General features: G+C 44.1%; 4 protein-coding genes across 7 annotated transcripts; 2 read left to right on the forward strand and 2 right to left on the reverse strand.

Annotated features, from left to right (window-relative positions):
* The first annotated feature begins 342 nt into the window (after positions 1 to 342).
* Positions 343 to 41,173, forward strand: RIPK1 (receptor interacting serine/threonine kinase 1). Of its 3 annotated transcripts, none has more exons than XM_084873136.1 (11): positions 343 to 958; positions 8,057 to 8,277; positions 9,220 to 9,376; positions 11,487 to 11,624; positions 13,243 to 13,471; positions 15,665 to 15,814; positions 25,017 to 25,093; positions 32,445 to 32,535; positions 34,517 to 35,074; positions 36,197 to 36,343; positions 38,070 to 41,173. In XM_084873136.1, exons 2-11 carry the CDS (start codon positions 8,126 to 8,128, stop codon positions 38,354 to 38,356), a joined length of 1,986 nt encoding a protein of 661 aa, XP_084729262.1. In that variant the 5' UTR covers positions 343 to 958; positions 8,057 to 8,125; the 3' UTR covers positions 38,357 to 41,173. The 3 variants fall into 3 exon arrangements, with proteins under 3 accessions (XP_084729262.1, XP_084729264.1, XP_084729263.1); XM_084873138.1 differs by having other exon boundaries at positions 343 to 890; XM_084873137.1 differs by having other exon boundaries at positions 343 to 875.
* Positions 41,174 to 45,386: 4,213 nt separating this feature from the next.
* On the forward strand, positions 45,387 to 80,007 carry BPHL (biphenyl hydrolase like). 2 transcript variants are annotated; one of them, XM_084873175.1, is made up of 7 exons: positions 45,387 to 45,838; positions 52,601 to 52,704; positions 54,360 to 54,526; positions 57,103 to 57,256; positions 68,019 to 68,150; positions 71,674 to 71,797; positions 79,757 to 80,007. In XM_084873175.1, the coding sequence occupies exons 1-7, from the start codon at positions 45,732 to 45,734 to the stop codon at positions 79,842 to 79,844; spliced, it is 876 nt and encodes a 291-aa protein (XP_084729301.1). In that variant the 5' UTR covers positions 45,387 to 45,731; the 3' UTR covers positions 79,845 to 80,007. The 2 variants fall into 2 exon arrangements, with proteins under 2 accessions (XP_084729301.1, XP_084729300.1); XM_084873174.1 differs by having other exon boundaries at positions 45,658 to 45,838; positions 52,601 to 52,713.
* A 282-nt stretch (positions 80,008 to 80,289) lies between these two features.
* Positions 80,290 to 85,426, reverse strand: LOC311617031 (tubulin beta-2B chain-like). Its single transcript, XM_084873152.1, has 4 exons — positions 85,256 to 85,426; positions 83,740 to 83,848; positions 83,298 to 83,408; positions 80,290 to 81,671 (listed from the first exon to the last, which is right to left on the reverse strand). The coding sequence occupies exons 1-4, from the start codon at positions 85,310 to 85,312 to the stop codon at positions 80,611 to 80,613; spliced, it is 1,338 nt and encodes a 445-aa protein (XP_084729278.1). The 5' UTR covers positions 85,313 to 85,426; the 3' UTR covers positions 80,290 to 80,610.
* Positions 85,427 to 137,669: 52,243 nt separating this feature from the next.
* Positions 137,670 to 140,929, reverse strand: LOC311617032 (tubulin beta-2B chain). The gene is made up of 4 exons (XM_084873153.1): positions 140,652 to 140,929; positions 139,753 to 139,861; positions 139,322 to 139,432; positions 137,670 to 138,988 (listed from the first exon to the last, which is right to left on the reverse strand). Exons 1-4 carry the CDS (start codon positions 140,706 to 140,708, stop codon positions 137,928 to 137,930), a joined length of 1,338 nt encoding a protein of 445 aa, XP_084729279.1. The 5' UTR covers positions 140,709 to 140,929; the 3' UTR covers positions 137,670 to 137,927.
* Between the last annotated feature and the right edge of the window lie 3,250 nt (positions 140,930 to 144,179).

Below are 144,179 nucleotides of genomic sequence, written 5' to 3' on the forward strand. Positions count from 1 at the left end.
TAGATAACAGTTTTCAGACATGTCTTTTTCAAATATTTTCTTTGTAGTTTCTCATTCACGTGATTCTATCTTTTTACAGTATGTGATCATGCAGTATATATTATTGGCTTTTTAGTACTGCACTATAGCAAGCATTTCCCATTTTGCTTGAGACTTCCCCATCACCAGTTTAAAAGGCTACAAAATAATTACCACATTTCTCCCTCCACGGCCCGAGATTTTATTAGCCTCAACTTACAAGTGAAGAGAGGGTAATTTGCCTGAGGGAGGGTCTAGGTCTGCTGTAAGGGCTTAGAATCTTACCCACTGGGCAACCCATCCCCTGGGACCCACCTCCCGGTGGCAGGCAGAGGCTTCTAGGACCGGGTAACATTTCCTCTTTCCTGGCCTCCCAATCCGCTTCCGAGTAAGGCTGGGTTGCAAACGGATCTCGGGGTGCGGAGCGCCGCGGCGCAGGGCGGGGCTCGCCCCCGTTTTCCTCCTCCGCCGGGACAGGGGGTGGAGGCAAAGCCAGCAGTCCACGCCCCGCTGCCCGCCCCGGAGTTCGCTCATTTGAGACACGGGCGGCGCGAATATCGGACCCGGGCCCCTGGGCGGGCTCCGCAGCGCGGCGGTCCCGGCCCACACCGTCAGGTGCCGAGCGTGCTGCCCACTGGCCGAGGGAGCGCTGGCCCTCCGAGCCGGGTGCGGTGCGCGCGGAGCCCGGCGGCCGCTGCGGTCCAGTCTCCCAGAGCTCGCCGATAGCGGACTCCGTCAGACTCCGGCGTCCTTCCCGGGTGCGACCCTGCGAGGCGGCCGCGAAAACGGAGTAATTCCGGACCTCCACCACAGCTTTCTTCAGCCTGAGCTGGGAGAGGTTTGCCGCGAAAACGAAAGTAAATAACTCCCGGGTGCGTTTCGGCGGAGGCAGCAGTGGCGAGTTCCGCGAACTGGGATACCGGAAGGGGCGGAGCCTAAGGTAGGCGGGGCGGGAGTCGAGCGGCGAATGGCCCATCGGGTGGTGGGCGGAGTCCGCGGCGTTCCCGGAAGTCTGTTGTGAGTGAGCGGGTATTCCCGGAAGTCGGGTAGGGTTCCCTTTCCCAGGTCTTTTCCGCTCAGGAGGATTTGGCGGGCTGTTAGACGTCTTCCAGCCAGAGGATCCCAACTTGACTCTGTTTTAAAGCGCGTTGGGAGGACAAAGGAAAATAAATGGTACCCAGTCCTACAAACATCCGCCAGCGCTCCCGGAATTCGGTCGCAAGGCTGACTGTCCAAGGCTCAGACACTTGCTCCTCGGAGCTTTGGGTGTAAATCCGAATGAGGGCGGAGACCTCCCCTCCGACCAGGAAAGCTGTGTGATGTTGAGACAGAACCTAGTACATCAATAAAAAAGTTTTTTAGTCCTGGCCAGTTTGGCTCAGTGGTTAAAGAGCCAGGTTCAATTCTGGTCAAGGGCACATACTTCAATTATAGGCTTGCTACCTGCCCCTGTTGAGACACATGTGGGAGGCAACCAATTGATGTGTGTCACTCACACTGATGTTTCTCTCTTGGTCTCTCCTCTTCTCTTCCACTCAATGGAAAAATATCCTCTGGAGAGAATTAACAAAAAAAAAAAATAAAAGTTTTTTAAAGGCTTTAGAAAATATATTTACCTTTTACGGATATAGGATGATTTTTTTCAATTCAAAGACCATAATGAGTCTGACAAAAAAAAAATGTTGGTTGCTTACCTATTATTGCCCCCACCCACCCACCCACCCACCGGCCTTTCCATCTTAATAGGACTTTGACTTTACTCATGTATCTAACATGGACTTCACTAAAGTTTTAGGATTATACAGCTTGATTCTTTCCCCAAATAAATGAGAATTCTGAGCAAGGAGGAGACAAATGAACATGAGACAAAACTGAAAAAGTTTAACCACATTACCATGTACATTAGCACATTGTGACACCATGAAATAAGTGTCAGACTCATTAATCCAATTTACAAACAAAGAAACTAAAATTTGGAGATGAATGATTCACCTAAAGTGGCAAAGCTTTTGACTCCTCACTCAAACTTCCACTCTTAATTCACTAACAACATGCTACTTCATCTAGATAGCGAACTATAATCTGCCCTTGTTTATATATATATATATATATATATATATATATATATATATATATATATTTTTTTTTTTTTGACTAAAAAACTTTTTTATTGATGTACTAGTGATCTGGAGCATGAAATTCATGTACAATAAAAGGGGATTGATTAGAGGAAATAATTTAATATTGCTATTTGCCCTTTCTCTATAATAGAAGTGTCAGAGATGAAAAAAAAATTAGTAAAATGTATATGAAAACCTTCCTTCTGTCAGAGACACGGGCTCACCACGGGACCCAGAGTCAAGTCCCCACCCACCCACATGCACTTCAAAATTGCGTGAGACCCAGACCCGGCCGCCCCCCAACATTGGGCTAGATCCAGACATGGCCAGTCCCTCCCTTGTCAAGCCCTGTTGGGCAGGGGACATATCCTCAGGTCCCCTAGCCTGGTGCCAGGATGGGGGGCATGGCCTGAGGTCCCCCAGCCCAGATCCGGGTGGGGGGGGTATGCCTTGAGGTACTCTGTCAAGCCCTGCCAGGTGGAAGACACGCCCTGAAATCCCCTGTCAAGCCTTACTGGGTGGGGGGCATGGTCTGAGGTCCCCCGTCAAGTCCCGCCAGGCAGGGCGGTGAAAGGGGTGCAGTTTCAGGTCCTCCAGCCCAGCATTGGGAAGGGGCACATCCTCAGGTCCCCCATCAAGTCCAACCAGCAGGGGGCACAGCCTTGGGTCCCCTGTCAAGCCTTACTGGGTGGGGGCATGGTCTGAGTCCCCCCTACCCAGCACTGGGGGTGCACCTTCAGGTCCCCCGTCATCCCCACTGAGTGGGGGGCAGGGCATGAAGTCCCCTGTCAAGTCCAGCCAGGCAGGGAGGCGTGGTCAGGTCCCCTGGCCCGGTACTGGGGTAGGGGGCATGGCCTGAGGTTACCTGTCAAGCTCCGCCAGGCGGGGGTTGCGATCTGAGGTCCCCTGAACTGGTGCCAGGGTGTGTGTGGGGGGGGGGGGGGGAAGAAGGCAGCCTGAGTCCCCCTGTCAGCACCACAGGGGTCGGGGAGGGCTAGCCTCAGATACCTGCTGATTTCTCATTAAGGCTCCTTATGAGAACTTGGCCTCAGCTGTGGGTGCAGACATCTTTGTGACGGAGTGATGGTCAATTTGCATATTACCCTTTTATAAAGTGGGATAATGTACAAAAAGATGCACAGATCATAACTGTATAGTTGTATGTGGTATCACAAAGTGAACATTACTCAAATTAAGAAAATAGAACATTGCTATCACTCCTGAAACTCCCTTCTCATTTACTATCTCCTGTATCCCACCTATTGTTAACTGCTACTCTGACTGTTAATAGCATAAATTAATTCTGCCTGTTTGGGGGCATTAATTATTTATTACTCATTTATGTTTTTCCCTGGTTTTGTTGAGGTATAATTGGCAAACATTAATTGAATATAGGTTTGAATACTTTAATATACAGACTCAACTGCCTCATAGATAATAAATGAAATTTCTTGGAATTTTTAATCCTATATAATAAATTGGTCAGTGGAAAACATTTGCTTCTCTGAGTCTCTGAATTAATACCCACTTATCCCACTACAATGGGCACAATTAGTTGAAATTGTCATAACATGACATAACAGGTCAATGTGCTTTCCTTAATTGTTGTGTGACATAGCTTTATAAGGTGGTTTATACCTGCCTACAGGCAGTGTTTCTATGACTCATGGGTATGTAAACCACTGACAGGGCCTTCCTACGATACTCAGTGCTTATAAAGTTGAATTGTTAATTGAAGAAAGGGGAGTAAAGCGTAAAAATTAGAAATCATTGGAAACAATGGAAAAGTTCATAAGATTAGACTAAACCATCAAAGGGCCAGACTATAAGGAGAATTGACTTGGGACGGGAACCACCCTCACAGAGTGATGTGGACTCACCTGGAGGCCTTCCCCTGAGCATCCTGCTCCCAGAGACACTTCAAGTCTTAGTTGTGTTGGCAGATTTAGGGAGGTAAGACCTGAGCTGAAGGAGAGATCCCAAATAGAACTTATAAAACTTCAGTTTTATACCCCAATAGGCATATTTCAGGACATGTTTCTTTAATCTGAGTTTTTCTTAAATGTTTTAAAATATTTACATATAACTTCATTTTTGAAGCCTGCTAAATGTATTTCAGAGTATAGATGGGCTGTAACATTATTATTATTATTATTTTAAATATATTTTATTGATTTTTTACAGAGAGGAAGAGAGAGAGATAGAGAGCTAGAAACATCAATGAGAGAGTCATCGATCAGCTGCCTCTTGCACGTCCCCTACTGGGGATGCGCCCGCAACCAAGGTACATGCCCTTGACTGGAATCGAACCTGGGACCCTTCAGTCCACAGACCGACGCTCTGTCCACTGAGCCAAACCGGCTTCGGCTATTATTTTTTATTGATTTTTCTTACAGAGAGGAAGGGATAGAGATAGAGAGCTAGAAACGTCAATGAGAGAGAAACATCGACCAGCTGCCTCTTGCACACCCCCTACCAGGGATGTGCCCGCAACCAATGTACATGCCCTTGATTGGAATCGAACCTGGGACCTTTCAGTCCGCAGACCAACGCTCTACCGCTGAGCCAAACCAGCTTTGGCCCATAATATTCTTTCCTCTGTATATGTAAATTGCTCTATGTTTTTTGTTCTCTATAAGGTTACTGGGAACATCCTTGTATGTACATAATTTTTATCAGCAACTCTGATTTGATTCCTCAGAATAAAGAACTTTTGAGTGAAGGAATTATTTCCTTTAAAAATTAATTGTCATTATAAATGTAGTTTGTGTTTATTGTAGAAAATTGGTGAAATCTAATAAAAGTGTAAAGAAGAAAGTAAGCATCCTGCCATCCAAATATATGCCTTGCTAACATTTTGGTGTCTTTCATTACATATGTATATGTAACTTACAGTCTACAATTTTGAATGGCTAAATAATATTCCATTTTATGAATGTTCCATAACTCACTTAACTGTACCGTTTTTTGTTTTTTTTTTACGACAATTAAAGAATTCTTTTTTAAAAAATTGTCCATTCAGTGATCAACTGCCACATATCAGTTTCTGTGCTAGGCACTAGAGACAGTGAGCAAGTATTTCCTGCCATCTGTGAGGTTTCTTAGAAATCTCAAATCATAGCTGTCTTAACTGTTTCAAGGGAGAAATACAGGGTTCTGTGGAAATGTCTAATGAGAAGACTTAGCCTAGTTTCCCTGAGGTTATGATAAAGGCTGAGACCTTAGGGATGAGTAGCAGGTAGCATGTAGCCAGGAGAAGACTTACCTAAAGGGTTTGTAATGGAAGAGCGGGGTAAAATACCCCCCTAAAGACGGGTCATCTGCCTGACTTTCTAATTGCCCCAATCACTTCTGCCTGCCAGACTGATAACCTCCTAACCACTACCCTGCCAGTCTGATTGGTATCTAACTGCTCCTCTGCCAGCCTGTTTGCCCCCAACTTCCCTCCTCTGCCAGCCTGGTCAACCCTAACTGCCCTCCCCTGCAGGCTTGATTGTCCCTCAACTGCCCTCCCATGTAGGCCTGGTCCCTCCCCTGCTGGCCATCTTGTGGTGGCCATCTTGTGTCCACATGGGGGCAAGATCTTATGTGTTGGAGTGATGGTCAATCTGCATATTACTCCCCTGTTGGCCATCTTGTGTCTAAATGGGGGCAGCCATCTTTGACCACATGAGAGCAGCAATCTTGTGTGTTGGAGTGATGGTCAATTTGCATATTACTCTTTTATTAGATTAGGGGTGTCGAACTCAATCAGAGAAGGGGCCAAAATCTAAAATCCAGCCTAAATCGCGGGCCGAATGGTTTACTGAACAGTCATAAACTGACAATGTCATAAACTGACAGCGAAGTGCAGTGATGACAGCGCGGTGCGGGCCACATTGCAAGGCCTGGCGGGCTGGATTTGGCCCGCGGGCCTTGTGTTTGACACATGTGTATTAGATAGAGGCCTGGTGCACGGGAGGGGGCTAGCTTGTTTGCCCTGAAGGGTGTCCCGGATCAGGGTTGGGGTTCCCTTAGGCCCTAGGGCTTAGGGCATGGGGTGGCCTGGGTGAGGGGCCTGTGGTGGTTTGTAGGCCGGCCACACACCCCGGTGACCCAAGCGGAGGCCCTGGTATCTTCTATAATTGAAACTTGGTAGCCTTGAGCAGAGGCCAGGAAACTTGGCTTCCTCCATTGCCTGGGGCAACTCAATTGCCTGCTCTTTCCAACTTAGTGGTTGCTGCCATTATTGTTGGGATTTATCTTCTATAATTGAAATTTTGTAGTCTGGAGTGGAGGCCTGGGCTGGCCAGGGTGTGCAGAAAGCTTGGCTTCCTCCATTGCCGGGAAACCCAGACCTCTCTCTTGCTCTCTGTGGCCGCAGCCATTTTGGTTGGGTTAATTTGCATACTCACTCCTGATTGGCTGGTGGGCATGACTGATGGGTGTAACAGAGTGATGGTTAATTTGCATATCACTCTTTTATTAGATAGGATTACCTTAGAGCTATTCGGAAATTTAATTATCCATGCCTAATATTTGGCTGAGTCTGGTTCATGATGAACTTTTTATTTATTTTTTATAATTTTGGAAAAGGAGCTCACGTTAACTTAGTTCTTTATTTCTGGGAATCTTGACTGGCCTGGCTGGATTGTGTTGTGTTTGCTTTAGCATTATAATCCAGGGATGCCATCAGTCTATGATCACTTTCTATGTACAAGTTCTTGGTTTCGGGATTCATGGCTATATGAATCCTGGCCTACATTCAAAGCTCAAGTCTATTTGAGGTCAGGCCCAAGGTTATGAATTCACACAGACATTTTTTATACACAGGCCCAGTCTAAGAGGAGTTCCTTTGCTAATGGACTGCTTTTTTTCTAGTCCATCCTTTCACGGAAGAGTAAGGGAGCACTCCAAGGAGTGCCATATTAAGGGGGATCTTTCTTTCAACCCTCTTCTTGCATTTCCTGACCTCAGCTCTTGTCCCATCTGGGCTTTGGTCCCAGGCTTCTGGGTAGCGAGTCAGTTGTGCCCAGAGGGTCACTGTCTTAGTTCGTTGCTAAAAAAGATTTCAGACTGGGGATCTTAAAGGACATTTATTTTTCACAGTTTTAGGGGCTGAGAAGTCCACTGTCAAGGTGCCAGCAAACCCATGTGTGGCCGAGGGCTCCTTTACTGGCCATCTTCTTGTGTCCTCACGTGGTGGAAAGAGAGAAAACTCCCTCATTTCTTTCTTTTTTTTTTTTTTTTAAAATATATTTTATTGATTTTTGTACAGAGAGGAAGGGAGAGAGATTGAGAGTTAGAAACATCAGTGAGAGAGAGTCATCGATCAGCTGCCTCTTGCACACCCCCTACGGGGGATATGCCCACAACCAAGGTACATGCCCTTGACTGGAAAGGAACCCGGGGCCCTTCAGTCCCCAAGCCGACGCTCTATCCATTGAGCCAAACCAGTCCTGGCTCCCTCATTTCTTTTATAAGGAAACTAATCTCCACCTTTCTGACCAAATTACCTTCCTAATACCCCACCTTCTAATACTATTTATTGGATTTCAATGTGTGAATTTGGGGGTGGCCCAAACATTCAGTCCACAGCAGCTACTGTGTGGGTCACGGCTTAGGGCCAGTGCCCTGTTTGTGTTCAGTCCCTGGGGCTTTCCTTCCTGCTGACCTAGCTGTGCATGGGAATATGTGTTTGTGTGGTGTTACCCAACATATATGAGTCCTTTGTAGCAGGGGGGTTTTCAAACTTTTGTAGTCCTGTATGTTGCCAGCAATGAAAGTCTAGGGAATCAAAGTTGTGGTCTTCTGTGATTCTTAGAAATATGGGGAAACGTTCATTGTAAGTCTATCCTCAAAAAATCGAGGTCCACCAAACACGTGGTTTTAGTATAATGAGTTTTCTGCACTGAGATGGTTTCTTGTTTTCTTTACAGGGCACAGCTCTGAGGCTAAGAAAAGGTGGTGTGTTTTTGAGCATTCTGCACGTCGGAAGGAAACCAGACATGTCTTTGGATGACATTAAGATGAAATCCAGTGACTTCCTGGATGCGGAGTATCTAGACAGCGGTGGCTTCGGGAAGGTGTCCTTGTGTTTACACAGATCCCATGGGCTCGTCATACTGAAGAAGGTGTACACGGGGCCTACGCGAACAGAGTGAGCGGGGAGTGGGGCAGGTGAACCCACTGTGGGCTGGCCCCAGGGGGCGGAGGCTGTGGAGGTTCAGGGCTGCACGGGGGAAGACTGGCATTGGCTTTAGAATGAGACAGACCATGGTGTAAGTGTCAGCACTCGGGCTCATGTCCAACAACCCTACAAGGTGGTTACTGTCCCTGTATAGCTGACAAGGATTTTGAGGCTGGTTGATGAGAAGGTTACAGCTGGTAACGAGAAATGAAGGGAAGAAAGTAGACAAAGCCCAGGAGATCACAGTTCAATTCCCAGTCCGGGTACTTGCCTGGGTTATGGGCTCGATCCCCAGGAGGCAGCTGATCAACGATTCTCTTTCATCATTGATGTTTCTCTCTCCCTCCCTCCCTTCATCTCTCAAATTAATAAAAAATGTATTTTTTAAAGTAGAGAAAGGGAAGGAGATCAGGGTGATGAGGAAGGTGATGAAAAGGAAATGGGAGAGATCAGTGAAAATAGACTTGCTCCACATGTTTGGTGAGGATTAGCCCTAAGTATGGACAAGAAAAGAAAGTGGTTCATTACTTAGCGGTACCTGGAACTCTGTTTAAAAGTTGGTAGTGCTGTTTTACTTCCCCTTCTTGCCACAGTGGTTATGAGAGAGGCTGCATTTTCCTTACACTGTCCAGCACCGTCCTTTTCTCGGACCGTGTGTTGTTGCCGCTCTTCACGTTACTGTTCTCCTGTTGTCCAGCAGTGTGACATTTCTTAAGGGCTCGCTGCCAGCCGCTGGGAAGGAAAAACCACTCTGCCTTCCTCAGCTTGTAGTCAGTGCCTGGCAGAGGCCAGTACAGCAAGTAGTGACAAAAGCACGGCACCAGGATGCCCGGAAGACATGGGCCGCACTGGCGGGGCACAAAGGGAAGAGGAGCTAACTGCCCATCCTCACAGTACCCTTCTCTCCCACAGGTACAACGAGTCCCTCCTGGAGGAGGGCAGGATGATGCACAGACTGCGCCACGTGCGGGTGGTGAAGCTGCTGGGCGTCATCCTGGAGGAGGGGAACTACTCCCTGGTGATGGAGTACATGAAGAAGGGCAACCTGATGCACGTGCTGAAGGCCACGGTACAGCTCCCCCCACAGAGCCCTCACTGTGCGCTTGTCTGAGGGGGTTAGGCTTCACGTTCTTTTGTAGGTGTTGGTGAAAAACAATCCTCTCGCAAATTGCTAGATATTTTGGATTTTCCGGTCAATCCCTCATTAAATCCTCCGTGACTCTCCCCGCCCAGAGGGTGGCCGGGCCCTTCTCTCCTCCCTGCAGACAGTGGTCTGGGTCCCTGCTGTCAGCCACTCTGAATTCAGAGACAGGCCCTGTCTGCATGAAGCACAGGGTCTGATGAGGGGCATATGCACCATGGATAACAATCACACGTTAATTGATTGATTAAAGGATGTATTCTATAAAGGCCCTTATGAGAAGGAGTATTAATGATTGCACATTGATACCATTTAAGAAACGTACAGCTTAAATGTAAAGCATTAGAGGCAACAACCCTGGAGAAGTAAGACTTAAAACAGGAAAATAACAAGTTTACCAAAACCAAGTAAGTCTAAAGCACTTTTAAAAGTTTATGTATCTGTTAAGAGGAAGGCCTTGTGCTAATTGCTCAGGAAGCAGGAGCAAATAAGACATGGACTAGTAAAGGAGCAAATAGTGTGTGATGTTTGTATAGACCATAGACCACTTCATGTGTGCCATGGGAACACGGAGGAGAGAGACGCACTCTAGAATGGGGCAGGTAGGAAAGGATTCCAGAAGGATGCTTGAGCCAAAATCTGACGGACAAGTAGAGGTTTTGAAACAGAGAATTAGGGCGAAGTGTCCCAGGCGGAGAGAATGGCATGTGCCAAGGAACGAGAGTATGCCAAATTTGGGAAACTGCAAATAACTAGGTTTGGCAAAGCATAGATTGCTTGTGGGGGTGGTGGGATATGATTGTCTCTATGGCAAATATCCTCCACTTTTCCATTTTCTCCCCTGGCCTCACAGCTGCCGAAGCTTGCCAATTCTTCTAAGTCACAGATATCTCTCACAAATACCTGTGGGAAAGATACAAGATAATTACTTGTACACATTGTATTATCATTTGATCAGATTGCTCTTCTCTCCAAAACTAGATAAAATCAGGTGCATGAAGGAAGCAGGCAAATACGGTACACTAACAGGCTCAACAAGAAGGTCAGGAGGACGGAGGGAGAGAAACTGAAAGAGGGATGTGAAGGGCATCTACAGTGCTTTTCAGAATTTTTTCCTAACTGCAGAGGTACACCATGGAAGAAGGGAGGATCTCTGGCCATTTTTGTATGGTGGTGATCAGGCTGTAAATACTGCAGTTCAGCTGCGGTATGGGGCAGATATGGTTTGGGGGCTTTGCTTGGGAGTCTAACTTCTAGCATTTCAAATGTTTCCTGTTTACCAACAACCGACAGGCACATACATTTTTAGGAAGCAGCCTGTTTGTTTCACAATGTTAAGCAAATCTAATGTTTAACTATTCTAAGTAAAAACTGGAATTCTCTATATTAACATAGATGTTCATGTAACTAGAATACAGTTGTAAGAATGACCCGAGATTCTACAAAACCTGAAGTGCCTGATAAAGTCACAAAGTAGATATTATATTCATTTCAGCATTAAGGACCTTATATTATCTCATTGATTAACCTTTCCACGTTTCTAATCAGTGTAAGCACATTCCCTTATATTTTTCTTTTAATATTATTTCAGGCACACATTTCCATGACATTTTTCATGTATTTAATACATAGTAGAACATCATATTAATATACCATAGAGAATGTTTGTTTTTTGTCTATTTATCCATTCATTCACCAAACATTCCAGGATGCTAGGTAATAAGCATACATCCTAAACAACAACAACAATAATAATGTTTTATTCTCAAGGAGCATAATTGTATATCATTTTTAGCTATTAGCATATTGTCATGGAAGTTTTAGTTTTATACTGCAAAACACACCATTAATACCCTCAGCACTTGATGCGAACTCTTTCTTCAAAAGGGGGCCTGTTTCGCAATGTCTACCGTGCTGCAGAGCAGAGAGAAGGCAGGTAACTGTCCTCACGTGCAGCCCCCAGTAGTCCTGAGTGAAGCAGTTGCTTTGGCGTGTTTGATTGCTTTCCATTTCATACACTTAATGTTACTTGTTTTAGATCAGCATCCCCCTTTCTGTAAAAGGAAGGATAATTATGGAGACCATTGAAGGAATGTGCTATTTACATGGAGAAGGTGTAATACACAAGGACCTAAAGCCTGAAAATATCCTGGTTGATGACAACTTTCACATTAAGGTAAACCGTAATCCAAAGGCTGTAGAAGCTTGGGTGATTTTCGTTGTAACTCTTCACTGTAAACCCATGTTTGTACATGGTGACTCTAAAGGAAGACCTGCCTCAGTTTCTCATGGTGCCGGTGGTGCCAAGGACTGAAAATAAAGACACAGACTTGATGGAGTTTATATTTTTTGTGGATTAGTGTACTTTCATCTGCAATTTTTATGTTTCCTTTTGAAAACTCCCAACTCTTTTAATCACAGAAAAGGAAACAAGAAAGGGATTTTGTTGTCGCTCACTCTATATTTAAGTAGATGGGGTCATCATAGCTAACGGGTTCTGGCAGCAGGGATCCAAGTGCAAAAATCTGAAAGGGGAAGCGGCCCAGGGGTAAGGACTGTGGACAGCTTTCACAGGTGTTCCACTTTGCTAGAAGATTCTTCTAACACTTCATCTTTGTCTTTGATGGGTTCTTATTCCTGTCTTAAGAGGAATGTTCCATATATATATATATATATATATATATATATATATATATATACACACACACACACATACATACACACACACACACACACACACACACACACACATATATATATATATTTAGTTTTTTGTTTGTTTGTTTTTCACAGAGAGGAAGAGGGAGGGACAGAAAGCTAGAAACATCAATGAGAGAAAGACATCTATCAGCTGCTTCCTGCACACCCCCTACTGGGGATGTGCCCGCAACCAAGGTACATGCCCTTGACTGGAATCAAACCTGGGACCTTTCAGTCTGCAGGCGATGCTCTATCCACTGAGCCAAACCGGTTTCGGCCCTTCTTTATATTAATAACATATCTGTTATGTTAGAATCTGTGGGTTTTACATAACCACATGCCAGAATTCATCTGCAGATGCTGGATTCCTAGAGGCAGAAGTGAAACTGTCACCTTTGAATTCATGGTCACTGTATTATTCTGTCGTTTTGCACTGCCACTTCTCTCTGTTTTTGTGTGTGTCTGATGTTGGTGTTTTTCTCTTTGCTTTTTGTTAGTATTTCTCCTCCTTCCCCTCCCATTTTCTCTTAGATTCAGTTAAGGCTACCAACTCAAAACCCTAGCAGCACAGCCCTGTCCTCAGTGTCTTTGGGATCCTCGGAGACTAGCATCCATGGGCTTTCGGATACCGTTTTGGAAAACAGAAGGTGCAGTTCCTCATCACTGTCTACTATATAAGCATGCTCAGAAGAAATTACCGCTTTTCCTCCAGAAATAATTGAAAAACATATACAGAGTCAATGAAAAGTTAGGACAAGTGTGTTTTGCCGTTCATGTCAAAAATGTCTTCCGTTTCACCTCCTTTCCTCCCCTCTCACCACCTGCTCTAGCAGATTTCCTGTTTTTTTCCAGTTACATAAGAATTGAGATACCAGAACTTCACATGGACATTTCTTAGGGGAGGTTTTCTAAATGACCGAAAAATACAAAGTTTCTGAGTCTGTTCAGAAGTAGCTATTTTAACACTTTCCCCTGCAGCCATTTCTGGAAAGTTCACTGTACCTCCAATCTATTGGATGAGTCCCAAATTTCAAGACAAAGCTGATCTGCTTGTCATTTTCATAGAACAATCCTGTTGGTTTGATCACTTGCAGATAGCTGACCTTGGCGTTGCGTCCTTTAAGACGTGGAGTAAGTTGACTAAAGAGGAACACAATGAGCAGAGGAAAGCGGACAGTCTCTCTAAGAAAAACGGTGGCACCCTCTACTACATGGCGCCTGAGCACCTGAATGACATCAACGCCAGGCCCTCGGAGAAGTCGGACGTGTACAGCTTTGCCATAGTACTGTGGGCAATATTTGCAAACAAGGAGCCATATGAAAGTAAGACATTTATACAGGAGTGGGATTTGGGTATTCATCAAAATCATTAAGTGAGATAATGGCCTTCAGTGAAGTCAATTAAAATTTATAATGGTTTGTTCATTTAATGTTCATCTTACCCATTGGACTTTAAAGTCTGCAGGGGCTGGGACCACATCTGATTTATCCTCTCCCATTTCCCAAGTATCTGCACACACAGTGCCAGAAACATAGTAGGTGCTCAATGATTGATTGAATGAATAATCTCAGTTTAGGAATCAAGGGCCACAGGACAAACAGGAGCCATGATAATGCATCTAAGCTCAGGAGGTGCTAGGAAATTCCAGGACTCTTCCTGGACAAGAAAGCTTGCTGGCTTCTGCGTGTGAGGACTTACCCTTTCGTCCTATAAGGCATGCATGTCAGATGACTTGCCCCTATTCACTCCTCCATTCAAGAGTTATTTCATTTCAGAACTCTATGGGCACTTTGACCAGAATTGAGACTGTAAAGATGAGACAGACATGGTTCATGTAGAACAGATACATAAGTAGTCATTCTTCAGTATGTTAAGTGCCTAAACTAATAGACATTTTCCTACCCATTCTTCTTTGGGTGATTATGAGCTCCCGTGATTCAGTGATCACCTCTTTGCCCATGTCTCTCAAATCTCTTATCTCTAGCTCTGGCCTAGAGATCCACTTGTCTGTTAGAACTATTCCATGTACCAGAGGAACCTCAAAGCAACATTCTCCCAGACAAAGTCATCTACCTGCTCTCCTGTGGCCCACTCAGCTTTGCAGCTCTTGTTATATTCAGCGATGGCATCATCACCCGTCTGCTGAATTGCCAAACCAAAAACCTTAGTCATTCAGCCTTGTTCCTCACCTCCCACATACAATCAGACATCCAAACTTACAAAGTCAAAGTATACATATATGATTCAAGATACACCTTCAATCCACCCACTTCTTTCTATCACCACTGAACTCTATTTAGTCAAACCCTTTCCATTTCTGCAGTAGGCTCCTTGTATGCATCCACTATCCTCACTGCAGCCCAATTAGTCGTCCCAAAAGAACATATGATCATCTCACTCATACGTTTTAAAGAAAATTTTTACAAGACTCGCTGGGGCCATAAAGATAAAGTTCAAATTCCTCAATATGCAATACTACTCTGTTTCCCTGAAAATAAGACAGTGCCTTATATTAACTTTTGCTCCCAAAGATGCGCTAGGTCTTATTTTCAGGGGATGTCTTATTTTTCCATGAAGAAAAATACAGTACACATTTATTGTTAAATGAAAATAAAGGAAATTTATTACCTGTATATGGTACGGTAGTACGGTAGTTGTCAACACAAACCAGAAACTGTGAATCCTACAGTATCAAGAATTTACCCATTTATTCAATGACAATTATGTCATCATCTTCTGGAACATCATCATAACAATCCAATTCCTGAATTTCCTGGTGAATTTCTTGTGACTCCATTTCTTTCAGAATCAGTGGACCAAATCTCTCATGTTAACCTGGGGGGTGGGGGGGCCTTATTTTCGGGGGGATGCCTTATATTTCACTCAGAAGGAAACCTGTAAGTAGGTCTTATTTTCGGAGGATGTCTTATTTTCCGGGAAACACTGTAGGTCCTTTCTGATTTGGCTTTTGCTTCTTTCTCTAGTTTTACTCTTTTTTTTCCCCCTTAGGCAATATGCTCAATTATACTGAAATACTCATAATTTCTGGGATACATCATAATTTATGAAACCTCCAATCTATTTATATCCTACTTCCCTAGCCCATAGTCATCCTCTCTGAGTCCTCCTTCCCCATTTCTGACATGGATAACTCCTTATTTTTCTGAACTCCACAAAGCCTTCTCTGACCATCTGGTGAAGGTTGCGTTCTCAGAACCTTGTATTTACTTCTTGAGTAGTAATTATCTCTCTACCTTTTAAGTCACTCATTAATATTCTACTTGTTCTACCAGGAGGTAGCTTTCTTGTGAATTGTGTCTTTTATCTGCAGAAATTAAAATGTTGTGTGGCTCCTTGCCACAGGGCCCTTCTGCCTCCGTCAGACGAACAGCTTTACTAAAAGCATGTCCCAGGCAGAGAAAGATTAGTGGTGTGGTCCAAGTTCTGTCACCTCTGTGCCCGAGAAAACGTGACCTAAAAGAAAGTCTAAACGGAAGCTCCTGTTTGCTTTACAGATGCTATCTGTGAGGAGCAGATGATCTTATGTATTAAATCTGGGAATAGGCCATGTGTGGACGACATTATTGAGTACTGCCCAAAGGAGATTATCAGCCTCATGATGCAGTGCTGGGAGGCGGACCCGGAATTGCGGCCAACATTTCCTGGTAAGGGCGTCTCTTAAGACTGTGTACAGTCACCTATGTGGAGGTTTCCCCAGTAAGATTTTGTCAGAAAGTTACTTTGAGTCTTCAAAAAACTGAGTTCCACTTGTGATTTCAAACTGATTTTCTAGATTTCAAACATTTTTCTTCAAGATGCTATCCCTCCCAAAATTTAATTTGGTTCATAATTAACTTTTTATAAATTGTGTTAAAATACATATATCACATTAGTCAGCATTTTAACCATTTTTAAATATACAGTTCAGTGGCATTAAGTACATTCACAATGTTGTGCAACCATCGCTCCCATCCATCCACAGAACTTTCCATTTTCCCAAACTGAAACTGTCCCCATTAAACACTAATTCTCCTACCCCAGCCCTTGACAATTACCATTCTACTTTCAGTCTATGAATTTGACTACTTTGGGTTCCTCATTATAAGAGGAATCCTACTCTGCAATACTACTCTGTTTCCCTGAAAATAAGACAGTGTCTTATATTAACTTTTGCTCCCAAAGATGCGCTAGGTCTTATTTTCAGGGGATGTCTTATTTTTCCATGAAGAAAAATACAGTACACATTTATTGTTAAATGAAAATAAAGGAAATTTATTACCTGTATATGGTACGGTAGTACGGTAGTTGTCAACACAAACCAGAAACTGTGAATCCTACAGTATCAAGAATTTACCCATTTATTCAGTATTTCTTCTTTTGTGACTGGTTTATTTCACTGAAAATAATGTCCTAAGGTTCATCCATGTTGTGGCAAGGGTCAATTTTCTTTTTATTGTTGAGTGGTATTCATTGTATGCATATGCCACATTTTGTTTATCCATTCATTTGTTTATCCATTTAGACTTGACACTAAAAGTACAATCCATAAACAAATGGACTCCCATATGCATACAGTGAATACCACTCACATGGGTTTGTCCCATTCCTCTGTGATACTAAGGATCTTGCTAAGATCCTAGAGGCAGAGGAAAGAAGAAAATTGAGTGAAGAAAAAATAAATAGTAGGAAATCACTTAGGAGCCTTTAAAGCATTTTGCCCTCCTGTTTCTGCTCTGACAAAACAGAAATGAAGTCCCACCTACCACTTACCACCAGAGGATTAGAAGGTCCTTTGATTTAGTGCCTATTTTCTTAACTTGTTCAGTCAGCCTAAATCTTCTCCAAGCTTGATTTCTTTTCTTTCATGCCTTTTTCACTTTTTAAAAATTGAAGTTCTTATTTTGTGTTAATTGTAGATTTATATGCAGCAGCTGAGACAGAGAGACAGCCCATGTTCCTTTTACATAGTTTCCCCCAATGATACATCTGGCCAAACTATAGTACTGTGTTACAGCTGGGATATGTAAATGGTACAGTCAGATACAGAACATTTCCATTGCCACCAGAGTCCCTCAGGTTGTCCTTTTTATAGCTATACCCACCTCTCTCCCTAATCCCACTCCTCCCTCTCCTCTGGAAACCACGAAACTGTTCTCCATTTCTATAATTTTGTTATTTCATGGATGTTACGTAAATGGAATCATAAAATACCTTTTGGTAATCTGTGGGATTGGCTTTTTGCCACTCAGTATAATTCTCCAGGTGTGTGTATCAGTCATTCATTGTTTTTTATTGTTGAGTACTGTTCCATGGTATGGATGTACCAAAGTTGGTTTATTCACTCCTTGAAGAACATCTAGTTTGTTCCCAGTTTGGGGCTATTAGGACTGAAGCTACTGTAAATATTCATGTTACTGGGTTTTCTGTGAATAGAAGTCTTCATTTCTCTGGAATAAATACCCCGCAGTGAAATAGCTAGGTTGGTGGTAGTTTTATGTTTAGTTGTTTGGTTGGTTTTAAGATACTGCCAAACTGTTTTATAGAGTAGTTCTACTATTTTATATATTCTATTTTATATATTCTCATCAGCAATGTGTGAGTGATCTAGTTTCTCTCCATCTTTGTCCACATTTACTAGTATTGTCATATTTTTATTTTAGTTTTTCTAGTAGGTGTGATGTAATATCTCATTGTGGTTTAAATTTGCATTTCTCAAAGTAGAACTAGTATCTCCCTCACACTATTCAAAAAAATTCAAGCAGTGGGAAGACTTTGAAGCTTTTATTTATGAGGCCAGCATTATCCTAATTCCAAAGCCAGATAAAGAAATTACAGAAAAAAAGAATATATATATATATATATATATATATATATATATATATATATATATGCCAATATCCCTGATGAACAGAATGCTAAAATCCTTAATAAAATATTAGCAAATTGGACCTAGGAATACACTAAAAAGATCATACACCATGATCAGGGATGCAAGGCTGGTACAATATTCGCAAGTCAATAAACATGAATACATCACATAAACAAATTAAAAGACAAAACCACATGACCATATCAATAGGTACAGAAAAAGCATTTGACAAAAATCCAACACCATTTATTTATTTATTTATTTACTTACTTACACACACTTATTTTTATTGATTTCAGAGAGGGAGAGAGAGATAGAAGCATCAATGATAAGAGAAAATCATTGATCAGCTGTCTCCTGCACACCCACTATTGGGGTTCAAGCCTGAAACCCGGGCATATGCCCTTGAACCCAGGACCTTTCAGTCCACAGGCCAACACACTGGGCTTAACCAGCTAGGACTCCAGCACCCTTTTTGATAACAACTCTCAGTAAAGGGGGAATAGAGTGATCATACATTAACATAATAAAAGCCATACAAGACTAAACTACAGCCAACATTGTACTAAATGGGCAAAAACTAAAAACGTTTCCCTTAAGAATAGGTATAAGATAAGGATGTCCGCTTTCACCACTCTTACTCAACACAGTCCTGGAAGTCCTAGCCACAGTGATCAGATAAGAAGAAGAAGAAGAAAAGGCATCCAAATTGGAAAGGAGAAAGTAAAACTCATTATTTGCAGATTACATGATAGTGTACATAGAAAACACTAAGACCATCAAAAAACTGCTAGTTTTAATAAATTAATTTGGCAAAGTAGAGGAATACAAATTAACATCTGGAAATCAGTGGCATTTTATAGACCCAAAATGAACTCTCAGGAAGAGAAACTAAAAAATAATCCCATTTACCATTGGGAGAAAAAAAAAAAAAAAAAGATACCCAGGAATAAACTTAACCAAGGAGGTAAAAACCTGTACTCAGAAAATTATAGGATATTGAAAAAGAAATAGAGGAAGATACAAACAAGTAGAAGCATATAGTGTGTTCATGGATTGAAAGAATTAACATAATTTAAATGTCCATACTATCCAGAGCAATCTACAGGTTCAACACAACCCCTAATCAACTGTCAATGGCATATTTCACAGGTCTAGAACAAATATTCCAAAAATATATATGGAACCAAAGAATATTTTGAATAGCCACAGTAACTTTGAGAAAGAAGAAGGAAGATGGAAGGATCACAATACCAGATTTCAAGTTATACTACAAAGCCATTGTAGTCAAAACAGCCTGGTACTGGTGTAAGAACAGACACATAAATCAATGGAATAGAACAGAGACCTCAGAAATCTACCCACGCCATTACACTCAATTAATATTTGACAAAAGAGGCAAGAACATACAATGGAGTAAACATACAATGGGAAAATTGAACAGATACTAGTACATGCAAAAAAATGAAACTAAATCGCCAACTTATACCATACACAAGAATAAACTCAAAATGGATAAAAGCCTTAAATGTAAGTTATAAAACCATAAAAATCCTAGAAGAAACCATAGGCAGTAAAATTTCAGATGTGTCAGCAGTATTTTTGCAGATACTTGGCCTAGGGCAGTGGTCAGCAAACTCATTAGTCAACAGAGCCAAATATCAAAATTTCTTTTGAGAGCCAAATTTTTTAAACTTAAACTTCTTCTAATGCCACTTCTTCAAAATAGACTCACCAAGGCCGTGGTATTTTGTGGAAGAGCCACACTCAAGGGGCCAAAGAGCTGCATGTGGCTCGTGAGCCGCAGTTTGCAGACCAGGGGCCTAGGGCAAGTGAAGCAAAGGAAAAAATAAACAAATGAGACCACATCAAAATAAAAAGATTTTGTACAGCAAAAGAAATCATCCTCAAAATTAAAAGGGAGCACAATGTTTGGGAAAACATATTTGCCAATGATACATGTGATAAGGGGTTAAATTAAAAAAACTCATACAATTCAACAAAATGAAATCAAACAGTCAAATTTAAAAATGGGCAAAACACCTGACTAGACACTTCTCCAAAGAGGGCACAGAGATGGCTAAGAAACATATAAAAAAATATTCAATGCCACTAATCATCAGAGATATTAAAATTAAAACTATTATGAGGTATCATTTCATACCTGCCAGAATGGCTACCATTAATAAATCAACACATATCAAGTGCTGGTGAGGATGTGGAAAAAGGAGAACTAACACTGCTGGTTGGAATGTAGACTGCTGCGACCATTGTGAAGCAATATTGAAATAATAATAAATGGGCCCTAGCCCATGTTTCTCAGTGGTTAGATTGTCAGTCCATGCACCAAATTGTCATGGGTTTCATTCCCAGGCAAGGGCAGGTTCAATCACTGGCCCCAGTCAATTAGTTGCATCTCACCTATTTCCCTCCTTCCCTCCTTCTCTTTCCCCCTCTGTACCCTCTTCTGTCCCTCCCTACTCCCTTTCCTTCCTCCTTTACATGCTTTCTAAAAATCAGTAGGAAGCCGGCTGGTGTAGCTTGGTGATTGAGCATCCACCTATGACACACATAGTTTGATTTCCTCCTGAGCTTGATTCCCAGTGGGAAGCATGTAGGAGGTTGCCAATCAGTGATTCTCTCTCATCACTGATGTTCCACTCCTCCTTCCTCTCCCTCTCCTCTCCCTCTCTGAAATTTTATATATATATATATATATATATATATATATATATATATATATACACACACACACACACACACACACACACACACACACACACAAGAGGCCTGGTGCATGAAATTTGTGCAGGGGGAAGTGTCTCTCAGCCCAGCCTGCATCCTCTCCAATCTGGGACCCCTCGAGGGATGTCCGACTGCCCATTTAGGCCCAATCCCGGTGGGATTGGGCCTAAATGGGCAGTAAGACTTCCCTCTCATAATCCAGGACTGCTGGCTTCCAACTGCTGACTTGTCTGCCTGCCTGATTGCCCCTAACTGCTTCTACCTCCCAGCCTGATCACCTCCTAAATACTACCCTGCCAGCCTGATTAACACCTCACTGCTCACCTGCTGGCCCGATTGCCCTAACTGCCCTCCCCTGCCAGCCTGGTCACCCCTAACTAACCTCCCCTGCAGGCCTGGTTTTCCCCAACTGCCCTTCCCTGCTGGCCTGGTCACCCCTAACTGCCCTCCCCTGCTGGCCTGATAACCCCTAACTATCCTCCCTTGCCAGCATGGTCACCCCTAACTGCCCTCCCCTGGTGGCCTAATCCCCCCCAATTGCCCTCCCCTGCAGGCCTGGTTCCCCTCAACTACCCTCACTGCAGGTCTGGTCCCTCCCAACTGCCCTCCTCTGCTGGCCCAGTCACCCCTAACTGCCCTCCCTGCTGGCTTGTTTGCCCCAACCACCCTCCCTTGCAGGTCTCATTCCTCCTAACTGCCCTTTCATACTGGCCATCTTGTGGCGGCCATCTTGTGTCCACATGGGAGTAGCCATCTTTGACTATATGGGGGCGGCCATCTCGTGTGTTGGAGTGATGGTCAATTTGCATATTACTCTTTTAGATTGGGCATCCTATCTAATAAAAGAGTAATATGCAAATTGACCATCACTCCATAACAAAAATGACAACGCCCATAGTCACAAATAGAGGGGCCCAGTCCTCTTAGCCGTGCCGGAGTCCCCAAGTCTGCCCAGCAGCGGCAGTCCTGGGTGTCTAGCTGGGAGGCGCCTGAACCCCATGCAGCGATCCCTGCCTAGTGGCAGCAGCCTGGGGTGTCTGCCTTGAGGCGTCAGTGCCCAGTGTGCTCCTGGCCAGCAGTGGTAGCCAGGACTGGGGTTTTAGGCCAGCAGGGCCGCGCACCAAAGCCATGCGATTCCCCGGCCGCAGCGGCAGCATGGGCTAGAATCTCAGGCCGGCAGGGCCTTGCAACCAAGCTGTAGGATCCCCTGGCCACAGTGGCAGCCAGGACTGGGGTCTCAGGCCAGCAGGGCTGCGCATCCCCACTGGGTAATCCCCCGACCGGCGGTGGCAGCCTGGGCTGGGGTCTCAACCTGGCCAGGGTGCGATCCCCTTTCAGTGCTGGCAGCCTGGTTATCAACCGTTGAGTCACACCAGCCAAGCAGATATGGAGGAATTTTAAATGTTTCTTTTTTAAAATATATATTTTATTGATTTTTTTACAGAGAGAAAGGGAAAGGGATAGAGAGCTGGAAACATCTATGAGAGAGAAACATTGATCAGCTGCCTCCTGCACACTCGCCACTGGATATGTGCCCCCACCAAGGTACATGGCCTTGACCAGAATCGAACTGGGACCCTTGAGTCTACGGGTCAATGCTCCATCCACTGAGCCAAACCAGTTAGGACTGTCCAATATGCTAAAAAACCCTATCTAATAAAGAGGGAATAATCAAGGGAGGGTATTTGGAGGTGACTGGGGTTTCAGGGGAGGGCAATTAGGGACAATCGGGCTGGCAGGGGAGTGGTTAAGGTGTAATCAGGTTGGCAGGCAGAAGCGGTTAGGGGTAGTCAGGAAGGCGGGCAGGCAAGTAGTTGGGAGCCAGCAGTCCTAGATTGTGAAAGGGATGTCCGACTGCCTGTTTAGGCCCGATCCCATTGATCGAGCCTAAACAGGCAGTCGGACATCCCCAAGGGGTCCCAGATTGGAGAGGGTGCAGGTTGGGCTGAGGGACACCCCCCTCCTGTGCACAAATTACAAATTTCATGCACTGGGCCTCTAGTTTTAAATAAAATAAAAATCAATGGAAAAAATATCCTCTGGTGAGGATTAACACACACACACACACACACACACACACACAATTAAAAATGGAACTGCTGTTTTATCCATCAATCCCACTTCTGGGACTATATCCTAACAATCCCGAAACATCGATCAGAAAGAATATATGCACCTCTATATTCATAGCAGCATTATTTACAACAGTCAAGATCTGGAAACAGTCCAAGTGCCTATCAGTGGTGATTGGTAAAAAATGCTGTGGTATATAATACTATGCAGCTATAGAAAAAAAAAAGGAAGAATAAGAAGAAGAATCTCTTACTCTTAGAGATAGCATTAAGGGATCTGGAGATTATTATGTTAAACTAAATAATATAAGCCAGTCAGAGAAAGACAGATATCACATGATCTTAATTATATGTGGAATCTAATGAACAGAATAAACTAACGAACAAAATACATCCAGAGACATGGAAGCATGGAACAGACTGCCAGATCTTACAGGGAACAGTGGGGTGTGGGGGGAAGAGGAAGATATTAATTAAAGAACTTATATGCATATATGCATAGCCCATGGACACAAACAATAGTGCAGTGAAGGCCTGGGATGGGGCAGGAGCCAGGAGGAGTGGGGCAAAGGGGACAGGAAATGGGATGCATCTGTAATACCCTCAACAATAAAAATGAAGTTTAAAATTTTTTTCTAATATCTGCCATCTCTCTGTTGGCTTCTATTGATTGTTGTGTTGTTGTTTTTTTCGTTTGTTTGTTTGTTTTTCAGCTCGAGATCTTCCTGGTTCTCAGTATGATGAGTGATTTTCCCAATAAAACTTTTGTTGGGCTTTTCTTTCTTAATGTGTTAGGAGATCTGAGTCTTCTTTAAGCTTCCAGTTATAGCTGGCTTTCTCTGGCATGTTGTTGTCTGTGGGATTGTTTTGCCACCTTGTTAGTACCAGGTTGAGGTGAGTCCAGATTCCCCACTTAGCCCTGTTGACATGTGAAGTAGAGGGGGCTCCTTGTTGACTGGTCAGGGGTGGAAGTTCCTGCAGCGTCCACATGGTCTCCATGGACACTGCATTGGAGGTGAAAGTACTAACTCCCCATTGTGCCTCCGTCTACACTTCCCCATCGGGACAGAGAAAGGGAATTTTGTTATTTCAAGGTGAGGTTGCAAATCCAGTCTGCCTTGTCGTCTACTGACCCCACAGGAGTGGAGGGGCTCCTTACCATCCAGCAGAAAGGAAAGTCCCAGCCTCCTATGTGGACCTCTCTGACATCATCCTTGTTGGAATGGTGAGCACCCTGTCTCATGAGGTTGGACATATCCACTCACACTCAGCCTTTGCTGGCAGGGATGGAGATGGAGCTACTGTTTTTCTGTGTATTTTGGTTCCAATGTGGAAATTGACTGAAGGTTTTCTGTCCTGCTAAGTTGCCCCTTAGCAATTTTATGCAGATAACAACTTGGCATTCTGGACCATTCCTCCTTCAAGACTAATGAAGTAAGAGAAACTATACACAGTAATATGAAAACAGCAGCACAATTTCTCTGGAATAGAATAGGAACTATTTTATTGATTGGGGTTTGGTTGGACTTTTGTTGTTGTTGGATTGCTAGCTTTTTCGGGTGTAAGTTTGGAATCTATGAGGCAAGAGGAAAACCCAGTGAACTCATTGTCATATCTTTTCTCAGACCCCAAAATCCCTATCTGGTCTGCCCTTGTCTCTCCTCTACTCAGAGTCTTCTTATATTTGTTCTATATATATGTCTAGGCATTTCCATTGTGCTTAGCAGGGAAATAAGAAAAAGTACATCCACTCCCTCATCCAGAGAGTGATAGTTGCTTTTTTCTTTCAAAGCCATCAGCTGTAACTCTTTATACCAAATCCTCATTTTGAGTATTCCATCCTATATAAATCTGATGCCACAGGGGCAGAAACAGAGTGCACCCATCCTGGTTTGTTTGAAGGTTAACTCACGGTGGATAGTGCTCTGAGCCGATAGCCAGAGAAACCACATGCTGTTAGGCAGGAGTTCTTGGTCTCCAGTGTCATACTGTCCCTTGTTCTGTCTCCCTAGTTATTAATCTTGTTAGTCTTTTCCTGAAAGTCAGTGATTTGGTATTTACATTTTATTTTACTGCTTTCCCACAGATAAGGTAAGTCATTCAAAGATAATAGATTACTAACATTTCAATTTTATTTTACAAAATATTTAAGAAATTTAAAGTACTGCTTTTCTTATCTAGGCATTGAAGAAAAATTTAGGCCTTTTTATTCACATAATTTAGAAGAAGGTGTAGAAGAGGACGTGAAGAATTTAAAGGTAAATAACAAAACGGATGCTAAAAATGTTAATATATCAGAGCATATATATTTTTAGTCATGAAAACCAAAGCAATATAATGTGTTTCTGAGATTGGAGGTAAGCTAGCTTGGTAGCCACATAAAACAAAATTATTAATTTTATGAAGATATCAACATGGCCTTCGCATTCTGGATCCATTCTGCCTTCGAGACCAATGAAATGAGAGAAACTGTACACAGCAATGTGAAAACAGAAGCACAATTTCTCTTGAATAGAATAGGAAGTACCCTATGTGGATCAGTCATTTGGAGGAAGTCTTTAAAGATAGAAAGCCAACAGAATTACATTTGCTGAAACGTGTAACAGAAAAGACAAAGCTAACCCAGAACACAATGCTGAAGAACCAAAGAAACAAGTCTTGAGTCAATATAGATAAGAAACAGCATGGCACCTAAGACATTGACAGAAAGATTACTTGGGGTCCACAGTTGTATCAGTCATACAAGTTGGCTCCTTCCTCTAATTGCCTTGTGCTGAGTGACAATGAGAGCAGCAGCTGCTTTGGGCTGAAGTGGTAAGTTTTGAAAGCCTGGAGTCAGAGAGAGATGTCAAAGACCAGTACCAACTAACCAACAAAGGGGAGCAGAGACCTGCCCTACATACACACTCAGGAAATGAGCTACTGTCATAGTCTTTCAGCAATATACTGCTGGAATCATGAAAACACTACAGTTAATAAAACAGGCAGACAAATAGCAATTTTAAAATACAAAAAAGGAAAAACACTTGAACAGGTAAGAATTGCCAGACTTTACACTTTAAAGGAGAGACATCTACTGCAAGCCAAGAATGCCATCAAAAGGGCATCATGAAAGATAGTCACCAAGGCAGAAAAGCATTAGCACAGTAATCATTAATAGTTCATATGATAAAAGTTTCAATTAATGAAGTTAATAATAATAGCTATAAATATGTACATGCTCATGAAAACATGGCCTCAAAGTATGGAAAGCAAAAATTGGCAAAACTCAAAGAAGAAATAGACAAATCCACAATCATTGTTGGGAGATCTTAATACAGATTTCCTTCTAATTTGTAGAACAAACAAAATTTGTCAATAAGGATATAGAAACTTTGAAGAACATAATTAACACATTTGACCTAATGAAAATATATAAAACAGTGTGCCGAATATAATAACTGCAGAATTCTTATCTTTAAAGGCTTTTCCTGAACATACAGAACCTTTTCACAAATTGACCTTGTACTGGAATATAAAACAAGTCTCAATCAGTTTGAAGGATTGTGATTATATAAAGAGTATTGCATTCTCTGACTGCATTTCAGTTATGCTAGAAATTAATCTGAGAAGATAATTAGAAAATTCCATTGGTTACACATTAACAGATAAATTTTTAAATACTACCCTTTGGGTAAAAAAAAAAAATGGAATTTAGAAAATATTTGGAGCTAACAAAATGCTACATATTAAAATGTACAGAATTTGCAAAGGAGTAATTAATAGTAAAATATAGTCATTGATTTATATATATATATATATATGAAAGTCTGAAAATGAATTAGCCAAGCATTCATTGAGAGAAGATAGCAAAACAAACATAGAGCAAATAGAAAGCAGTAAAAAGAGAAGAGCATAGATCTACAAAATGGAGGAGAAACCAAGATGGTGGCATAGGGAAGAGAAAAGCACACTGAGACTCAGAGGAACTGCAGAAGTAAAATGCAGAGATATGGAGGCATGTGCACAGAGAGGGCTGGCAACTGAGTACGCAGCTGGCTTTTTCATGCTCGAGGGAGATACAAGCTCCCGACGGCTCTGAACTCCAGTTCCAGGTGAGACTCTGGGGACCCAGACTAATAGCGGGAGAAACCGGACTGTCTAGCAGCAGGCAGAACTTGAGAGCAACTTTCTCTTAGAGGTCCTTGCAGCGATTACCAAGGGACATTGAGACTCAGGGGCCTCTTAGGGCTTATGGGAAGCCATTGCTGTTTGTTCCACCCTGAGACTCTGCCCTATCCAAGCTGAGCACAGAGGCTTTTGCATATATATGGCCTACTCCTTTGAAATCTAAACGTACCTATCAGACTGCAGCTAAGTCACAGAGACCCAGAACATCCAAAAGAAGGCCCAAGGCCTCACAGCAGCTTGCATTGGTTCACAGCTGGGCCTCATCTGAGCATCTCCAAAACGCAAATAAAGAAGAGGAATCTATAGATCTCTCTGTAGCTCCTGCTGGTTGGTTTCAGACAAAGGCTAAATCAGCACCTCCTTGGAGATCTAAGAGCCAGTGTACCCAGGGGTCAGAGTAGGACCATCCAGATTACAACTCCTCAGATCCATAAGGGACACACTCAGGGGGCAGACTCAGTGAGCATCAAAGCCCCACTGAGTCAAGTCTTATCTCATAAGAGTGTCTCCAGCACAAAAGTTCTCCCATCATAGACACAGCTACTCCTCACAGCCAATTGGCCTAGAGGTTAATTCCTCCCAGTGATACCAACAACAATCAAGGCTTAACTACAAGACTATGCACACAGCCCACAAAGGGGTGCACCAAGAACATTCACTTCAAGTAACTGGGAGGCTGAGCCACTGGGCCCTATAGTACACCTACCACACAAAGCCACTCTATCAACACAGGGAAGCAGCCAAAATGTGGAGACAAAGAAACAGGTCACAAATGAAAGAAATGGAGGAAAGCAAACGACTGGATATAGAGTTCAAAACCACTGTCATAAGGTTACTCAAGAAACCTCCGAGAAATTTCGTGAGACCCTCAAGGATATGAAAAAGGACCATCTAGAAATTAAGCATACACTGACTGAAATAAAGAATAATATATAGAGATCCAAGAGAGGACTAGAGGATCACAAGAATCAAGTCAAAGATTTGAAATACAAAGAAGCAAAAAGCCCAACCAGAAAAGCAAAAAGAAAAAATAATCCAAAAATATGAAGATAGTGTAAGGAGCCTCTGGGACAACTTCAAGCATACCAACATCTGAATTATGAGCAAGATATTGAAAATCTATTTGAAGAAATAATAACAGAAAACTTCCCCCAACAGGTGAAAGAAATAGACTTACAAGTACAGGAAGCACACAGAACCCCAAACAAAAAAATCCAAAGAGGACCATACCAAGCCACCTAATTAAAATTCCAAGAACAAAAGACAAAGAGAGAATATTAAAAGCAGCAAGAGAAAAAGAGTTAGTTACCTACATGGGATCACCCATACAATTGTCAGCTGATCTCTCAACAGAAACTATGCAAGCCAGGTTGGATTGGCAAGAAATATTCAAAGTGATGAATAGCAAGAATCTACAACCAAGATTACTCTACCAGCAAAGTTATCATTCAGAATTGAAGGTCAGATAAAGAGCTTCACAGATAAGAAAAAGCTGAAGGAGTTCATCACCGCCAAACCAGTATTATATAAATGCTGAAAGGTATTCTTGAAGAAGAGGAAGAAGTAAAAGGTCAAGATAAAAATTATGAACAACAAATACATATCTATCAACAGGTGAATCTAAAGATAAAGTGAATAAAAAATCTGATGAACAGAATAATCTGGTGAATATAATAGAATCAGGGGCATAGAAAGGGAGTGGACTGACAATCCTTGGGGGAAAATTGGTGTGGGGCGTACAGGAAGAGACTGGATGAAAATCATACACCTATGCATGAGGATAGTGTGGGGGGTGGGGTAAGGGCATAGGGTGGGATGGAACCGGGTGTGGGGGAGCTATGGCAGGGGGTGGGAGTGGGGAAGAGGAACAAATGTAATAATCTGAACAATAAAAAATTTTTTTAAATGTAAAATAAAAAAATTGTTAAACAGGTAAAAAAAAAAAAAGAGCACAAATTAGTGACAAAGAAAACAGCTAATAGAGAATCAAAAAATTTAAACACTGGTTCTTTGAAAAAGGTAATAAAATCAACTAGTTAAGACCAATCAGGGAAAATAGAAATAAGACTGAAGTAATGAGTAAAGAGGCATTACTGTAGCTCCTGTAAACATCAATGTGGTATTAAGAGGATATTTTGACCCACTTTTTGCTAATTTTAGAACTTAGATAAAATGAGAAAATTTCTAGAAATAAAGTATAACTTAGCAAAACAGACTCAAATATAGTTAAAAACCTGCTATTCCTATGACCATTAAAAAAGATAGAATCAGTGATGAAAAATTCTTCCCATAAAGAAAAGTCCACAACCAGATAGCTATGGAATCAAATACATCTGCAAATTTGATTTCTACCAAATATTCAATGAATATGTTATTTTAATCTTATAAGTTTGTCCAGACAATAGAGAAGAGAACTCTCCCAGACTCATTTTATGAGACTAGCATATCGTTTTTTCCCCAGACTTGAAAAAGAAGATTCAAGGAAGGAAGGAAAGAAAGGAAAATTACAGGCCAGTCACACTTAATATAGAAGCGATGGACCTGAATAAAATATGACCAATGAATCCATCAATGGACAATAAAAAAGATACATGGCCTCATTAATAGAGAAAAGCAGAATGAATTGATAATAATTTTTCATCACTAAGATCAACATTTTTAAAAGATTGGTAATACCAACTGTTGGTGAAAATGCAGAGTAAGAAGCCATCCCCTCGCACTATTTGTTAAAAGTGTGAATTGGTTGTTCTAGCCACTTTGGCTCAGTGGTTGGAGTGTCAGCACATGGACTGAAGGGCCACAGGTTCGATTCTGGGCAAGGGTGTGTACCTCCATTGCAGGCTCGATCCCCAGCTCCTGTCAGGGCATGTGCGAGTACCCAGGAGATGTGTCTTTCTCACATTGATGTCTGTCTCTCTCTCTCTCTCTCTCTCTCCATCCATTCCATTCCATTCTTTCTAAAAAAAAAAAAAAATCAATGGAAAAAATATCCTCGAGTAAGGATGAGCAACAACAACAAGAGTATGAATTGGTGAAGTTTATTGAAAATGAAGCATCTATCAAACTTCTAAAAGCACATAATTTTCGCAGAAATTCTACTCTTAATCTATCCTACTCACATGTATGCTCCAGGATTTAGGACTGGGAGTTCCTTGCACCTTAGTTTCTTAGAATAAAAAATTGGAAACAACCCAAATAATTCATAAGTAAATATACTAAATTATAATTCATTGAAACTACAAAATATATAACCACTTAATAGAGATAGAAACTAACATATAATGATATAGAAAGATCTTGAAGACTTGTTAGTGGAAAAAATGTCAAAATATACATAGAGTATGATCCTTTTGAGTATATTTGTGTGTATATGTACATATATGTGTACATATATATATATTTACAAATACATATGCAAATACCTAGAGAGATTAAAAGGATGAACAACCTGCTCTGAGTAAGGATTACCTCTAGGGAGTGAAAAAGAGTGTGGGTTGGAAGAAACAACTTTCAAGTGTTGTTCTGTGTGATTGTGTACAATTTGAGTCTTTTAAAAGGAATGTGTACTTATATATTTTGTGTATTAAAACATAACTAGCAAGAGAAAACAATCCTATATAATAAAACCCTAATAGACAAATTGACCAAATGGCAGAACAACCAGAATGACCAACTGCTATGACACACACTGACTACCAGGGGTAGATGCTCAACACAGGAGCTGCCCCCTGGTGGTTAGTATGCTCCCATAGAGGGAGCACCACTCAGCCAGAAGCCAGCTCATAGCTGGCAAGCACTGTGGTGGTGGCTGGAGCCTCTCCTGCCTCCACTGCATGCAGGCTGTAAGGAGCGAGAGGTTCCAGAGTGCACAAGTCCCTGACTGTAAGAGGTCTGACTGCCGGCTTCGGCCCGATTCCCAGGGGTGGATGTCCCCTGAGGGGTCCCGGACTGTGAGAGGGTGCAGGCTGGACTGAGGGATCCTTCCTTCCCCCCTAGTGCATGAATTTTGTGCACAGGGCCACTAGTTACTTTTATAAATTAAAATAACATAAAAATACTTATCTGGTTAAATAAAAAGCAATCTATAAAATACTACAAACTTTGTACATAATTAACACCCTCTAACAGTCTCCCTGAAATCACTCAATGAATTCAGTGAATATTTTTCACCACCTACCTATGTAGCTTGTAGTCTATTAGGAACAAAATTCAAGTATGACTAAGAAAAAAGACTTGAAGAAAATACCATAATGTTAATTTTTTTTCTTTGAGTGAAGGCACAATGTGTAACTTTCTTTTTAAATATAAATCCTTACATTTTCTATAATGAGTATTATTATTTTGTAGGAATAAATTTTTTTATTGTGGTAAGATACATAAGATTTGCCATCATAATAACCATTTTTTTCATAATAACCATTTTTAAGTCTACAGTGCAGAAGCATTAAATACATTCACAATGTTGTGCAACCATCAGCAGTTTCCATTTCCACATTTTCAAATCCCAAACAGAAACTGTACCCATTATACTCCACATTCTTTTATCTGCCCAGCTCCTGGTAACCTCTATTTTACTTTCTGTCTCTATGAATTGGCCTATTTTAGGTACCCCACTGATATGTGATCACATAATATTCGTGTTTTTGTATCTAGCATATTCACTTAGCACAGCGATTTTCAACCTGTGTATTGCAAGAATTTTTAAAATATGCAATTCCTGACTATTTAGTCAGGGACACTGATCTCTCTTTCCTTATATTGTGAAATAAAAAAATGACAACAGCCAGTACAACAGTAGCTGTCTGGCATGAATGAATCAAAATACCCTTTTTAAAAATCAGATCAGCAAAAAATGTAATATATTTTTGGGTGTGCCACAGAATTTGGTATTTATTTCATGTGTGCCATGAGATGAAAAAGTTTGAAAATTACTGGTCTATATGTCTTAGGCTATACCACTTGTTTTGATTACTCTAGCTTTGTAGAGATTTTTGAAATCAGAAAGTGTGAACCTTCCAACTTTGTTCCTCTTTTTTTAAAATATATTTTATTGATTTTTTACAGAGAGTAAGGGAGAGAGATAGAGAGCTAGAAACGTCGATGAGAGAGAAACATCGACCAGCTGTCTCTTGCACACCCCCTACTGGGGATGTGCCCGCAACCAACGTACATGCCCCTGACCGGAATCGAACCTGGGACCTTTCCGTCCGCAGACCGACGTTCTACCACTGAGCCAAACCGGTTTGGGCTGTTCCTCTTTTTTTTTTTTTTTTAAGATTGTTTTGACTATTTGGGAAAACCATTTATTCTTTTTAATATTTACTGCTTATAAGAGCTATGTAAAATTTCTACCTTCTGAAAGGATTAATTCTTCTTAAAATAATTTTCTAGAACTATTTTCTCTATTTACTAAAATATGTATTTTGCTCTGTGTTATAGAAAGAGTATCCTAGCGAAAATGAAGTTGTGAAGAGAATGCAGTCTCTCCAAATCGATTGTGTAGCAGAGCCTCCAAGCAGGTCAAATTCAGGTAACTTAGACTGTGGTTGAAAATGTATTTATCCACTATTTGTTTGCTCATACATGCACTTCACTCTCTAAAATATTATTCACAACCATATGAAAAACAGAAGAAGCTATATAATTTAATACCTGTCAGAAAGAAATTTATAATATACTAGAAGCCCGTTGCACGAAGAGATTCGTGCAATAGGTCTTCCTTCCCTTGGCTCCCAGCCTCAGTTTTCCTCCAGCATCCGGGATCCAGGCCTTCACTGCAGCTGGAGTTTGCTGCCTTTGCTGCAGATTCTGGCCAGAGTCTACAGTCTTTGTCTTCGCTGTGGCCAGAGTGCCGCTCCTGTAGATCCCTTTGCCCCTGCCCTCCCTCCCATAGCATGTGTCCTGCCTGGACACTCCATTCCTGGAGCAGCTGGGCAGCCGCCATTTTTCTCCTTCTAATTTGCATATTCCCTCTGATTGGCTGGTGGGTATAGCAAGTGATGGTTAATTTGCATGTTTCTCTTTTATTAGTGTAGATTCAGAGCCAAGATACATATATTTGAAATATTAAGTAACATTGAGTTCATCAAAATCATAAACTATCCTGAACATGAGTCCTAAAATATCTGATAGGGAGAAAGTGATGGCTTGGGAAAAAGGAGACATGTAGGAGCCAAGTCCTTGAGAAGGTAAGAGATGACTGGACCCAGAGTACAGAGAGGTTGGTGTTAGAGTCAAGCAGGGGTACTTTTTCCTTAAACAAAAGGGAAGGCAGACTAGAAGAGTTTGAAGCCATTTGTTATATATCTGTTCTAGGGCACTTAACTTCTTAAACCTCATCCATCAAATCATGATAATTACTCCTACTCTGATAGGGCTTTTAAAGAACGAAAGGATCCATGGAAAACAGCACAGAGCAGCTGCTCTTTTTTGTTGCTGTTAATCCTCACACGAGGATATTTTTCCATTAATTTTTAATCAGTTAACTGCCATGCATCCAAAACAGAAACAATCCCCACACACCACAATATTTTAAATTTAATTTAAAAAATCACTTTGCAATGAATATTATAAAAATAAATATGTTACTCACAATTTGGGTGTTCTTAAATATTTTCAGCTGAAAGTTCTCATGAAAAATAATTTTAAAATTGATCAGGGCTGCCACTTAGGGAAAACATTTTATTTTTATTTTTTATAGACACACATGGCATGTGGGGAAGGTCCACAGCTTGCATCTACAGACATTTATGGCGTACAATGGATTAGAGTGGAAGGGAGGGAAGGAGGAAGAGAGAGAGAGGGAACATGGATGTGAGAGACACATTGATTAGTTGTCTCTCACACATGCCCCAACCAGGACTTTAGATCAAACCTGCAGCCAGGTATGTGCTCTTGACCAGGACTAGAATCCACGACCCTTCAGTGCATGGGCCAGTACTCTAACCAGGGCCAGAGCTGTTGCTCTTATTTTCCATCCCTGGATCACACCAAGGAGACAGCCAGCTCACTGCTTGCACAAGTCCTTTTCTTTCTTGGTCATTCCTGCCACACACACCTTATTGCTTATTATAACGTCCCTAGTGCTCTCTCACTGCCAGGCAGAGGCTCCTACTCATTCCATATAAAGAAGAGGGCCAGCCTTAGCTGGTTTGGCTCAGTGGATAGAGCATCGGCCTGTGGACTGAAGGGTCCAGGGTTCGATTCTGATAAGGTCATGAACCTTCGTTACAAGCTTGATCCCTGGCCCTGGTTGGGGTGCATCAGGAGGTAACCAATAGATGCATCTTTCTCTGTATCTCCCTCTCCCTTCCACTCTCTCTAAAAAGAAATCAATAGGAAACTATCCTTTGGTGAGGATTAACAAAAAAAGAAATAAAAGAATTTACTTATTATTAGTGTTTTCAGTATTTTACTCTGAGGACAGATTCATTATGGGGCTCAGGTTTAATTTTACTGTTTAATGTTTCATGAAACTCTCTCCAATGTTGAACATTTCTTCTTAACCACAGAACAGCCCGGTTCACTGCACAGTTCACAGGGACTCAGGATGGGTCCTGTGGAGGAATCCTGGTTTGCTCCCTCCCCAGACTACCAGCCGGAGGAGAATGAGTGCAGCCTGCAGAACAAACTCCAGGAGGAAGCCAACTACCATCTTTTTGGCAGCCGCATGGACAAGCAAACAAAACAGCAACCCAGACAGGGTGTGGCTTACAACAGAGAGGAGGAAAGGAGGCGAAGGGTCTCCCATGACCCTTTTGCACAGCCAAGACCTTATGAGACTGTTCAAAACCCAGGGATGAGAGGCTTTGCTTCTTCCAACACAGCCAGTCCTGGGAATGCAGTACACCAACCAGCTGGGTTGACTTGCCAATCCCAAGGACTCCCCTGGACTCCATATACTCCATATCATTTTATAGCAAGACCATTGGGCGCGGGAACAGTAGAATCTAGAATTTGGTCTGGGCCAGATGCAAACCAGATACCAGACCTGCATAAAACTCCAGTGCCTGAGACCAACCTGCTGGGAAACACTCCCACCATTCCATTCATCTCCCTGACGTCAAGAGGTAAAGAGGCCTTTCAGTCCAATAAAACAGCCATTAACTCTGTTGTAGACTATAAGGTAACACAGGGCAAATTGTTCATTCTTCAGCTGCCAGATGCAGCTTACACCTTGAAATAGTCTCCATCTAACCACGTGGTCTGGGTAGTTCAGTTTGGGTAGGATTCAGTGCAGCTGCCTACACGGGCTGGTTTATAGGTTTTGTAACTTCCACTCTAGCCTGAATCATCACAATGGTACCCTTATACCCCATCTCTGGTGCAAGCAAAGGGACCTGCTTCTATTCTTTACTTGCTTGCTATTTTCTGAAGATAAGAAATAAGACTTAGATTTTTTATTTCTAATCTCATATAGGCCAAAGGCTACCATTTGTGATGAAAATCACATTGTCACCATCATCCATTTCCAGAACTCTTTTCCTCTTCCTGAACTGAGACTCTATACTCATCACACAACAAATCCCCATTTTCCTTTCTCCTCCCAGCCCCTGGCAACCAGCCTTCTACTTCCTATGTTTATGAATTTAATTACTGTAGGTACCTCATGTAACTGAAATCAATCGTACAGTATTTATTTTCAGTTAGTATAATGTTCTAAAGGTTCATTCATGTTGTAATGTGTGTCAGAATTTCCTTCATTTTTAAGGCCAAATAATATCCCATTGTATGTATACACCATGTTTTGTGTATCCATTCATCTATTGATGGACACTGAGTGGCTTTCACTTTTTGGCTATTGTGAAAAAAGCTGCATAGGGACTCTGCTTTCAATACTTTGGAGTATATACTCAGAAAAGGAATTGTTGGAACATAGGGTAATTCTATTTTTAATTTTTGGAAGAACTGCCATACTGTTACCACAGAGGCTGTACCATTTTGTATTCCCACATTAGCACGCAAGAGTTCCAATTTCTCTACATCCTTGTCAACACTTGTTATTTTCTGTTTTTGATAGTAGCCATTCTAATGGGTGTGGTTCAGCCACATTTTAAAAAGGAAAGTCTTACAAGGTGGCATAGAATAAATAGTTTAACTTAACATTTAAGTGTAGCCCTGCTCTTTACAGTGTTTCATTTTTCACTTTACCTTTGATTTAGGTGCGCTTACCTGTGTGCTTCTCTCTTCAGATGAGACTGCAAAATATGCTATATACAACAGTGCTGGCGTTCAGATTGGAGACAATAATCGTATGGAGGTTGGAGTGAACTTGCCATTACTGGATAGCACATATGTGAACTGGGAAGAGCCAGCTTCTAAGTACCAATATATCTTTGGTAAGATGCTCTTTAAGGACCCATTGTCTAGAAACCTTGAACTTTCTTGCTCCCTCCCCAGACTACCTACTTGTTGAGAGGGTTGAGGTGGAATCCTAAAGTGTATCTGGTTATTCTTTCTGAAAGTTGTCCCATTTCCTCTGTAAAATATCAGTGTAATTTCCATATAATGTCTTATAATTTATATATGTATAGTATGGGAGAAATTACTACAATAGCTAATTCATGGATTGTTGTGAAAATTAAATGAGTCAAGATGTAAAAAGAGCTTAGAACACTGCCTGGCACATAGTAAGATCTACAGAAGGATCAGGTTATGATAATCATCAACATCATTATCCAGACCTAGGACAGAGCTCTTTCAGGACTTCATCAGAAGGAATTGTGTAAACAATAGGAGACTGTGCTCTTAACAGCACCTCTGTAATAAAAATGAGGACTTTCTCTTGTAGCGTCCTACTATGCAGGCTTATAACATTAATCCCAAAACACAACCTGGAGAAAGCAGTCATTAGGCCTAAACAATGTGATGTAAGAACCCAGCTTTCTGATTAACCCTAGGGTTGGCACATTTTTTTTTTTTCTATTAAGGTCTAGATAGTAAATGTTTTAGGCTTCATTGGCCTTGAGGTCTCTGTTGCAACTACTCAATTTACACTGCAGGGCAGTAGCAGCCACAGACAATACGTGTGTGGATGGCTGTGTTCCAGTAAACCAGTGTTTACAGAAGTAGGCCACAGGCCAGCATTGGGCCACAGGCTGCCAATTCCTGGTCTAGGTAGTTTTTAAAATACCTAGAGCATAGGTTCCTAAATTTGGGAAGACAAGGGTGTCTTTAAGAATCTGATGAAACCCAGGGTTCCCTCTTGCAGAGAGGTAGTGACGAAATTTGTCAAATATCTTGGGAGGTTTGGGGATTGCTGATGTCCAGTGGTGGTGATAACAGCTGCATTATGGGGAGCTGAGGAAATAATGGGAGTTAAGGGGCAAAAATAAGATGTCTTTTTCTTTATATTCAGCTTTCTGAGGTAGAATGAGGATAAAGAGGTATGGTTTGTTTGTGGTGATTATTTCCTATGTCTGTTTCCTTTTGTCATTTTTGTGAAGGCCTAAAGGCAGGAACCAGTAGAAAGAGGGAGGTTATGGCTATTGGAGAAGAGAGGACAACATTTGAGGCAGGGAGGGAGGAGTCCAGAAATAGACCTTGAAGAATATACATGCCTCATCCCTTAAAAGACAGGGGAGGCATTGTCTTTGAGTAGGTGTTTTGCACTTGATAGTCTCGGTTTCCTTGATTAAATAAGAAGAAAGAGAACTGTTGGGGCTCAGGAGTTGAGTGACCTTAACTCTGGCTATATGTAAGTGGAAAATACCCAGAAGGAAATAAATGGTGTTTTCTCATTTACATCAGGAAGATCTGGTATAAACAGGGTCACTGGTTAAGGTTGTCTAAAGCAGCCTAACAGTCAGGCAAGGGTTTTAATCCCAAAGCCATCAGCTGCAGCTCAGAGATGCATCTGCTAGGAGGAAGAAGTTCCTTATTTTAATTCACAAAAACTCCCCTAATGGGCTCGCAGACATGTAAAGTATCACTGGAGTCAACAGCTGTATAACGAAGAAGTTATCTTTCCACTGGACTCCAGGTGCTCTTCACTTTATACAGGTTTTTGAAGCTAGAATGTTCAAATGGGTTTCAGTTTGATGCCTTCTCCTTTCTTTTTGGCAGATAATACCACTAGTCTGACTGATACACACCTGGACCCAGTCAGGGACAATCTGGGAAGGACCTGGAAAAATTGTGCCCGTAAACTGGGCTTCACCGAATCTCAGATTGATGAAATTGACCACGACTATGAGAGAGATGGATTAAAAGAGAAGGTTTACCAGATGCTCCAGAAGTGGCTGATGAGGGAAGGCAGTAAGGGGGCCACCGTGGGAAAGCTGGCCCGGGCGCTCTACCATTGCTCACGCATAGACCTTCTGAACTTTTTGGGGTCTATCAGCCAGAACTAACTAGAGAAGCAGCTTTGGAAGCATGAAGTCATCTCCTCACATAGTGAATGAGCCACTGAGAGTGGGCTGCCTCACCGATCTGGGTTCTGTGTCTACACAAAAATCATTTCCTGCATTTAATAACTGGAAATGGAAAAGAAACCTACAGCAAACAACACGCTAAACTGAATGCTTGAGCCTTGATGAAAAAAGAGCCTTGCCCTGGCTGGTTTGGCTCGGCCTGCAGACTGAAGCCTCCCAGTTTGATTCCAGTCAGGTGGCATATACCTTGGTTGCAAGATCCTCCCCTGCCCAGGCCCTGGTCAGGGTGCGAGCAGGAGGTAACCAATCTATGTGTTTCTCTCACATTGGTATTTCTCTCGGTCTTTCACTCCTCTAAAAATCAATGCAAAAGTATCCTCAGGTGAAGATTTAAAAAAGAAAAGAAAAAAGAAGTCTGATGAGTTTTGAAAGGGAAAGCAAAAATATTTTAGGAGGACCATTTTCTTTCACTTTATCCCATAACCGCCAATTATGCTAAAAAAATTTGAAGGATGTAAACTAAACCAACTTTCTTATTTTTTGCTCTTTTCTCCACATAGGCTCCTATTATAAAGTACAGAAAAAAAATGTAACTTTTTTTGTATCACTACCACAGTTCATTCCAGTTATAGGGTCTGTTAACATCAGTATCAAATGTTGTATCAGTCACTACAAGCTTCAAGAATTGCATGCAATATCCACACCGTAAATTAACTGAAGGGACTTTAAGTTGTACTAAAAAGGGGGAAATATAGATCATGACAATTTCCCAGGCAGTTGTTGCAAGAAATTTCTATGAATTATGACAACTACAAAAATTCTTGATTAAGTTTTTAAGTTCTTTCTTAGCATCCTGGCACTTTAGGTACTTTCCCAACCTGTATGCCCTGAGGAGGCAGCAGGCTCTCACGGGAGCCTCAGGACTGATCACTGTTCAATAGCTCCCGAGTTTATCCTGGTTCAGTGTGGTCAGTCTGGCTGTCGGGACAGATTCTAGTGTCTGGTGAGGGTATATATGTATTGTTGATTCTGATTCTAAATCCCAGCAGTTACACACACACACACACACACACACACGGGAGAATGGGAGAAAAAGCAGAATTTCTTCATCCCAGTACCACTGGCATCTTGTCCGGATCACTCTGCTGTAGGGGACTGTCCTGTACATTGTACGAGGTTTGGGAACAACCCTGGCCTCCACCCACTAGATGCTAATAGCCCTGTTCTCCCCCTCCTCACTTCCTCAGTTGTGTCACAGATGTCTCTGGACAGTGTCAGGTGTTCCCTGGAAGGCAAATCACTCCTGTTGAGAAGAGCCTGTGATAAAGTTGTGAACCTCTGTTTTCTCACACACATTTGCAGGCTTGCTATTTAGTTGCTGCACAGCATTGATCAAAAGACCGAAAGGAAAGTGAGGGGAAAGGGTCCCAGGCTTTGCTAGTGGGGCTGGGTGAGTTCTTTCCCTGTACCTCTATTTTAACAGTGTTGTAAAATCTTTAGCTTCCAAGGTGATTGAATGATTATTGATAAGAGCAAAAGTGGAAAGTATTTTAATTGACTTTTTAAAAATAAAATTTTGTACATTAAATGTAATCCATTGAAATGATGTGTGTTTGTATAAATGACAGTTTACGGTTCTCCACTGGGATTTGACCATTTTGTTCCGATACAAAATCCTCTTTCACTACCTGTTATTGGCAGAAGAGAGAAAGCTGATGGTAAAAAGAGCATTTTGTCTCGGGATGAAAGCTAGCACTGCCATCCCTCAGACATGGCACAGAGGCTGTTCCTTCCGCCCCACTCTCTCAAACCTGGGCTGAAAAGAGTCTACGGTAATTGGTTTCGGAGGAGTTTGGTAGGAGGCCCAAGCACTGCAAAAACAGCAGTCCTGAGCGGAAACCAGGTGAGATGACAGACTACAAAATGAGAAAGAAAGTGTCCATGATTGGTTCCAAAAAGATATTTAGACCCTAAATAAGACCCACTTCCAGCTCAGTCTTGCTTGGCAGATTGACCACTTGTTGCTATGGTCATAATCTTTGCTTTGAGTCCAGAATATGAAGTTAGGTTTTCAAAAATAAGAAAAATTATTTCTTACAAAATGTTTTAAGTAGTATTTTGCTGAACATTTTAATGTGTGTTATTTATAGGGAACAGTTTTTCTAATTATCCTATCTAATAAAAGAGTAATATGCAAATGAACCATCACTCCACTACACCCACAAGCCACACCCATCAGTCAATCAGAGCGAGCATGCAAATTAACCCCAACCAAGAGGGCTGCAGCCACAGAGAGCAGGAAGGTGGCTTGGGTTTTCCTGGTGATGGAGGAAGCCAAGCTTTCCTCACACCCTGGCCTGCCCAGGCCTCTGCTTAAGGCTACAAAGTTTCAATTATAAAAGTTAAATAAATTCCAACAGAACTGGAGGCAGCCACTGAGTTGGAAGAGCAGGAGGCTAGGGTTGTTCCGGGCCAAGCTCTGTAGCCCTGGCTGGCTCAGGCTTTCACTCCAGGCTACAAAGTTTCAATTATAGAAGATACATAAATACCAACAAAGGCTGCCGCCAGGGAGCAAGCAGGAGACTTGGCTCTGCTCCAGGCAACAAAGTTTCAATTGTAGGAGATAGATAAATCCCAGATACCAGGGCCTCTGCTTGAGTAACCAGGGCCAGCCTGCAAACCACCACAGGCTCTTCGCCCAGGCCACCCCACGCCCCAAGGGAATCCACACCCTGATCCAGGACACCCTTCAGGGAAAACCAGCTGGCCCCCACCCATGCACCAGGCCTCTATCCTATCTAATAAAAGAGTAATATGCAAATTGACCATCACTCCAACACACAAGATGGCTGCCCCCATGTGGTCAAAGATCCTGCCCCCATGTGGACACAAGATGGCCAGCAGGGGAGGGCAGTTAGGAGGGACCAGGCCTACAAGGGAGGGCAGTTGGGGGCAATCAACCCTGCAGAGTAGGGCAGTTGGGGTGACCAGGCTGGCAGAGGAGGGAAGTTGGAGGCAAATAGGCTGGCAGGGGAGCAATTAGACATCAATCAGGCTGGCAGGGGTGTGGTTAGGAGGTGATCAGGCTGGCAGGCAGAAGCAGTTAGGGGCAATCAGGAAGGCAGGTAGGTGAGCAGTTGAGAGCCAGCAGTCCTGGATTGTGAGCGGGATGTATGATTGCCCATTTAGACCTGACCCCATCCCTCAAAAGGTCCCAGATTTTAGAGGGTGCAGGCTGGGCTTAGGTACACTCCTCTCCCCCTTCCCCCAGTCCTCTAGTTTACCTAATAAAAGAGTAGCATGCTAATTGACCATACCTTCATGACTCCCACCAGCCAATCAGGAGTGAGTATGCAAAATAACCCAACAGATTAATTTGCATACATAGGCACCCAGTGGCCTGGGGTGTTCCACACCACCTCAGCTGCTCTGAGCCTCTGGGCAGCATAGGAAGGCGGAAAGGTGACTCACACCAGAGCGAAGGTGATACCAGCAGCCAGGGAAAGGAATGCCCTTTCTTGCATGAATCTTTGTGCATCAGGCTTCTAATACTAATATAAATAAAAATAGGTGTTTAGTCCTGGCCAGTTAAGTGGTTAGAGCATCAACCTGTGGACCAAAGGGTCATGGGTTCAATTCCCAGTCAAGGGCACATACCCGGGTTGCTGGTTTGATCCCTAGTCCCAGTAGGGTGCATGTAGGAGGCAACTAATTGATGTGTCTATCTCATGTCAACGTTTCTCTCTCCATCTCCCTACCCTCCTTCCCTTCCACTCTCTCTAGAAATTATTGGAAAAAATATCCTTGGGTGAGGATTTAAAAAATAAAAAGGTGTTTATAAGATGATTGCAGAGCCTTCTATCGCAAAACTGATCACAATAGTGATGCTATTGCAGTGAATTCTATAATATGTAATAATTCACATGCAGGATTCTATAATTGAAGAGACAAATCCCGCTCTGTCACTGTTTAGTTAAACATCTGGGGCCTGCTTCCTAATCTCTCTTAGCCTTAGTTTCCTCATCTATACATAGAGAGAGCAAAGTGTATAAGATTGGTGTGAAGAATAAAATAAGATAATGCATCATAAAGTGCCTGGTACAGAAACATAGTTATTTTTAAACTATACTATAATTTTAAACTACACTATAAAGGACTAGTTCTCAAATGTGTACTTTAAATTGTGACCCCAATAATCTAAAATGTCACAGTGCTGCCATTTTGCTTACAAGTAGGATAACTGGTGCTAATTACAGACAATTATTTTTAATCCTCATCATCTCTGACAAGAAACCCAATAAACATTTCAGGAAAAAATAAAATGTTGGCCCTACCAAAGATTTGTGAAATTCAAATGACAGCATCCAGCTGAAATATATGTTTTCTTTATATTTGGGAAATTTAATGGGGTAGAGTTATGTTGAAAGTAGAATATAAATATTTTTGCATCTTCCATATTAAGCCCAACGTGCCTTTACTGATCAAGAAATTCTAATGGGCTAGTGAGGAACACATAACTTTCCATAGCTATAACAGTTAGAAGCACGGTGGGTTTCTTGGAGAAGAAATAATATATGCAGGGGAGCTGTAGTCATCTTGAATAATTCAAGCCAAGACTAAACAGCCATGAATCTGCCAGTCATTTCCAGTTAAGTAAGGCATAATGGTAGAAGAAAATGGGTGTTGTTTTCCTCCACTGAATCTCCAGATGTTAATAACCTTTATAATGCTTGAGTTATATGGTCATGAAGAAAAAAATAATAATGTGGCAAAATACTCATGACATAAATTTACCATCTTAACCATTTTCAAGTGTACAACTCAATGGCATAAAGTACACTGACATTGTGCTAATATCACCACCATCCTTCTCCATAACTCTTTCATTTAGCAAAACTTAAAGTCTGTCCCTATTAATCTACCTAACCCTCTGCCCCGGTCCCTGACAACCACCATTCTACTTTCTATCTCTATGAATTTGTCTGCTTTGGAGACCTATATGTAAGTGGAAGCATCCAGTATTTGTCATTTTATGACTGGCTTATTCCACTGAGCACCATGGCCTCAAGGTTCATCCATGTTGTTAGCAGGTGTCAGAATTCACCTTTTAAGACGAAACAATATTCCATTATATTCATACACATTGTATTTAATACCTTCATTCATTGATAGACACAGTTGGGTTACTTCCATTTTTCAGCTATTGTGAATAATGCTGCTATGAACTGGATGTATAAATATTAACTTGAGACCCTGATTTTTATTCTTTGGGGTATATACCTGTGAAAGAAAAGAGCCACATGCTCACCTGACAAGCTCAGGGAAGGCCTGCGTGGCAGTCTTGCAAACCCAGAGACCTAAGATAACAAAAGATGGTTTGAAAATTAAATATCTAACAGGTTATAGTAGGTAGTCATGTCCCAGATATTTTCCCAAAGATCAACTTTGATCTTTTACTGAGCCCATTTGCCTTTTTGCCTCTAAGATAACATATCTGAGATATCTGGGTAACTTGTAACTTCCCTTTTTCCGGAGACCCTGGGGCACAACCAAATGTGGTGGGCGCCGGGACAGATGTCTCAAATTCCTTCGTTATCATGTTAATTGTTCCTGCACTCACCTGAGTACACGTCCATCATTTTACTTTTTATCCAATCCCAGGAGTTTCCCACTGCTTTGCTTTCTCCCGCCTCCTTACTCCATCACCAATGAATTTCATGTAACCCACCTATGTCCCTCCTTTGATTTCAGTGTATAAATAGAGAAATGTAACCGCCATTTTTCGGAGCATTATTTCAGTCTGTTGAGGTTCTGCTTCCCGGCATATGTCGACAGTTTTGGCTCAAATAAACTCATAAAAAAATTGTTTACAGGTTTCAATGTTTTTTTTTCGTTAACATACCCAAAAGTGGATTTGCCTGATCATGGTAGTGTTATACTAGTGAGACGACAAGACCTCAGTTCTTGTCTTCTTGAAGAAAACATTTCAATTAAGAGACAAAGTGCAGGAAAATTTATTGGCTGCAGGAAAAACACTCTTAGGACAGTGAAACAAGGAAGGGCATAGAAGAAGCAACAAGAGAGCCTGGGCTGAGCTGCTTTGTCTCACTGAGAAGTCAGAAAAAAAGGGGGCGTTGGAGGCAGGTACAGGGGGTTAGATTGGATGAACAGCCACTGCCCATTGCTCCCCCGGTTGCGAGTCTTGTGGGGTCCCTTAAAGGGAAGAGGGAGAAAGGGAATGGCTCAGGTGTGCTCCCCTGGGGAAGAGCCAGCACTGGGTCCTTTGTGCTGAGGGTATTTTCTTCTCTCTTTAGGTGGGACTCTTAGGGGAGGTCTCAGGGGAAGGTCTCAATAGAATATTCCTCCAGTTTCCAGGAGTGCTCTTTCTGGGTAATCTCCTCTGATTGGTCAGCACCAGGGCCGAGGTCATTAGTCAATTCAGCTTGTCCTGAGGCAGCCAGGATGTCACTTGCCGGGTTTTGATGTTATCTCTGAAGAGGAAAGGTGTGCGTGGGTGGGGGGTGGGTTGTGGGGGGAGGAGGTCTGGGGCATTGTCTAAACCGCCTGACCAGCCAGATGAAAACTGCATGACCAGGGATATGCTTGTTGAGGAAAGGTTACCTTGGGGACCAGATTCTTGTTTGCCCAGTTTTACCTCTTGCTAGGCCCCAGGAACTTTGTTCCTGGTCCATGGTCCTTGCTCTGCTCGTGTCTATCTAACTGCCTTAACAGTAGTACAATGTCTAATTCTATTTTCTTTTTACTATTTTCACAGCCACTGCACCACTGTATATTTCCAACAATGATTTCCAACAATGCACAGGGTTTCTCCACATCCTCCAACACATTAATTTCTGTGTTGTTTTAAAATCACAGCTACTCTAATGAGTATGAGGTGGTATGAAGAACAAAAATGTTTTAATCACATCATCTCTAGAAGCAAATGCACTTCACCCGCCTTGACAGCCAAACTCCGAGCCCACCCCCTTCTCACCTCTAGGTGAGCTGAACAGGGGCTGCTCGCCCACCAGCACCACCAGGTCACCCCGCCGAGCGCGGGGTGGGCAGATCCAACGGGGACGTGTGCTCCGGAGCCGGAGCTGGAGCTGGCATTCGAAGTGAAGATGATCCGTGCCCCGGTGCCCGCAGGACCGCCCGTCCCGTTGGGTCACGGGTCAGGGAGCACCCAGATTGCTACCCAGCGTGTGGCGGAGCGCGGCGTCCCGGCGGAGCTGGGACTGGGGGTGGAGGGTCGGGCTGAGGCCTGGCGCATGCGCGGCCCGGCGGGCGGCGGCGCCCGGAGCCCGAAGCGGGTCACGCGTGCGCTCTCCCGGCGCCGGCGCAACCCGGGACCATGGCGATGGCGCAGAGCGGCCGCGGGGCGCTCCGCCTGCGGCTCCTTCTCTCGGCTCTGAAGTCGGGGCCCCACGTTCCTCTGGCCCGGCCCGCCGCGGCGTTCGGGTAAAGGCCCGCTCCCCCGCGAGCTCCGGGATGTGTTCGCGCCTCGGGGTGGAGTGGGCGGGCGAGGCGCGGCCGGGCGCTGCGCACCGAGGGGCCGGGAGGAAGCGGCAGGTTAGTCACCGCACGCCGGGCAGGTCACAGCCGCGAACCCCGTGCTCGGAGCCCGTTGCCCTGTCCAGTCTCATAAGGCCTTCAGGGCAATAATCTCTCCCGTTTCCTTTATCGAAAACCTGCCTGCGGACGCCCGCGACTACTAGCTCTCAGAGCCAGGGTCCCAGCGCCCAGCCTTCCCTGGCTCATCTCCTGCAGGAGCCCCGCCTGGCTCCCACAGGTACTGGGGGTCTGCGGAGACGCCCGAGAGCCCGCCTTTCTCTCACGCCCCCCGTCGCCCCCCACACACATTTTGAGATAAATTATCACTAACAACAAAAACCCGATTAATCTCTGACCCGCTGTCTTAAAAATGGTGTCTTGAGTCCTAAGAGATACAAGGCAGACAGTGTGGATAGAACAGAAAGAATTCCCTACAGACCTACCTCCCTACACACACACACACACACACACACACACACACACAAAATGCATGTATGCAGTTAACTGATTTGAAATGTTTTTAAAAACATTTTTATTGATTTCAGAGAGGCAGGGAGAGGGAGAAAGAGAAATATTAGTGATGAGAGAGAATCATTGATGGGCTGCCTCTTGCACACCCCCCCCATTGGGGCATATGCCCCAAAGAGGAATTGAACCATGACCTCTGTCCATGCTCACCACTGAGCCACACCAGGTAGGCGCAGTTAACTGTTGATGGGCAAATTCCATTCGTGATTAGAAAGAAAAGTCAAATGCTAGAGAGAGCATTGAGAACTTTACTTTATCTAAGGTGGAAATTTCTCATTTGAAAGCTTAATTTGAAAGGAGAAAGGAAGAAAATGTGACCAGTTTTACATTTTTATGTGATTGATTAGGGGTTTCATATTTGGTTTAGGTTATTTTTTATTATTATAGACTAGAGGCCTCAGTGCATGAAATTTGTGCACAAGTGAGGGTCCCTCAGCCCAGCCTGCACTCTCTCCAATCTGGGACCCCTTAGGGGATGTCTGACTACTGGTTTAGGCCCAATCCCTCCAGGACCACTAGCTACTAACTGCTTGCCTGCCTGCTTGCCTTATCGCCCTTAACTGCTTCTGCTTGCTGGCCTGATCACCTCCTAACTGCCCCCTGCTGGTCTGGTTACCCCCTAACTTTCTCTCCCCCCCCCCCTGCCTCATCCCCGCTAGTCTGGCCACCCCCTAGCTGCCTCTCTGCTGGCCTGGCCACCCTCTTACTGCCAGCCTGCCGGCCTGGCTGCCTCCTAACTGCCCCCTGGCTGGCTTGATTGCCCCCTAACTGCCTCCCTGCCATTCTGATTGCCCCCCTGCTGTCCTGGTTGCCCCCTAACTGCTCCCCTGCTGGCCTGATCACCCCCTAACTACCTCTGCCTAGGCCCCTGCCACCGTGGCTTTGTCTGGAAGGATGTCCAGTCTAATTAGCGTATTACCCTTTTATTAGTATAGATCTTTTAGAAGAATTCAAGATTGTTTTGATGCAAATGGAAATATATCAATGGCCACAGTTGTAAACCAACACTGTAAAATGATGATTTATCCAGCTTCCTGTTTGCAGAACCGGATTGAAATAAAATTACTGTGATTTTAACAATATCAAAGTTATGGTAGGTTATTTAATGATTGCAGGAAGGGTGATTCATTAGCATTCAAACCATTCTTCCTAATATAGCTCAAAAACAGGTTTCTCTGGAATTTGAACTGCCATTATATAACTGTGGTTGCGATTGATGTGACATTTAATCAGGGAAAATAAGCAGTGACAATGGTTACCGGTAATCCTGAAACAAGGCTGCAGCCCAGAGTAAGTAGGTAAAAACACCCTGTCACAGCCAGTGCTCGACCACAATTGAGTTGTGTTTTGAAAACTTGTCTGTAAATCTGTTATTTGGAATGCTGACTTTTCTTATTTATAATCTGGAAGTTATGTTACATACAGTTGCAATATTAATAATTTACAGAACTTAACTAACTGCCTGACAAAAAAAAAAAAAAAAAAAAAAAATCCGAGTTGAACCTTGGGAGAACCAGAGAGCTTCCTTCCCCTGGAACCTGCCACCACCTTCTGTCTGGCAGTCAGGGTGAGTGGCCCTAGTGCTGGAGCCCTATTGGGGACCCTCCTCAGCCATGAGGTTACAGAAGAGGCATGGCCTTTGGTGTTCAAATGGCTACATTGCCACTTCTGGCTACATTAACCTGAGCAGGTTACTGAACCTCTCTGAGCTGCATGCCTTGCAGAATTGTACAGAGTATTTGAGAGAGTGAATGTTAAAGGTCTTGGAGGTAAAAATTAAGTAGTGGGTAAAGTTAGCAATTATATATATAACAAAGCAGGGTATAAAAGATGAAAAAGTGTGTCATCAAAATTCATGTAAATCCATGCTCTGTGAGGTAGCTTTATTGTAGCCAATGGTTACTTTGGAAAAGATACACAAAATAAATTACTCAACATGCAAGATATAGACTATGTAGGACTTTCAAAGTGAGAATTTATCCTATTAATAGTCCCCGTTTTTATTTCTGAGAAAAGTGTAAAAAGTGCCACAGGCTCTGGTATCAGACAGTCAGGTGCTCATCTGGACTTCCCAGCAGGATGACGGGGCAATTGCCTAACCTCCTAATCATCAGCTTCCTCAATGGTCAAGTGTGGTTACTTATAATTAATGTGCCTTACATCGCAAAATGAAGGAGATGAGATAAGCTTTTAGTAGTCCATTATTTAGTTTAATAGTGACGCTAAATGTTACTGTTATTTAGTTATTTGCCCCAAACTCTTACATTCTGACCTCCCCCACAGTAGACTCTTCTCCTTTGAAGGGAGTGGCTCAGTCCCTCAATCAGGAATTGATTTCCATTGCATTGCTCCTGACCTTCCCTTTCACAAAATTGCCCAGCCTCCCAGAAAAAAAGGAGCCAAGGACAAATACAAGGTAAAACATAGGCTCTTGTAGATGAGCATGCCTTTCTACAGGCGTTTTCAAAGGGAGACAGGATTTTTTTTTTTCTCCTCCAAGAAATTAACTCAGTATAGTAGTTCTTTACCTGGATTACCTATTAGAATGTCTTGGGGGTTTAAAAAAATATATATATATACAAATGCCTGGATCCCACCCCAGAGATATTGATTTAGTGCAGCTGGGCATCCAGAGACTTAAGTTTGCCAGAAAAGAAAAAAAATACTTAAAAATGCAGTTAAAATAATTAAAAGTTTTGCCACATGATTCAAATCTAAGTTTAAGCCCCATTGATATAGCGGGAGGCTGGAAACACTCCTAGAAAGGAGCTGAGTGGGCAGCCATGTAGATGATAGTGAAGGCATGGGGAACCTGGTGTCTGCCCCCTTCAACCCCAGGGTCTCCTGTATCCCCCTACTCTTCTGTCAAAATATTATACTTAGTCAACTTCATAGTAACTGCTGGTTGCAGGATTCATTATCTGTCTTTTATGCCAGCCTCCAGGGCACACGGAGTGCCCAAAGTAGGTGTTCAGGATATATATGAATGAACAGTGCAATAGGGTGTAGGCATTTTAGAGAGTGCATGCCTGCGTCCTATTCCAGTTACTGACTGCTGGTCCCCAGGGTTGTCCTAAGCAGCTATATTTTCCTCTTCACAGATAATTCTAGTGAACACACACACCTGCTTAAGAACACCTTGGTTAGAGAAGCAATCATTAGGAGGGAGAAAGTAGTGGAAACAACAAATTAACTGCCAAGGAAAGGGATTTACTTTTGTTCTTTACATTTTCTGAACTTTTCTATCTTTTGACATATGCACATGGCAGGGCCTTTCCAGGCCTGCTCCCTGCAGGTGGCACTTCACAGTGTAACCATGTTTATCTGAGGCCTGCAGCCATCTAAGGACCCCTTGATAAACAGGAGAAAAAGACTGTACCCACTTAAATTTTTATATGAAAATTAATCCCTCAATAAATATTATTTTTTAAAATAAAACTTTTTTTTATGTTTGAAATTGAAATCCTCTATCCTGTTTCCAAAGATTGGAGATTGTATACGTTGATGGCAGTGCATAAGCCATTCCTTTCCCCTGAACTGTAAACATGTCACTGCTCAGCCTCAAAATATGCTACCTCTTCTCCACCCCCCACCCCCACTCCCTCACTCCCTTCTCCCCCCCCACCCCCGCTCCTGCCAGGCTGAACACTGCCCTGTCCCCACAAGTGTCCTTCCTCCTGTGCCTTCTATCACACTACTTCCTCTGTTAGAACCACCCTCCCACTGTATTCTTGGAAGTTCCTTTCAAATGCTACTTTCTTCCTCTTTTTCAAATATCTCTGATGAAATCTCTCTTCCTCTCCTTTAAAATACATTTTTTATTTCAGAGAGGAAGGGAGAGAGAGAGAGAGATAGAAATATCAATGATGAGAGAGAATCATTGATTGACTGGCTCCTGCATGTCCCCTACCCAGGATGGAGCCTACAACCTGGGCATGTGTTCTCGATTGGGAATCGAACCATGACCTCCTGATTCATAGGTTGATGCTCAACCATTGAGCCACACTGACCAGGCTGTCTCTCCTTGAAAGCTGCCTCTGCCCTAGTAATCTGACATCAAGTGTCATCATGCCCATTTTAGACTACCTGATTTTATTTCTGTATTACTAGGCAACCAAAAGAATATGGGATAGGGATAATAATAAAGAAAATAAATTTGAAATGGGGAATCTAAACAGAGAGCAAAGTGCAGAGGGAAAGTAGAGGGTTTTTTCATAACAGAGATGAACACTGAAGGGAAGGGAAGCCTGTTTGAGACAGTGCCGTAGGGCTGGCTCCTGAGTTCCTGGAGAGATGCAGACAGCAGCACCCAGTCATGAAAACGTACCAGCTTGGGCATTGACAGAGTAGGGTGGGGGAGGGTACATAACATCCTTAGTGTACAAAATTACTTCTATAAGCAAGGAAGGGAGCCCCGTACAAATCTTTAGGGCACAAGGAGTAAGAAAAGTACACATCACTATGGTGAGCTGTGCCAGTCATCTTATCTGGGAACTTCTGCATTCCTGGGTGGTAAACACAGGAAATGCTAATAACCTTTGCTCCAACTGTGTACAACTTCTTCCCTCAGTCATGACCTACCCATCCCTGAGGGTTTGCTGGTAAATCTCTGTGGCTTCATCTTTTCTCCTAATAGACTGTGAGCGAAGCAAATGTGTCAGTAAACAGATATTTGAAATGAATATTAGTACAATGTTATTTGCTTTTATCTTGATCCTAGAGTCATCTTGACAATAACAATAAATTAGAGGAATAGGACATCAATAATAAGTAAGTTGGCAATGTTGGTATGATATTACCACTGCTTAGTGCCTTTATTATTGCTCTTCCCATAATATTTCTGTAGAGACTTTATTGCCAATCAATTCTGTCTTATTTTTCCAGAAATTATGTGTTGTTTTACCTGTGTTCAGCACATTTGTTCCAGCATCTGTCCTGGAAAACCATAATGTCCCTTCCCGAAGTCACCCAGCCTTCTGGGAAATTGGGGGGAGGCTGCTAGAACCTGATGTGGGGGCCTACATCCTGGCATAGGTGTCCCAGAGCTTCTGGACAAGCAGCTGAGGAGAGGAACCAGAACAGAACCCCTGGTATGGCACACGAATCCTACAATCAGAACAGACTCTGGCAGTAGCCCTGGCCCGAGACCCTCTCCGTGCCAAGCATGTGCAGTGAGATGATGCATCATGGGAAGACTTGGGCCAAGGAGGGTTGGTAGCAGGGGGTGGGCTCTTGAGATGAGAGCTTATGGACCCAGCTATTTATCTATCAACACAGAAATATTTCAACATTTTAAAAACTAGTTTGGGGTGAAACCGGTTTGGCTCATTGGATAGAGCATCGATCTGTGGGCTGAAAGGTCCCAGGTTCGATTCCGGACTGGGGCATGTATATTGGTTGCGGGCACATCCCCGGTAGGGTATGTGCAGGAGGCAGTTGGTCGATGTCTCTCTCTCATCGATGTTTCTGGCTCTCTATCCCTCTGCCTTCCTCTCTGTAAAATATCAACAAAATATATTAAAATAAAATAAAATAAAATAAAAACTAGTTTGGCCATATCAGTGCAGACAAGCATTCTTAGCTAGAGTCCTTCTGTAGTTGGCTAAAGAATGTGAGAAGTCATATGCCTAAGGACAGCCTTGAAATCCAGGCCTTCCCTGGGGACCCTGGAGATCAGTCTCATCCTTGGGAATGCTGCCAGGGCAGCTGCAGGTCCAGGTCGCTCCTCTGAACCCACTAAGGTTCAGAATGTGGTCTGTGTTGCGCAGAGGCTCAGCATGTTCCAGTGTGTGGAGCTCCCCCATCAGCCTGCACGTTGGCACTACTGGCTTCCAGCTCCCTAGGCTTGTGCCCATGGGCCTGTCTGGTCACTGACTTGAGCAAGCCTCTCAGTACTTTTGTAGGGTAAGCCCCAAGCTGGACATTCAGACGTGAAGACCCAGCCCAGATCTGCAGTCTAGTGAGGAAGATACAAACTCATGTCATTTTTAGGTTTGGAAAGCTGTAGCACAATTCAGAGTAGTCTGAGGGGCCTGAAAAGGGCACTGAAGCTGACCCGTGTATGAAAGGGCAGTTTTCTCATATTATATTGGCTCTGCTAACTTATACTTTTCCTTTCTGGCTGGGGTTTTCCTGTTCTAGCACCTCAGTAACCTCCACCAAAGTGGCTGTGAACGGTGTCCACCTGCATTACCAGCGGACCGGAGAGGGCGAGCATGCCGTCCTGCTGCTTCCTGGAATGTTGGGTCTGCAAGGTTTTCATGGACTGCTCTAGCATGCAGTGTGATCCACGAGGCTTTCCCAAGAGTGGTGGCCAAATGCTGATTACTAATTTTAGTGCTTTGCAGAAATGCTTTAAGTAGTATTTGCTATAATAAATGTTAGATGATTTAGAAAGATGACTTTCTGCTATATGTATTTTTTTTTATTCCTTTATATGCCTATTTTTTCCCATGCAAGTACACTGTGTAGTTGGTTGCCTACACTTTGGGAGGATGACAGAGGATGAAAGAGATATGGGAAGAAGATGAGTGAGTGACCAGCCATTCCAGATTGCCTGGAATTCAGGGTTTTCCATTTGGGAGACTTTCTGTGCTGAAAGATGGATTGATGGCCCTTTGTGGTTGACTATGTGTTAAAATAAGAGCTAAGAACAAAACAGAGCTTACAGATGTTTTGAAAATCAAAATTAGATCAATATGAATGGACTACTGTAAAGCCAGTTGAATCTCAATCTCATTTTACAGATAGGTGGTTTCAATGTAGTAGCAAGTTCAGGGGGAGATTTTCTAATGATCTCAGGACATCTAAAATTTAGTTTTAAGTGTCTTAGTATTAGGTCGTTTTGTTTAATTAAGTAATCCCAATTTATGCTTTAGAAAAATAATTTGCTTCTTTCTCCTAAAGTATTTCAGTTGATGGTTCCTCCTGGCTGAACTTGAGCTGAATGTGGTACTGTAGCTATGGAGGCATCCTTGTCTAGATAGCAATTAGTATATGTTTTTCCTTAAGCTATTGTAATGAAGAAGGGCATTTACTCTAATGGCTAATGAGATCTATAAAAGCAATAAATAATTTACTGGCTTAGATTTTCATTATTTCAGTATTGCAATCATTATCCAGTTATAAAAACTTTGTTTATGTAAAACATTAACCTGATTCAAAAATCAGACAGTCAAATAGTGACATTTTATCTCCAAATCCCCTGTCCCCAGCACCCAGTTCCCCTCTCCACAGGCAGCTGGGCTGTTTTGTAAATTTTTAAAGAAATAAACTAAATTGAGTTATTCCTTCCACAACCCGCCCTCCCCCATGATTTCTAATTATAACCCTAAAATACCTACAGAACTATTCACATTCGCTTAGTAAAAGAACATCTGGGATTTTAGAATTCTCCTTTAAATAACTTGGATCAAATCCCATAAATTTGTTTACAGATATTATAATCTCTCTCACTTGTAAGAGTCGTTTTTTAAAAAGAAAAGATAACATAAGCATATCATATCAGTAAGTCTATTTCTGTGCAGTATCATGATTTATTTTTTTAAAGGAAGATTAAGCTGAAGAGATATCAGAAATGCAGGACTTCAGTAATAACGCAGGACCAAATGAAGAATCAGGGCCTCTGTCTTTCTCAAAGTAGCCACTAGGGGGAGATAAGAGGCATTTCTGATCTCTGTAGGGAAAGGAAGTCAGCCTCCCAGTTAATGGATTCTCATTGCAAGCAAGACTTCTTGGGTGATTCCATACATTCTGATGTCTAATTTTGAGTAGAAACGAGTTACTTTGATTTAAGATTGTAATTATTGTTTTTTTTTTTTGTTGTTGTTGTTGTTTTTTACAATAATGTGTTTGAAACAGTGAAAGCATTCATCTGAATTAACCAAGTGGCTATTTTTAGGAAGTGGAGAGACTGATTTTGGACCTCAGATTAAAAACCTAAATAAGAAGCTCTTCACAGTGGTTGCTTGGGATCCTCGAGGATATGGACATTCCAGACCCCCAGATCGAGATTTCCCAGGGGACTTTTTTGAAAGGGATGCAAAAGATGCTGTTGATTTGATGAAGGTGGGTCTCTTAGGGGAGAGCCAAGGAGAGGGAGAATGGCTGGACCTGTCCCTTATTTTGTTTTTTGTTTTTATTTCTACAAGGGTAATACTGTGTGGTTCCTATAGAAAATTTTAAACGTTTAAATAGGTATAAAGAAGAAAGTAGAAATATCACACAGCCAACTATGTAGAGCTACCACTACCAAACCTTTGAGGCTCTGCCATTTGGGCTAATCTTATCTATATATATAAAAGTCTAAGCAACTGGCCCACCGGCCAATGCTGTGAATTATACTGGCCACAAGGGGGCAGACATTCAACACAGGAGTGGAAACCAAAGGCATGGAAACATGGAACAGATTGATGAATCTTAGAGGGAAGAAGGGAGAGAAGGAGCAGAAAGAGATTAATCAAAGATCTTATGCATACCACAGGTCTGGTGCATGCACCAGTGGGATCCCTCAGCATTGCCTGCGGGGACTGAGCTGAAACTGGCTCTCAGATATCCCCCAAGGGGTGCGGGAATGTGAGAGAGCACAGGCCAGGCCAAGGAACCCCACTGGTGCGTGAATCCGTGCACCCGGCCTCTAGTTACATATATAAATAGACCATTTTATATTGATGGCATTATACTGTACCTACTGTTTCTCCAATTTGTCAAGGAGACACTTTCATGTCAATAAATATAAGTTTACATCAGCATTTTTTTTTTTTTGCATTAAAATAAAAATCCTTACCTAGGACATGCTGGGAGGTGGGAGGGGAGTGTAAATGGGGGAGAGAGAAAGAAACATGGATGTGAGAGAGAAACCTTAACAGGTATGCTTCCCAACTGGCGATCAAACCCACAACTCAGGTATAGACTAGGAATAGAACCAGCAACCTTTTGGTACTCGGGACCATGCTCAACCAACTGAGCCACTCCAGCTGAGGTACATCAGTACTACAGGTGCATAGTATTTCCTTCTGTGGATGTACTACTTCTTATTCATGCCTCTTCTAATGATAGATAAATAACTTCATTTTTAAGTTGCCCTTTGGTGATTATAAACAGCAGTATAGAGATCATTCTGTTGTCTGTTGTGATTTTAGTCCTGTTTTTTTTTTTAATCTTTTTTTTATTTTATTGATTTTTAACAGAGAGGAAGAGAGATGGATAGAGAGTTAGAAACATCGATGAGAGAGAATCATTGATTAGTTGCCTCTTGCACACCCCCTACTGGGAATGTGCCCACAACCAAGGTACATGCCCTTGACTGGAATCGAACCTGGGACCTTTTAGTCCACAGGCCAACGCTCTATCCACTGAGCCAAACCAGTTTCGGCTTAGTCCTGTTTTTGTTTGTTTGTTTGTTTTCTATTATAACAACGCTCCTGTAGATATTCTAGAACCGTGGTCAGCAAACTGCGGCTTGCGAGCCAGATGCGGCTCTTTGTCTCCTTGCGTGTGGCTCTTCCACAAAATACCACAGCCTGGGCAAGTCTATTTTAAAGAAGTGGCATTAGAATAAGTTTTAAAAATTGGCACTCAAAAGAAATTTCAATCATTGTACTGATGATATTTGGCTCTGTTGACTAATGTGTTTGCCGACCACTCTCCTAGACCTATTTCCTGGTACATATGCATAAGAGTCTCATACCCACTTAGGAGATGGCTTGCTGGGTTACAGAAAATGCACGTGTTCATTTCACAAGGTAGTGCCAAGTTGTTATCCATAGTACTAATCCCAGTTTATCAGGAACTATCTTGGACTGGTATTTGTTAATTCCTTAACTTAGTTTTCCCAATTCAAATTTTACTTCCAGACAGCATCTCTGTTCTAGATAGCATTTCTTTTATTTTTTAAAAATACATTTTATTGATTTTTTACAGAGAAGAAAGGAGAGAGAGAGTTAGGAACATTGATGAGAGTCATCGATCAGCTGCCTCTAGCATGTCCTCTACTGGGGATGTGCCCGCAACCAAGGTACATGCCCTTGACCAGAATCGAACCCGGGACCATTCAGTCCGCAGGCCGATGCTCTATCCACTGAGCCAAACCGGTTTCGGCTCTAGATAGCATTTCTGTCATAGTCAGCATCTCTGTTCATTTTCCCTGTGGAACACATTTTCAGAGCCCTGTTGGTTCACTCTGGGACTAACATAACCTCCTCATGACACCATACCTTTCCAAACTTCCTCCAGCCACTTCTTCACAATGTTGCAATTAGGAACTTTACCAGATGCAATGACTTAATTTCATCTAATTTCTCTTTCTGATCTGCACAGCTGTTTTAAAAATCTTTGCTCAAGTGTTCATGTTGGTCATGTCCAAGTTCAGCTGATTTCCATTGTTTCCAGTTCCTTGAGATTTTATCCAAACAGAAGTAGTTTCTTCAAAATTCAAAACAAAACTTATGACATTATATTTACACCTAACTAATTGAGAGAAAGCATTTATGTCATCAAGTAGTAGACTCAATGATTTTTCATTGATTACTAATTGATATTCCAAACCCCTCAGCTATATTGATTCTGTTAATTATTGATTATTGGGTTCTTTTGACAGAGAAGAGCAATAATCTGTGCTGTTCTTTTTATTGTGTTGACCACAGACGCTGAAGTTTAAGAAGATCTCTTTGATGGGTTGGAGTGATGGTGGTATAACAGCCCTCATTGCAGCTGCAAAATACCCATCTTACATCCATAAGATGGTAATTTGGGGGGCCAACGCCTATGTGACTGAGGAAGATGAGATGATTTATCAGGGTAAGTTTCATGAACTGGAGACGTAATGATAAAAAGCATCCTCCTCTCCCCTTCAATTCTTATTTTGATATGTCCTGGCAAATCATATACTCTTCTAGTTCTCATTTCTAAGGTAGGAATAATAATTTCTCAGAAAAGTAATGCAATTTAGCCCGTCTGTGATTTAAAGCTTTCTCTTTCTAGAAGTGGCATATTTATGATTCAGGAAAGGCCAAAACTAGTATTTACATTTTCTCCTACTTGTAGTGAACTTATTCATAACCTCATTTAAAATAACATGAGTACAAAAGGAAATATTGTATTCAAATATGAAACCCGATATTTTGATAATGTTTGCCCTATTCACATTTTTTATTCTATTTTTAGAAAATATTTAATTAAATGTACTAGAGGCCTGGTGCATGAAATTCATGCACTGTAGGGGGGTGTCCCTCAGCCCAGCCTGCACCCTTTCCAATCTGGGACCCCTCAGGGGATGTCCACAGGTATAAGGCCTAAACTGGCAGTTGGACATCCCTTTCACAACCTGGGACTGCTGGTTTCCAATTGCTTGCCTGCCTGCCTGCCTGATTGCCCCTGTCCACTCCCCTGCCAGCCTGATTGACCTGAACTGCTCTCCTGCTGGCCCAATTGCCCCAAAGTGCCCTCCCCCGCAGACCTGGTCGCCCCAACTACCCTCCCCTGCCAGCCATCTTGTGATGGCCATCTTTGATCACATGGGAGCGGCCATCTTCTGTGAGGGTGTGAGGGCCAATTTGCATATTACCTCTTTATTAGATAGGATTGGGGTGATATTGGTCAATATATAGGTTTTAGGTGTGGGTTTCTATAAAATCAGTATATTGCACCATGTATCACCACCCCAGTCAAATCTTCTCCTGGCATCATATATTAGGACTCCCTTCTCCCTCATTCCTCTGGCAACCACCACACTGCTGTTTGTTTCATGAATTTCAGTTTTATATCCCACATATGAGTGAAATCATATGGTTCTTAGCTTTTTCTGACTGACATATTTCATTTAGCATAATGTTCTCAAGGTCCATCCATGTTGGTGCAAATGGTGCAATTTCATCTTTTCTTAGAGTGAATAGTAATCCATTGTGTATATGTACTACATCTTCTTTGTCCAGTCCTATTGAACATCAGCCAATTTAGTTCTTAAGAGGTCTTGGCCTTCCTACTATGGGGACTTACTTTATTTTGTAAAAATGTATATAAATTTATAAAATATATGTTTAAAATATTATATACAATATATTAATTTATATATTAACTAGAGGCCCAATGCACGAAATTCGTGCACAGGGGTGTGTCCCTCAGCCTAGCCTGCACCCTCTCCAATTTGGTACCCCTCCAGGGATGTCTGACTGCCCATTTAATCAGGCAGTCGAACATGACTCTCACAATCCAGGACTGCTGGTTCCCCACTGCTCGCACGTCTGCCTTCCTGATTGCCCCTAACTGCTTCTGCCTGCCAGCCTGATCACCCCCTAACCACTCCGCTGCCAGCCTGATTGATGCCTAACCCTACCAGCATGTTTACCCCTAACTTCCCTCCCCTGCAAGCTTGGTCACCCCTAACTTCCCTCTCTTGCAAGACTAGTCACCCCCCTAACTACCCTCCCCTGCAGGCTGGGTACTCCCTAACTGCCCTTTCCTCATGCCCGGTTACCCCCAACTTCCCTCCTCTACCAGCCTGGTCATCCCTTAACTGCCCTCCCCTGCAGGCTTGATTGCACCCAACTGCCCTCTCTTGCAGACCTGGTCCCTCCCAACTGCTCTCTCCTGCTGGCCATCTTTGACCACATGGGGGCAGCCATATTGTGTGTTGGAGTGATGGTCAATTTGCATATTACTCTTTTATTTGATAGAATAGAGGCCTGGTGCATGGGTGGAGGCCAGCTGGTTTGCCTGGAAGGGTGTCCCGGATAAGGGTGGGAGTTCCCTTGGAGTGTGGGGTGGCCTGGGCAACAGGCCTGTGGTGATTTGCAGGCCCCTGGTGACCCAAGCGGAGGCCCTGGTATCTGGGATTTATATTCTATAATTGAAACTTTGTAGCCTTGAGCAGAGCCAAGCCTCCTGCTTACTCCATGGCTACAGTCACCTTGGCTAAGTTAATTTGCATACTCACTCCTGATTGGCTGGTGGGTGTAGCAGAGTGATGGTTAATTTGCACATTACTATTTTATTAGATAGGATATAAAATGTGTAACATTTCTATATGAGTGTTAGATATATAAATCATAAATTAAACATACATTTATATTTTATTATATGCTATATTATATGTTTTATTATATATTTTGTTTTTGAACTATACTGAGTGATTTCACACTGTAGCTCATCCTTTTTTTAAAAAAAAAAATCTTTATTGTTCAGATTATTACAAATGTTCCTCTTTTTCTCCCCTCCATTGCTCCCCTCCACCAGGTAAAGCTATCACTCAGAATCAAAGGCCAGATAAAGAGCTTCACAAATTTAAAAAAAAGCTAAAGGAGTTCATCACCACCAAACCAGAATTACATGAATTGCTGAAGGGGGTTCTTTAGGAAGAGGAAGAAGTTAAAGATAAAAATTATGAACAACAAATACATAACTATCAACAAGTGAAACTAAAAACCAAGGGAATTAAAAAATCTGATGAATAATATTAACTGGTGAATATAATAGAATCAGAGGTGTGGAAAGGGAGTGGACTGACTCCCCCCCACCCCACCCTCTGCCCTTTCCCCACCCCCCATTGTCCTCATCCATAGGTGCACAGTTTATGTTCAGTCTCTTCCCACACTCCCCACTCCCCTTTTCCCTGAGAATCGTCAGTCCATTCCCTTTCCACACCTCTGATTCTATTATATTCACCAGTTAATATTATTCATCAGATTTTTTAATTCCCTTGGTTTTTAGTTTCACTTGTTGATCGTTATGTATTTGTTGTTCATAATTTTTATCTTTAACTTCTTCCTCTTCCTAAAGAACCCCCTTCAGCAATTCATGTAATTCTGGTTTGGTGGTGGTGAACTCCTTTAACTTTTTTTTTTTAATTTGTGAAGCTCTTTATCTAGCCTTTGATTCTGAGTGATAGCTTTACTGGGTAGAATAATTTTGGCTGTAGGTTCTTGCTATTCATCACCTTGAATATTTCTTGCCATTCCCATCTGGCCTGCACGGTTTCTGTTGAGAAATTAGCTGACAATCCTATGGGCGCCCCTTTATAGGTCACTATCTGCTTTTCTCTTGCTGCTTTTAATATTCTCTCTTTGTCTTTTGCTCTTGGAATTTTAATTACGATGTGCCTTGGTGTGATCCTCTTTGGATTCCTTTTGTTTGGGGTTCTGTGCATTTCCTGGACTTGTAGGTCTAATTCTTTCACCAGGTGGGGGAAGTTTTCTGTCACTATTTCTTCCAATAGGCTTTCGATATCTTGCTCTCTCTCTTCTCTGGGGCCCCCATAATTCTGATGCTAGTTCACTTGAAGTTGACCCAGAGGTTTCTTATACTATCTTCAACTTTCTGGATTCTCTTGTCTTCTTGCTTCTGCGGAGGAGTGTCCTCTGGCTCTTTGTGTTCTAAATCTTTGACTTGATTCTTGCAATATTCCAGTCTGTTTTTAGGACTCTGTATAATATTTTTTATTTCAGACAATGTATTCTATATTTCTAGTTGATCCCTTTTCATATCCTCCAAGGTCTCATTTACTTTATCGGCCTTTTCTAGGAAATTCCTGAAAAACCTTATAACTATGGTTTTTAATGTCCATTCTTTTACTTTCCTCCATTTCCTTCCTTTGTGTCCTGCCTCTTCTCTGCATTTTAGCTGCTTCCCTGATTTGATGGAATAGTTTTGTGTGCTAAGTGTCCTGGCGGAGCCCAGTAGCACAGCCTTGCCAGTTACCTGAGGTGGACAGTCTTGGTGCAGCCCTCTGTGGGCTGTGTGTGCAGTCTTGTTGTTAAGCCTTGTTTGTTGTTGGTATCACTGGGAAGCATTGATCTCCAAGCCGATTAGCTGTGAAAATCAGCAGTGTCTCAGCTAGGAGGGCTTCTGTGCTCCACTTGGATGGGGTGGAGTCTCGGAGTGGCACAGACAAGCTTTGGTTCCCTGTCAATGCCGCCTTAGGAAAGTCCTATTCACGCTGAGTCCTGCAAGACTGGCTGCAGGCGTGCACACCACTTTGGGAAAGGCTATTCTTGAGTTTTGCCTAATCCCTGACAGCCAGTTTTTCCCCGGCTCAGAGTTGTCTCTCAGTGCAGTTGGGAGTTGTTTTTATCTCCCGAACGAGAAAGCCTCCCGAACATTGGGAGGGCTTCCATGTTCTGCTTTGATGGGGCGTAGTCTCGGGGTGGTGTAGACAAACTTTGGTTTCCTGTCAGCCCCACCCTAAAAGGGTCCTGTTCCTGAGTCCCGCAGTAATATTAGGCTGCTGGCTACATGCATCTCTGAGAGAGCTTTGCCCACTGCCTGACAGTCCGGCCTCTCCCTGACTGGGGCTATCTACCGTGATTCCCCGAAAATAAGACATTCTCCGAAAATAAGACCTACTTACAGGTTTTCTTCTGAGTGAAATATAAGGCATCCCCCAAAAAATAAGCCCCCCCCCCCCCCCAGGCTCTGTCTCAGAATGCTAATGCTAAACATGAGAGATTTGGTCCACTGATTCTGAAAGAAATGGAGTCATAGGAAATTCAGGAATTGGATTGTTATGATGATGTTCCAGAAGATGATGACATGATTGTCATTGAATAAATGAGTAAATTCTTGATACTGTAGGATTCAGTTTGTCTGGTTTATGTTGACAACTACCGTACTACCGTACCGTATACAGGTAATAAATTTCCTTTATTTTCATTTAACAATAAATGTGTACCGTATTCTTCTTCATGGAAAAGTAAGACATCCCCTGAAAATAAGACCTAGCGCATCTTTGGGAGCAAAAATTAATATAAGACACTGTCTTATTTTTGGGGAAACGGTATCAGAGCAATAGGGTGGCTCTGTTTTCCTCCCGAACAAGAAAGCCAGCTGTGCATTAGCTTCCCGCCCTCTCTGCACACCAGGAGTAAGCCAGCAGCGAACTTGGCAGCCGCCTTTTCCAAGCACATAGATCTCTGCACTTCCCCAGCTCCTGAGGCTCAGAGTCCCTTCTCTTCCCTTCTTAGATGGTAGAGCTTCCACTCAGCCAGCCATCTGGTATTTCAGGGCGATGTTTCCTCTGTTTTCCAGTTGTAAATTTAAAATTGTTGTGGTAAGCTGCATTTAGGTGTCTACCGTATGCCGCCATCTTGGTTTCTCGAGCTGTAGCTCATCTTTTGTGATACTTCAGGGAGTATTATATTCCTAGAATTCATTCATGATGTTGTTGTATCATACTCCATTGAGCAAGCATGCTACATTCTACATTCCCTTTCTTTTATCAATAGACAATTGGTTTGTTTCCAGTGTTGTCATGAACATTCTTGTACTTGTCCTGTGGAGCATGTGAGCCACAGTGTCTCTCTAGGGTGTAGGAAATTGCTGAGTGTTGTGGAATACAAATATGCCCCATTGCCAGTGACAGATTGTTCTGCAACTAAATAAATTTACACTTCCACCAGCAACACATGAGTACCTTAACTTAGATCCTCATCAAAGCTTGGAATCATCAGCCCTGGCCAGTTTTGCTCAATGGATAGAGTGTTGCCCCACAGACTGAAGGGTCCCTGGTTGGATTCTAGTTAAGGGCATGTACCTCAGTTGCAAGTTCGATCCCAGAGGCTACTAATTGATGTGTCTTTCTCACATCAATGTTTCTCTTTCTCTGACTCTCCGTTTCCCTTCCACTTTCCCTAAAAATCAATGGAAAAACATCTTCTAGTGAGGATTAACAAAACAAACAAACAAACAAACAAACAAACAACTTGGAATAATTAGACTTCCTAATTCCAGCCAGTCAAATGTGTGTAAAATCATTTCTTATTGGGGGTCCTAAATATGCATTTTTCTATTACCAATAGGGTCGAGAATATTTTTATGTGTTTATGCACCACTAGGGTTTTTCTTCTGTACTATACTTACTTTTTTTTTTTTTTTTTTTTTTTTTTTTTTGAGTGGAAGGGAGGGAGAGAGAGAAACATTGATGTAAGAGAGATGCATCAGTTAGTTGCCTCTCACACAAGCCCCAACAAGGGATTGAGCCTGCAAATGAGGTATGTGCCCTTGACCAGAATTGAACTTGGGGTCCTTCAGTCCACAAGTTGGCACTCTAACCACTTAGCAAACTGGCCAGGGCCTTGTCATTTATTTTTCTTGGTTTTTAAGTTTTTCTTTCTTTAAATGTATTTTATTGATTTTCTTCAGAGAGGAATAGAGAGGGATAGAGAGCCAGAAACATCAATGAGAGAGAAACACTGATCAGCTGCCTCCTGCACACCCTCCACTGGGGATGTGCCTATAACCAAAGCACATGCCCCCGACGGGAATCGAACCCAGGACCCTCCAGTCCGCAGGCCAATACTCTATCCACTGAACCAAACTGGCCAGGGTGATTTTTAAGTTTTTGTCAAGTAACTAGAGGCCCGGTGCATTAATTTGTGCATGGGTGGGTCCCTCTGGGTGGCCTGCAGGGATCAGGCCTAAACCCACAGTCCAACACTGCTTGCAGCTCCTAACTGTCACTCCTGCTCATCCCAGCCCCACTGTGCCTGCTGTGGGCTTGCACCTAATTAGTCCTGTTTGGGAGAAGCTCACGCTGCCACAGCAGTGCTCTCCAGCTATGAGCCCTGTGTCTGGTGCCCTCATAAGGGGAGTTGCCTGCAGGATCGGGTTGAAACCAGCTCTCTAACATCTCACCAGACTGTGAGATGGTGCAGGCCAGGGTGAGGGACTCCACTGGTGCATGATCCAGTGAGGGACCTCAGGAGGGCTCCAGGCATGTCTAGCCCATCTCACTCAGTCCCAATTGGCTGGACCTCAAGCAAGCTAACCTACCAGTCAGAGCATTTGCCCACTGGTGGTCAGTCACACATCATAATGACTGGTTGACCAGTTGATTGTCTGCCCCTTGGTGGTCGGTGCATGTCATAGCAAGCCTTAGCATATCATTAACATACTACGCTTTGATTGGTTGTTCTGTTCTGCTGTTTGGTCTATTTGCATATTACCCTTTTATTATATAGGACTAGAGGCCCAGTGCATGAAATTTGTACACCTGGGGAGAGGTTCTCAGCCCGGTCTGCACTCTTTCCAATCTGGGACCCTTTGGGGGATGTCCATCCCTATGGTATCAGGCCTAAACCAGCAGTCAGATATCCTTCTTGCAATCCAGGATGACTGGCTCCTAACCACTTGCTGGCCCCTACCTTGCCCCCCTGCCGTCCTGATCACCTCTACCTTACCCCCTGCTGGCCTAATTGCCCCTACTTTGCCCCCCTGCTTGTCTGATCACCCCTAACCTCTCTGCCTGCCTGCCTGATTGCCCCTAACTGCCTCTGCCTCTGCCTGACTGCCTGATCACCCCTAACTGCCTCTGCCTCAGCCCCCACTACCATGTCTTTGTCTGGAAGGAAGTCAGATGTCTAAAAGATGGCTGGTTGACCCAGTCAAATTAGCATATTACCCTTTTATTAGTGAAGATATACTAGGGGCCCAGTGCATGAAATTCGTGCTCTGGGGGTGGGGGGGTCCCTCAGCCAACCTGGCCCCTCTCACATACTGGGAGCCCTTAGGGGATGTCCTACTGATGGCTTAGGCTAACACCCCATGGGGAGCGGGTCTAAGCCACAGACTGGCCTCCCTTTGTGGGATATGACTGGGCTGATCAGGGGAAGGCACCAATCACATCAACCCCACTGCTGCAGTCACTGCCAGTCACCATAGCCACCAAAGTGTTTTCATCAACACAGACTATAGTCTCTTCACCAAGAAAAAATAACTTTCTTTAGGCATTTTTAAGATGTTTCTTTCATAGAATATGCATTTCTTTCTTTCTTTTTAAACATTTTTTTGTCCTCACCTGAGGATATGTTTCCATTGACTTTTAGAGAATGTGGAAGAGAAAGGGAAAGACAGAGAGCAACATCAAAGTGAGAGGAACACTTTGATTGGTTGCCTCCTGCATGAGCCCTGATCTGGGCCCCTGCCAGGGAGGAGCCTGCAACCTAGGTACATGCCCTTGATCAGAATTGAACCCAGACCCTGCTGTCTGCATGCCGAGGCATTATCCACTGAGTCAAATCAGCTAGGGCAGGATATGAAACTTCTTAGCCCTCCAGCAGCGGACCTTCGTTTTTTTTTTCTCCAGAAGTGTGGTGGAAAACCGTAGGTCACCTTTTTGGATTCTTATTACCCAAGTATATAATATTGAATATTATTACTAAGAATATTACTGGTGGCATACAGGAAGCTTAGCCAATGTGCAGTCAGAAAAGGTGTTTCCTCTATAGTTTACACCAGTGTTTTTCAACCTTTTTTGGGCAAAGGCACACTTGTTTCATGAAAAAAATCACGAGGCACACCACCATTAGAAAATGTTAAAAAATTTAACTCTGTGCCTACATTGACTATATATAAAGTAATTCTCTTGAATAGGAATCAAATAAACACAAAGAAAGTATTTTATAATTACTTTATTATGAAATATTAAGTAAACAAAATAGTGAAAAATTATAAAATTCTTGTCTTGTCTGCACCTACGGCACACCAGGCAACATCTCGCGGCACACTAGTGTGCTGCGGAACAGCGGTTGAAAAACGCTGGTTTACACCAATCGAGGGCTGGGCCCTACCCAGGCCTAAAGCCTCTGGCTGAAGCTTTAGTCCTAGGCAGGGCCCCTCTAGCTCCCTCTGATCACCACTCAGCCCCTACCCAGGCCTGCTCAGGCCGAAAGCCTTTTGGGCAGGAGCGGAGCCCCAGCTCCCTGCGATCAATCGCAGGGGGTCCACTCCTGCCCAGGCCAAAAGCAGACTTCCAGCTCCCTGCCCAGGCGATCGATCACAGGGGGTCCACTCCTGCCCAGGCCTTACCTCACAGTGACCTGGGTGCTAGGATGTTCCTGGTACACAAGCCCTGGGCCCTATTTATGCAAATTAGCTGCCATCTTTTTGGATTAATTTGCATAATCTAATGATTGGCTATAGGTGTAGCAAAGGTACAGTCAATTTACATGTTTGTCTGTTATTAGGTATGATTATATAGGATAGAATTGCTTAAATGGGGCAGGAACCTTTTTTCAGCAGAAGGAGATGCTCTTGGCAGACAAAAATACATAATTCCTATATCTGGACTGATAGCCAGCCATATGCACTATACTGCCAAACAGTCACTAAAAAATTGAATCACTTTCTTACACCTTACACCAAACAGCTATTGCTCTTAAAACCCCTCCTCAGCCCCCCACTTTGGGTTCAGCCTTCGCAGTTCATCCAGATTTGGTTCTGATTGGACAGCTTCTATTCCAGCCAGCGTCAAAAGCTCCACCTCCTAGGCAGCCATTGGCTCCTTGCACTTCCCCAGATTGGTTCTGATTGGTTGGTTTCTAAGCAAGTCAGCATAAAAAGTTCTGCCTCTTAGGCAATCATTGGCTCCTTGCAGTTTACCCAGATTTGGTTCTGATTGGTTGGTTTCTATGCCAGTCACTGTCTCTGTGCCTATCTCCAGGCCTGATCATAGAAGAGGGCTGATTAGCAGCTGCCCCAGGCTGCTGGTGAGCAGGCTGAACTGCTGACCTCTGGGAAAGAGAGAGAGGTTTGGTTGCTGGCGAGGCTCAGGTTGGGGCCTCACCAGCAGCCTCTGCCACTGCTGATCAGCCTCGCCTCTTCTCTCTCCAAGAAGTCAGCGGTTCATCCCGCTTGCCTGCTGCTCATGCAGCCTGGCATTTGGTCAAGCCTCCAGTCATTGTGGATATTAAGACTGGGGATCTCTTTCTCTATAGATAACTACACATATAACACAGTATGTTTAGCGGGTATACTTTGTTAGGTATAACAACAGACTGGAACACTTCCAATATTATTTGTAGCAGAGGCAGTGTATTAAAAGCTCTAGATGAGCAATATTTAATATGCTCATGAGGGTTAGAATCTGTATCTCAGTGTATTTAAAGAATTATGGAAAAGATTAGGCTACGTAATTAAATGTGTTTATTTTAAAGGGGTTTTTAACTATTATTTCCTTTTCTAATAGTGAATCATCTACAGTATATCTAGTTTGAAGTTAGTATTTAGCCTTTTACAACCATATTTCTTCAGTAGCAGGAATAAGAATAAAAAATGTGTGTGCATTTCTTAATATACATAAACACAATTCAGAAAAACAACCTCTTTTTTAAATAATATCACCCTTACTCAGATGACTCTAATTAGAGGAACATCTTTTTTAATTATATACCTTTAACAGAAACATTAACTGCAGATCTGATTTCACTCACTTGGTGAGAATTTATTGTTGCTTATTTTGTACTAAGCACTGGTCCACACAGTTGGGGGCAAAACAAAGCAAAGTGCCTTACACTGGGGCTTACATCCTAGTGGGGAGACAGACACTCAGCCATGGTCACAGAAAACGCTGCAAAGAAGTGGTAAGTGCTAAGCGGAGTAGGTGGAGGGAGGGTGGTCGGAAGGGAAGGCTCACTGACCCGGATGGACTGAGGAGTGAGCCATCCAGGAACCTGGGGAGGCGATATTGGCAACAGAGAGCAGACTGGCTTTGAGCTGGACTCTGTTTGGAATATTTACAGATAAACTTTAGTATGACACTAAACCTATCCTTGTTCACACTACTATTTTTCAGGTATCCGAGATGTTTCTAAATGGAGTGAGAAAACAAAAAAGCCTCTAGAAACCCTATATGGGTATGACTACTTGGCAAAAACCTGTGAAAAGTGGGTGGATGGCATAAAACAGTTTAAACATCTTCCGGATGGTAGGTTACATGAACTATTTAATGGTTTCTTTGCTGATTATAGAGTTGGCCTGAGTTCCTCCCTGATGTTCCAGAATCCCTCAAGGATGAATGCATTAGCCCATGACACTCACACACTGACATAGGAACAGAGGGTACTAGTGACTGTGTACATGAAGTGGATATTAAATCCACTTCAACTAGACAGAGTGTCTAGTATAAAAGTCTTTAATAGCAGACTGTTCTTTCTTCCTCAAAATAATTATCCAGAAGCCTCCAAGGGTCTTTATTTTCTAACTTCAGAATGAGGAATTGGTAAACAAACAAGCTGCAGCATATGCCACGTTTTTTCTCTTTGCCCATTTATTTATTTTTTAAAATATATTTTATTGATTTTTTTACAGAGAGAAAGGAAGAGAGATAGAGAGTTAGAAACATCGATGAGAGGGAAACATCGATCAGCTGCCTCTTGCACACCCCCTACTGCAGATGTGCCCACAACCAAGGTACATGCCCTTCATCGGGATCGAACCTGGGACCTTTCAGTCCACAGGCTCTATCCTCTGAGCCAAATCAGTTTCAGCTGCCCATTTAGATGAGCCACCCCAGGACAAAGAAGGAAGGACTTTCTGGCATGACCTTCAGCCTCTACAGAATTAGCATGAGGAAGAGTATTCACATCTTCTCCCATCTTCAGAACTAAGTTATCCGACTTTAGCCCTAATCAATGTCTTCCTGTCTTTATCTGAAAATTGATGATTTCCAATTACAGTAAGAATTGACATCTTTAAGAGACATTCTTAATTAAAGTGTTTTGTATAGATATTTACATTTTTAATCTCGTGTTGTTGTTTTTTTAATTGCTGAAAAAATAGAGAATAGCTAAGATCTAATCTTGGAGAACATTCAGTACAAAATCATTATGATGAAGGGCCAATTTGATCTCTTAAGTAATAATTTCCAGAATGAGTCATCTGTCAAAACTTTCACAATGAAAAGTACATTTGAAAGTGTAACTTTCTTGGCTTGAGTTCAAAACAGTATCTCCTGTTTGAAAGCAGAATTCACTCACAGAAGCAGGTCCTTGAAATCCATTTCCCCAGCTCTGACAGCAAACAAACAAAGGCTGTACAACAATGTCTGAGAGTGTTCTCCACTACAGAAGGTGACTTTGTGACATGCAGACTTCTATGCTTTCTTGAAGAGAGTAGTGAGCAGGTAGGATTTCTCAAAGGTAGAGGCAGAATTAAATGAGCAGTTCAAACATATGTCCTGTATATGTTAAAATTAAGAACTGCTTTTCATCAAAAGGTACTGTCAGAAAATGAAAGGACAGGCCACAGACTGGGAGGAAATATGTGCGAAAGACCCATGCGCAAAAGAGCAAAAGAACTACCCAAAATCTACAAAGAACTCTTAAAAGTGAACAATAAGAAAACAATCTAATTAAAAACTGGGCCAAACAACAATGTGGTCCCCTATTCACTTATTACAACGGCCACCAGAGGGATTCTGGGACAGTGCAAATGCTCTGTGTGCTACTGTACTGGACATGTCCTTATACATTTATCCACACCATAGTTTGTCCAACACCAAGTGTGAGCCCTAAGGAAAACTGTGGACTTTGGGTGAAAATGGTATGTCAGTGGAGGTTCATTCACTTAAAAATGTATCACTCAGGGATGTTGGTATGGGAGAGGCCATGTGTGAAGGCAGGGGTGTTGTGGGGAAATCTCTGTCCCTTCCCCTCAGTTTTTCTGTAAACCTAAAACCCTAAAAAAAAAAAGTCTATTGTTAAAAAAGATAAAGGGAGTGAAAAAATGTCATAATATGGAGGATCTAGCAGTGTTATCAATCATCTTATGGCAAGATTGTTAATAAACTACACACCCCCCTTCTGTACTAATTTAGCAAGAGCCCTTCTTTATGGTTGTAAACTCAAGTTTATGGATGCTCAGACTAGCATAGGGATTAATGGCACAGATTTGGAGTTAGACAGGCCCGAGTGTGAATTCTGGTTTTGCCGCTTGGCTTGATATTAGAATGGATGCCGGCAGATCACTTTGCTTCTCTAAGCTGCAGCTTCCTGTCTGAGAACTGGAGACACCAGTGACTACCTCCTGCAGTTGTTGTGAGGACTGAATGAGTTATGTATGTTCAGCTTTGGTTACTCCCAAGTACAGAGAAAGTGCTTAGTACAAGTACTTGATTTATAATCATACATACTAAATGAGTTAAAAGGTAACTACCGCCGAGACTGGTTTGGCTCAATGGATAGAGCGTCGGCTTGGGGACTGAAAGGTCCCGGGTTCGATTCCGGTCAAGGGCATGTACCTTGGTTGTGGGCATATCCCCAGTAGGGGGTGTGCAAGAGGCAGTTGATCGATGACTCTCTCTCGTCGATGTTTCTAACTCTCTATCTCTCTCCCTTCCTCTCTGTACAAAATCAATAAAATATATTAAAAAAAAAAAAGGTAACTACCATGTGTTTTGTGGGTATTAAATAATTTGAACAGTTCCTAACGGACAATGAGCACTCAGTAATAGCACTTTAATTATCTGAGTATACAGTTAGCAGGTGTTTGTCATCCCAAGGATAGGCGAGGAAGTGTCATTGACCTAGAAAAGTATTTCGTGGTCCACCCTGACTGAGAGGAGGGGAGAGGCAGGTGTCCAGACGGCACCTCAGGCTGGGCCCCTAGCTTCTGGGAGCCACAGAGCTTTCTGCTTGGCACATGCAGAGGAAGGAAAGAGGGAGGTGCTGGCTTTGTGAAACAACTGCTGGTGCCAGAAACCTGAGCTCTGGCTTCTCTTCCTGGCTCCTTGGCCACCAGGGAACTGGGGTTAATCCCTGTCTGATCAGAGGAGAAGGCTGAAGCTCAAAGTGGCTGAAGAGCCACTGAGACTGCATTGTGTGTGTGTGTGTGTGGGGGGGGGGGGGGGGGGAGGTGCGGATGGACAGGGGCAGGAGCCCAGGCTGTGCCCTATTTGCCTCAGAAATGTTGTTAAAAGTGGGAGTGAGGAGTTTATCATCTCTCAAAAATCTGTCAGTCAGAATGCCCAAGGCTAGAGGAATGAGAGAAGCTGTGTAAATTGTAAGTTCACTGTGAAGTATATAGGCCTTGAGGGCTGACTGGGACCCCAAGGGCCACCTAAGCCATTGTTGCACAGCAGATGCTTTTCAGATGCCAAGCACCTACCACAGCTTTGCAAACTGAGAACTGTCTCTATGTAATAGAAAGAGTTGGTGTTTGTTTGTTTTTCTTAATTTTTTTTCATGGATGATGCATTTAAACTAAGCAAAACTGTTCACTCCTAGAGCTTCAAAAGAAAAGGAGACAAAAACAAAACAAAAAACCACCCAGCAGAGAAACAGAAAAGGAAACCCAAAGAACATTAGAGCTGGAAGGCACCTCAGACCATTTCGAATTTAAACCACTGATTTACCGGCGGGACCCTGGGTCCTAAGAGAGGCGTGACTTGCTCAGCTCTCGCTTCGCCTACGCTTGTGGAGTGGTCGCACTAAAGCGCATTTGTGTTTCAGGTAATATCTGTCGGCACTTGCTGCCCCTGGTTCAGTGCCCCACCTTAATCGTGCATGGAGAGAAGGACCCTCTAGTCCCGCGTTTTCATGCGGACTTCATCCACCAGCATGTGAGAGGGTCACGGTAAGTCCAATCTCCTCATCAGCATCCGGTGCCTCGGGCTTCGGAGGAAAAGGCAGAGCTGCAATAAGGAAGAGACCGGAAGCCCCCCCCCCCCCAACTCCCCCGTCTTACCAATGTCCATAAACAGTACCATTGCCTACAGAGCACCCGGGAAACGGGAGCAGGAGTAGAGTCCTGGTTTGTGGGCAACCAGTACTCACCAGGAAGGGAATCTCAGGAAAAAGTCTTATTACTATGAAGGCAACTGTGCTGATGCATACCAAGTTCTGTACCACTGGTGATAGTTTAGGTTTAGAGCAATCATTGTGAACTAAAGCAATTTTATGCAATTTGGGAATTTTCAGGCTAGTTTATCATTATCATTACCCAATAAAGAAAATCAGTAAAATCAGAAGGAAATAAATCTCCTTTTGCTTGCCACTCAATTATTTCACATTAGCATTTTTGTTTCTCCTTTTTTTCACATAGAAATAATCATATTCTATATTCAATTCTGATGCTGCTTTTTTTCCCCAGTTAAAATTATGTTGTAAATTTTTCATGTTATTTCAGCCTTAAATATTTACATACCAGACATAAACCTGTTATTCAGAATTATAAATACCAACATATGCCCAACCATGCTGGTGGTGTGCTTGGTTAGACAGCAGATAAATGTTGCTTGTCCTTTGCATTCTGGTTTCTGCCAACCGGCTTTGGGCTTCAGGAACGTTGTAAGCTATGTCAGCAAAAATTATGTTCTTCAGGTCCCTACATTTTTGTATAGAGTAAATAGAAATTTATATTTTATTTTATTTTATTATTATTATTTTTTTACCTGGGCACTGTTATGCTAACTGAAATAAGCCAGTCAGAGAAAGACAAGTATCATGTGGTTTCACTTATATGTGGAATTTAATGAACAAACTGAATTACCAAGCAAAATAGAGACAAACTCATAAATAAAGAGTAGGCATATAGCTCTGGCAGAGAGTAGGTGAGGAGGAAGGATTGAGAAAAGAGAGAGAGAGAGAGAGAGAGAGAGAGAGAGAGAGAGAGAGAGAACGAACTCATGGACATTGATGACAGTGTGGTGATTATGGGACTTGGTGGGTTGGGGAGGAGAAGGGGGTAGGTGAGGGCATAGAGGGGATAAATGGTGATGGAAAAATTAAAGAAAAATATTGAATTTGAAAAAAAGATGTAAAGTTATATTTTAAATACATTGGCTGGCACAAGAGCCAGCTTTTGCCAAAATCTAAGCCCACTCTGTCAAGATGAAAGTTCAAAGTGGAATAAACTCAGTATTCCCCTTATATGCAATGGATGCATGTCCTGAAGGAGAAAATGAGGTGTGACTACAAGATAGTTACCTAATTTTCTTTTTTAAAGCAAACATACTGGAAAATAAACATCCAATGAGCCTCCACCACTTCACAGACTATATGTAAATTTCAATGGCACTGTCATTACTCAGGGCACCTTTGGGACTCTGGAATTTTTTGAAACTGGCTTTTATTAGCAGCCTAAAAAAATCCTTCCTTGCTCATTCGCTCTCTCCTTTCATCCTTTTCTCCCTCCCTCCTTTGTTCCTTCCTCTCATTCTCTCTCCCTACATGAGCTCTCCTTTCCCTACATGAGCCAACTTCTGATGCCTCCTGTGGGCCAGCACTGCCCTGGGAGCTCCCACAGTTCAGGAGGGAAAGTGTCTCAGAAACCATTCCACTGCTTCCTAATCACACTATTCCATGCTATATTTTAACAAACAGATTTCTCAGAGAACTTTTTTTGTTTTTGTTTTTGTGGGTTTTTTTTTTTTTAATCACATATGAGTGTTTATTCCAATACTGTCAGCAGTATGGGAGAGCAGCAGGTCAAAAATCTGCTCTGCAGCCCCCCGTAAGCCAGCTAGCTGCTTATATAGGGTCAGACAGGGATTACATGGGGAAATAGGGGGTACAGGCAAAGGGAAGTAGGAGGCTGGGGTGGGACTCCATTGTTTGGGCAAAAAAAGGTTGTTAATCTTTCCAGGATAATAGGCAGTTCTTTTTTTTTTTTCTTTATTGATTAAGATATTACATATGTGTCCTTATGGCCCCATTGCCCCACCCTCCACCCCCCACGCATGCCCTCACCCCCCTGTTATCTGTGTCCATTGGTTAGACTTGTATGCATGCATACAAGTCCTTTGGTTGGTTCTTGAATGAGAATGGTTCCAAGGTTGACTCCCAGGTCCTAGGGGCATACAAAGTCCAGCCAGGTCAGAATATCCTTTCTTTAAGGCAATCATTGTTAACAGAGCATGATTAATATTTCCCATAATCATAGCTATTCCCCAATATTCTATTTTTGCCTCTAACATTTCCCACTGCTATTTCTATCATCTCATATCTATCAGATTAATTTTAGATGAAAAGTCTCATCCTGCTGGACTGCATCTGCTTCTGCCTTGAAAGCAGTTCCCAAGAGAACTTTTAAATGTGAGGGCATGCTTCTTATGCTACAATAAGTAATTACCATAAGCCTGTATAATGTCTATAGTTATATAGCATTTTATATTTTAAAATGCATTTTATATACAAAAATCTAATTATACTTTATAATTAACTTATGGAAAAGAAATATCATCCCCATTTTACACATAAGAATATAAAGTCTGAGATGCTAAGTAATTGTCCATGGTTGCATAGCCAATTAAAGACAAATTCTAGGTGGCTTTTCTCCTAATATAGTGGTTTCCCCCCGAAGCACAAGTGCCTCTCATAAACATACTCTTATTTTAATATGATGGCAAGATGGCTGGATTATATACTTGCCGCTCTGGTTAATTGTTTTCTACCTTCGGAAATGACAGGGTTTTGGATTCTGACTCTCACAGTAAATGCATGTGTTCCCTGGGACAGCAGCTTCAATAAGGTCAGTCTGCAAGGAAGTTCGATGTAGGAATTCTATTCCAGACCCGTGTCCTAACAGGATACATCAGTATGAGAGAAACATACCCCCTTACTGTTCAGGTGTTAATTGTTTCAGCAGACTATTTTATGGAAGATCACTTTTCTTAGAGCAACATTCTTTGGAGCAAATCCATTGAAGGTAAAGTGCTATTAGCGGTGATTATCTAAAGCTAGCTTGCAGTTTACACCTACTCCCTTCCTCTGCCAAAACAGCCCTTGATGTTGGACATGAATTTTCCTAGGATGGATGTGGTTTATTTTGAACCCCATCAAAGGAAGGTGGATTCTTTGAGCACCAAAGTCATACTGTGGTTCTGAATACCGGGCCACTTGACAACAGGTGTAGCAACTCAGAGTGTAGCAAACTCCAGGGAACTCGGTATTTTATTACCTTGTCAGGTACTTTATAACTCAACTTAAAGGTACAGTCTGTCCCTTCAAAGATGTTACCAACAAATAAATATCAGATATGAAACCAATGCCTTTCTCTCAGAAAGAGGTTAATGAAGGGTGGGGTTGTTCAGCAGGCCTGCGTCTTGCTCAGGTTAATGTCTCTCTCTTTGCTCTCTTTGTGGGAGAACAGTGATAGAATCTCCTGGAAGCAACGAGGCTTTAGAGATCATTCAGGTTCGCCAGTTTTAAAATTTGTTTTTAGACAGTTGAACCCTTTCTCCCAACAAATCTTATGCATGAGTCCAAGATATAAACATAAAATAGGAGCTGGTCTGATCACAATAGTGGTGGGGAGCAGACCTGCCCCTTTGGTCCCCTGTCCTGCCCCAGTCCCTGTGTATCCCTGCTTGTCCGGCCCTCCCTCCGAGACAGGAAAGCACTGACACCGCTCACCACCTGTCTAGCTAGTCAGCCTCTGCTTTGGGCGTCTCCTGTTCCCAGACAGGCATCACCCATGAGGCCAGCCCCAGCTCGTTTTCAAAGAATTTGCATTGAGGAGAGGCTGGCATCAGACTCTTTGGAGTTGGGGTGATGGGCCCCAGGAAGCTTGTTGAACTGTGTGTCTTCTCATTATGTGTATTAGTCTGCCGGGGCTGCTACAGCAAATGTCAGAGCCTGGGTGGGAGGCTTAGATACTAGAAGTTTATTTCCTCACAGTTCTGGAGGCTGGAAGTCTGAGATCAAAGTGTCAGTAGGGTTGGTTTTGAGGCCTCTCTCCATGGCTTGTAGACGGCCATCTTCTCCCTGTGTCCTCACATGATCTTCCCTCTGTGCCTGTCTGTGTCTGATCTCCTTTACTTATAAGGACACCAGCCATATTAGTGTGGGTCCTAATGACCTCATTTTAACTTAATTATCTCTGTAAATACATATATCCAAATAAGGTTACACGGTGGTGGGGGTAAGGACTTCAACACACAAGTTTGGGAGGATGCAATTCAGTCCATAATTATCTGTTTCTGAGGAGATGCTTGGATCTTGGGAATTGGAGGCCAGCAGAGGTCAGGACTGAGACCTGGGTTTGAGACCCAGTTGCAAGTGACCAGTACTTTGCCTGGTCCTGCTCTAGCTCTCACCCCTTCTCTGCCTGGCCAAGTGTACTCATCCTTCAGTCTTCTCCTCTTCCTCCTCCACATCTCCAATTACTCATCTGCCTGAGGCCACTCAGCTTCTTATTCATACCTTTATACAGTGGTGAACATGTGAATTTCGTTTTCCACCTGTTGAGCATGTCAACACCTATCTGAGGATGCAGTCTAGTACATTTTGAAAGAAAGAGAATGTGGGAGCAGCAGAGGCACATAGGGCCAAGCCTCTGTGGATGGCCATTGATCACCAACTGGTGACTCAGGGCCAAAAAGCATGGTACGGAGTCCAACTTAGTGTTCTGGGCTGAGGCCAGAGCAGACGGGAAAGAATGAGGAGGAACATCCATGTGCGCCGAGTGGCGCCTAGGGCCAGTGTCGGCCAAAGGGGAGCAGTGAGGAATGGAGTCCTGCCAGGAGAGCAGACTGGGTATTTGGGATCCAGAGAAACTCTGATAGCAGTGCTGGTGAGGAGCAGGAACTAAGGGAGGGAGGGAGTGCTGGCTCAGTCACTTACTTAGGCAGTGTACATTGATTTATGTTCCTGTTTCCTTATGAGTAAATCGAGGATGATATCATTCAAAATAGTTTTTGAGGAATGAGTGAATATTTTACAACGCAGAGTAGCTGCCACTCTTGTGGGTGGGAGGCTGGTGTAGGTTCAGGTGTTCAGGGGCTCCTGGAGACACCAGGAAATAGCTCCATAGCAGGTGAGAGGCAGGTTGCCCTCTGTCCCATGTTCAGCACCATTATTAGTCTAGGTGTGTGGGTGTGTGAGTTGGCTCACACAGTGGAGAGGCCAAGAAGCCCAAGATCATCTGTCAGCAAGCTGGAGTGAGTGAGGAAGGTGGGGAAACGGGAGAGAAAAGGCGTGGTTCCAGCCTGACTCTGAAGGCCTGAGAAGCGGAAGAGCTGATGCTTCAGTCTGACTCTGAAGGTGTGAACAGCCAATAGCCCAGTTCAAAGACAGTTGGGCAGAAGCCAACTTTGATTTTCCATGAAAACAAAAATACAGACTTGCTGGAAACTCTATGGGTTCATAAATAATTTAGAATTTTATTACATCAACATGGAAAAAAATACTACAGCACATTACAGTCTTGTTCCTATCTCAGAGCTTAATTTGAAAGCTGTAGAAGGTTGGGCTGAGGAAAGGATGGTAGATGGCAGCATCATTTCTCCTTTGCTACCTGGCTATGAAGAGTGAGATCCTAGAAGGACTGTATCAGGCAGAAGTAAACTGACCACTGGGTTTATACTATGAGGTTAGACATTTTAATTTCTCAAAAGATCTGGAATCACATCTTTTTCTAAAAGTGCCAAATGCAATGAGGAACCTGTCCCAGGAAATAGGAACTCCTGGTACTGTCTCAGAGGTCCTTCAGCCCCAGCCGAACCGTGTGTTAGGTGGTGGGTATTTCCTCCTGATTTTCCTGAGGGATGTGGTCGTTTGAAACACGCTCCATAGAGCATGTAATTGGATCCTTTTGTTATTTGGGTGAGAACCTGCGCCTGCAGTGGAGTTGCTGCGTTGCCTGGACATCTCTGGCTACTGCCCGGCATGGTGCTGTTCCCAAAGAGGAGCAAACAGAGGCCTCAGGTCCCGGGACTTTGTGTCAGACCTCCAGGAAGCGTATTAAAGAACTTGAAATGACCCCCTAAAGGTCTCAAGGAGAAGAACAATTTTCTTTACAGCCTCACCTGTCCATCCATCCATCCATAATTCAGTGCAGTTCTGAATGTGGATGCCTCAGAACAGATCTCCCATAATCTTAATGAAGGAGACTTGTTTTTATTTCCCCAGACCTAGAGATTATTATAGGAAGAATGCACACAGCAATGAGGTGAAAGAGAAGGGATTCACTGCTAGTCTCTCTCCTCCCTCATTAGGAGTGAATGAATCACAGAAATGGGGAAGAACACATGATAATCAGCATGGCTATCCACAAAGGAGGACTTGCAAGTTGGGAAGATTGGGGTCTCTGCTTCTGAATCCAACTCAACACACATTAGAGCAGGGGTCCTCAAACTTTTTAAAGTGGGGGCCAGATCACGTTCCTTAGAGAGCTGGAGAGCCGGACTATATGAACTACTAATTCCTACTGTAACACCTTGGCTGTGCTCACTGCCCAAAAAACCTGGCGGGCAGGATCAGACTCCCCTGGGGGCTGCATATGGCCCGCGGGCCGTAGTTTGAAGACCCCTGCTTAGAGGATGCAGTTTAGCCTAGACATGTCCTTCATGACCTTTTAGCATTCTTACCAGCTGGTTCCTTCTGTCTCCTAAAAACAGGTCTTGAGCATCCCTACAAGCCCTTGTATGGGGCACCTGAGATACTATCTTTGGGGTTGGTGCAGTTTGCCCTTCTTTACTGAACAGCATTAAAACTGAATTTGGAATGTTCTATTTACTGTGAATGGTCTTAACTTTCCTAAGAGCTTCAGAAAGATGCCAACAATGTATCTTTCCTCCTTTCTGGTAAATGGCCTTAATCATCTTGGTACCCCCACCCCCATGTGGTTGAGCTGCAAGGGCAGCTGTCCCACAGGACCTCTTCACAAGTTCTCCCAGTGTTCACCGAGGTCCCGGGAGCTCTCAGACCCCAAGTGCTGACAGACCAGAGATTTAGGCAATTCGTGAACTGGTGTTTTGTCCCTGTATAGTCCTATTAATGCCCAACTGTCATTGTGGGCAGAACTCAATTGTGTGCTTATATTCTAGAAGCTTTTATTTGTTTAAAACTTTTATTTCTGTGCTTTTATAGCCAATAAATAAAATGTAGAACTCAGAGAAGGCTTTCTTTATTAAAGAAATTGCCAGCCAGCCACATTTGACCACAGCCCTATTGAAAGGGAGGAGTCACACTAGGACAGGGAGCTTTGCCACAAAAGACAGGTAGTGACAAATGCAGAACATGGTTCCATGCAGGCTGCCACCGCCCTCACGCCTTAAGGAGCACTCCTCGTCCAGTGGCTTGTGTTTAGGGTTCCTCAGTTCTCCAGAAATGGCCAGGCGAAGTGGAACCTCGAAGGACTCTGGTGGTGGCCGAATTGACTTGAGTTTTCCCACTATATAGATGTCCCAAGCAGCTCACCTGTTCCTATCCAGCAAATTCTGGACACTATATTTTATCATCTTTCTAATCTTGTTAAAATCAACCATATTACTAGTAAAATTGTTTTGTTTTTTTAATGAACCAAAGTCTATGCCCCTCTCAGGTTCAGTTAAACCATCTGTTACGGAATACAATTCCAAATACAGCGTGTGCGCTCTGTTACTGAGAGTCAGCCTCAGGGGCAGGCTTACACTCCAGGACACTTTCACTCTAAGTCTACATTCAGGAAAGCGTGTACTGTGTACCTTACATCTTCTCCCCAGCAGTAGTCAGGAAAAAATGTGGCAGGTTTTAGAATAGATTTTCTGGTAATGTTGGGGCGGGTAAGAGGGTTTAAATGCTGTGCCATTAAACATAGGCTTTTTATCTTTAGGTTGCATCTGATGCCAGAAGGCAAACACAACCTCCATTTACGTTTTGCAAATGAATTCAACAAGTTGGTAGAAGACTTCTTACAGTGAAAGTGCCTCTGCACCCACCCCAGGCACATCTCCCTGCACCTGCCCTCTGGTTCCAGCTCCTCCCTCCACTACTTCTCAACATTAAGTTGTGAATTTCCGACATTGACAAAATAAATTCCTGTCATGATTTACTTTATTTGTCAATAAATCTTAGATGAGCGTTTGTAGTGCTCCTGATGGCTATTTTAGGGCACCTTGAACTCGTGCTGTACTTTTTATCTGAGAGGTACGAAGGTTCACTAGTCTTTTTAGTTGTATTATCACTTTGTGAAAAGGAAGTACATAGAAGAAAAGTCCTTGCCTAAAGTCCCAGATTCTACATTTCACAGGGTTGCTCTAACTCCAACAAAGGAAAGAAAGTCTACCCTCAAATTCCCCATTCACTCCCTTATCTTTGCTGGATTCCTTTACTTTAATAATTTGAACCAGTGAAGATAGAAAAATATTTCTTTTTATCTCTTTATTATAAGAACTATTACTTAAAACATTAAATACAAATTCTGTTTTGTTAAAATTGCTAAGCCCAAAAACAGTCAAGAAGAATGTAGTGAAAAGAATAAAAATAAAGAAGCCACAAGATTTTGGACACATGCGTTTTAATTAGTGTAGTATATATCTTAATTTTTAGAGGAGTTCCACATTATTATATCAACAGTGTGAATTTCTGACAGAGGCAAAACTGAGCACCATAGATACAAATAGAAAGACCATGCTTCGTTGAGGACAACAGAAATTCACTGAGGCGCAGGGTATCTTTGACAAGTTCTTAAGCCTCTTCCTCCACTTCCTCCTCCTCGAACTCGCCCTGCTCATCAGCAGTGGCATCCTGGTACTGCTGGTACTCGGACACCAGGTCGTTCATGTTGCTCTCAGCCTCGGTGAACTCCATCTCGTCCATGCCCTCGCCCGTGTACCAGTGCAGGAAGGCCTTGCGCCGGAACATGGCCGTGAACTGCTCCGAGATGCGCTTGAACAGCTCCTGGATGGCTGTGCTGTTGCCGATGAAGGTGGCCGACATCTTGAGGCCCCGCGGCGGGATGTCGCACACGGCCGTCTTCACGTTGTTGGGGATCCACTCCACGAAGTAGCTGCTGTTCTTGTTCTGCACGTTGAGCATCTGCTCGTCCACCTCCTTCATGGACATGCGGCCGCGGAAGATGGCGGCCACCGTCAGGTAGCGGCCGTGGCGCGGGTCGCACGCGGCCATCATGTTCTTGGAGTCGAACATCTGCTGCGTGAGCTCGGGCACCGTGAGCGCGCGGTACTGCTGGCTGCCGCGGCTGGTGAGCGGCGCGAAGCCGGGCATGAAGAAGTGCAGGCGCGGGAAGGGCACCATGTTCACCGCCAGCTTGCGCAGGTCGGCGTTCAGCTGGCCGGGGAAGCGCAGGCAGGTGGTGACCCCGCTCATGGTGGCGGACACCAGGTGGTTGAGGTCGCCGTAGGTGGGCGTGGTCAGCTTCAGGGTGCGGAAGCAGATGTCGTACAGGGCCTCGTTGTCGATGCAGTAGGTCTCGTCCGTGTTCTCCACCAGCTGGTGCACGGACAGCGTGGCGTTGTAGGGCTCCACCACCGTGTCCGACACCTTGGGCGAGGGCATCACGCTGAAGGTGTTCATGATGCGGTCCGGGTACTCCTCCCGGATCTTGCTGATGAGCAGCGTGCCCATCCCCGACCCCGTGCCGCCCCCCAGCGAGTGCGTCAGCTGGAAGCCCTGCAGACAGTCACAGCTCTCTGACTCCTTCCTCACCACGTCCAGGACCGAGTCCACCAGCTCCGCGCCCTCCGTGTAGTGGCCCTTGGCCCAGTTGTTGCCGGCCCCGCTCTGGCCTGCCAGAGAGAAAGGAGACTATTAGGGAATCATAAGGAACTCGGAGTTCTGCCATTTTGACTCTGCACTAGGTGCCTTTTTATACCTATTGAAAATTTCTCTATACCAGTGACCTTGAAAAACACTGGAGGTCATAATAAATGAGGTTAGTTCAAACGAGGTTATTAGTTGAACAAAACTATTTCTAAAGGACAGAGAACTTAAGAATGACAACATAACATAAGGCACTGGCCAGTTGGCTCACTTGGTTGAAACTTTGTCCCTTGCACCCTGTCAGGGCACACACCTAGATTTTGGGTTCAGTCCCTTGTTGGGGGCACATATGGGAGGCAATGGGTTGGTGTTTCTCTCTCAAATCAATAAAAACATTATCCTCAGATGAGGATTAAAAAAAAAAAAAAAGCTTAGCTAGACTAACGTGGTTCAGTGGTTGAGTATCAACCTATGAGCTAGAAGGCCATGGTTCAATTCTGGGTCAGGGCACATGCCGATTTAGGGCTCAATCCCCAGAGTGGGGTGTGTTAAGAGGCAGCCAATCAATGATTTTGTCTCATTATTTATATATTTTTCTCTCTCCTTCTCTTCCTCTCTGAAATCAATAAAAATATATTTAAAAACAAAATACTTAGAGCCCTGGATACCCAACAGTGGACAATCAATTGTGGAGTGGGATATGGCCCCCAGGGTGACTTTTTCTCTAGCATCTCTATGGTCAGGGGGTTTGGGAACCCTGGTTTTTCCTCCCTGAAGATATCATCTAGGCCTTAGTTGTATTTAAACTCCAGGACCAGGTAAGCAACCAATCCAGCCACAGCTGACCTCAGGACCTGCTGCATTAAATAATGCCCCCCCTGCCCTGGGCCCACCAGTCAAATCAGTGGAAACCACAACCCTAAAAGGACACACCTAGGAAGCTGCTGAATATTCTATTGAGATCTTCCCTTGGGACTTCTCCTAAAATCCTTACCCTTAAAACCCTTAGGATGGAGGACCCAGTGTGCAGTCCCTCAAGGGTGTGCATCCTGCCCTTTCTTTCCCTTTCCTTCCCCCTCCCGCCTCCAGGCACTTTACCTTCAGAGTCCTCACTTCCAAGCTCTAAGGGCTCTTCCTTTACCTGAATAACTTGTTTCCTAAGCCAATTCCTTCTGGAAATTACTTTTAATACCTTTGTAAGTTACCTAATAAATGCTCCCTTACTCTTCCCACCCCCAAAAAATAAAAACAACTCTTATATTAGACCCCATTAGGCAAGAGCGAAGGCACCTTAGATCAGAGGAGAACACAGGCTCCCATGCCTTTGCTGCTTGGAGTGGCCACCTACTGTGACGGGCCCTCTGAGCTTGCCTAGTAACTCCCACTGGAAACTTGTTCATCGCCCTTCATCCCTTGCCCTTCACAGGCTGCTCTGTGGTTCGAGGACTACCACCAGCCCCTGCAGGCTGACAGTGCTCTTGGAGCTGTCTGGACAGTCATGGCCCCGGGGACTGGGTGGAATGAGGCCACGACTCAGGGCCGTCTGTGGACACAGAGTGTCCACATTGGCACTCAACACAAAACACTCTGATCTCCACAGTGTTTAGGAAGAACACTCACTGAGCCAGTTCCCATTGATCATGACAACATACCAAACACGAAGTTGTCCGGCCTGAAGATCTGGCCAAATGGTCCAGACCTGACTGAGTCCATCGTGCCTGGCTCCAGGTCCACCAGGATGGCCCGAGGCACGTACTTGTTACCTGCGGGGGGAAGAGCTGGACTTAGATCTGTGGTGGCAAAGGAATCAGACAAGGTGGTGCTCTCTGCGCCTCTCACAGCAGAGTTCACTAGAGCTCATTCCAGCGTGTGACACAAAAGGACAAGAACAGGGGAGCTAATGAGCAAGCGTGGCCATGACAAGCATGCAGGAGGCTTAAGGAACGGTAGGTAGCGCATGTGTTAGCAGCTGACATTTTAAATGAATGCAAGAAGCATTCCTCTGCCAGTTATTTGTATGTTCCCACTACATTGCATGTGGCCCAGCATGGAAAGCAAGGTTGAAAGAAAAGCAAAAAACATTCAAATAATCACCAGCAGCTTCGTTGTAGTACACATTGATTCTCTCCAGCTGCAACTCGCTGTCTCCATGGTAACTGCCAGTGGGGTCAATCCCATGCTCATCACTGATGACCTCCCAAAACTGGAAATTTAAAATTTTAAAACATCACATGAAGGCCTGGCCTCCTAAACATCAGTAAGAACGGCTCTTTTCTTCTCTGGTGCCCTTGGAGCAGCGGCCATGGTGGTCAGATGGCCAAGGAAACCCAGACAGCCCAGGCAGCTGTGCACCCCTGTGCCTCAGGCAGAGGCTGCTGAGGGGCTTGGCAACTGGCAGAGCCTGGGCCATGTGATGGCGATAGACTGAGGAGCTGGGAGGGGCCTGAGGAGGAGGGTGGGCACAGCAGGTCTCCTGGAGGAACTGTGGGTGCTGGGGAGGCTGGCAGCTCCAGGCAGGGCTGAGGTGCCAGTGTCCAGGCTGATGTATGGGTCTTGGCAAGGTCCAGACCCAATTGAGTTCCACCCTGTGGCTGCGTTGGGAGTCATTGTCTCCTGGCACCAGCCCCACCCAGCCCTCCAAGTGTGCAGTTTTATACCCCTGGCATCCATACTGGCCTCTGGCCACTGAGCACACGGGGGATGGGTGGAGTGAGGAAGGGAGGAGCCTGGAAGCAGGACTGGGGCAGTGAGTTTAGCTGATCCTTGGTGAGGGCGCAGATTCCATTGTGAACTGGCAGCAGGAAGAGCGGCCTCGTGGGTCGGGAGCGGATGGCTGCCTGGGTCGGAAGCCTTTGGTGCTGGGTCTGGGCTCCCTCAGCAGACCAGGGAGACCCGTGGGCACGACGACCAGGGAAGACCAGCCGGCGCGCAGGGCCTGGCACCGGGGAGGCTGGGTGGGAACATGGCGGTTCCAACAGAGACCAGTCCTCCCTCAGATGCCGCCCACACCCCCGCACCACGCCGCTCCGGCCTCGCCCACTGGGGGTAACTGCAGCCCCAATACCTGCGGCCTGGAAGCCAGGAAGCCAGACTGGCATATATTACCATGCAGATGGTGCTCGGATTGGGGAAATGACCTAACCTTGCATTTCTGTATCCCAACAAGTAGTCTGCATAACATCTGTCACCTCAATGACAGTGCAATTTTTTTCATTCAAACTATAGACAAAAATATCCCATTAAATCCCACACGAAGCCTCTGGATGGATACGGCCGCAGCCTCTATCCAAATTTCAGAGACTAATACACCCAGAGAAATGCCAGCTATACGCAGCTTATGGTCGGTTTTGAGGAGATCGCAAAAGGCCTTGATTAAAGGCTCTCACAGCTGCGTCACCGCGATCGCAGCAGGTGATGGGGCTTCCGGAGCCGCGGGCGGCCGCCCTGGAAACGCGCCCCTTGTCCGGCGGCGGGAGCTCCGGAGACCCACTGCCACCCCGGCCCGCACCCGGGGACCCGCCGCCACTCCCGGCCCAGTCTGCTCCCTCGGGACCCGCTGCCACCCACGGGGTCCGCCGTCCTCCAGATCCCTCTCCGGGGACGCGCCCACCTTGGCGCCGATCTGGTTGCCGCACTGGCCCGCCTGGATGTGCACGATCTCGCGCATGGTGCCGGCTGCGGAGCGGTGGAGGCGCTGGACCTCGGGACTGCGAGCGCGGCGATGGAGGACTGGAACCCTGAAACCCTGAAACCTGCGGGTGCGCCGGGGCTCCGCCTTTTATGCCCACGGCCCCGCCCGGCCGGCGCTGACGCGCGGGGGGCGGAGCGGCGGGGGCGGTGCCCGGGACTGCGGCGCCGCAAGGGGGAGCCGGGGCGCGGCGCGAGGTGCCGGGCTGGCTGGCAGTCGCGCCCACCGGGTCCCCGGAGGGAACCGAGACCCGGCACCCCAGGCCTCCCACCCAGCCAGCCGCCCTCTCCCCAGCCAGCCGCCCTCTCCCGACCCACGGTGCTGCCACACTGGTTATTCCGGAAAGCCGAATCCCCCCCACCTCCCAGCCCACCCCGCCCCTCTGGTCCCTGAGCGACGCTGGAGACCTGGGTCCTGGAACCCGGAGGAGAGGCCGCCTCCAAACAGAGTCCTTGCCTCCCGGGCGGGGGAGGGCGAGAGACACCCAGCACCCTTTTGGATTGGGGAGCCCAGAATTTCCAGTGCAGTCTACAGGGGCTCGCTGAGGTTTCCTGCGTCCTGAGCCTCGTTTTCTTTCTATTCCGGTGGTGGTGGTGGTGGTGGTGGTGAGTGGGTGTGTGTGTGTGTGTGTGGGGGGGGGGGGGGGGGGGGGGAGGGGGTCTGCGGCGATTATGAACCCAGGGGGACCTGCAAGTGGGGAGGAGTGGGTGTTGTCCGGTAAGAACTATGGGCAGGCAGCTGGCTTCAAGGAAAACAAGGAGGGAGGTGGGCTGCCTCCCTTCTGCGTGTAAGAAAAACAGTCGGTTTGGGAGGGGCTAGGAAAAGGGACAAGGCGCTGGATTTGTCGGCTTTAGGTGTTGGGTCCTTGTAAAGGCCACTTAAATGTGGAAAATTATGCGAGCAAGCGTGTGTGGCAGAGAGAGAGGGAAGGGGATGAATGTGACTGGAATAGCCACGCTTCAACCAAAGTAGGAGTGCCTTACATACACGGTGTCATTCATCCTCACAGCAAAATCTTACAGATCTGGGCAGCCCAGCCCCCGCGCCACCAGCCACGGGTGAACGTAGAACACGTGAAACATGGATAGTCTGAACTGATATGTGCTTTCTGTGTAAAATACTCAGAGGATCCCATGGATTCCATAAGTTAAAAGAATATAGAACACTCCATTACTGATTTTGTATATTAATTACATATCAACATATAATATTTGGGATATATTTTGAAATTAATTTCACTTGTTTCTGTTAACTTTTTAAATAACTTCTAGACTAGCAGTGATTACTAGAAAAATTTAAGTGACCTATGTGGTTCACATTGTATTTATATTCAACAACACTATTCTGGAGCAAACAGTATTTCTATCCCGATGCTATAGCTCAGGAAGGAGACTGAAAGAGCTGAGTAGCCACAAAGCTAGTAAATGAAGCCACCCAGACTCCTTCTACAAAGAGAAGGCCCCGGCGAGTGTTAAAGGTTTGGTTAGGGTGAGGTGTGGCACAACCTTAATTCTTCTCGGAGATGATCTTAGCAGCGGGCCAGGTGAGCAGGGACCTGGGACTGCTTTTGTTTCTCAGCACATCCTTCTTTTCCTCTCTGGGCCAGTTCCTCCAACTATAAAATGTTGATAATTATAGGAACCCTGAAGCCAGCTTTGAGAGCAGGAAATGAGCAACTCTATAAAAGCCGGTTAAGTTTCTGGAGCAAAAATACCCCATAAAACCCGAGGTGATGCTGTCATAAATACTAAGCCTATTTGTCATGTTACTAGTGAGCATATATCTGAGGTGCGTGGGCAAAATCATGGCTTTGATAACTGCTTTAGGAAGCTGGTCTTTCAGGGTGCCCCCACCACACAGGCAGGCACCCGGGGCCTCCTCTCAGGGTGGGAGGGGTTTCCTAGACTTTCTCCTCCTCTTTCCCCTCCCCACATGGCCGCCCACCCCCAAGAGCCCATCCCACAAGTGCTGTTCACAGGTTCCTAGGCTTGGTCCTCCACCTGCTCTCCACTTTATCGCCAACTCACAGGGCTTGGGCTCTTCATGGCCAGCTGGAATCTTCCAGAGCCTCTCCAGAGAAGGGCCTGCTCGATTACACAGTTCCACAAAACCTTCCTGGAGATAATTGCCTCTTAGCCTTTGTTGTTTCAACCATGGTATGCCAACGGGAAGAGATGATAAGACCAGAAAGGGATGCTCTGTCATGTGGGTATCTCTCTACCTGTGGAGGTAGATCACCCTGTGGAGTGTGCCCACTTGGCTGCATTCTGATTGGGTTGTTAAGCAAGTCACCTAACCTCTCAGAGCCTCTCTTACTGGTCTGAAATTTGGTATTATGTTGTGAAGATGAGAGACAATGTCTGTGAACTGGACCTTTTGTGTACCTGCAGTCAATAAATAAGTGACATTTCTTACAGCAGGGCCTCTGTGGGTTACTGGCAGCCAATGTTCTTCCCAAGGACGCCTCCTCCTGCCCCAACCTTCTTACTTGTTTGTCCATGCCTCCTCCAACACCTGCCCCTGATGTCAGAGAACTGTGGTAGGCAGTTAGACAGACCTGAGCAGAGCAAGCATGATGGGCCAGGTACAGAAGGTCACCAAGGCAAATTTGGGAAAACAAGGATCTCACCCCCAAGGTAACCTTTCCTCCCCTAGCATATCACGTAACCTCTCTATGTTCCAAGTGCCTCATCTGTCATGTAGTTTGGACCCCATGACCTTTCATCTCGCTGGTCATGAGGTTTGGACCCTCCCCTGGCATGTTGCTACAGTGGTAGTCCCCATTCAGAGGAGGAACAAGGGCCTAAGAATGGCCTCATTCAACTCCCATACAGGCCTTTGCTCCCTTCAGCATTAACCCCCAGGGTTAACATCTAGGTCTCAGTTGTGTTTCAGCTCCAGGCCCAGAAAAGTAGCAAAACAAAGACAAGTGATATGGTAGCTGAGATCAGGACCAGCTGCATTGACTAATGACCCTGCCCTGGGGCCCACCAATCAGCAGAGACCATGAACCTGACAGAACACACCTGTGAAGCTGATGAACATTCTATTGGGATCCTCCCCTGAGACCTCCAGGTAAATACCCTCAAGACGGTGGCCCAGTTCCCGCTCCCTCCCTGTAGCACACCTTCCCCACAGCTTCCCCAGGTGCTTTACCTTTGCCTCTCTTTCCTAAGCTCCAAGGGCTCGTCTTTGGCCTCTGTAATTTGTTTCCTGAGCTCACACCCACCTAGCTCACTTTTCCTACCTCTGTAACTTTTTAAATAAACTTGCTCTTATAATTTGAATCTTGTATCTGAATTATTTCTTAGCCAGAATGCAAGAACTGAGATCTCTGAAATCAGGTCCAGTCACAAGTGACATTCTGGTGCTATTTCACCACCAAGAGAAGCACACACGCAGGTTTTTATTTTTTATTTATTAATATATTTTAGTGATTTTTTTAATTTTTATTTAATTTTTATTTATTTATTTATTTTTTTACAGAGAGGAAGGGAGAGGGATAGAGAGTTAGAAACATCAGTGAGAGAGAAACATTGATCAGCTGCCTCCTGCACACTCCCCACTGGGTATGTACCCGTAACCAAGGCACATGCCCTTGACTGGAATCAAACCTGGGACCCTTGAGTCCGCAGGCTGATGCTCTATTCACTGAGCCAAACCAACCAGGGCACACAGCAGATTTTTACAGCTGGCTCATCTGAGGGCTGGGCTCCTGCTCCCCTGTACCTGCGAGCAGGCCAACCACCAGGCCATGCCGCCATAGTGCTATCCTGCACAGCATGAACAGATAAGAGCAGGAAATGGGGTTGACCCATGCCCTGACCAGAATCAAACCATGGCCTCCTCGTTCATACGTTGACAGTCAACCATTGAGCCACATAGGCCGGCTGTTTGTTCCCTTTTAACATAAGTTCTGTTATTTTTGCCTTCAACATTAAGAATGTAAAAATACTATATTTTATTACACCATGATTTAAATCAGACATGATCTTCAAACTCTCAGATACATTCAATCTTCTCTGAATGCTCTTTTCCTATAACCTGTGGTGTCTGGGCCATATCATTTCTCAGGGCATACTGTCCCTCTTTTACTGGCCAAGGCTGTTCACGTTACTGGACTAAATCACCCCCCATTCAACCCACTCCACGTTCCCACAGGCCCTGGATGGAGTTGGTGCAAATCTTGAATATGCCACTTACTAGCGATGTGACCCAGGGCAAGGTACTTAACCTCTCTGTGCTCCAATTGCCTCATCTGTAACGGAATAACAATAGTAACTGCCTCCTGAGGTTGTTACAAGTATTGAGTGAATATTTGAAAGAAAGCACTTGAGCCATGTGCTATAAATTTTAGCTGTTAAAATTGGTCTTACTATTTCCTTGCTTCCTTCCTGCTCTCCCTTCTCCCCACCCCTTTCCTAGTCTTTCCCTTCCTCTCCCACTTCAGGAGCTCTTCCCCTTGAAGCAGGACTCAGTTCTAAAGTCGTTTCCTCTGTGATGCTCCCTCCTTTGTGCCCATAACAGTGTGTACACACCTCGGTATTGTGATTCTGGCCCCTGGTCCATGAGGTTGTCCACGGCAAGGAAACAAACAAGCAGCACAACTCGCAATGCTCTTTCTCTCACCTAAACCCCAAGTGTGTGCAAGTCAATAGGGGTCCCCGCCTTGAGGATGGTTCTGAGTCCCAGGATCCCCAAGGCTGGTACAGGACTGGACTAGCGCCTGGAGGAGCCTATTCCCTTCACTTTCCCGTGCCCTGATCCCTCCCATCTATTTTCTGAATACAGGCCCTTTTCACGCTGAAATCCGAGCTGCCAAAGCACTTGGGTGGGGCCACCACACTCACTTCCCGGGGCAAGCTGAGGGCAGAAAAGGTGCTGGTCATTTTTACCGAGGCTCCAGAGCTCAAGGTTTGTTCTTTCACTTTCAAGGCAAATAACAAGGTTGATGTCAGCCTTTTCCTCTGCATGCTGCCAGCCAGGCGTGCAGAACCCAGTCTGTCTGTCTTCTCCTGAAAGGGTGCTGGAAGGGCTCACAGCAGGCACAACTGAGGCCTAGATGTTATCCCTGAGGGTTAATGCTGAGGGGACTGGTCTAGCAAGGGCCTGCCCAGCTAAACATTCTGTCCCACCTGATCCCCCCCCCCCCCCCCCAATGAAACAGAATTTGGAATCAGCTATAATCTAGGAAGGCACTGGATTCAGAACTAATCGGGTTGTACTTTGTTTTCCTTTTTCTCTCTTTAAAAAAATTTTTTTTAATTATACTTGACATACAACATTATATTAGTTTGGGGTATACAACACAGTGATTAGATATTTATATATCTTACAAAGTGATCACCCAGATAAACCAAGACCCATCTGACATCATACCTATGGTAGTTATTTCAATATTATTGACTATATTCCCTATGCTCCACTTTACATCCTTGTGACTATTTTATAAGGATCACTTTGTACTTCTGAATCCCTTCACCCTTTTCGCCCAAAGCTGGTTGTTCTGGATGGAGAGCTGTGTGGAATGCAGGCTGACCACAGCTTCTGGGCAGCCTCATCACACTGACTCAGATGAAGCTGTCCATCTCACCCTTTCAGCCCTCCACTGCCAGTGTTTGGATTGTAGAGAAGAACAAGATATTGACAGGGTGAGCTCAGACACTGTCAGGGCCTGATCCTGGGGAAGGACACATGCTCATGACCAGTTGGCACAGGTGTGTCTCAGTATTTATACACTTATGTTAGTCCCCATTATGAGGCAAGAGCAAATACACAGTGAGATCAGAGGAGAACACGGGCTCCAAGCAGGTGCCTCACTCCTGTGCCTTTGCTTCTTGGAGTGGCCACCTACTGTGATGGGCCCTCTGAGCTTGCCTAGTAACTCCCACTGGAAACTTGTTCATCGCTCTTCATCCCTTACCCTTCACAGGTTGCTCTGTAGTTCAAGGACTACCTACCAGCCCCTGCAGGCTGACAGTGCTCTTGGAGCTGTCTGGACAGTCACGGCCTGGGGAAACGAAACATTCTGATTTCCACAGTATTTAGAAATAACACTCACTGAGCCAGTTCCCATTGATCATGACAACATACCAAACACGAAGTTGTCCGGCCTGAAGATCTGGCCAAATGGTCCAGACCTGACTGAGTCCATCGTGCCTGGCTCCAGGTCCACCAGGATGGCCCGAGGCACGTACTTGTTACCTGCGGGGGGAAGAGCTGGACTTAGATCTGTGGTGGCAAAGGAATCAGACAAGGTGGTGCTCTCTGCGCCTCTCACAGCAGAGTTCACTAGAGCTCATTCCAGCGTGTGACACAAAAGGACAAGAACAGGGGAGCTAATGAGCAAGCGTGGCCATGACAAGCATGCAGGAGGCTTAAGGAACGGTAGGTAGCGCATGTGTTAGCAGCTGACATTTTAAATGAATGCAAGAAGCATTCCTCTGCCAGTTATTTGTATGTTCCCACTACATTGCATGTGGCCCAGCATGGAAAGCAAGGTTGAAAGAAAAGCAAAAAACATTCAAATAATCACCAGCAGCTTCGTTGTAGTACACATTGATTCTCTCCAGCTGCAACTCGCTGTCTCCATGGTAACTGCCAGTGGGGTCAATCCCATGCTCATCACTGATGACCTCCCGAAACTGGAAATTTAAAATTTTAAAACATCACATGAAGGCCTGGCCTCCTAAACATCAGCAAGAACGGCTCTTTTCTTCTCTGGTGCCCTTGGAGCAGCGGCCATGGTGGTCAAATGGCCAAGGAAACCCAGACAGCCCAGGCAGCTGTGCACCCCTGTGCCTCAGGCAGACGCTGCTGAGGGGCTTGGCAACTGGCAAAGCATGGGCCATGTGATGGTGATAGACTGAAGAGGAGGAGGGTGGGCACAGCAGGTCTCCTGGAGGAACTGTGTGTGCTGGGGAGGCTGGCAGCCCCAGGCAGGGCTGAGGTGCCAGTGTCCAGACTGATGTATGGGTCTTGGCAAGATCCAGACCCAACTGGGTTCCACCCTGTGGCTGCGTTGGGAGTCATTGTCTCCTGGCACCAGCCCCACCCAGCCCTCCAAGTGTGCAGTTTTATACCCCTGGCATCCATACTGGCCTCTGGCCACTGAGCACACGGGGGATGGGTGGAATGGGGAAGGGAGGAGCCTGGAAGCAGGACTGGGGCAGTGAGTGTAGCTGATCCCTGGTGAGGGCGCAGATTCCATTGAGACCTGGCAGCAGGAAAAAGGGCAGGAAGGCTGGGTGGGCAATGTAGTGGTTCTGACAGAGATATGTCCTTATTCAGATGCCGCCCACACCCATGCACCATGCTTGGGAGCCAGGAAGCCAGACTGGCATATGTTACCATGTCTAGATGGTGCTCGCATTGCGCAGATGATCTAACACCTCATTATGCGACTCTATCGCCAAATAGAAACATATCTAGACTTCGGTAAGGAGGAACTTTAATCAAAGGCTAATGCACTATGGAGAATGATCTCATCTCAGACACCTGTAAGGGTCTGAAATCATACAGAGTCGGCTTTTCTTTTTGGGGAGGTTTGAGCGAGACCATGGAGCTTCATGGGTGAGGAGGAAACAAGAGTGGGAAACAGGCACAAAATCGGGTTGCTGCCACGGGAATATTTTTCTCTGTTGTCAGCAGATTCTCAGTGTGAGCTGTTAAGGGGCATAGTGTTCACCTGTGTGCTTGCTTAAACTTGGGGGTGGCCCCAAATCCCTGGTTTGTGGGTGGGGGAAGCCTGACTAAAGTTGGGTGAAGCAGGGTAGAGGGTGGGAAGGGGCAGGGTGAGCAGGTGTCAGCGCCGAGGTTGTTTCACAGGCAGTCTGTGGTTAGCACTGCTAGGAATGGAAGAGGAGTCATGTGAGGTTGACTTTGGTCCAATCAGTTGTCAGAAGTGGGCTGGCTTCCACATTCCTGCTGGCCCCAAAGGACTAGCTGTTATCATCTGCTGAGCAAGTTCCTCGACTGGCAGGTGAAGAGGGTCTTAGAGATCAGAGATTTCACAAGAGGGAAATTTAGGAGCATGATGAAAAAGAATTATTATTAATGGTTAAACAAGACAGTCAACCCACAATTTGATATTTGAAGGGAGCTAGCTGAGAAGGCTCAGAGATATGGGGCCTGAGCACACTTAGGTTGACAGAGTTAGGATGACAGTGGCAATTTGCTGAATTCCCAGGTTGCAGTGGATAGTTATGGAGGTGGCATAGACACTTACGGGAATGCACACACAGCACTTCCTTCTGACCACTGCACAGGTGCTCTCTGGGGAAGCCAGGATCAGGTCCAATGCAGACTATTTGCTGGACTTCCTGTCATCCTGTGGTGATGTTGCTGGTGTGGTGGTAAGACTGCCTACACTTCTGGTCTTTGTCAGAAGCAGTGCATGGGAAACCTTCTGAGTGGCCCAGCCAGCAGCAGCTCTGGACACAGATTGCTCACACATTGTCTGCTGAGAGGTCGAGCCGTAGAGTTCTCCAGCCCCTCAGCTTCTTGATCCAAAGCTTCTTGAGAACCTGGCAAAGATGGAAGTCAAACCACTTTCTGTGTCTGGAATTCTGCACCTCATCTTGCAGATGTAATGTGCTTTTGTGCACTATTTGGATCATCTAGGACCCGGTGAGCTGAAGTCAGAGGTGATAATATAGTTATGGCAATAAAGGAAGGCAGTCTGTTTAAAGATTTGATAAGGGTTAATGAGATTTGCTAAATAATAGGATATTTTTCAACTGCAGGCATGCTTTTCCCTTTTTTGCCTATACCCCTCTCCAGGGATGACATTTGTAGAACCAAAAGGTCATATGTACTCAAAGCTTGCACCCCTCCAAGCCCATGTCTAGTGCATGTATAACCCACCCTCCCTGAGTAGCCCAAAGGGAAGGCCTTGCATGCATATACCTTAGGGCCCAGGGAGACTGCAGTGGAGAGAGGGATGATAGAGTGTAAGTGGGTGGGCTGGGACATCCACAGACATGCGCCCAAAGCATAATAAAAACTCTGAACGCTGAGCTCAGGGGAGCTTCCCTGGTTGGCAACACTCCGTGTATATTGTCAAACATCTGTCCAGATAAAGTAACATGTCCTGACTCCATGGAGGACAACAGAAATTGTATGTTTGGTATTCCTCTGGACTTCGCCCTATGTCCCCTTAGCAGATTTGAATTTGTATCCTTTCTCCATAAAGGAAGGAAGGAAGAAGGAAGGAAGGAAGGAAGGAAGGAAGGAAGGAAGGAAGGAAGGAAGGAAGGAAGGAAGGAAGGAAGAAAGGAAGGAAGGAAGGAAGGAAAGAAAGAAGGAAAGAAGGAAAGAAAGAAGGAAAGCCGTTAGTATAATATCTTTCAATAAGTACTTCTCAGTTGCTGCCAAAAGTGGGATTCACTAGCCTGACCTCGACTCGCTGAAACATATGGTTCAAGAAAAGGAAGGATGAAAGGGTGGAGGCTGATGAGCCTTTGATTTTGGGGTAACCACAAGGTCACCTGTGGTACAGAACTACAGCTGTGTTATAATTAGTTATTGGAGGTAAAATTTACCAAAGAAATTTAGAAATGAAAGCTCCAAATCCTGAGAAGTGAGCTCACTGGATACATAAGAAACCAAGTAACAAGAAACAATCTAGTATCAAGCCTGTTGTTGTTATCAAATGAAAGGTAGAGAGTTGGACTGGATCTTGAGGCTGAAGCAGCTTGGATTCAGGCTGTTCTGAGGTACCTCAGGGGTGCCACCAAAAGGAATAGTTGGTTGTAGCCAGTGGAGACTAAGATTTACAAGACAATGAGGGGAAACACAATGGAGAGAGTCCAGATACCCATTCACTAGGATAGAAATCTTTAAACAGTTACTATATATATATATATATATATATATATATATATATATATATATATGCCTAAGCAACTGTTATGACTGAACAACCAGAACGAGTGGTAGACCAGTCACTATGATGCGCACTGACCACCAGGGAGAAGACACTCAATGCAGGAGCTGCCCCCTGGTGGTCAGTGCGCTCCCACAGCCAACCTCCTGTGGCTGGCCAACCTCCCAGGGTCCCTCACCCTGGCCCGCCAGCCCCCGATAGGCCTCCATCATTGGTCAGGCTGGGGGATCCCACCTGTGCACAAATTCATGCATCTGGGCTCTAGTTGGATAAATAAAGTGGGTGTTGATGGGATAAAGATAAAGGTTGTGCTTTTATCACTTGTTAACCCCAATTTTATCTGGCAAAATTGGGGATAACAAATGAACAAAGCTATATTTCCTAGTGGTCAAGGCAGCACACTACTTCTGCACCTATTAGCCCCATGCTGTGTAAATGGAAGTGGACTGAGGGGAGGCACTTGCTAGACTAGTATTGCTGTTGGCTTCTAGACCAGCGGTGGCCAAACCAAAATTCTTTCTAAACAAAAGTGCAAAAGTTTGATAAAGATAAAATGATAAATGTGGCGAAGGAGGAATGGTCATGAAGGATAAAGGAACGAATACATGATTTATACAATGAGGAAAGTAAAATATATTGGTCCCTCGAGAAAGACTTAGCCCAATTATACCAGATGCCTGAAGGGCAGAGCCACATGCTGCTGAGACCACTCTCGTTTTTGGAACCTGATCAGGTGAGTGGAAACCTGCAGAACAGAGCAGTGTCACTCAGACAACATCCTAGGACATGACGATGGACTGAACTAAGTGTTTGTGGTTCACTGGGCTCTGGTGATATGGCAGCGCCTGTGGCTCTCACTGCTCAGGTCACCATACTGTGATGCAGTGCAGCACTGGCCTTGTTGGTCAGATTCAACCACCTTGCGTAAACAGTCTTCTAAGATTGATATTGACAATCAAATATATTGAGAAATAGAGTTAAAAGCTCCTCAAGATGTAACAAAATGACTGGTGTGGGGAAGAACTAGATTTACCTAACCTTCAGCTCATTTTTAGGCTTAATAGTTATGTGCAAGTTTATCATAAGATACAAATAACAGCAAATCAAGAGTGGGAAAGAGTCAACTTCATCCAAAAGTATGAAAATATATGTGATGACTTTATAGGATGAATTGCTTAGTGTTTCCCGTTGCTCTAATAGATGCTATATGAAATAGAGATGCCCAGACAAAGATGATTGCTTTCAGAGTCTTGGCTAAAGGCCAAGGGTGACCTGTGTTGTGAAGAATTAATTTACCCAAAGGTCTGGCCCCTGCCATGGTTCCTGGAAGGTGATTTTTAGGACTCTGGGATGCCCTGCCTAATAAGAGTATCTTTGTTTGCCTGGGGCTTTCCTCACCAGCCTATCTATCACTGTGGTTGATGATGGGGACTCTGGGTCACATGGTGCCAGTTCAGATCTCTTAGGAATGAGAGACTAAAGGTAGCAGCTCAACCTCCAGAGGGGCTGGAGTTTGCAGGTTGGCTATGCGGGCAGTATGAGGTCTAACCACAGTAACACTCTGGACACCATCAACTCAGGTGAACCTCCTTGGTTGGCAGGCCTCTGTGCTTGTTGACACACATTGATGTCGCGAGTTAACATGGTCTATTACTCCACAGAGAGAGGATGACTGCAACCTCTATATTTAGACCCCTCGGACTCCTCCCCATGTGTCTCCTCTCCTGGCTGATTTTAATTTATACTCTTTCATCATGATAAACTGTAACCATAAGTGTAACAGCTCAGTGAGTTCTGTGAATCCTTCTGGAAAATCATTGAAAGTGAGGGTGCTTTGAGAACCCCTCAGACTTGCATGTGTCATAATTGAGGGCAGTCTTCTATATGGAGACTTTGTTTCCTCTGCAGCTTCATAGTTGGTCTAACTTATTCAGAGGATTGTATAAATATTACATGTGAAATGCTGAAACCTCCAGGCTTCTACTCAGCTGTCAGAATGCTGACAGCCAGGCATAGGAAGCAGGAATATTTTGGGGTATATGACCATTTCAAGAAGAAAGATCCTATCTAATAAAAGAGTAATATGCAGATTGACCATAACTCAAACACACAAGATGACTGCCCCCACGTGGTCAAAGATCCTGCCCCATGTGGACACAAGATGGCCACCACAAGATGGCCAGCAGGGGAGGGCAGTTGCGAGGCACCAGGCCTGCAAGGGAGGGCAGTTAAGAGGGACCAGGACTGCAAGAAAGGACAGTTGGAGGCGATCAACCCTGCAGGGGAGGGCAGTTAGGTGTGACCAGGCCAGTAGAGGTGGGAAGTTGGGGGCACACAGGCTGGCAGGGGAGCAGTTAGACATCAATTAGGATGGCATGAAAGTGGTTAGGGGGTGATCAGGCTGGTAGGCAGAAGTGGTTAGGGGCAATCAGAAAGGGAGGCAGGTGATCAGTTGGGAGCCAGCAGTCCTGGATTGTGAGAGGGATGTCCGATTGCCAGTTTAGGTTCGATTCCACCTGGATCAGGTCTAAGTTGTCAGTCAGACATCCCTCGAGGGGTCCCAGATTGGAGAGGTTGCAGGCTGGGCTAGGGACACTCCCTCCCCAACCCCATGCACAAATTTTGTGCACTAGGACTCTAGTGTAGTAATAATGGTTATATCTGCTATCTTTTGCAACCTAACAAATTAACCCAAAATTTAGTACATTGAGGCAAAACATTTTTTTAAAAATATGTTTTTGTTGATTTTTAGAGAGAGGAAAGAGAAAGGGATAGAGAAACAGAAACACTGATGAGAGTATTGATTGGCTGCCTCCTGCACACCCCCCACTAGAGATCGAGCCCACAACCCAGACCTTACTGGGAATCAAATCAGTGACCTCCTGGTTTCTGGGTCAGCACTCAACTGCTGAGCCACACTGGCCAAGCAGAAACATTTCTTATCAATCACACATTTGAGGGCTGGCTGAGTAGTCTTTGTTATGGGCCACTTCATGTCGGGGCTTGATGTTCTAGGGCAGTGGTTGGCAGAACGCAGCTCATGAACCACATGCAGCTCTTTGGCCCCTTGAGTGTGGCTTGGCATTAGAACCACTTTTTCAAAATAGACTCATCCAGGCTGAAAACCGACTCCTGCGCCTGGGCCACGAAGTTTCAATGACATTGTACATGCGCACCCACACATGGTATTTTGTGGAAGAGCCACACTCAAGGGGCTAAAGAACTGCATGTGGCTCCTGAGCCGCGGTTTGCTGACCACTGTTCTAGGGCAGCTTCATGCACGTGTCTATGGTCAGCAGGCTTGTAGGTCTAGTGAGACACATTGTTATGTCTGGCAGTTGGCTTGGTGTCAACTGGAGCAACAACCATGTGTCTTTCGTCGTCCATCAGGTTAGTAATACTTGTTCCCTTGGTGGCAAAGGGGTCCCCTGTGGCAGCAGATGGCAAACCCCTTCACAAATGCCTTTCCCACCCTTGCTTGTATCACATTTGCTAATGCCCCATTAGCAAAAGCAAATCATGTAACTAAACCCAAACTGAGGAGGTAGAGGAATAGAATTCACCTGTTGATAGAGGAGAAAAGTCACTTCTAAAGAAGTGTGTATCAGTGTTCTCTGGAAACAGACCCAGCAGAGTGTGGAGTGTGCGGGGAGGCCAGCAGGCCAGGAACTCAGGCAGGAGCCTGGAAGGGATTCTTCTCTGTGGAACCTCGGTGCTTGCTCTTAAGGCCTTCATGGGATTGGACAAGGCTCATCATGAAAACTCATCTGTTTTAAAGTAAATTGATTTTAATATGAGTCGAGTCTACAAAATACCTTCACAGCAACACTGAGACTATTGTTTGACCAAATAGTTGGGCTCCACAGTTTAGCCAAGTTGATATATAAAATTTCACCAGCACAGAGCAAACATTCAGCTAGCGTTCAATCTGTACAGTCTCCGATGGTTCTCTGAGCAAACAACTGGTCAGATCACCCATACTTCACCCAATGAGTCCTGTAGTCTAAAAGCTCCACTCATGGGCTGAGAGATTCCAATAGCTTCATGTCTCTCTTAAAGGAGCATAAACTTAAGATTATCAGCCACCTGAAGAAAGCCTCTATCATGAAAAACAGAGGCTCAAACAAGCAAACAAAAATTAAAAAAAAATATATATATATATGGCCCTGCTGGGTAACTCAGTTGGTTAGAGTGTCGTCCTGAGACATTAGGTATAGGGAAGCTCAGAGGTGCAATATGTCTCCAGCAGTAAAGGCATCTGGGAAATATTGGACTCTAACCTTCTGTGACTGTTTAACTCTGTGGCCTTAGGTTTGGCTGACTACCCAGAAGCCAGAATATCACCCAAAGGTAACCTTCTGGCTTCAGGAGGGATGTTAATGAATGTATAGAGTGTGATAATGGCCTGTTGACTGAGGAATGCATTGCTCTTTCAGGTGGTCTACAGAACTGCCCCCATATGCTTTTACTACTAACCCCCCATGAAAAGAGAAGCCCTGTTCTGAGAGGGTGTGCATTCTTCCCAGCCTGGCCACCACTGGGAGCAGCTGCTTTGCTCCTGTAAGTTTCTCCTATTAAAGATCTTATGGATTTGAACAAGGCTACTGTCAGATCTTTGGAATCCATTCCTGAATTTGACTTTTGAGGCTTTGCCCCAACACCAAGGTTGTGGGTACAATTCCTGCTCAGGGCACATACAGTAATCAACAAAGGAATACATAAATAAGTGGAACAACAAGTCTATGTTTTTCTTTCTTTCTCTCTCATCTCCCCCCCCCAAATAAATCAATAAATAAAAAATAAAGAAATATGGAGGAAATTATATAAAGGAGACAAAAATGTCTGTTAAAAATTTCATAAATCTGCCATGGCCAGTTTTCTCAGTGGTTAGAGTTTCAGCCTGTGCACCAAAGGGTCATGGGTTCCATTCCTGGTCAAGGGCACATACCTTGGTTGCAGGTTCGATCATGGCCCCAGTCAGAGTATGTGGGGGAGACAACCAATTTATGTCTCTCTCCTCTCTTTCCTTTCTCTCTCTCTCCTCCTTCCTCCCTCCTTCTCTCCCTCCTTTCCACTTTCTCTAAAAATCAATTGAAAAAATATCTTCAGGTGAGGATTAACAAAAATAAAAACCAAAAAATATATATCTCATGAATTCTTTAGATATGAGATGATAGTGCATCCATGAAATAAGAACAGAATGCTATAAAAATATAAAATTTAAAGAAGTAATAAAATGCTCTTAGAAATAAAAATTTAGCTGAAACCGGTTTGGTTCAGTGGATAGAACGTCGGCCTGTGGACTGAAGGGTCCCGGGTTCGATTCCGGTCAAGGGCATGTACCTTGGTTGCGGGCACATCCCCAGTTGGGGGTGTGCAGGAGGCAGCTGATGGATGTTTCTCTCTCATCGATGTTTCTAACTCTCTATCCCTCTCCCTTCCTCTCTGTAAAAAATCAATAAAATATATTAAAAAAAAAGAAAAAAATTTACAAGAGCACAAATGAAAACTTAATTGAGACATTGGAAGATAAAGACAAGCAAATCTAGAAAGCACAGTAAGAAGAGAGAGGGATAGAAAATTGGAGAGAATTTGATAAGAAAATTGGAAGACTGGCTGGAAGTCCAATCTTAGATGTCTAGGGACTCCACAGAGAAAACTGAAGGGAGGAGGAGGGTTGGAGAAATATCCTATATGATAAAAAACTAATATGCAAATTGTCTCCTCAACTGGGAGTTCGACCGCTCTCTATGACATGTGCTGACCAGCAGAGGGGTGCATGGAACATGGTGGGTGTTGGTGATGCAGCACTGGTAGAGGATGGCAGTGGAGGTGCTACCAGCCCCAAAGGGCCCCAATGAGAGCAGGACTGTGGCAGGATGGTGGAGCAGGTAAGTGGGTGGCACCAGGCCAAGGTGGGTGCAAGCAAGGCCCTATCCAGTGGTGGCAGTGAGGGGGCGGGGCTTCTGCCCAGCTCCCAGCTGCTGAGGGAGTTGGGTAGGGGCCCGATGACTCAGGTGGAGGGGGCTGTGCAGGAGTCTGGGGGGCCCAGGTGCTGCCCAGGGCCCAGAGATCTGCTAGGACCTTCCCTTCCATGCCAGATGCTTGCACTTCAATTGCCAGCCAGGCCTAGGGACTGCACCTGTGCACGAATTTTGTAAACCAGGCCTCTAGTGATTATATAAAAATATCACTTAAATGACAGAAAAATGTAAGTTTCCAGATATAATTCTATATGATGAAGTCCATCACCTTCTTACAATCTAAGTGCATGATTTAGTTACTTGGAAAACTGTCAGATCAGTTCCTCAGGAAACAGACTCAGAGAAAAATTTATATAAGAAGCACATTGGAGAATGAAGGAAGCTGGATTGGGAGAAGTGAGGAATGAATTGTGCAGTCCCAATAAAGGGCTCAGCCACTCCCAAAGGGAGCTCTGGAGCTCAGATGACCTTTCAGAGATGTCCCAATTTGAAGCTAAACCTTTGTCGGTTCCCCCCATGAGTCAGCTCTTTTTAAAAAAAATCGTATTTCTTGATTTGGAGAGAGAAACATCAATTAGTTGTTCCATTCATTCATGCATTTATTGGTTGATTCTCGTATGTGCCCTGACCAGGGAGCAAATCCACAACCTTGATGTATTGGGACAACACTCTAATCAACTGAGCTACCCGGCCAGAGCCTGGACTAGCTCTAGTATATGAGGTGACCTCCGAGGAAGGGCTCATGGCTCTGGATGGGGCCCCTCTCTTCAGCGGAAGTGCCCTAGTGGCCTAAACTCAACAGCTGGGGATATGAGAGGCTCATAGTCCCGAAGAGGGATCACTTCCTTAATGAAACTGGAAACATGTAGCCTGAACTTTGAACTCTTCAGTGCACACGTGATCCACAACCTCGGGTTCTGCTGCTCTGACACCAGCCTGCACGCTGAGAGAGTGAGTGGAGTTGTCTGTGTCGTATAGCGGCTCTCCCCGGGAACTAAGGCAGGGAGTGGCCACAAAGTCCGGTAGTGCCTGGGAGGAGAGTGTGAGTCTTTCCAGTTCTGGGGAGCAGCATCCAAAGGCCCATTGTTTCTGCGCAGGACAGACACAGGTACTTTATCAGTAATAACGCTGCCTTTCTGCTGGTGATCTGTCCAGCTCCCACATCCATTTCTCACTTGGGCAGAGCAACAGGGAGTGCTGTTTCTGAGGTCCTCAGGCCCCTACTATGTCACTGTGGAAAAAAGGGCAGCTAAAACATTAAACTAAAACTTTTCATTTTACAAAGCTGATAAATTAGAAGTATTTGTAAATAATTTTCAATTTACAAAATATTTATTATCAAATACTACATAATGACTTTTCTTATTAAGTGTTAAATTATCATTTTAGTTATAACAATTGAATTAACTTCTCATTCATTACCCCAACTTTCCATGTCAGATCTACATTCCATTTATTCAATGGCGCCTTTCAATGCCTTCTGCTTGTGAGGCAAGTAAGAAAGACGGAAGGAAATACACACTGAGCTCCTCCTGGAGGCGATTTGCTCACGCACACCCACACTCACATGCACCCCCCCCACACACACACACGTACTTATAGCCACACTCACATGTACAACCACACCCACACTCATGTACACACACTCACACTCATTTACTCACACACCCACATTCACATGCAGTCACACACCTACACTCACATGTACACACATCCTCACATTCACACCCACCCACACTCAATGCACAGAAACCCACACTTACATGCACACACACCCACACTCATGCACTCACACACACACATGCACTCACACACCTGCACTTACATGCGCACACACCCACACCCACATGCATTCACATACCCACACTCATGCACTCACACACCCACACCCACACCCACATGCTTTCATATGCCCACCCACATGCACTCACACACCTGCTTGGTAGATGTTTTGTCCTCCCTGCACATGAGGAAACCGGTTCAGAGCAGTTAAGACAATGGCCTGGCATCATGCAATGCCAGCAAAAAAATCAGCAATTGCATTGGCTGCTGCTTGATAGCACACATTTTCTGGAGTTTCACATCCAGGCTGTTTCCTAGGTAACCAGCACACTGCCTCCAGCACTGTTTGCATAAAAGGGAGGAATGGGCCATCCATTTAGTGTCTGCTCTTGCCCTCCTTTCCTGCATCCGTGGTGCTGCAGCTCTTTGTCAGGGCCTTAATGTGGCGGAAATAGAAAGCCCCAAAGCTTGTGGGGGTGGGGAAGGAAAGTTCTGTTTCAAATGAGATGTTTCTACTCATTTAGGGACCAGATTGAGGATCTTGCCTGTCAGAGCATCAAGCCTGTTTCTATTTTTATTCACCCCCTGCCTTTTCCTTTTCTCTCAGCTTTTCATCCTTGCAGCAAGTTCCTGTTACTGGCAGACAGCAGTGAACACTCCCCTCAGCTGAGCCTGTACCTGCGGTAGCACCAGGATCTCCTCCCCAGGCCAAAGGGCTCTTCCGAGCCCTCACCACTCCTAGCCTGCGAATGACTGGGGCAGGGACCAAGGCTGGAAGATGTCTGTGTCACATGCCCATTTGACCTGGTGCTGAGTCTGCTCTTTGGGCGCCATCCTGTGATGGCCACTTGCTCTCTCTGCCCTGCTGTAAGAGCAGGCTTGAGCTGAAAGAATAAATGAACAAGAGGAATAAGAGTGGAAGCAGCCCATTCCCTGCCCACCTTTAACACTTTGATCTTCATCTGACCAAAGCGTTTTCCCTTACTAAGAACCTGAAATGCACGTTGCTTTTATGAGAACCTATCTTCTGGTATAAATGTTAATGAAATTCAAGCTCATGGGTGTTGCTGCTGAAAGCAATTTTCCATGGTAGCATCATGTGCAAGGAACACATTGGAAATGTCAATGGCCAGTCCTATTATGTACGATTAACATGCTGCTATTTTAAATTTCAATGAGCAGCTACAGCATGGCCACAGGTCAAGGTCAAGAGGCATCAGCCTAGCTGTGGGGCTGGCCCGCAGGGATGGGGGACAGGGTGGGGGGAGTGTCTCAATTATAGGGATCTGGAAGGTGTCTGCACCCAGAAGTCTGAGCTGTGGATGAAGGTGCCTGGCACAGTCTCTAGACAGTGACAGTGCCCAAGTCAGGCTTTTAGTCATGAACAAGAGTGTGGGCATGGCAGGGATAGGACTCGATGCACAGGCAGCTGCGCTGGCAGCTAGTTCCAGCAGGGAGATGGGCTGAGTTGACACACAATCCCAAGGCCACAGGATCCTAAGAAACAGCAGCAGGTTATTATGTGATCCTATTAAATTAATGATACATTTCTTGGGTGTGGTAATGACATTGTAGTTCTATAAGAGAATCTTTTTGTTCTTAGGAGGTGTGTACTGAAACTTTTATGGATGAAGTGTTGTGATGTCTATAATCTACTTTCAAATAATTTCAGCAAAAATGTATATATATACAAGCAAAAGCAGCAAAATGGGCAAAACAGCAAAGAACTGTTGAAATTAGAGAAAAGGTACCCAAGAGTTGACAGTGCTATTCTTTCAAGTATAGACTTTAAATTAAATTTTTAAAAATATATTGATTTTAGAGAGAGAGAAAGGGAGAAGGATAGAGAGATCGAAACATCAATGAGAAAGAACCATTGATCAGCTGTTTCCTGCACCCCTCCCCCTCCCCCCAATTGGGAATCAAATTTGAAACCTTGCTTGTGTCCTGACTGCAAATCAAACTGGTGACCTCTCGGATCATGGGTCAATGCTTAACCACTGAGCCACACCGGCCAGGCTTAAGTTGTTTTTTTGTTGTTGTTCTTTGTTTTGTTTTGTTTTGTTTTTGTCCAGTGGGCATGACTCAGTGGTTGAGGATTGACCTTTAAACTAGGAGATCATGATTCCAGTCAAGGCACATGACTTGCAATCTCCTGTAGGGGGCATGCAGGAGGCAGCTGATCAGTGATTTCGTCATTGATATTTCTATCTCTTTCTCCCTTTTCCTTTCCTCTCTGAAATAAATTAAAAAATATATATTTTAAAGTAAGTTTTTTCTAAAGTGTTTTTCTTTAAGAGTTAATGATTAATTCTGGGCTTCAAACATAGAACAGCTTTCCTCATAATGGCCTAGAGTTGAAAACTAGAGTTAAGTGGTATAGTTAATGTTTTGCTGAATTCCTCCTTATAAATGTGGCATAATTCAGAAAGTATGGAGGATGATAAAAATGCTACCATTAAACCCACCAGTTAAAAATATATTTTATAAAGCAGGCTGGTGAGTTCTATTTTTATCTTGTGCTTTCTTATTCTCACATTTTCAATGCTTAATTGTTTTTCTCATTCAAAAGAACACTTTATCTGACTGCCAGTCCTATGGCAGGAAGTAGAAGGGAGTGCTGTCTGGAGATTAAACCACAAAATGAGAAGGCAGGTCTCCATAGTTCTGCTTTTCAGCCTTGAGGAACTAACTCAGTGCACCAAAACATACACTGCCACTCTAGCCACTTGTACATGATGAGCGAGCATTAAAAATGAGATATTCTACATGTTGAAGCTTGTGCAAATATAACATGAATGTAGGACTCATGTGGGTAAATGCATGAAGATCACATGATGGCCATCTCCCCTCCTAGATGTCTGTCTTATTTATATTTGTACCCCACTACCTAGCACCATGAATATGTGGAATTAATGAGTAAAAGAATGAATAAATAAGTGAAGAAAAGTAGAATAAAGAGATGCTACAACACTCAGATTGTACAATAACTAAGGATTTTGCTAATCCATGATACCGTTGTTTTTATGATTTATCATGTCTGTAGACTAAATAATAGCTGACTGATGTCTAATGTTACGGGGAAAATGCTCAGTTAATGATACAGCAAATAAGTGTATCATATATCTGTGTAGTGGAGCAAGGATCAGGTGGTGATATAAAGAAATGAAGCTAACTTTTGTGTTGGAGTGGTAGAATTTAAAGTAGCCTTCTCTATTCTGTGCACCATTTAAAAATATATATTTCTATTGATTTCAAAGAGGAAAAGAGAGGGAGAGAGAGAGAGAGAAACAACAATGATGAGAGAGAGTCATTGATCAGCTACCTCCTGAATGCCCCATAGTGGGGATTGAGCCCAAATCCCAGACATATGCCCTGACCGAGAATCGAACCATAACCTCCTGGTTCATAGGTTGATGATTAACCACTGAACCATGCCAGCTGGGCACCATTTTGTGTATTTTTAAAAAAAATATATTTTGTATTGATTTCAGAAAGGAAGGGAGAGGGGGAGAGAGAGAGAGAGAGAGAGAGAGAGAGAGAGAGAGAGAGAGAGAGAGAGAGAGAGAGAGAAACATCAATGATGAGAGAGAATCATTGATTGGCTGCTTCCTGTAAGCCACCAACTGGGGATCGAGCCCTCAACCTGGACATATGCCCTTGACTGCCTGGAATCTGGGACGCTTTAGTCCACAGGCCGATGATCTAACCACTGAGAAAAACCAGTTAAGGGCACCATTTTGTTTTTAATAAATGTGTATTACCCCTGCCGGCAAGCAAACTAAAGTTGTTTAATAGATAAAAAAAATTGCACAAGATGGAGAATTAGTTGCCTCTGTCCATGTGGAATCAAGATTCAAAGAAGCACATATTGATTTTATTACAATATTGGGAAAGAGAGAGAGAGATGTTGGAAGTAACAAAATCCAGATTCACAATGAACTCAATTCCCGCCTTTGTTTCCAGCAGCCAGTCAACGGAGCAAACAGGAAGACGCACAGAGAGGGAGGCATGTGAAAACAAGGTGTAACTCCCATGGTGAACAGCATGAACATATGAGAAGGGCAGAAGATAAACTTGAAATTGAGGAGTACGACTCTTCAGTGTTCTTGTTACAGGATTCCAGTGCAGGAGGGACAGGAAACTGACAGGAACGTTAAAACAAGGCCAAACAATACAGGCAATTTGCAGCCAGCTTGTGACTAACAAACCATTATCTCCCCAGCCAAAGACACTTGAGAGCAAAAGGTTAAAAACCTCCCAAGGAGAGCATGCTGAAAGGGAAAGGGAAAGGGAAAGGGAAAAAGGGCAGTTTACTCCCTAAGCAGAGAAGCCAGCAACGCCAAGACTTGGCAAGATAAAGTTGCCAGGTGCTGCTCATGAGTTCTGGGAAGGCCATGACAAAGTAAAAAGGGTCCCTGAGAATTAACCTGTACCAAGATATTCAGCAGAGGAATTTTGAGACCTATAGACTGGAGGGTATATAACGCCTCTGAACCCCACCCAACTCATCCCTCTCCAGTTAGCTAAGAGCCCCTCTGCGCTTCATAAGCCAGGTGTATAGGCTTCCTTGCTTCTTCAACAAAGGTGCATGCTTTAGGCTTTTTACAATGCAGTTAAGGTCTCTCGAATAAATTCATTGATATGAGAAGTCAAGGATCACGGTGGGGGACAGTCCCCTCCCACGACTCAGAGAGATGCCTACACTCTAGTAGCACCTCTCTGGTGTTGGTGAGAGGTGCTCTGGCTCACTTTAAAGGTGAAAATAGCACTCCCAGTGTGCATATGGGTTCGTCTGCAGATCCTAGTCTCCTAAACTGTCAGCATTAACTGTCCTGAATTCAAAAGCACTGTGGCGGATTCAGAAATAACACCCCAATAATACATGAGTGATGCTATCCTCACTGATCATTAATTAATAGAAATAAAATCATCAGGTTGGCAAATTTTTAATTTAAGTCTTCTTAGAAAAAAATGAATATTTATGAAAACATTTTAAAGTTTTCTAAATTCTCTAAAATTGACCTTAATTTCTACCTCAGGATAGTTTGACAGAAGTTTGACAGAAACAATATATTCCACTCAGTCACTGTAGGTTCACCTTTGCCAATTCAGGAGTCCCTCAGTCAACTCAGGGACCCTCCACACTCCTCCCTGGGGTGACTCTCAGCTATAGAGGGCATACATGGTATAACTAGTTATTTCCTGGAACAGAGAATTGAATGGAAAAAAATGTATTGGGATAGGTACAGACGGTGCCGCAAGCATGACTGGACATCTTTCAGGAATTGTTGCAAAGGTGAAAAATGTTGGTCACCCAGACATTTTGTCTATACACTGTATTTATACATCGTGAGCAACTTGTGGCAAAAAAAAAAAAAAAAAAAAAAAAAAAGTCCCCACATTTACACGAAGTGTTATCAGATGTTATTAAAGTTATAAATTAAATTCAACACAAAGAGCATAATACTCAAATATTTGAGGCACTTTGCAAAGAAATGGGGTCCCAGTATACTCACCTTTTTCATGCTGAGGTGAGATGACTGACGAGGGACAAGATCCTAACCTGACTGACTCTTCACCCATGCAAAGAAGTAAAAAAAATTTTCCAGCAGCAAAATAATCTGAAATTACAAGAACTCTTCTCCAATGATGAGTGGGTAGCCAAGCTTGCATACCTGGCAGATATTTTTTCACTATTAAATGAACTAAACATATCCTTGCAAGGACAACTTAAGGATGTATTCACACTATGAGGTAAAATGGATGCTTTTCAAAAGAAAATACCACTGTGGCAAATGCAGTTGGCTCAAGAAGATCTGCAAATGTTTTCAAACTTTGATGAATATATGAGAGAGAAGGATGTCAACCAATAGGTGGTAACCATTGTTCAACACTTACAATCACTCACAGAATCTTTTGGTCATTATTACCCAAAGAAAGAAGATTCCAGACACTGCAATATGTGAAAAACATCCATTTGCAGCAAACACTGAAGATAGCAATTTAAGCACGAATGAAAAAGAAGGCCTCATTGATCTGTCATCTGACGACAGTCTCAAAGCTAAATTCCAGTCATCCTTACCAAGACCTCATTTTTTGATCTCCAGTAAAAGTGAGTACCCATTGCTGAGTGAAAAAATATAAAAATTTTGATTCAAGTTTCATATAGGTGCGAAAAAAAATTTCATCTGTCACAGCAATTAAAACCAGTTTCAGCTTGAAATAAATACAGCTCTCCATCTTGCAGTAATGTCATTGTACCCAAAAATCCGTAAATTTATTTCAAGCAAACAGGAGCAAATATCACACTCTAAAAATGAGTAATACTTAAATAAGCTTCAATTATTTCATAAAAATTAACTATACTTTAATAAATTGGTTATAAATAAACAACCTTTAAAGATTTTGTTATGATTAAATAAGTATTTATAATATTGATATATTAAGTAGGTGCATTTCATATTAATAAAATGGAAGTTCTCTAACCATTATTTTACAAATATATTTATCTTTTTAAAAAATCATATTAGTGGTCCATGGGATTTAAAATTATGAATTTAGTGGTCCGTGAGGTCCAAAAGGTTGGTGGTAACAGCTGGTCTAAACCATGTCCCTTTAGCCCTCTCTTAGCGACCCCCTCTTCCCAGTGAAAATATGGAAACTCTCTGAAGCTCTCTTGCAATGTTCTAGGTCCTAGTGAGGTTCAGAACCTCTCTGCCTGGACACGCATCCTATCATTTCTCCTCTCATGCTGGCACCAGTTGAAGGATTGTGGGTGGGTTTGCCATTTCCCAGAATCCAAGACAGACATTGATTGAAAATTTCTGCCTGGAGAAACTACCCTTGGGGTTTATCAGCCAGAATATTTTTGGCCATAAGCAACAGAAGATCCAACCAAAAGTGGCTTTAATAATAAAAAATGTATTATCTTATCTAATAAAAGGGTAATATGCATTGACCATCACTCCAACACACAGTATGGCTGCTTCCATGTGATCAAAAATGGCTGCCCCCCATGTGGACACAAGATGGCCACCACAAGCTAGCCAGCAGAAGAAGGCAGTTGTGGACAATCAGGCCAGCAGGGGAGGAGAGTTGGGAGGGACCAGGCCTGTAATAAAGGGCAATTGGGGGTGACGAGGCCAGCAGGGTAGGGCAGTTAGGGGTGACTGGGCTGGTAGGAGAGGGCAGTTGGGGGAGGACCAGGCCTGGAGGGGAGGGCAGTTAGGGGTGACCTGGCCAATAGGGAGCAGTTAGGCTTTGATCAGGGTGGCAGGGGAGTGGTTAGGGGATGATCAGATTGGCAGGCAGACGTGGGTAGGGGCAATCAGGCAGGCAGGCAGGCGAGCAATTGGGAGTCAGCAGTCCTGGATTGTGAGAGGGATGTCCAATTGCCCGTTTAGGCAGACCTACTGCCTCCCTCATGAGGATCAAACCCACAACCTGCGCATGCTCCCTGATTGGGAAGTAAGCCCACAATCGAGGGGTCCCAGATTGAATAGGGTGCAGGCTGGGCTGAGGGACACATACCCCTATGTACACGAATTTCATGCACTGGACCTCTAGTGTCATATAACAAAAATATTAGAGCAGTTGTTCTCAAAGTATTGATAACTAGAATGGTGAGCCGACATTTTTTCCCCTGGGGATGAATGAGCATCATGGACCAGAAGATTTAAACAAAAGCAGGGAAATTTATTACAAACAGATTCAGACTCCTGCACAGGGAGGGGGCCCAATAATGGGTGCAAGTTAAGCCAATTGGTCTAGGGCAGTGGGTAGCAAACTCATTAGCCAAATATCAACAGTACAATGATTGAAATTTCTTTTGAGAGCCAAATTTTTAAAACTTAAACTTCTTCTAAGGCCACTTCTTCAAAATAGACTCACCCAGGCTGTGGTATTTTGTGGAAGAGCTATACTCAAGGGGCCACATGTGGCTCGCGAGCCGCAGTTTGCCAACCACAGATCTAGGGGTATATATGTGCTACAAGCCTGCTCTATTTCTACCTGTGTCATCACCTGATTGATTCCCTAATTGTTCTTGCCCAGCAACTAACCTGAACTTTCCCTTTTCTTATGTGTCAGTTCACCTCATTGTTGCAGCCCCTCCCTAGTTTCACATGCCTCCCTATCTGAATCTAAAAACATTCTGTTATTTCAGCATGGTTGGTTCCTGTGACTAGGCTTACTCTGTCCTGTCTGCCCCAGCCTGTGTTCCACCTGCCTTTGTTTTCCACTGGACCCCTGCCCTGGCTGTCTGTGTGTCAAGCTAACTCCTCTCAGTGTGGTCTAGTGACACCTAGAGGTCCCTAAAACCCTTTAAGGCATTTGCATAGCCAAAAACCATCCATTCCAAGTCCAGAGAGATGAATGGATTTTAATGCAACAGAGCAGAAATCAGATTTTTTTTTTAAAGTTGATTACAAAAAAGGGGTTTTGTAAATAAGGTTAATTGGAACATTGATTTGTTTATGTTTCATCTCTGACTGCTTTTGTCCTGTACTGGCAGATTTCAGTAGTTGAGAGAGAAACAAGGAAGAAACTCCTTACTATATGCCCCTTTCCAGAAGAAGTGTACTGACATGCAAGAACAGGAGGGCTCCTTGGAGGAGATTGAGTATTACCAGGAGGTCCTGCCTGGCTGGAGGAAGAGGGGCAGACCCCAAGGACAAGATGGCCCTGCACCTGCGGGAAGGCCAGGACCTGCTCAACATCAAGTGGGCCCTGGACATGGAGATGGCCACTTGCAGGAAGATGCTGGAGGGCTCAGGAGGAACATCGTGGTGAAGACTGTGGGGATGCCAGATGTTGAGGTCATGAAGGATCCAAGCAGGAGCACAAGGATGTGATGTGAGGCGGGCCCACCTGGTAGCTCCTGCCCGGTAACAGCAGGAGACAGGAGAGCTGTCCCATCTCTGATATCTAATTTCCCTCAACCTAAGCTCCACCCCCGACTCCCCACCTTGCCACCCCAACTTCTCCCCTGACTCTGTCGCTATGCCAGCTTGCTGCCGTAGGCTCCATCAGCATTAGCCCTGACAGGCAGCACCTACAACTCTAACTAACTGGGCACTCAACCAAAGGGGCTGCCTGGAGGGGCATGGCCAGAGCTGTGTTAGGATTGGAAGGAAGGATGGACATTGGAGAGGACCTAGAAACCCAAGAGATCACCCTCCATATCCTGAAGTAGAAAAAGCTTACTAAGCCCTATAATAGAGGATGAAACATATTTGGAGATATTTTTCTATTCCAAATTGCTAATAACCCTTAAGGAACTAGTACTTGTTAGGTTTTTAATGTACTCTCAAAGAATATATTCAATTATCAGAACAGGGATGAAAATGCTCATCCTTTTCTATAACATATCTGGGTGAGGCCATATTTTTTGTTTGTTTTCAATCAAAATAGCATATTATAACAGATTAAACACAAAATCAGATATGAAAATCCAGCTGTTTTGTATTAAGCCAGACATTAAAGATATTTGTAAAAATATAAAACAATGCCACTCATGTTACTGTTATTTTTTTGTTTAATAAAACACTATTTTTTTGCCGAAACCAATTTGGCTCAGTGGTAGAGCGTCAGTCTGTGGACTGAAGGGTCTCAGGTTCGATTCCGGTCAGGGGCACGTAAGTTGGTTGTGGGCACATCCCCGGTAGGGGGTGTGCAAGAGGCAGCTGGTTGGTGTTTCTCATCGACGTTTCTAGCTCTCTATCTCTCTCCCTTCCTCTCTGTAAAAAATCAATAAAAATATATTTTAAAAAACATTATTTTTCATGTTAATGTGTAATGTGTCTTATATTTTACTAGAGGCCTGGTGCACAAAATTCATAAAAGGGGCTTAACCCTTGCAGTCACAGCAGCTTGCTTCAGCCTTTGAAGCTTTGACTTTGTTCAGATAGTGGTCTGGAAGGTAGTTCAGCTGTCTGGTCTAATTAGCATATTATGCTTTTATTATTATAGATAATGGATTAATTATCTATTTGATTTAATGAATTAATAAATAACATTTTTAAATGTTCTCAATTTCAATTATGGTAAATACTGATAGCTATAACCTGCATATACAAAAGTTCATGGGGTCCTCAATAATTTTTTAGAGTGGGCTCTGAGTCCAAATATTTGAGAACTGATGATTTACAACTAGGACAGTTAAAGGGTTGGTCACTACATCATCTCACTGACATTATCACAGACCAAGTGTTCCCTACCTTTCCTGCCTGTCATCCTGAGCCTATTGGCCTGTCCTCTTAAATAGCTTTCCTTATGTTTGCTGCTGCAACAGTTCCTCAAAGCATGTGTCCTCAGAAGCAGAAAAGGCACTATTTATTTTTGCTCAACAATGTTTTAAGAAGAGGGGGGGAAAAAGAAACTTTCCCCAGAACCAGTGTACTATTTTGTATTACCCTACCAACAACAATAACAAAAACCCTCATTTAAAAGGAGTGTATAGGAAGTCATTGATAACAGATCTACCAGAGCACTGGACCAAATATATGAAACAATTGTTTTCAGTCCTTAGAAAATACACAGGCAAGGACTGTAACTTCTGAAAGAAACAAAGGAGGTGAGCCTTACAAGGCTCTGCTTTCTGCCTGAGGTACTTTCTAAATGATGTTAAAAAGAGAAGAAACCCCAGCAAAGCACAGCAATCTTACTGCTCATAGAAGCTGAGAGCTAAGAAGACAGAGACAGTTTTTTGGAATGCTGAGGGAAGTTGAATTTTCAAAGATAGGCAAAGAAATAGCTCATAAATCATGATGCCTTGAAATTTTGGGCTGAATGCTAGGTTATGATGTTCAGGTGAGATTTCACAAGGCCATGCAAAAAAAAACAAAAAAAAACCCAAAACAACAAAAAACAAAAAGAAACAACCAACCTACAGAAAAAAGAGTAACTACTGGGTAATTACAGAGTGCACAGAACTGGAAACATTTGAATTCTGACCAGCCACCTGGAGATCCTATATAATAAAATGTTAATATGCAAATTGTCCCTACGGGTGGCAGTTCAACCAACCAAGAATTAGACATACACTGACCACCAGGCGGTGGCATGGAACATCGAGGGAATTGGCAACATTGCACTGGCAACAAGCGGCAGTGGAGGCACTGCTGTCCCCGATGTGCCCCAATGATCGTGGTGGGATGGTGGAGCAGGTAAGCAGGCAGTGCCAGGTCAAGGTGGGTGTGAAGGGAGGCCCCGGCCAGCAGCCAACAACTGGTAGGGACCCTACTGGTGCATGAATTTCATGCACTGGGCCTCTAGTATTTTAATAAACATCCAGGACATTCAGTAGAAATCCCAGAAAAGTCACACCTTAGGAATGGAAGTTAAGTAGCACTAAGGAAAAGGCAACTGTAGATCCACCCAACAGAAGAACAATAATGATCTACAAGAAAATTAACTACATGTAAGAATGAAGCTCAAATATTTTGTTGTCTTTAAAATAAGATAAAACTCAAATGCTTAAAAATAAAACATTTGCAATGTCCTATATTCAATTAAAAGATATTAGACCTGCAAAGAAGTAGGAAAGTGTGACCCATAGTAAAAACAAACAAACAAACAAAAAAAACCATTAAGGTAATTGATAGTGACCCAGAAATGACAGAGTAAAAAAATGTATCAGACAACAATTTTAAAAGAGCTATTGTGAATATATTAAGGAATTTAAAGGAAAACATGAACACAATGAGGAAATAAGTGGTACTTGTAAAGTAATGGATTTTTATGGTGTAAGCATTTTATCTCAATTAAAAAATATAAATAAATGGAAATTTTAGAGCTAAAAATACAATATCTGAAATGAAAGCTATAGATTATAGGAGTTGATACTATGGCTACTAGATTCAACTTAATAGATGATAGGACAATGAAAAAAACTTCAAGAAATGGCAATAGAAATTTCAAATTGAGTCACAGAAAGAAGAGGCTTTAAAAATAAATAAAATCTCAGTTCCCTGTTGGAAAATATCAAGCATACATTTAATTAGAATTTCAGGAGAAGAGTGGGGACAGAAAATTTTTGAAAATATAATTTTCAAGGGTGTTTCAAGTTTTATAAAAAATATCAATTCATAGATCCAAAAAGCTCAACACAACCCAGCAAGATAAGCACAAAGAAAACTATAGGAGGGCACAACATAATCAAATTGGTGAAAACCAGTGACAAAATCTTCAAAGAAGCCAGAGAAAAAGACACATTTCATACAAGGGAAATATATAAATTCTGCTGTCTTTCAATCACAGTGCAAGCCAGGAGACAGCGGAATGGTATCTATGAAGTGTTGAAACAAATCAACCTACAATACTATATCCAATAAAAATGTTATTCTGAAATAAAGATATTTCCAGGCCATCTTGCAGGGGAGAGCAACTGTGATCGGAAGCCCAGTCTTATCTGAATCCAGGGAGACCTCAGACACCACCCGGGACCCTACAGCCATGCCAGCCAGGGACCAGCTGCCTCGACTGCAAAGCCATGAACACTGAGACTCCAGCCTCCCCGGCCTCAGCGCCTAAAAAGTTTGTCTTTGGCGGCCAAATAGGCGGACAGGTCCTGTGCCTTCTCACAGAGCAGATAGAAGAAACAGCGAAATTGAATAACATCCACCCGGAATTGGAGAATTAAGCACACAGCTGGTGAGACAATCCGTGGACAGAAAGATCAGAGGTCACCTGGAGAGAGGTGGGATCGGGGATCTGGGTTGGAGGGAGAAACACACACAGCTGGGACTAGAGTGTCAGAGGGAGACTGGATTGAGGGGCCATTTGGTCCCAGAAACTAATACAAAAACACTGCCACCTGGAGGCTTTGTGAGAAATAGACACTTGTATAAATACCAATGAAAGCAGACAGATAAAGCGGGCTGATTGATCCCACTTGCTTAAAACCAAGGCTTTGGGTCTGACACAGAGGAGCAGCAGATCTCTGAGAACTTCAACACAGTGCTGACTACCTGACAGGAAACGTGGCAGACAGAACAGTAGAGAGGCCCCTGGGACAATAAAACTCAGCTGAAGCAAATGAACTTCACATTTTTATTTTTTTAATCTTTTACTTAAGAAACTAACATTTTTTCTGTTTTCTTTATTTCATTTTTTCTAATTTCTTCTTCTTCTTTTCTCCTTCTTCTTCTTCTTCTTCTTCTTCTTCTTCTTCTTCTTCTTCTTCTTCTTCTTCTTCACCTTTCATTTTATTTGTTTTTGGATTAGTGTTCTACATTCTATTTTTATTTTTTATCATTATTTCACTCTATCTCATTTTTTCCTTTATGCCAACACTTTCTTCCTCACTTCTTTCTTTTTCATTCTGTTTTTCTTCTCTGTTCCTGTTTTAGTTTTTCTCTCTCATTTCTATTTAATCATTGTTAAAAGTTGATCTTCTTGATCTGCTTTATTGACGCATCACTATTATAGTACACTCTGTTGGCGTACTCATATATCCAATTTCCTCTCCCCTGCTCCAAGTCCATGCACCCTTTTCTTTTCTAGCCAATTTATTTTTCTTGTTGTTGTTTGTTCATTTTTTTTTTATTTTATACTTTTGTTTTTGCTCTTTTTACTTGTTCTTTTCTTCTACTAATAACTTAATTAGTTTCACTCACCAAACTTCAGGCCTATCTGTTCTCTACTCTATTCTCCTTTTCCAAAAATAGATGAATATATAGATAGATTAAAGAAAGGGGGGAAATTTTTTATTTTTATAAATATAAATTTTCTTATATATATTTAATATGTATATTTTTAATTATTATCATTTTAATTATTTTGTTTGTTACTTTTCTTCTTATACACTCATCCTCTTTCTACCTCTTCTATACTGCATTGTGGCCATTCCCAATTCCATTAAGTACCTTTACCTTAACTTTTGGAAATAAGCTCTGCCTCTTCAGATTTAACTTCCCTCCTTTTTTCTGGGTGTTTGCTATTTGCATTTTTAAAAATTTATTGTTGGTTTTGTGGAGTTTTATCCCCATATACATATATTTTCCCCTTCTTTTTTATTCTTTTTCTTTTCTCTTTTATCTTTTTTTCTTTTCTCAATATCATTTTTGCACTCTTTTATCTCCCCTAATTCTATTTTTTCTGGTGATCACCTTTATTTGGGGTTATTGGTGTTGTGAATACAATCATATTTTATTCCTTCCATGTCGTGTATTCTTGAGTTGTATTTTGTGCCTTTTGGTCAACGTGGCAGAGAGTGAGCCACATAACCAGATACTCTGAGAGGAGCAAAGATAAGGAGACAAAGAAACAGTCCCCATGCCAAAAACTAATCATTGTCTCACTAATAGAAAGATGTAAGCCGAAACTGGTTTGGCTCAATGGATAGAGCGTCGGTCTGCATACTGAAAGGTTCCAGGTTCGATTTCGGTCAAGGGCATGTACATTGGTTGTGGGCACATCCCCAGTAGGGGGTGTGCAGGAGGCAGCTGCTCGATGTTTCTCTCTCATTGATGTTTCTAGCTCTCTATCTCTCTCCCTTTCTCTCTGTAAAAAAGTCAATAAAATAGCCAAAAACCGGTTTGGCTCAGTGGATAGAGCGTCAGCCTTCGGACTGAAGGGTCCCAGGTTTGATTCTGGTTAAGGGCATATACCTTGGTTGCGGGCAAATCCCCAGGAGGGGGTGTGCAGGAGGCAGCTGATCGACAATTCTCTCTTATAGATGTTTCTAGCTCTCTGTCCCTCTCCCTTCTTCTCTGTGATGAATCAATAAAATATATTTTTTTAAATCAATAAAATATATTTTTTAAAAAAAGAAAGATGTAAAAGGCTGGTCAACCTTGAAGCTCTGAAAGATCAGAGCCAACTACTCCCTATATGATTGAGACAGTGGTAACTGAGGCAACTTCCCCATCTTGTTATCATGTAAATCCTTACTGATATGATAATCCGCTTATTACCTGCCTAAGGGCTATAGGTGTCTCCCAAACCCGCTTAAGGGTAATGGGTGTATCCCATAGCCCCAATAAAAGGGATTGCAAGACCAGAGCCTAGTGGCAGTCTTCCCACTAGAGGTTGACTCCTGCCTGGCTCCCCCATTTTTCCAAATTAACTCTTTTCCAGTCTCTTCATTTTAGTGTGCGGCCTTCTCCAGAAACCAGTCCCTGAGTGGGCCCTGAACCACGCGGGTCATGTTAAGGGATCCCACACCCCCATATGAAAAAAAAGGGCTCACCAAAAAAGGAAGTAAATGAAATGGAGGCAAGCAATTTGTCAGAGAAAGAATTCAGAGTGATAGTCATAAGGACGCTGAAAAGGATAGCAGATAAATTCAACAGCATGTGTAAAAATCAGGAGAAAATGAAGAATAACAGCTGCAATAAAGAACACAATAGAAAGCATCAACAGTATAGTAGAAGAAGCTGAGGACCACATCAGTAAGCTAGAAGACAAGGTAGGTAAAAACATCCAAGCAGAGCAGCAACTGGAAAACACACACACACACACACACACAAAAAAAAAAAAAAAAAAAAAGGAGGAGAGCCTAAGGGAGCTTTGGAACAACATGAAATGAAACAACATCCACATTATAGGAGTGCCAGAAGGAGAGGAGATGACCAAGGAATAGAAAACCTTTTTGAAGAAATAATGACAGAAAACTTGCCTGATTTTGGGAAGAAAAAACTCACATAAGTCCAAGAAGCTCACAGAGTCCCAAACAAGATGAACCCCAAAAGACCACCACCAAAATACATCATAATTAAATTGGCAAACACCAACAAAAAAGTAAGATTTTTAAAGGTGGCCAGAAAGAGACAGAAAATTACCTATAAGGGATCTCCCATTAGACTATTAACTGATTTCTCAAAAGAAACACATCAGGCCAGAAGGGAATGGAATAAAATATTCAAAGTGACACAAAGCAAGTGACTGAATCCAAGAATACTATACCCAGCAAAGCTATCATTCAAAATTGAAGGTGAAATCAGGAGCTTCACAGACAAAAAGGAGCTAAGGGAGTTTAATACCACCAAACCAGCAATGAAAGAAATGCTAAAGGGATGGCTGTAAAAAGGAGAAATAAGAAGGGAAGAAGGAACACAGGCATAAGGAATAAAAATAGTGGCAAACAAATACTTATTAATAATAACCTTAAATGTAAATGGATTAAATGCTCCAATCAAAAGACATAGGGTAAGCTAAATGGAAAAAAAAAAAAAAAAAAACATATAAACTACAATAAAAACAATGAAAAAAAGTCAAACACTTGGCTAAATAGCATGCTATTAAACAATGATTGGGTTACCAAAGAGACCAAAGAAGAAATAAAAAGCATCCCGGTAACAAATGACAATGAAAACACAACAATCCAAAATCTATGGTACACAGTGAAAGCAGTCTTGAGAGGGAAGTTCATAGCTCTATAAGGCTACTTAAAAATAATAATAATAATAATAATAATAATAATAATAATAAAAAGGTAATAAATTATCTAACCCTACAACTCAAAGAATTAGAAAGAAAACCCAGATAAGCAGAAGGAAGGAAATAATAAAGATCAGAGTGGAAATAAATGACATAGAGACCAAATACATATATATATATATATATATATATATATATATATATATATGAAAGATCAATAAAACCAAGAGATGTTTCTTTGAAAGGATAAACAAGATTGAGAACTTCTAGCCAGGCTCATCAAAAAGCAAAGAGAGATGACCCTATTAAACAAAATCAGAAATGAAAGAGGTGAAGTAACAATCCACCCACAGAAATACAAATGATTATGAAAAAACACTGTGAACAATTCTATTTCAACAAACTGGACAATCTACGCGAAATGGATATATTCCTAGAAAAATACTAGCTTCCAAAACTCAATAAGGAAAAATAAAAAAACCTGAATAGGCTGATAAATATCAAATAAATTGAAGCAGTAATAAAAAATCTTCCAGCAAACAAAAGCCCTAGCCCAGACAGCTTTACAGGGGAATTCAAACAAACATTCAAAGAAGAACCAAAACCTATCCTCCTCAGATTATTCCAAAAAATTTAAGAGGAAGACACACTTCCAAGTTCTTTATATGAAGCCAACATTACCCTACCCTGTTTCCCGGAAAATAAGACAGTGTCTTATATTAATTTTTGCTCCCAAAGATGCGCTAGGTCTTATTTTCAGGGGATGTCTTACTTTTCCATGAAGAATACGGTAAACATTTATTGTTAAATGAAAATAAAGGAAATTTATTACCTGTATACGGTACGGTAGTACGGTAGTTGTCAACACAAACCAGACAAACTGTGAATCCTACAGTATCAAGAATTTACTCATTTATTCAATGACAATCATGTCATCATCTTCTGGAACATCATCATAACAATCCAATTCCTGAATTTCCTGGTGAATTTCTTTTGACTCCATTTCTTTCAGAATCAGTGGACCAAATCTCTCATGTTTAGACGAGGGGGGGCCTTATTTTGGGGTGGATGCCTTATATTTCACTCAGAAGGAAACCTGTAAGTAGGTCTTATTTTTGGAGGATGTCTTATTTTCGGGGAAACATAGTAGTTCCAAAACCAAATAAAGACACCACAAAGAAAGAGAACTACAGGCCAGTATTCTTGAGGAACATAGATGCTAAAATCCTCTACAAAATTCTAACAAATCGGATCGAGCATTACAATAGAAAGATCATACACCATTACCAAGTGGGATTTATTCTGGGGATGCAAAGAAGGCACAATATCTGCAAATCAATAAATGCAATACATCACATAAACAAATTGAGAAACAAAAATCACATAATCATATAAATTGATGCAGAAAAAGCATTTGAGAAAATCCAACACCATTTCTTGATAAAAACTTTCAGCAAGTGGCAATAAAGGGATAATACTTCAACATAATAAAAGCCTTATATGACAGGGCTACAGCCAACATCATACTCAATGGACAAAGACTAAATCCATTTCTCCTAAGGACAGGAACAAGACAGGGATGCCCACTTTTACCACTCCTATTTGATATAATAGTATGGAAGTGCTAGCCATAGCAATCAGATAAGAAGAAGAAATAAAAGGCATCCAAATTGGAAAAGAAGTAAAACTGTCCTTATTCACAGAATACATGATACTATACATAGAAAATCCCAAAGACTCCATCAAAAACTACTAGCTTAATAAATGAATTAAGCAATGTAGCAGGATACAAAATTAACACCCAGAAGTCTATGGCTTTTCTATATACCAATAATGAACTCACAGAAAGAAAAACTAAAAAAAAATACAACTTACCATTGTACCAAAAAATTAAGATACCTAGGAATAAGCTTAACTAATGAGGTAAAAGACCTGTACTCAGAAAACAACAGAACATTGAAAAAGAAATAGAGGAAGACATAAACAAATGGAAGAATATACCGTGTTCATGGATTGGTAGAATCATCATTAAAATGTCCATATTACCCAAAGCAATTTATAGATTTAATGGAATCACCATTAAAACACCAGACATAGATCAAACTCTCCAAAAATTCATCTGGAATAATAATTTTTTTATAAGACCCCAAATAGCCACAGCAATCCTGAGAGAGAAGAAGAAAGTTGGAGGAAATCACAATATCACAATACTGATATCAAGCTATATTACCAAGCCACATTTCTCAAAACTGCCTGGTACTGGCACAAGAACACACATATAGACCAATGTAACAGACCAGAGAACCCAGAAATATACCCAAGACATTATGCTCAATTAATATTTGAAAAAGGAGGCAAAAGCATATAATGGAGTAGGACAGTCTTTTCAATAAATGGTGCTGGGAAAATTGGTCAGATACATGCAAAAAAAAAAAAAAAATGAAACTAGATCACCAACTTACATCATACACAAAAACAAACTCAAAATGGTTAAAGGACTAAATCTAAGACAGGAAATCATAAAAATCTTAGAAGACTTCATAGGCAGCAAAATATCAGACATACATCATAGCAATATCTTTACCGATACAGCTCTTAGGGCAATGAAAACTAAGGAGAAAAACAACTGGGACCACATCAAAATAAAAAGCTCTGCACAACAAGAAACCATCAATAAAACAACAAGAAAGCCCACTGTATAGGAGAACATATTTGCCAATGTTATCTCCGATAAGGGTTTAATCTCCAAAATTTTCAAGGAACTCATACAACTTAACAAAGGTTGATAAATGATCCAATAAAAAAATGGGCAAAGGACGTTAGCATACATTTTTTATAAGAGGACATACAGAAGGCCAAGAGACACATGAAAACATGCTCAAAGTCACTAATCATCTGAGAAATGGAAATCAAAACAACAATGAGATACCATCTCACACCTGTCAGAATGGCTATCGTCAACAAATCACCAAATGACAAATGCTGGCGAGGATGTGGAGAAAAAGGAACCCCTCATGGAGAAATATTATGGTATGGAGTTTCCTCAAAAAGTTAAAAATGAAATTCCCATTTGACCCAGTAATCCCACTTCTAGTAGTACATCCCAAGAAACCAGAAACACCAATCAGAAAGGATATATGCACCCCTATGTTCATAGAAGCACAATTTACCATAGCTTATATTTGGAAAAAGCCTAAGTGCCCATCAGCAGATGAGTAGACTACAAAGCTGTGGTACATCTCCAGTGTTTTCCAAAATGTGGTATGCGTACCCCCAGGGGTACGGGAAGAGTTCGGTGGGGGTACGCGTCACACCGGAGTTTGGTGGGGATATGCACTGCACCGTGCTTAGCTGCGCCTAATTCTACATTCTCATGAGTAAGAGGAGTACTCAGCGTTACGAAAATTATAGAAGGGGTACACATATGTCAAAAGTTTGGGAAACACTGAACACAATGGAATAAGATGCTGCTATAAAAAAAAGAAGGAACTTTTACCATTTGCAACAGCATGGATGGAACTGGAGAGCATTATGCTAAGGGAAATAAGCCATTTGAAGAAAGATAAATATCACATGATCTCACTCATATGTGGGATATAATGAACAACATAAACTGATGAACAAGAATAGATCCAGAGACAAGGTAACACTGAACAGACCATCCAACCTCAGAAAGAAGGCAGGGGAGGGGTGTTTAAAAATCATCCAAAGGACTTGTATGCATGCATATTCGCATAACCAATGGCTATACACACTGGAGACTTGCCCTCGGGGGTGGGAGTGGCTGGGGGAGGGGGTCCATTCGGGAGAAAGGGAACATATCTAATATTTTAAACCATAAAAAAATAAAGATATTTCCAGATAAAACTGAATATATCAGCAGCAGACCTACAGGATATGAAATGTTAAAGGAAATTGTTTAGACTAAAAGAAAATAAAAGCAGAATGAAACTCAGGTACAGCCACGTGATGTGTAATGATAGGATATATTCTGAGAAATGCATCATTGGACAATTTTGCCCTTGTGCTAGCATCATTGAGTACACTTACAACGGCCTAGTTGGTATAGTCTACAATACACCTAAGGTATAACCTATTGCTCCTAGGCTACAAGCCTGAACAACATGTTACTACGCAAAACAACATGAGATTAATTCAAGAATCAGAGAAAATGATGCAATCAAGAGATTAAATAAACATGAGATGTGTGAGGCTGCTGCCAGTGTAACACAGCACACTGTTTTACAGCAAACCTTTTTATAAGTAGAAAGAGAGTATAACACTAAAATAATGGTAAGTATGATAGTATAGTAAATACATAAATGGGTAACAGCCATTTATTATACATTATCAAGTATTATGCACTGTACATAATGATATGTATTATATTTACATGCTGGCAGCACAGTAGGTTTATTTACATCAGCATCATCACAAACATGTGAGTAATGTGTTGTACTAAGATATGACAATATGATGTCACTAGGCTCCAATATAATCTTATGGAACCACTATTGTATGGGGCCACAAAATGTTATGGGGCATAGGACTGCATACACAAAAGAATGAAGAACAATGGAAATGATAAATATGTGGATAAATTTAAAAGGAAGTATAAGGAGAAAAGTAAAGTAAAAAACACACCTGTGTGTACCCAAACTCCCCAAATAAAGTCTAGATCAGGTTTTAAGAACCTAGCAGCCACCACATCAACTCCAGAATTGCCCAAGTAGATCACTGGTGTTACTAACATAACTTCTGAGGCGGGCATTGGGGCTGGCAAGCAGGACCTCAGCCACTACAAACGGCTCTGTCATGGTTAGTGGAAAATGGAACTGGAGGTCCCAGCTAAGTTCTGGTTCACATGCTACGCTGTCCTCTCCACAGCCGGCCTGACAACAGCTTGGCCTTTGATTCTGGCCCTTATTCTAATCAGATTCCGGGCCTACACACCCCTTATAATGTTGCCCCACAATTCAGACACCAGCCTAAACGTTTTCCTTGTTCTTTTGGCTTGGGGATACATGGAGGAAAGAGAGAAGAACCAGCCAGTCTTCCCACACTGCTCTAGGGATTGGCATTGTGTCCAATTCCTCCCTTAGGTCACTTTACCCCCTATTGCATAATGTCTGCTTATGTGCTGTAGCTTCAGACTATTGAGTTTCACCTTTCCCTTAACTTGGCCACTCTGGGAGTGTGTGTGTGTGTGTGTGTGTGTGTGTGTGTGTGTGTTTAAAAAATATTTTTTTTATTGATTTCACAAGGAAGAGAGAGGGAGAGAGAGAGAAACATCAATGATGAGAGAGAATCATTGATTGGCTATCTCCTGCATGCCTCACCCTGGGAATTGAGCTCACAACCTGGGTATATGCCCCGAATGGAAATTGTGACTTCCTAATTGGTCAACACTCAACCATTGAGCCACTGCTGGGCCACCCTGGGAATCCTAAGAAAATGTGTTATGTGAGGGCAGCATAAACTAAAATGTGTTTGCCAAGTGCTGCCACCCAAGATAGTTCTTATATAACCTAGAAAGTTGAGTTAACTAGCTACAGGTTATCTCAGAGGTATTTTGGGTTCAATTCCAGATCACCAGAATAAAGTGAATATAGCAATAAAGGGAGTCACATGAATTTTTTAGTTTCCTAGTGGATATAAAAGTTATGCTTACACTATACTGCAGTCTATTAAGTGTGCAATAACAGGTATCTAAAAACAATGTACACACCTTAAAAAATTATGCTACCCATTACCTGACCCTTCAGTGAGTCTTAATGTTCTTGAAACCACTCCTGCACAATATGAGCACCATGGCATGGAGCATTGTCTTGTTGGAGGAAGCCATATCCATTGGGATATGGCATTGACATGATAGGATGAACTTGATCAGCAATACTATTTAGGTATGTTGTGCTATCCAGACATTGTTCCACATGAATTAAAGGGCCCAAATCATGCCAGGAGAGTATGTCCCAAACCATAATACTGCCCCCACCAGCTTGAAGGGTTGTACTCATGCATGTGGGGTACATGCTTTCATTCTGTTTTCATGAAATTCTCACTCTGCCATCTACATGATGCAACTGGAAACATGATTCATCGGACCACATGATTTTTTTCCAATGCTCAACTGTCCAATCCTTGTGTTCCTGTGCGAATTGGAGATATTTTATCTTGGTAACTGCAGACAGCAAAGGTGTTCAAACAGGCCTTTGGCTTCCATATCCCATATGATGCAGTGTATGGCTAATTTGCCTACAAAGATCAGGTGGTCATAATAATCTGGCCACTCAGTGTGTGTGTGTGTGTGTGTGTGTGTGTGTGTGTATGAAGTCGTGCATGAGTGGGGTCCAGCCAGCCTGGCCAGGGGGAGGGGACATGGGAGGTTGGCTGGCCTGCCTGCTGGTCAAGCTCCTGGCCAAGGGAACAATTTGCATATTAGCCTTTTATTATATAGGATATACAGTGAGTGGCCAGATTATTATGTGTTCAGAGATCATAATAATTTGGCCACTCAGTGTATAGATCAGATATATGTGTGTATTTTAGGCATTTGAATTACAAAAGCAATGCGATATCAAAAGTAGAATTAGCCGGGACCGGTTTGGCTCAATAGATAGACCGTCGGCTTGAGGACTGAAAGGTCCTGGGTTCAATTCCGGTCAAGGGCATGTACCTTGGTTGCGGGCATATCCCCGGTAGAGGGTGTGCAAGAGGCAGCTGATCGATGACTCTCTCATCGATGTTTCTGACTTTCTATCTCTCTCCCTTCCTCTCTGTATAAAATCAATAAAATATATATTTTAAAAAGTAGAATTAATAGCCTCCCCTCACCTCTCCTCTCCTTCACCACAATGCACATATCCCTTTTTAGCCATGACCTTGGAAAGATGGTTTCATGGAAATTCACAAGTTTGCTCTGCAAAGCTGATGCTCTCAGATGCTCACTGTTACATTTTTGCTGATTCGCTTTAATAAGACAGGAAAATGTCTTTGGGGCTACACCGGCAGCTTTGGGGCTGCGGGGCAGTGCTGGTCTGAGTACTGCAGGTGTTACAAGTATCTGGACACTGCCCAGTAGTACCCACCAGGTCCAAGCTACCTGATCTTCTGCAGCTGCCACCAACCACTGAGCTGCCACAGCCTGTGAGCTTTTAGGAATCAGTTTGAGGACTTCAACACCTTTTGAGGATCGCCTCTCCTGCCCTCTCCTCCCATCCCAGACAGGAGAATCTCTGTGCCTCCAGCTCAAGTCTGGTGCTCATCCTGCAGGGGTGGGGCCTGTTTGGGCTCCAAAAAGAGTCTGCAGAGATCACAGGTGTTGAGCATGGGGCTCTGACTGAGGATGGGCATGGGAGGGTTTGATTTCCTTTTAGTCTCATTATATCCAAAATGGAGAGACTTCCAGGGTGGGAGCAGATCTGAAATTCCTGGCCAGCTCTGTTTCTCAGTGTAACATGGTCGCAGCAGACAAAAGAGCCTGGCAGGGTTTTATGGATCTGTCCCTACAGCTGGGCTGTGAAATGTCACGCACCATGGACAACGCACATTCGCCCTGAAATACTTCTCGGTTCCCCAGAGGCTGGGAGGCCAAAGCTGATGCCTTGGAAGCCGTTCACAACTCGTGGGCATCTCAGATGGGGAACCTGCAGGCAGGAGGTCCTGCTAGGAGGTGTAGTACTCAACCCAGCTGCTGTCAGAGGTAATGTGGTGCTGGGGATATGACCGAGACATTTTTCCACGCTTGAGGCACTAAGTTTGGCAGAGAGAGAAGCAATATTCAATGTAGAGCTGTCAGAATGAAGAGGGCACAGGAAATTCACCTGGGAGTACAGGCGAGCCGGGAAAGAGGTGGCGGTGAGCCATATCTGGCAGGGGTGAGTGAGCAATGCGAGACTGGTGACAGCAGTGGGAGGGGTGTTTGCAGGAAGAGGAGAGGAGGAGTAGGAGCCAAGCTCACAGGCTGGTCAGCAGATTGTGGGGACAGTTTCTCAAAGTGGGTAGGCTGGTGTGCTGTTGGGTGAGGGGATAAATCCACTCTAAGCTGGTGCTAGAATGCGTCTTAAGGCACTTGCACTACATATTGTGGGGAAACAGGAGAATTGTAAGAGGAAGGATAACAGGGTCAGGTTTTCATTTATCTCCGCTGCAGTACAAGGCATGGGCTAAGATTTTTCTTCACTTACATGGCAGGTGCTCAGTAAGTATCTGTTAAATGAATGGTCAGTGAAGAAAGGAAAGAAAATATCCTTATTAGTAGGCTAGAGGGCTTGCAACAAAAGGTGGGGTTACAATGGACACGAAACTCTGGGGAGGGAATGGAAGGGGGGGAATGGTAAGATATGTACACAGATAATAATTTAATAAAAATAAATAAATAAATAAATAAATTTAAAAAGGTGGGGTTGAAGGGACATGTTACATGCAACTTGGCTTTATTTTGTTTTTAGTATGCTAATGTGCAAGGGAAAGGTTAATTCCAGAATCTCCAGAGCTAACTCTACTGACTACTTCTTAGCAGCAACAGCACTCCTGGTAGCTCAGAATCTGCATTTAACACAAATCCCAGGTGAGGAGCCGGTCTAGACACAGACTGGCTGCATGACGAATCACCAGAAGAACCTAGGAGAAGTGAGAGGCACTAGGAGTCCTGAGGAACTCACATTTCCCCTCTTCTCTGCCTGGAACTATCAATAACATCAATCTATAGTTTTCTCCCCAAACCCCAGCAATTTCATATCATTCAAACTCATACCCTGGGAGCACCGATAGTGAGACTCCTGTGTTCACACACCCTCCTCCCCTTTCTCTCAGTTACCTTATGGTGTCACTGTGTCCCCGCTATCTGGCCTGGGTACCAGCTGAGCCTCCTGAAGAGCGATGGTCAGAATACTTGCCTAGAAGGGCCCTCCCCTTCAGAGGGGACAATTCTGTGCCACCTTTAATGTACCAACAATGACGATGACACCCACTGCTAACGTCAAACACTGCTGTGTATGAGGTACAGTTCTAGTTGCTGCATTTGTTTTTCACCTTATGGAACAGGCACAATGACCATTCCCATTTTACAGATGCAGACACTAAGGCCCAGAGAGGTTAAGTAACTTGCCCAAGTGACACAGCTTACAAATGAAATTATGCCTGCCTATCCTTTGCACCCAATGGCAGAGCTGTGTGGTATCTAAATATTGAATAGAACCTTTAGCAAAAGAGTTTGCTTTACTTATTGCCGGATGTATGAGCTAAAAGCTAGGGAAACCACCAAGAAGTAACAAGAGACTTGGTGAATGGTTTTAAATGAGTTAAAGAAACTAGGACATGAAAAGAATTTAATTATGGCCATGCCCATGTGGGGCAGGTGAGCTTCCAAGGTGCTCCTACTGGGTGCCCATAACCTCTGGCATGATCAGGCCCAAACTCTACTGTGCCACAGGGACAAATAGGGGGCTTCACTGAAGGATGCAACTATTACGTCCACAGATGATCAGCAGTGTGTGGGGAAGGCTGGACAAGACCAGAAGTAGGACAGAGGCAGAGAAGGAATGCCAGGCCACGGCCTCAGAGGCTTCCTGGATAGAGTAGCTGCCGGGTTTATTTGTTCCAAAAGCTTGAAGCTCCAAAGGTAAACGCTAACTGTCCAGAGGGGAAGTGTCTTCATCAGTGGCCCAGGGATAACTGAGGGAACAAAACAGAACCCCCATCTCCCTGGGGCAGCCTGATGCCAACGGTCCAACCTTGGGCCATGCCCCCGGTGAGAGCAAGAAGGAAGCCCTGCGTAGAGGACTGAGGTCCCCACCCAGATCCACTGTGTCTCTTGTCCACTGAGAGCTGAAATGAGGAAGAGGAAGAGGAGACCTATGCCCACGGAGCCAACCCATAAGACATTTAAATGATTTAGAGCACATGTGTCAAACACAAGGCCCGCGGGCCAAATCCAGCCCGCCAGGCCTTGCAATGTGGCCCGCACCGCGCTGTCATCACTGCACTCCGCTGTCAGTTTATGACATTGTCAGTTTATGACTGTTCAGTAAACCATTCGGCCCGCGATTTAGGCTGGATTTTAGATTTTGGCCCCTTCTCTGATTGAGTTCGACACCCCTAATTTAGAGCATGAATCATGTAGCTGGATAGACATTGCACTACATGAGCCATTGCACTACATGAGCTCCACAGAGACAGCGCAGGGGCAGGTGCGAGTGGGGCGGGCACTGGGCGACTGAGCGCTTGCTGAGGAAAAGTATAAAACTGGGCAAAGGGGATCCTAAGGCTCCAAGAAGCAAAATGTCTTCGTATGCTTCCTCTGTGCAAACTCCAGGGAGGAGCACAAGAAGCAGCACCCAGAGGGGTCAGTCAGCTCCTCGGTTTCCTAAGAAGTGCTCAGAGAGCTAGGGGACCTCATTTGCAGACGTGGCAAAGGCAGACAGCCTGCTATGAAACTAAAAACACATCCCTCCTAAAGTGGAAACAAAAAAAAAAATTCAAGAATTCCAAAGTACCCAAAGCCTCTTTCAGTTTTTTTGTTTGTTTGTTTGTTTGTTTTTCTTGTTTTGCTCTGAATATCATCCAAACATCAAAGGAGAGCCTCTCAGCTGGGGATGCTGCAAAGAAGCAGAGAGGGTTGTGGAGTCACTCTGCTGCAGGGACAGGCAGTGGATGGAAGGAGGCGGCTAAGCTGAGGGAGGAGTAAGGAAAGGATATCTCTGTGTAGGAGCAAAGGAGAGCCTGATGCGGCCAAAAAGGGAGTCGGCAAAGAAGGAAGTCACCAAGGCTAAAAAGGGCAAGAAAAGGAAGAAAGAGGAGGAAGACAAAGAAGAGGAAGAGGAAGAGGAAGAGGGAGGAGATGAAGAAGACGATGAAGATGATGATAAGTTGGTTCTAGTGCAGTGTTTTTCTTGTCTATAAAGTACTTAACCCACCTTGTACCCAACTCACTCCTTAAAAAAAAAAAAAAAATGTAAGGTTGTGTAAGATTTGTTAAGCTGTTCAGTGTCTTTTTAAATACTGTTACCACACAACTGAATGTGTCTTTACATGGCCCTGATCTGGTGGTATTTGCAGTACCACTAGTCTTGCCTGGTACAGTGCGGGCTTCAAGCTGGCGTGGGATGTAAGCAGGGTCTTGCTGGTGTGCGGACAGAGTGGATGTGGGATGGGCGTTGTTTCATCTTCAGTTCTCGGATGCAGCTGATCGGAAATCATTGTTGTTCTGCTAACTGAATGCCACTCTGGAATTGCAAAAAAGAAAAAGTTGTAGCTGTTTTGTTGACATTTAGAATGCTTCTAAGTAAATACAATTTTTCAAATTAAAAAAAAAAGCTTGAGAGCAAAGGACTTTCTCTATTTCTATTTTCTTAAAGGAAGTTACCAACCAAATCATGCAGACTGGTGCAGTCACTGTGGAAAACAGTATGGTGTTTCCTCAAAAAATTAAAAATGGAACTGCCATTTGACCTAGTAATACCACTTCTAGGAATATATCCCAAGAAAACAGAAATACCAATCAGAAAGGATATATGCACCCCTTTATTAGTAGCACAATTTACCATAGCTAAGATTTGGAAACAGCCTAAATGCCCATCAGCAGATGAGTGGATTAAAAAACTGTGGTACATCTACACAATGGAATACTATGCTGCTGTAAAAAAAAAAAGAAGGAATTCTTACCATTTGCAAGAGCATGGATGGACCTGGAGAGCATTATGCTAAGTGAAATAAGCTAGTCAGTGAAAGAAAAATACCACATGATCTCACTCACTTACAGACAATAAAAAACATTATAAAATGATGAACAAAAATAGATACAGAAGCAGAGGAGCAGTGAACAGACTGTCAAACTACATCCGGAAGGCTGGGGAAGGTTGGGGTGGGGGGAGGTAAGAGATTAACCAAAGGGCTTGTATGCATGCGTATAAGCACAACCAATGGAGGCAAGACACTGGGAGAGGGATGAGGGCAGGTGCGGAGAGGAGTGAGGGCATGTGCGGGGGCAGGGAGAGGTTGGGGAAAGGTCAATTAGAGAAAAAACGGAGACATATGTACTACCATTTGCAATACTTTAAAAAAATGAATCTTGTAGCTTGAGAGCAAAAGACTTTCTCTATTTCTATTTTCTTAAAGGAAGTTTCCAGCATCATCATACAGAACTGTCTAAAGGGATTTCCTCACTTGATGAAGAATTTGTGAGGGCCGAGGGGCTGTCAGTGACCCTCAGAGGCCAGAAGCAATGTTCAGCTGTAGTGACTTGCCTCAGGGCCTGGGTGCAAACTAAGAAGCTGGAATAGGGGAGACAGGCAGCCAGAGGGGCAGGGGTTTGGGTCCTGGGAGGGCTCTAATCCCTTCTCTTCTGGACTCCAATTCCCTTCCTCTTTCATTTTTAGTCAACAACTTTGGGCTGTGCCTGCCAGTAGCTGTCCCGCTGCTGGATGGCCACTGCTGGGGTCATACAGGAAGAGGCCTTTAGCTTACACCCTTCCCTCTCCTGGCCTCGGGAGTGAGTTACCTCTGAGCTCTGGTTCGGGAGGAAGGCAGAGCAGCATGTGCTGAGGAAATGCTGCAAGTTCCAAAGATAGCACATCTTCTATGTCTTTTTTTAAATGTCTAACTGAACCTTTGCATAATTGAATACAGAATTCAATGCACACACACACACACAAACACCAAAATAAACAAAAATACTGCTCTCCACCCCCCACCCCACCCCCACCTTCTTATGTCTTAGAAGCAAGACACACACGTTAAGCCTGGCTGGCATGGCTCAGTGGTTGAGCCAGGAGATCACAGTCCAATCCCAGGTCAGGGCACATACCTGGGTTGCAGGCTCAATCCCCAGTATCTCTATCACTCTCAAACATATTAAAAAAAATTAAATAAAAAAAAAAGACACACACATTGGTAATGTACAGTGAAGATCTACCCACGAAGATAGCTCTGGGTAAAAACTAGGTGGCTGGTAGCCTGCCCTCTTCCTGTGCCAGCCTACACACCAACCCACTGGCTTTTTATGAGAACCTCCAATCCAAGGGGCATGATCATCACCAGGAGCCAGCCTGTGAGCCTCCCCAGGTGACGGGTGGTATGCAGCTGGGTTGAATGGACAGGTCAAGAACACAGAAATGCTCAAGGCAGGACCCTCTTTCAGCAGAAGATTGGAAAGCTATAATCTGGTGTGTCTTCCACAAAGAGAAAGAGATAGCATCTGCACCCAGCCCAGCCATTCTGTCTTCTTCCTGAGGCCTGTCAAATTGCCAGGGAAAGAGGGAAACCAGTGAAGGAAGGCGGCAGGCTGATGATGGTAATGAGCACCCAGTGCCGTGGAGGAGGCAGCACTAATGACCTGGCTGCATTTTCTCTAATGACACATTTTGGCTGTTTTGAATGCTATTGTTTAAATCAGTTCACCCTCCTAAAAAACCCTGATTCTCATTATTGTGTGAATCACCTCAGACCTTCTAGTTTGGGTGGGGGGTATAACTGATGCTTCTTTATGAAAACTGCCTGGTTTGAAACTAAGGAGAATTAGTTGATGTTTTCTTTCTGTTTCTGTAGCTTCTTCACAGTGTTAGCCACAGCCTGTTGCACTTGGTTGTGCTTATATTTGTCTTCCCCACTGACTTGGAAACTCCTTGAAGGCTAGAGTATGCTTCTTCATATTTGTATTTTTAAAAATGTTTTTATTGATTTTTAGAGAGAAAGGAAAAAGGGACAGAGAGACAGAAACAGAAACATCAATGAGAGCAAAACATCCAGAGGCTGCCTCCTGCACACCCCTATTGGGGATGGAGCCCACAACCCAGGCATATACTCCCACTGGGAATTGAACTGTGACTTCTTGGTTCTTAAGTTGATGCTCACATCAGTTGGGCTCATATTTATATTTTGAGCACAGTGTCATGCATGTAGTCTGTTGTGTAGATACAGACAAAAATCATCTTCATCTCTGTGCCCTCTCATGCTGTGACTTCTGGCCAATCTCACTGTCCTTAGCAAGCACATCAAAGCCCTTTAGTTAATAATTATCTGTGTTCCTTAAAATGTAACCATAAATACTTTGGTTAGGTATGCCCTTGCACTGCTGCATTCTTTTTCTCTTGGGCTTGTCAATCAGTAGTGCCTGAATTACAGTATAAAAACGCACAGCAATGGGAGTCTTTGGAGGAGAATAAATTGTGCAAAAGTGAGGGGCTGTCTAGTGTGCTCCAGCCCAACTTTCCCAAAGGTAAATTATCCCATTTTCAATTCTGTTCTATTCTTTGGAGTTGCCTGCTCCATTCTTTGGTCTGAAGATATCTTCTCATTACAGGGACAGAAAAATATTTGAAGAAATTATAGTAGAAATTTTGTGAATCTGATGAAAACTATAAGCTCATAGATTCAGGAAGCTCACGTAATTCCAAGTAGAATAAACACATAGGAAACCATACCAAGGCACATCATATTAAAGCTGCTGGAAGATGGTGATAAGGAGATGATCTTAAAAGCAACTAGACCAGAAAATAAAACATTACATACAAGGAAACAAAGTTGATAATTACTAGTGACTTCTCACTTTACACAGCACAGGTCAGGATATAAAAGAATGACATCTTTATCATGGTGACAGAAAAGAAGTTGTCCACCTAAAACTCAGTATAAAGCAAAAGCATCTTTCAAAAATGAGGCAAAATGGAAAAATTTTTTCAGCTAAACAAAAGCACTAGATTAATTTACCACAGATTTGTACTACAAGAAATGGTAAAAGACATTTTTGTGCGTGGAGAGGCTTAAGGAAATATGATCTACCCAAAGAGATGAAGAGACCTGACTGGTAAATATGTGGACAAATATGCTTTTAATTTCTTAAAAAGATAACTGCTTAAAGCAATAACAATGTATAGTGGGTTTTCAAAATATGTGAAAATAAAGCATGGTTGCAGAGCATGGAAGAGGGCCGATGGAAGTGCATTATAAGGCTCTCATCCTGTGCATAGATGAGAAGGCATTACTTCAAGGTGGAGGGTGATAAATTAAAGATTAATATTGTAAACTCTAGAGTAGCCATTGAAAACATAAACACAAATAAACCAATAATGGAGACAAAATCAGAATAAAAATATCTGTAATAATAAAAGCATAATATGCTAATTAGACTGGATGTCCTTCCAGATGTTCCTCCAGATGACTTTCTGGACAAAGCCAGGGCTGCGAGGGAAGCCTGAGTCCAGAGTGCCAGAGGGAAGCTGGTGCCAGCAGCCGGGGGAAGGAAGGCTTACTGTTGCATGTATTTTGTGCATCGGGCCTCTAGTTTAAAATAACCAATGAACAATAGCCAAAATTAAAGTGAAAATGTCAGGATTGGGACTGAAGTTGCCTGGCTCCTGGGTCTGTGCCCTTATTAGAACAACTGTGCAAATAATGTGCCTTATGGAGCATCAGAGTAAAGAAAGTTTTTGGGGAAAAAGTGGAACCTTAATATATTTGAAGAGCTGAAAAGCATTTTAGGAAGAGAAGTGAAACAAGATATTCTAGCGAGGGAGAGTGGCATAGGCAATGGTGAAGGTGGGAAAAGAGGAAGTACAATATTTTTAGTTGGAGAAAAGGATTCATCCAGAAAGTAATAAGAGGATATTGAGAGGTACCAGGCTGTTGGCAAACGGTCAAGTGCCTTGATTAGACATGGCCTGCAGGCAAGAGGGAGGCTCTGAAGCTCAGTCTGTCTCTGAGTCGGCAGCTGCTCTGGAGGTCGTTTTCAACCTGTGTAACCACTTTTTCTGGTGTCATAGTGCCATGCACTTTGGAGTAAAAAACCCTGGGATTTATATCCAGGCACTGTGCTCAGAAGTGACTATCCTCCTGATGGCACATCAGGGAAAGATCAAACAGTTCCTGTGCAGAGTGTTAAAAAACACAAAACCACCACGACACCACCCCAAATCCCATCACACATGGTAATGTAACAAAGGAAGCTAACAGAAAAGCCATCTCTTAATCCAGGCTAATCTGTGCATTTTCCTGCTTTTGAACTATTTTCCTGAGTGTGTATTTCACGTGCATATTGATATGATACAATATCAATAGTGTGTTTTCAAGCTTTGCTCCAGAGCATCTGCTTGGCTGAATAGTGTGGCACCCTCTTCAGGTCATGCCTGAGCTCTAGTGGAGTGCGGTCGCACACGCGCTGGTAGGCTAGCCGGCTGGCTTGCTGCTGCCTGCTGTCCCCTTCTCACAGGGTGGGGAAGAGCAGCACAATGCGTAGTGCACCCAGGGCGCTGGCAGCAGTCCCTCTCTTCTCCTAAGTGACTGGTCATGTGTCTGACAGGTTGTGGGAATGCGTGGCCAAGGATAGATCTGGGGCCTTGGCAGCTGACCCATGTCTTCAGGACATTTAAAACCAATGTCAACCTCCAATTAGGTGGTTGGCAGCTTTACACTGGGCTCCTGCCAGTTCACTGTTAAATGTGGAACACAAGCAGAAGCCGCAGCTCCTGACCTGCTTGGCCCTGGGTCTCGGTTGTGGTGTGTATACCTGTAAAGTGAACTTGCGGCTCTTTTTCATTGATGGGAGCCATTTGGTAGAATTAACTTTTCATACTATTTATGAATGGTATTACTCACTTTTCTTTGGAACTGTTTTTAAATGTACATCAGTTTCTAATATGGAAATCCCTATCTACACTTACGGTATCTTTTCTTTTTCTTTTAATAATTAGGTAGAAGAACCATAGAATGAAATAAATACAGGGTAAGATTTAAAGTACCATAGAATGAAATAAATACAGGGTAAGATTTAAAGATTTTGAATTTGTCTAAAAATTAGAAAAAGCATAAACCTAGTTTTCTTGATTTTTTTCTTCCTTTTGGGGTACATAAGTAAGTTTTGTACATTCATTTATAACTTACACTCCACTTCTTTTCCTAAACAAGACACTGACTAACCTTGATTAAGGCGGTGCACTGGCACCATGTGACAAAGCATAATTTCTCCCGTGGAAGCATATGATCTTAACTGAAAGTCACTTGTTGAAATCCCACTGCTTCATTAGTGGTTGAAAACCCAAACCTCAGCTCTTCTTGATACGAATGCAATAAACCGTAAAGATTATGGCTTGCCTATTTAAAGTAAAATTCTCCAATAATGCAGAATTTACTTTCATATAAATTCAAATATTGTTAACTTAAATATAAATAGTTTGCTATGGAGTATAAACATTATTGCTGGCGGAAAAGTTGCTTGAAAATTTTAGTGCATTAACTATTTATAAATTCCTGACTATTCCTAAGTACAGGTGATTCCACCAGCCTAAAAAAGGCATCACCTACCTTTTGACAGAAAATCTACTTAGCAAAATTTGCAAACTATTCTCATATATACCATCTTATATGCACATAATTATTAAATATGGCACTATAAGAAATAAGTATAAACAACTATATGTCTATTGATAGAAATTGCTTAAATAAAATATAGTACAACTACATAATGGATTCTATGCATCTATTTAAAGGAGAGAAGGACTCTGTGTTTTAAAGATATTCTATTTAGTTAAAAAAAAAAAAAAAAGAGGCAGCAGAACAGTGTCATGTGTGTGACAAAAAAGGGGGGGAGTGAGGGAATCTACATGGGTTTGAAGTATAAGGACTATTTCTGCAAGGATGCAAGATAACAATGCTAAGGATGGTTGCCCTCCAGGGAAAACACTATTCCACTAGACACAGAAGAGATTTGCTTTGCACTCTCTATCCTTTATATATAATTTGTGATGTGTGGCTATAGTAAATATATTTTCTTAATGTTTGTAAAGGAAATAGAGGTATATAGGATTTCCACATGAAAATACCCATATGTAGTGTACTTTTGGGTAGGCATCCTTTCAATTAATTCAATCATTAAAGGAATTTTAAGACTTGGATTGATGTCCCTTCTTAAGTTGGGTTCAACTGTGATTGATTCAATTTTACCACTGAAAGACTAAATCATTTGAACTTTTACCTATCCTTTCCCTTTTTCTAAAGGAAGAATCTATTAATAATAAAAGGGTAATATGCTAATTAGACCAGACATCTTCTGGGGGTCATTCCAGATGTCCTTCCTGATCAATCCTTGCCAGAGGGAAGCCAGCCCACGTCCCGGGCACCTGCCAGTGGCTGGAGGAGGGAAGCCCGGGTCCTGGGTGCTGGAGGGAAGCCAGTGCTGGCAGCCAGGGGAAGGAAGTTGGGCCTTGTCTAATCTTTTATGCATTGGCCTTTAGTTTAATATAATGTGTTCTGAAAGTTACATTTAAGCTGATAGTAAAGAACTCAATAAAGAGGAGACAGCAAAGAGGACTATTAGGACACAAACGTTTATGTGATTTTAGCCATTACAGATAGTTCAGAAATATCTCAAATGTTACATTGATGTTGTCAAGTGTTACAAAAAGAAAACAAACAAAAGAACAGGCAACAGTGAAGAGCACCAGAGAGTCAGCGCACACACCTAGAGCAGACCATGCTTCTTCCCTTCGACTGCAGATATCTTCCCCAGTACCCCTCCCTCCCCTTGCTTTCCTTTTCACCTCTCCCTAACCTGCCTTGGACCTCACACCTAAGCCTCGTCCTCCCCCTCCTCCTCCTCGAACTCGCCCTGCTCATCAGCAGTGGCGTCCTGGTACTGCTGGTACTCGGACACCAGGTCGTTCATGTTGCTCTCAGCCTCGGTGAACTCCATCTCGTCCATGCCCTCGCCCGTGTACCAGTGCAGGAAGGCCTTGCGCCGGAACATGGCCGTGAACTGCTCCGAGATGCGCTTGAACAGCTCCTGGATGGCTGTGCTGTTGCCGATGAAGGTGGCCGACATCTTGAGGCCCCGCGGCGGGATGTCGCACACGGCCGTCTTCACGTTGTTGGGGATCCACTCCACGAAGTAGCTGCTGTTCTTGTTCTGCACGTTGAGCATCTGCTCGTCCACCTCCTTCATGGACATGCGGCCGCGGAAGATGGCGGCCACCGTCAGGTAGCGGCCGTGGCGCGGGTCGCACGCGGCCATCATGTTCTTGGAGTCGAACATCTGCTGCGTGAGCTCGGGCACCGTGAGCGCGCGGTACTGCTGGCTGCCGCGGCTGGTGAGCGGCGCGAAGCCGGGCATGAAGAAGTGCAGGCGCGGGAAGGGCACCATGTTCACCGCCAGCTTGCGCAGGTCGGCGTTCAGCTGGCCGGGGAAGCGCAGGCAGGTGGTGACCCCGCTCATGGTGGCGGACACCAGGTGGTTGAGGTCGCCGTAGGTGGGCGTGGTCAGCTTCAGGGTGCGGAAGCAGATGTCGTACAGGGCCTCGTTGTCGATGCAGTAGGTCTCGTCCGTGTTCTCCACCAGCTGGTGCACGGACAGCGTGGCGTTGTAGGGCTCCACCACCGTGTCCGACACCTTGGGCGAGGGCATCACGCTGAAGGTGTTCATGATGCGGTCCGGGTACTCCTCCCGGATCTTGCTGATGAGCAGCGTGCCCATCCCCGACCCCGTGCCGCCCCCCAGCGAGTGCGTCAGCTGGAAGCCCTGCAGACAGTCACAGCTCTCTGACTCCTTCCTCACCACGTCCAGGACCGAGTCCACCAGCTCCGCGCCCTCCGTGTAGTGGCCCTTGGCCCAGTTGTTTCCGGCCCCGCTCTGGCCTGCCAGAGAGAAACATATTTCATAAGTCACTGAGGATTGCATCTAAATTAACCTTAAACCCCTTCATCAATGAGTCAGTGTTCAGATAAGATTAATTCAGGTTATCACCAGAATGTGCAGACATTAAAATATTTGGTCATGGATGTAATTATAAATAAGGAAGGCTAGGAAGACCTGGCTATTGGAGGGCAAATTCGTTTTGGCTTAAACTAAGATTGAATCAGCACACAACTGGATGTTCTTCATACTTTCCCCTACAGTCACACCCCTCAGTGCTGCTCTGTCTGGTGTAAAACGAGCCTCCCATGCCATCAACCACACCAGTGACTTACCAAACACGAAGTTGTCCGGCCTGAAGATCTGGCCGAATGGTCCAGACCTGACCGAGTCCATCGTGCCAGGCTCCAGGTCCACCAGGATGGCCCGAGGCACGTACTTGTTACCTGGGGGGGGGGGGGGGGGGGGGGAGGGGGAGGGGAGGGGAGGGGGAAGAACTGGTCTTAGACCTGCCATAGAGAGCTCTGAAGAGAAGGGCTCAGTACCAGTTTCCTTTCTGCAGGCACCGCTGATGACCCCCAAACAAAGGCAGGCACAAGACCCACCCAATTCTCAACCGGTTTATTCGTTAGTGAATGAAATACCACAGAGTGTGGATTTAAAATCCTTTAGTCCACCCTCCCTTAGAGCCAGACTCCCAGGGGCAAGCCCCTGGAAAAAGAGGGGGTAAAAAACTAGAGGTGGGGAAGTGAAGGCAATTAATTACCAGTGGCTTCATTGTAGTACACATTGATTCGTTCCAGCTGCAAATCGCTGTCTCCATGGTAACTGCCAGTGGGGTCGATCCCATGCTCATCGCTGATGACCTCCCAAAACTGAGACACAGTAAAAGGTTGCACTTATCCATGCCCAACCCTCGAAGTGACCAAGATTTACAATGAATAGTACCCCTGACTCAGCTCTGACGACCCAACCTTTCAGGGGCTTTAAGACTGGGTGACGCCCACAGCCGCAGGATTGCATTTTGTAAGGGCAAAATGTTGAAATTGGGCGTTTCCCCGACGAGCAGAAGGGTCTTTGGGGGTGAGGGGAGGTGAGGGGTGCCGCAACCGAACCGCCGGCACCCTGCCGCGCTCAGGGTCACAGCTGCCGGCCGGCGCCCGAGGGAGGCGGGCGCGCAGGGACTCCAGCCTGCGCGGAGGGGTTGGGCGGGGAAACCGCGACCGGAGGGACCAGGAGGGTGGTTTTTGATTCAAAGCACGTCCTGAGACCTCAAGACAATTGCTCTCCACCCCTCCCCCTTCCCCCTCCGCCAGCAGCTCGACTGGGATTCCAGCGAGTAAAATCAATTCCCCGCGCCCGGAGCCTCCCTCAAAACCGTTCGCAGTCTCCCAGACAGCCCGGCGCCCTTTCAAGGTCCGTGTTCCAGGCTAAGAGAAGAGCAGGGAGAAAGCGGAGTGTCCATGGTTCTAAATGAGATACAGAAAAACCAGAGGCTCCCCGCCCCCCTCGCTAAAGTCCACGCCCCACTCCTCCGCACAAAGCACCCGGGAAGGCCCGCGCTCGGAGAGCCCGGGGCCTGCTCAGGATGCGGTCGGCACCCAGGAACCCCGAGGAGCTTTAGGCCGGGGTCCTCGCACCCCCTCCCGCCCCCAGCCCAGTCACCTTGGCGCCGATCTGGTTGCCGCACTGGCCCGCCTGGATGTGCACGATCTCACGCATGGTGCTCGCTAGCTTCTTCTGGCCCCGGGCGGCGTCTGGTCAGGCTGTTCGTCCTCCCTCACACACCCTCTGTGGGGTCACGGGGAAAGCTCAGGGGGAACCGACCGGCTGAGAGGACCAGCCCAGCGGGCCAGGCCTTTTATGCGGGAAGGGCGGGGCGGCCCGCGCAGGCCGCGCCCCCAACCCGCTTCCCCCAGTCCGCTTCGCGCCAGCACTCTCCGGGCCCCGCTGACGTAATGCTCCCAGCCTCGGGGACTGTCCGGGGGGCTGGACCGCGGGCCCGCAGCCAATCAGCACAGGTTTGCAGACCAGGCGAGGAACGGGGGCTCTGCGGAGCAGGGTGGGGGCCTGCGCATTGTGTAGGGCTGGGGGTGGGGTGGAAATAGCTGGGTTCTTAGAACTGGGGGTGGGTGATGGAACCGAGGGCACTGAGTGTGGCAGGACGGGGATGGGGGAAGAGCTGGCACTGGATGGGGGAGGAGGGGACGCAAGGGATTGGAGCAGGTGGAGAGGCCCTCGGGTGCGCCGGAAAGGAGCGCCATATACTCCGGGCACTGGCAGGTGGTACAGTTGAGGTGGCAAAGGTTGTGCTGCCAGCGCAGGTTGGGTCGCCTCCTCCTCCAGGGGCCAGAGATCCATAAGCCAACTGTCCCCCCTCCCCCTTTGCCCCTTTCCTCAACCCTAGAGGTCAACGACTGTCTAGCGGCTGAGCCCTGGTCGCTCGGAGCCTTGGGAGAGGACAAGGGGCCAAAAGAGCAAGTCGTGTGTTATCTGGGTGTTGGGGTCTGTAGAGTCGTGACCCTGGACACCCGAGGCCCTAGAGCCCCAGGATGCCCTGCGCCCCGCCCCCAGCACCCTCCCGTTCTCTTTGTCTCTGACAAGGTCCTCCTGTGCCTCTCACTGGCTGCAGCATCCAGGGCTGCGACCCTCTATGCTTCTCCAGCCCTGCTGGACCCTCTCTGAGTCCACAGCTCCTCGGCTAGTACCAAGGCTCCTCCGCCCGAGGGCTGGCTTTTGTTCCTTGGGAGTGGATGGGGTGGATGGGCTGGCTGCGCAGGCTGGACTGTCCAGCGGTCAGAACCAGGGTGGGGTCCAGGGGCGGGGCTACGGCAGAACAAAGGGCTCCTAAGTGCATGGATGCCTTGAGTAAAAACCCCACACGGATCTGGGTTCTGTTCATTTAGTGTTCAGTGTGGGCATGGGTTCCAAGGCTGGTCATCCTACATCCCATCGCTCACATTCTCATTTCCATCAGGCTCCGGACCCCACGGTGGCCACGAGGTCCCCAGTCTTCGAGCTCCCGATGGAAGTGAAGGACACGCCTAAAAACTGCGGCACTGGGAGGGGAGCACAGGAAGTGTGTGCGCAGACTCGGAGCACCCACCCTCCTTCAGACCTACAATTCCCAAGTAGTCCAAGAAGGAGCTGATCTCTTTGCCACTTTTCTTGTGTGTGTGTCTTAGGTAGGAGGAGAGAGAAAGGGGGGTGGGGGGGAGAGGGAGAGAGAGAGAGAGAGAGAGAGAGAGAGAGAGAGAGAGAGAGAGAGGGAGAGAGAGAGGGGGGGGAAAAGAGAGAGAGGGGGAAAGAGAGAGAGAGGGAGAGAGAGAGAGGGGGAGAGAGAGAGAGAGAGGGAGAGAGAGAGAGAGAGGGAGAGAGAGAGAGAGAGAGAGAGAGAGAGAGAGAGAGAGAGAGAATAAAGAGAAGGGAAGGAGAGAAGAGGAGACAGGAGGGGAGGGGAGGGGGAAAAGAAAAAGGGAGGGGAGGGGAGGGGAGAGAGGAGAGAAGCTGAACCTGAGTGTGCCAAAGGGTGGCTAAAGCGTTCACTACATTCACTGCAGACCTGGGTCCTGGCCCCTGAAATTCCACGGGTGAGGCGCTCCAACCCCTCCCGACAAGGATGGGTCCTTTGCAAGGTGACATGATTCCCTTTTCACGTCCGGGGAGAGCAGGCGAAGGACGCCGCGGAACGGAGCAGGCAGCTGTCGAGTGAGACCCTTCCAGAACCGTCAGCAAGCTGTCAGCGCTCCCTCCCGCTGAGGGTGGGAGGGGATTGCAGCTCCATCCCCGGCACAAAGAAAAACGGAACAGGAGCCGGCCGCCCTGTTTCACCCAGACTGCAGCCCCGGCAGCGTTCCCGGACACCGCTGCCGGGGTTTGGGTTAGGGTGCCCTCGGGCGCGAGGGGCACGAGCGCGGAGGGTCCGACCACGTGCTGCACTTGTGGGGTTCCAAGGCTCTGGGACCTGACCCCCAGTTTCTGACACCCCGGGAGTGTAGAGGGCGAACGACTCCCAAGGTCACACAGCTAATTAGGCCTGGGCTCAGGCAGGACTCACTTCCGTGGGCCCCAGCCCTCGCGGGAGCTGGCCACATCCAGGCTGAAAGGGCCGCAGCTGGTGTGAGCACCCATCCCCTGGTGGGGCGCTCCGGTGGGACCTAGTCGCGCCGGGAGGAAGCCAGCCAGCGAGAGCCGCACCCTGGCTACTAGCTGAGCGCCTGCTGCCGCGCCAGGTAACCGGAGTCCGCCTAAGGGTTTATTTTCTCAAATTCCGTTTCAGAGCAAGATCCAGGAGTGCCCGGGTCAAACGCGTTTTAGGATTATTTGGATAAAAAGGACCCTCTCCTCTGGGGGAAAGGAATTGGGATGAGTCGAGGCTGGAATTTATCCCTCTGAAAACCCGGGACTCCATACTTTTGGTTCAAGATCTGCTTTTCTTTCCTATGTTTTGCTCGCGCCCCACCCACTCCTGCCTTTTGAAAATTTTTATTGTTGACTTTATTACAAATGTCCCAAATCCCCCCCCCTCCCTTTCCATCCTCTTAGCATCCAGCCCCCATTCTCACTAACTCGTCTACAATACTCGCCCAACTTTTGCTGCACACTCCCCCCGCCCCTCCCCCTCAGGGAACTGATTTTGTGTCCGAAGGGGTTTTCAAAGCAAAAAAAATATTAGTTCTCAGCTGGGTCCCCCTGAATTTCGTTTTGTCTATTACAATTTCTCTCCATCTAGGTCAGTGTATATCAGCTATGAAGGTGTCAGGACCATATAGTTCATCATAACTTGCACAGGGCCAGTTTTAATGATGAGCTAACATTCCTGAATTTTCCCTTCCTGAGACAGTTGTAGAAATAACTCAGTGTAAAATAAACTTCAACATTTGTTTATGCATATGTTGTGGCTGAAGTAAGATATCCCATAGCTCTCACAATTTTCAGAGTGCATTCAATGGCAGATTCTCAAGTAATTTTGCATTTCTTTATTACACATAAAGTCTTTGTTTTAATTACTTGAAGAAGGTTGATAGAAAGGAGGCAATACATGGCTGATGTGGTAGTAAAATTTCAAAGTATTGTTTTCTTAAAGCAAGGTATATCTTTTTCCACACTTACTGAAATTACAAAGCATCAAGCTTTCGGATTTTCCCACTGCCTGCCAGCATTCATCACTTAATACACAACTCACAGTCCTAG

The sequence above is a fragment of the Pipistrellus hanaki genome (genome assembly GCF_964339955.1).
Source record: "Pipistrellus hanaki genome assembly, chromosome: 2".
Lineage (NCBI taxonomy): Eukaryota > Metazoa > Chordata > Mammalia > Chiroptera > Vespertilionidae > Pipistrellus > Pipistrellus hanaki.

What these genes read in the sequence shown, in the direction of transcription:
- RIPK1 (XM_084873136.1), top strand. Translation starts at nt 8,126, where the DNA reads ATGTCTTTGGATGACATTAAGATGAAATCCAGTGACTTCCTGGATGCG. An exon ending in AAACAAGGAGCCATATGAAA is followed by an intron (nt 13,472 to 15,664) that starts GTAAGACATTTA and finishes TTTGCTTTACAG; the next exon opens with ATGCTATCTGTGAGGAGCAG. An exon ending in ATTGCGGCCAACATTTCCTG is followed by an intron (nt 15,815 to 25,016) that starts GTAAGGGCGTCT and finishes TTTCTTATCTAG; the next exon opens with GCATTGAAGAAAAATTTAGG.
- BPHL (XM_084873174.1), top strand. Translation starts at nt 45,732, where the DNA reads ATGGCGATGGCGCAGAGCGGCCGCGGGGCGCTCCGCCTGCGGCTCCTT. An exon ending in CGGCCCGCCGCGGCGTTCGG is followed by an intron (nt 45,839 to 52,600) that starts GTAAAGGCCCGC and finishes TTCCTGTTCTAG; the next exon opens with CACCTCAGTAACCTCCACCA. An exon ending in GTTTAAACATCTTCCGGATG is followed by an intron (nt 68,151 to 71,673) that starts GTAGGTTACATG and finishes TTTGTGTTTCAG; the next exon opens with GTAATATCTGTCGGCACTTG.
- LOC311617031 (XM_084873152.1), bottom strand. Translation starts at nt 85,312, where the DNA reads ATGCGCGAGATCGTGCACATCCAGGCGGGCCAGTGCGGCAACCAGATC. An exon ending in GCAACCAGATCGGCGCCAAG is followed by an intron (nt 83,849 to 85,255) that starts GTGGGCGCGTCC and finishes TTAAATTTCCAG; the next exon opens with TTTTGGGAGGTCATCAGTGA. An exon ending in GTACTACAACGAAGCTGCTG is followed by an intron (nt 83,409 to 83,739) that starts GTGATTATTTGA and finishes TTCCCCCCGCAG; the next exon opens with GTAACAAGTACGTGCCTCGG.
- LOC311617032 (XM_084873153.1), bottom strand. Translation starts at nt 140,708, where the DNA reads ATGCGTGAGATCGTGCACATCCAGGCGGGCCAGTGCGGCAACCAGATC. An exon ending in GCAACCAGATCGGCGCCAAG is followed by an intron (nt 139,862 to 140,651) that starts GTGACTGGGCTG and finishes ACTGTGTCTCAG; the next exon opens with TTTTGGGAGGTCATCAGCGA. An exon ending in GCCGGACAACTTCGTGTTTG is followed by an intron (nt 138,989 to 139,321) that starts GTAAGTCACTGG and finishes TCTCTCTGGCAG; the next exon opens with GCCAGAGCGGGGCCGGAAAC.